Source organism: Eucyclogobius newberryi, unplaced genomic scaffold (assembly GCF_026437365.1).
Source record: "Eucyclogobius newberryi isolate DKJ021-1_F unplaced genomic scaffold, fEucNew1.0.hap1 SCAF_251, whole genome shotgun sequence".
Taxonomy (NCBI): Eukaryota; Metazoa; Chordata; class Actinopteri; order Gobiiformes; family Gobiidae; genus Eucyclogobius; species Eucyclogobius newberryi.
The window spans coordinates 1-119,646 of NW_027315892.1; the positions used below are offsets into that span (position 1 = coordinate 1).

The following is a 119,646-nucleotide window of genomic DNA, read 5'->3' on the forward strand; positions in this document are numbered from 1 at the left end:
TATGTAAGCTTTACCACAAGTTTATCTTTAAGATACATGAGCTGACTGAACGTCATGCCAGATGTTTATTCAATTTTAACACTTAAGACGATATTTGTGATCTTGTGAAACACTTTAGATGTAACAAATCGCGATTATATGTTTATTGCTCATAACGCTGATGGCTTTGGTAACCACTTACTGTTGGAATATCTCACCACACAGAGTTAAATTCCTCTGCTTACAGTTAAAGGTAGTATTGTTGTACACGTATGACAAAAAAATCAAACAATGCTGGTCTGATTCCTTCAGTCTTCAGAGTTAATGACCTGAAAAAAGGACTTTTCCACCAATTATTCTTTAGCACTGACTTACGACTGGTATTATATTAGACAGAATATATGTTTCTTGAATGAATCAATGAAGTTGTTGGATTATGTAGCATATTCTGAAAACCATGTCTTTCAACATGCACTCTGGGGCGGTGAGCATCAACTTGGAAATTGGCTTTTATTCATCATCAAACACTTGATATGAGTTTATGGGTTGTATCCTTCATGGACATGCATTATCCCACCACAAAGGTCAAAAAATGTTGTCTGGAAAAAGTCTTATGTTAGCTTTTCCACAAGTACATGGTTAGGATCCATGAGCTCAACAATCATCATGGATTTATGTATTCAATTTTAACACTGAAGACTGAATTTGTGATCTTGTGAAAAGCTAAATACGTAATGGCGAATATAGGTTTAGTGCTCATAACGCTGCTAGATTTGATAACTAATTACTATCGGAATATCTCTCCAGTGATTTTAATCCCTCCGCTTACAGTTAAAGGTAATAGGGTTGTACATGTATGACAAAAAAATCAAACAATGCTGGTCTGATTCCTTCAGTCTTCAGAGGTAATGACCTCAAAAAAGGACTTTTCCACCAACTATACTTTAGCACTGACTTATGACTGGTATTATATTAGACTGAATAAATGTTTCTTGAATTAATCAATGAAGTTGTTGGATCATGTAGCATATTCTGAAAACCATGTCATTCAACATGCACTCTGGGGCGGTGAGCATCAACTTGGAAAATGGCTTTGATTTATCATCATCAAACACTTATGAGTTTATGGGTTGTTTCCATCATGAATATGCATTATCCCACCACAAAGGTGAAAAAAATTGTGTCTCAAAAAAAAAAATCTTTTGTAACCTTTACCACAAGTTTATCTTCAAGATACATGAGCTGACTGAACGTCATGCCAGATGTTTATTCAATTTTAACACTTAAGACGATATTTGTGATCTTGTGAAACACTTTAGACGTAACAAATCGCGATTATATGTTTATTGCTCATAACGCTGCTGGCTTTGATAACCACTTACTGTTGGAATATCTCACCACACAGAGTTAAATTCCTCTGCTTACTGTTAAAGGTAGTATTGTTGTACACGTATGACAAAAAATAAAAAAATGCTGGTCTGATTCCTTCAGTCTTCAGAGTTAATGACCTCAAAAAAGGACTTTTCCACCAATTATACTTTAGCATTGACTTACGACTGGTATTATAATAGACGGAATAAATGTTTCTTGAATTAATTAATGAAGTTGTTGGATTATGTAGCATATTCTGAAAACCATGTCATTCAACATGCACTCTGGGGCGGTGAGCATCAACTTGGAAAATGGCTTTGATTTATCATCAAACACTTATAAGTTTCTGGGTTGTTTCCATCATGAATATGTGTCTCGAAAAAAAAGTCTTATGTAAGCTTTACCACAAGTTTATCTTTAAGATACATGAGCTGACTGAACGTCATGGCATTTGTTTATTCAATTTTAACACTTAAGACGATAATTGTGATCTTATGAAACACTTTGGATGTAACAAATCGCGGTTATTTGTTTGTTGCTCATAACACTGCTGGCTTTAATAACCACTTACTATATTAGACTGAATAAATGTTTCTTGAATTAATCAATGAAGTTGTTGGATTATGTAGCATATTCTGAAAACCATGTCATTCAACATGCACTCTGGGGCGGTGAGCATCAACTTGGAAAATGGCTTTTATTCATCATCAAACACTTATGAGTTTATGGGTTGTTTTCATCATGAATATGTGTCTCGAAAAAAAAGTCTTATGTAAGCTTTACCACAAGTTTATATTTAAGATACATGAGCTGACTGAACGTCATGGCATTTGTTTATTCAATTTTTAACACTTAAGACGATATTTGTGATCTTGTGAAACACTTTAGATGTAACAAATCACGGTTAATTGTTTGTTGCTCATAACGGTACTGGCTTTGATAACCACTTACTGTTGGAAAATATCACCACACAGAGTTAAATTCCTCTGCTTACAGTTAAAGGTAGTATTCTTGTACACGTATGACAAAAAATCAAACAATGCTGGTCTGATTCCTTCAGTCTTCAGAGTTAATGACCTCAAAAAAGGACTTTTTCACCTATTATTCTTTAGCACTGACTTACGACTGGTATTATATAAGACAGAATATTTGTTTCTTGAATTAATCAATGAAGTTGTTGGATTATGTAGCATATTCTGAAAACCATGTCATTCAACATGCACTCTGGGGCGGTGAGCATCAACTTGGAAATTGGCTTTGATTTATCATCAAACACTTTTGAGTTTATGGGTTGTTTCCATCATGAATATGTGTCTCGAAAAAAAAAGTCTTATGTAAGCTTTACCACAAGTTTATCTTTAAGATACATGAGCTGACTGAACGTCATGCCAGATGTTTATTCAATTTTAACACTTAAGACGATATTTGTGATCTTGTGAAACACTTTAGATGTAACAAATCGCGATTATATGTTTATTGCTCATAACGCTGATGGCTTTGGTAACCACTTACTGTTGGAATATCTCACCACACAGAGTTAAATTCCTCTGCTTACAGTTAAAGGTAGTATTGTTGTACACGTATGACAAAAAAATCAAACAATGCTGGTCTGATTCCTTCAGTCTTCAGAGTTAATGACCTGAAAAAAGGACTTTTCCACCAATTATTCTTTAGCACTGACTTACGACTGGTATTATATTAGACAGAATATATGTTTCTTGAATGAATCAATGAAGTTGTTGGATTATGTAGCATATTCTGAAAACCATGTCTTTCAACATGCACTCTGGGGCGGTGAGCATCAACTTGGAAATTGGCTTTTATTCATCATCAAACACTTGATATGAGTTTATGGGTTGTATCTTTCATGGACATGCATTATCCCACCACAAAGGTCAAAAAATGTTGTCTGGAAAAAGTCTTATGTTAGCTTTTCCACAAGTACATGGTTAGGATCCATGAGCTCAACAATCATCATGGATTTATGTATTCAATTTTAACACTGAAGACTGAATTTGTGATCTTGTGAAAAGCTAAATACGTAATGGCGAATATAGGTTTAGTGCTCATAACGCTGCTAGATTTGATAACTAATTACTATCGGAATATCTCTCCAGTGATTTTAATCCCTCCGCTTACAGTTAAAGGTAATAGGGTTGTACATGTATGACAAAAAAATCAAACAATGCTGGTCTGATTCCTTCAGTCTTCAGAGTTAATGACCTCAAAAAAGGACTTTTCCACCAACTATACTTTAGCACTGACTTACGACTGGTATTATAATAGACGGAATAAATGTTTCTTGAATTAATTAATGAAGTTGTTGGATTATGTAGCATATTCTGAAAACCATGTCATTCAACATGCACTCTGGGGCGGTGAGCATCAACTTGGAAAATGGCTTTGATTTATCATCATCAAACACTTATGAGTTTATGGGTTGTTTCCATCATTAATATGCTTTATCCCACCACAAAGGGTAAAAAAATTGTGTCTCGAAAAAAAGTCTTATGTAAGCTTCACCACTAGTTTATCTTTAAGATACATAAGCTGACTGAACGTCATGGCATTTGTTTATTCAATTTTTAACATTTAAGACAATATTTGTGATCTTGTGAAACACTTTAGATGTAACAAATTGCGGTTATTTGTTTGTTGCTCATAACGCCGCTGGCTTTGATAACCACTTAGTTATGGAATATCTTACCATACAGAGTTAAATTCCTCTGCTTACAGTTAAAAGTAGTATTGTTGTACACGTATGACAAAAAATCCAACAATGCTGGTCTGATTCCTTCAGTCTTCAGAGTTAATGACCTGAAAAAAGGACTTTTCCACCAATTATACTTTAGCACTGACTTACGACTGGTATTATATTAGACAGAATATATGTTTCTTGAATTAATCAATGAAGTTGTTGGATTATGTAGCATATTCTGAAAACCATGTCATTCAACATGCACTCTGGGGCGGTGAGCATCAACTTGGAAAATGGCTTTTATTCATCATCAAACACTTGATATGAGTTTATGGGTTGTATCCTTCATGGACATGCATTATCCCACCACAAAGGTAAAAAAAATGTTGTCTGGAAAAAGTCTTATATTAGCTTTTCCACAAGTATATGGTTAGGGTCCATGAGCTCAACAATCATCATGGATTTATGTATTCAATTTGAAATCAAATCAAATCAAATCAATTTATTTTTGTAAGGCCCAAAATCACAACAACAGTTGCCTCTGAGGGCCACAGGGAGAAATGAATCAACAATGTCTGTGGTGGAGATGAAGTCAGACAATGTCTGTGGTGGCGAGGGAGTCAGACAATGTCTGTGGTGGCGAGGGACGATGTCCCAGGGTCCTCTGTCCTTAGACTCTCCTTCTCGGCCAGGAAAAACTACAAAAAAAACCTCTTTGGGAAAAAAGTGTAGAAACCTGGAGGAGTTCCAGTGAAGGAGAGATCCGACTCTCACAGACGGACAGACGGACACGAGGGAGACTGGAGCTGGACCCACTCTTCAGGCAGATGAGGGACCGACTGAGGCGAACTGGACCCACTCTTCAGGCAGATGAGGGACCGTCGGAGGCGAACTGGAGCCACTCTTCAGGCTGATGAGGGACCGTCGGAGTCGAGCTGGACCCACTCTTCAGGCAGATGAGGGACCGTCTGAGGCGAACTGGACCCACTCCTCAGGCAGATGAGGGACCGTGGGAGGCGAGCTGGAGCCACTCTTCAGGCAGATGAGGGACCGTCGGAGGCGAGCTGGACCCACTCCTCAGGCAGATGAGGGACCGTCCACACAGGGCAGGGACCACTTCACCAGGAGAGGGACATCTGTGTCCACAGGTCCTCAGGAGTGAGAGAAAGAAAAAGAAGGCGGTGAACAGTTTGCAAGTGGAATCAAAAAATAAATATTGTTTGATAGCATAAGTAGTCAGAAGAAGAGGATAGTGCTCAAGCTGTCATACTTCCCCCAGCATAGTTACTCCTAGGGCAGCGTAGCTAAAGCTGTGGGTTTATGTTTCTGTTCCTAACTAGTCTGACCATAAGCGATTTCGAAGAGGAACGTTTTAAGCCTGGACTTAAATGAAGAGACTGTGTCAGCATATTTAACATGGGTCGGGAGCTGATTCATAACACAGGAGCTTGGTAGCTAAACGCTCTACCTCCTACAGTACTTTTAGAGACTCTTGGCACCACCAGAAGGCCGGCATTCTGAGAGCGAAGAGCTCTGTTTGGATGATATGGTTCTATAGCATCTTTGAGGTAGGATGGGGCCATGTCATTTATGGCTTTGTAGGTCAAGAGTAGAATTTTAAATTTGATTCTAGACTCGACAGGAGCCAGTGAAGAGACTCCAGCACTGGCGTAATGTGCTCTCTTCTTTTTGTTCCTGTTAGTAATCTTGCTGCTGCATTTTGAACCAGTTGAAATTTTTTTATGGAGCTTTTAGGACCTGCTGTGAGCAGGAGTTACAGTCTAATCTAGTCGTTACAAATGCATGGATAAGTTTTTCAGCATCGCTTTTAGGCTGGATTCTTCAGATTTTGGCTCTTGTTGCGCAAATGGAAATAGGCTGTTTTACAAGCTTGATTTATATGAGCTTTAAATGAGAGCTCCTGGTCAAATAAGACTCCAAGATTTCTTACAGTAGAACAAGAGGCTACACTAACATTGTCCAGTGTGACTATCCGCTCAGATAGACCGTCTCGTAGATGCTTAGGGCCAAGCACAATGACCTCAGTTTTTTAACACTGAGGACTGAATTTGTGATCTTGTGAAAAGCTTAATACGTAATGGCGAATATAAGTTTAGTGCTTATAATGCCGCTGGATTTGATAACTACTTACTATCGGAATATCTCTCCAGAGATTTTAATCCCTCTGCTTACAGTTAAAGGTAAGAGGGTTGTACATGTATGACAGAAAAATCAAACAATGTTGGTCTGATTCCTTCAGTCTTCAGAGTTAATGACCTCAAAAAAGGACTTTTCCACCAATTATACTTTGGCACTGACTTATGACTGGTATTATATTTGACTGAATAAATGTTTCTTGAATTAATCAATGAAGTTGTTGGATTATGTAGCATATTCTGAAAACCATGTCATTCAACATGCACTCTGGGGCGGTGAGCATCAACTTGGAAAATGGCTTTGATTTATCATCATCAAACACCTTTGAGTTTATGGGTTGTTTCCATCATGAATATGTGTCTCGAAAAAAAAGTCTTATGTAAGCTTTACCACATGTTTATCTTTAAGATACATGAGCTGACTGAACGTCATGGCATTTGTTTATTCAATTTTAACACTTCAGACAATATTTGTGATCTTGTGAAACACTTTAGATGTAACAAATCGCGGTTATTTGTTTGTTGCTCATAACGCTGCTGGCTTTAATAACCACTTACTGTTGGAATATCTCACCACACAGAGTTAAATTCCTCTGCTTACAGTTAAAAGTAGTATTGTTCAGGAATCCACTCGACCGTCCAAGAGAAGGCACGGAAATTGGGATCAAGCCTCTTACCCGGCGCCAAGCCGAAGCTGGGACTCCAGCACCGCACTATACATATACACATACACACATACATACCTACGCACCTACACCTCTACACCCTTACACCCTTACACACCCCCTAAAAAGAGAGGAGAGGAGAAAGGGGGGGAAAAAATATATATATAATAATAATAATAATTCAAAATAATAATAAAAATAATAAAATACAATCATAATCATCATAATAATAAATAATAAATAAATACAAATAATAATAGTAAGTACTGTATTTTACATCTATAAGAGGTTTTGGAGCGGCACCAATTATGTTCTTTACCTTGAGTTCCATATCTACAGTAATATCTGCTCACCATGATCCCTTCAATTTATAAAGTTATAGCATATCTACTTTAATGATTAGTAAGTTTATCCCGTAAATTTAGTGATCGTTTTTGTTAATCTGAAAAGCCCATGGTAATCACCATATTCCATTCCTCTCCAAAAAAGGAGCCTAGTGGGGACCAGTTTTTAACGAAGGGTCCTACAGAGCCTTTCAGGACATGTGAGAGCCTCTCCAGTGGCATTAAGGACATGATCTTCTCCCTCCACATACGAAGATCTGGAGGTTCATCGTTTAGCCATCTTTGTAGGATTGTTAGGCGGGCTGCAAATAATAAAATTCTCAAAATATATTTATGTTTCTTCTCGGAATATGTGTCTAGTCCTAAAACAAAACAATAAGGATCTGCTGGAATATTTATGAGTAGGAGGCGTTTAATTTCTGTTCGGACACATTGCCAAAAATTTTGAACTTGGGGACAAAACTATATTAGATGAGAGTATGTGCCCAAACTGGCTTTACATTTTCCACACTGTGGAGAGCTTGTAGAATCATATTTACTGTGAATAACTGGTGTCACATGAAGCCTATGGATTATTTTGTATTGGGTTTCATAAGATCTATTAGAACATGTAATTTTCTTTGCATTTAATAATACTTGTTTCCATTTTGACTCGTCCAACTGGGCTCCAAAGTCATCGGTCCAAAGATTTTTACTTTTTATCAAAATGGGTTTGACAAACATACGTTTATACAAATAGCCCAAGCTTTTCTTTTTTAATTGAGCTGCCTGTTACCACCCACCTGCTCGCCGGCAAACATTTTCTATACCTCAAATATTCTCTTACATCATCACTTTTATTTCCGTGGTCAATACCAGCAAGCTATACATCATTTTAAAGCTTATTTTCTCAACAAAACGAATATGTCATTGATTTACATTGAAAAATATGCCCCAAGAAGCAATTGCCAATAGTTTGTGAGAAAGTCTCAACTTTTACAAACGCATGTCTGTTTGCTGTTTATGATGGACGAAACGGCTTTAATTCTGTTCATCCTTCTGCTCAGTCTGTCCGTAAGGAATCGTTGAAAAACAATATCCACTTGTATTTTTCCTCAAGTTATCCGATTTCGAGATATTGTCAAGTAAACAAACTTTTCTTCGTTTCTCACCGGACGAGAATGCGCTTGTCCGCCGCATTTCTCCGTCCATAACAAATGACCTGTTTGACTTTGAATTTTTCTGTCACCGGGTTTGTTTGCTACAGCCTCCGGAGGAAAAAAATTCGGCGCTTCCGAAGCGCGCGTCCATCTTTGTTTTTAGCCCTTAGCTTCTGCTAACAGGCTTTGAGTGACATATTATTCTAGCCAATGAGAATAGCTTTCTCCTGGTAGGCGGGACAAAGGCCTTATTGAAACAGAATTCTCCCTGTTCTCGTGCGTAAGGCTTGTCAGAGCCTAGATTTTTCTGCATTTTGCGACTAGATTTTACGCATCACGTTTCTTTTTTTTTTTTCATCTTTATATGGGAAATTCATGGGTAAACTCATAAATACACATTTTCACATACATTGTTTTTAACAGTTATAATAGATATTAGTGGCCTACAAAACATCAAAATGTATGTTTTATGATCATAGAGGAGCTAAAATTGTAATAAAACGTTTGGCACAGTTGGCACATATTTGGATCACTTGTTCCGAATATACTTTTTGATACAAAAAGGTCAACAGCACCAAAATGCCTGTTCTAGAGATCTGAAACTTTACACAGTTGTTGTCAACAAGATAAAAAGCATGTACAGTGAACAGCATAAGCACACAATGAAGTATGTCATGCTCAGGACCATTACAAATTGACAATATTCAGGCGAGACTAAAAAAGGATGTTTTGTTTATGTTTGGGCTTCTGTAGTGTAGGTTCTGAAGCCCTGACAGTGTTCATGTGCACATCTGCAGAAACTAGAAGGCCTAAGCTTTCTAATGATGCATCACACTTGCATGTGGGCTGTAATATCCTCTTTTAATAAGCAATGCCATTTGGGTATGTCCAACCATTGTGCACAGGGCGAAAATAGGTGGGTGGTAACAGGTTAAGTAGAATAGTTTCAAGTTCATTATTATAAGGGCCATTTTTATAGAATGGAATCGAAAAGATAAAGCTTCTTATCTGTAAATATCGATAGAAATGTGTCTGTGGGAGATTATATTCTAACTTAAGTTGAGAAAAAGATTTTAGGTTTCCACCAGAGAAGAGGTCTTGGATCTTATATATACCGGCGTCTCTCCACATTTTAAAGCCTGCATCTGTGTATGATCCTGGAAAATCGGGATTATCATAAATGGGTGCTAAAAATGAATATTGCTCCACTATTCTGAAGTGTCTGCGCACATTTTGCCAAGTTTTGAGGGTATTTTTCACAACAACATTATCATTTAGCCCTTTTATCAAGGAATTATTATTAATAAATGGTACGGCTGAGAGTGCTGTATTTAGTCCCAGCGCTTCAAGATCCAAATATGAAGAGTCAGTATCATTTCTAATCCATTCTAGTATATATTTAATTTGGGCTGCCCAGAAGTAGTATTTTATGTTTGGTAATGCTAAGCCTCCTTTGTCAACTGGTAATTGTAGTTTTTCTAATTTCAGTCTCGGGCGTTTCCCTTTCCAAAGAAATTTCCTGATTAGTTGGTGAATTGACTTAAAAAATATTTCAGGAACATGATTAGGTAAAAGCTGCATTGGATATAACAATCTTGGCAAGATTTTCATTTTAATGACGGCAACTCTCCCGGTCAATGATAATGGAAGAGGAGTCCATCTTTGTAAGTCTTTCTTAATTTTAGTCATGGCTTGATTTAGATTTAACTCTGCTATATCATTGATTTTGGGGGAGATATTTAGACCAAGATATTTAAAGCCTTCAGATGATAATTTAAAGGGTATATATTTAGTTAGTTCGGAATAATTATACTTTCCCAAGGGTAGTGCAGTAGATTTCTCGTAGTTAACCTTATAGCCTGATAACTCTCCAAATGTGTTTATAATATTGATTAGTGGAGGAACAGAGCCTATAGGATCATTTAAGAATAAAAGGACATCATCTGCATAGAGCGAGATCTTGTGTGTTTTGACTTCAGTTTGAATTCCTTTCACGAATGAGGAGATTCTTATCATTTCGGCCAAAGGTTCCACTGCTAAGACGAAAAGTAATGGTGACAGAGGGCAGCCTTGTTTACTGCCTTTACTTATTGAAAATGGAGATGATGTCACTCCGTTAATACATATTGAGGCTTGAGGTTTGGAGGAGGTGTGGAGGAGGTGTGGAGGAGGAGGAGGTGTGGAGTACAGAAGTCTTACCCAATCAGTAAACACTTCTCCAAAGGAGAATTCTTTTAAAGTGTAAAACAAATAAGGCCATTCAATATTATCAAATGCCTTTTCCACGTCCAATGTTACTATCATAGCATCTGATTGTTTCATCTTAATATATTGTAATATGTTAATTAGGCGCCTTATGTTGGTATATGAATTCCTATTTGCCACAAATCCTGTCTGGTCATTATTAATAATTTTAGGTACTATATTGTTAATTCTGGCTGCAAGCAGTTTGGCCAATATTTTACAGTCTATATTTTGAATGCTAATGGGTCGATACGAGGCAGGGTTGTTGGGGTCTTTATTTTCCTTTAAAATCACTTTTATAGTCGCCTGTTGCAGAGAAGGAGGAAGTGTTTTAATCAAAAAGGAGTGAATATACATTTTAGTTAATAAAGGGGCAAAAATATCTTTAAATATTTTATAAATTTCAGATGGTAGACCATCTGGCCCACATGCCTTCCCTGATGGAAGGTTGTCTATCATCTTCTCAACTTCCTCACAAGTTATGTCCTTCTCACAGCTCTGTTTGTCCACCTCTGAGATTTTAGTTAACTTTATTTGTTGAAAAAAATTGTGCATTTTTAATTGTGTGCCTGAAAATGTAGATGAATACAATATAGAATAATATTCACTAAATACTTTTGCAATTTCCATATTTGCATAACAGATCTTACCCTTTGGATCTTTAATTTGGGTCATTGCTTTGTTGAGAACAGTGTTATTAATGAGATTAGAAAGATACTTTCCAGATCTATTAGCTTGTTCATATACTTTATGTTTTTGATTAAATAAGTCTTTTTCTGCATTTTGAGTTATTAGGACATTCAAAGCTGTCCTTATTCTTCATAATTTAGCCCAATTTGCTTCGTTAACATTGTGTTTATGGTCAAGCGCTGCTTGTTTTAGTTCCTCTTCGAGGCGAGTTTGTTCATTCAGTTTCTTTTTCTTTTTAGCTGAGCAATAAGCAATTATTAATCCTCTTAAATAGGCCTTAGTTGTTTCCCACAAGTTTGAAGGGTTTTGTATATTCATTGTCATTCTCTTGTATAAAAAAATGTACTTCTTTACGAATCATAGAGCAAAACTCAGAGTGGGATAGAATGGATCCATTACAATTCCATGAACATGGACCTGAAGAGTTATGGGACATATTCATATACAAAAAAATGGGAGCAGGTCTGAGATGTGAATAGAACCGATAGTACATTTGTCAATCTTTTCAATTAGGTTTTGTGGAACTAGAAAATAGTCAATACGTGAATAGGTTTTATGAGGGCTTGAATAAAATGTGAAATTCTTATCAAGGGTTTTGTCGACGCCAGATCTCAATTATGCCCGTTTCCTGAAGCATTTGACGCATAAATTTCTGTCTGGGGTTTAAAGGGGTTTTACAGCTGGGGAGTTTATCTACATTACCATCTAAGAAACAATTCCAATCACCCCCTATAATAGTATTTGTATTTCCAGATTCCACAATTAATGATGTCAATTTAGAAAAAATATTCAATTCAATTTTTGGAGCTGCATAGACATTCAGGATGGTCACAGTTTGGCCATATAATGAACCGTGTACTAAAACAAAACATCCCCCTGGATCTGATTCAATGTGTTCAACTTTAAGTGGAAGATTTTTGTGGATCAAAATTGCAACTCCTCTGCTTTTGCTATTATAAGAGGAAAAATATATTTGGCCGCCCCAGTCTCTTTTCAGTTTGAAATGCTCCGATTTTGTCAAATGTCTCTCTTGTAGCAGTCCAATGGCTTCCCTTTCCTTTTTCATAAATGTTAATATTTTATTCCTTTTTGTCAAGTTATTGCACCCTTTAATATTCCAAGAACATGTTATGACTGTTTTGACATTTACCATGAAGTTATTCTAAAACATGTGAGCTTGTTCCATCTTTTCAGAAGCCACAAATTGCTCAGTAGATCATTGGATGCCGCTTTAATAATAAAGGTCAAAATAATCCAAATATATTTAAAAAAAAGAGTAAACACAAAATTTGAAAAAAATAAATAAAATGAAAAGTGAACACCTACACCAGCCCATCCCGTTCCCTCCCTCCCCCCCCCCCCAAGCACCAAATACAGCACAAACTGACTCCATGCTGTTGTGCTAAACTATCCCCTAACATTTAGAAGAGGCTCTTGTCGACCTTTTATATTTTAAGAGTATTAGTCCAAGAACGTTTCCATTTGTTTTATTAGTATAGGCATAAGTATAAGGCCTGAATGGTCAATAAGCCTACGGTAGTTGGTATTTAATATCCTTTAGGTTTGTTCTGATAGTGTCAGTGGAGAACGAAAATCCCAGCCCCGACCTCGACACACAGGAAGAGGCCCGATGTCCGGGACCAGCACTTCCCTGGACTCACAGGAAGAGGCCCGATGTCCGGGACCAGCACTTCCCTGGACAGCAGAGTGAAACCCTCGACACTAAACAGCAGAAGCCCCACTCACACCGCTCTGAGGTATATAGAAGCTCCAACAAGTATCAGGAAAACCCCAAAGCCACCAGTAAAGATCAGATCCTGTCCAACCCATGCGCCACCCCCGGCACCAATACCCATCCAGGTGAGTCACTCAGTCATGACACCCGTCTCCAAGCTCGAAGTCTGGGACGCAATATCCCAGCAACTCATTCTATGTATACATCGTGACACACGCCTTTTCTGTTGTGCACACATATATTTTACAATATGTTATAAGTTCACATGAGGAAAAGGCTGGTCGTCCATGGTCTAATACAAACAGGAGTTGAGGGATAGGACCAAGTTGACGTTGTAGATAGTTTTTTTTAATGTTTATATATTATCGTAGGTGTGATTGTTCCATAGGTGATGGTTCACTAACCTGGGTCTGAGGCCGATACACTGTTCTGCCTCCGCAGGTGAATGAAATTGTTGATACTTGCCCCTGTATGTAAAGGACAATATGTAAAGGACAATATAGCTGGAAAATGCATAGTGTATCTTATGCCCAGTGTTTTGAGTTTCTTTTTCACCGAGAGAAAAGCTTTGCGTTTTCCTTGAACCGCTTCACTGAAATCTGGGAATACGTGGATCCGCTTGTGTTGGAACATTAAATCCCCTTTGGTGCTTGTCAGGTGAAGCTTCACTTTGTCCTGATGGATGAGAAGCTTCATTATGAGCGGGCGAGGATGTTTTCTAGCCTCGGCTCGTTCACGGTCCTGACTCGGTGGCACAGCTCCACGCGCAGCGTCTCCGAGAAGTTTTCTTTTCCGAATAAATCCGGAATAAAGCGCTGAACAAAAGCGGTGCAGTCCGTTCCCTCAGATCTTTCTGGGACTCCCACGATTAGCAAATTAGACTGCCTGCTTTTGTTCTCCAAATAGTCCATCTTCGACTGTAGTAAGGTTACGGTTTTCTCCAGGACTTTGACGTGTTTTTGCGTGTCATAGATGTCATCCTCCGTTTTGCTCACGCGTTGCTGGATTTCCGTAAACTGCTCGGCCAAACTACTCATTGAATTGTCCAGATGGTTCACAGATTGTTCAATGGTTCGTAGTCGACCAAGAACCTCTTGTTTGCTCCTGTATCGCCTGGAACAGAGACTCCAAAGTGCGTTCACCTGCCATTGATTGCGAGGACGCCACCGCAAACAGGCAGTGTAATGTTTCACCAATCAGACAGCAATAGGCTATAATATGAGGAGGATATAGTGTTGTCCATTCAATGCCTCATACTTAGCTTGTAGTCTTGTTCAAACGTTCATTTGATACAACATTTTAGGCGAGCCAAGGTGCGGAGCTCAGTCACGCACGCCCTTCACCTCCGCCATTTTAGTTAATCCGAGTGGATTCCTGGACACGGGATGAAGCCGGCCTTGTGAGCTCCGCATTTTGGATCAGTACTGGCTCCGGCATGGGTCGGGGCCGCCCTGAAGTTAATTGGGGGGGGTCCGGTGTTGGCTTGCCCGTGCGTTTGCCCTCGACACTGGTTCCAGTTGGGGTGGGCCTCAGTCTGGGATGCTAGGTTCCTCGGTCAAGTGGTGGGTACCAATGTTACAGCACCTGATGTGTATATACATGTACATGTACCGGTATATGTGTATATAGATAAGTATAAGTTTATGTAACTTATGATTATACTTGCTTTGATGTTTTGAGTGCACTATGGGGTGTCTTTTAAATGCAAAATCAATAAAAAAAATAAAATAAAAAAAAGTAGTATTGTTGTACACGTATGACAAAAAAATCAAACAATGCTGGTCTGATTCCTTCAGTCTTCAGAGTTAATGACCTCAAAAAAGGACTTTTCCACCAATTATACTTTAGCACTGACTTATGACTGGTATTATATTAGACTGAATACATGTTTCTTGAATGAATCAATGAAGTTGTTGGATTATGTAGCATATTCTGAAAACCATGTCATTCAACATGCACTCTGGGGCGGTGAGCATCAACTTGGAAAATGGCTTTTATTCATCATCAAACACTTGATATGAGTTTATGGGTTGTTTCCTTCATGGACATGCATTATCCCACCACAAAGGTCAAAAAATGTTGTCTGGAAAATGTCTTATGTTAGCTTTTCCACAAGTATATGGTTAGGATATATGAGCTCAACAATCATCATTGATTTATTTATTAAATTTTAACACTGAAGACTGAATTTGTGATCTTGTGAAAAGCTTAATACGTAATGGCGAATATAAGTTTATGGCTCATAACGCTGCTGGATTTTATAACTACTTACTATTGGAATATCTCGCCACAGAGATTTTAATCCCTCCGCTTACAGTTCTCTGAGGCAGTTCCAAAGTTCATGTTATCCTTTATTTATTACGATATTCTCAAAATCAATCCAAACAGTGCATCACTTCATATCAAAGATAAAATCCATATTCACAATATCGCATATCACATATCACAGTTCGCCGTAGGCGGTCGACAAACTGTGCTTGCCCGTCTAGCAACTCCCACCCAACACCAAAGTTCCTACTTAAATACACATTTCGCTTCTAACCGACAGCTACACCCTGTGGCCTCTCCCAACGCTGCACCATCATCAGAGATTTTGGCTCCTACTCATCGTTCCCATAATTGTTCACAGCTTTGAACAATTCTCCAAACTATCATTCCGAGGAGCCACAATTCAAATGGAATCAATAAGCACACAGAGCTTTGTGATTGGTCTCTCAATGGCTAAACATACCAATCGCACCAGCACATCTTTATCAAGAAAGACATCCAACACTCATCCCAATGTCTCCTGCTTTGAGATTCTGCTTCCTATCAGTCCAGCGTTGCCTGCAAGGGCAAAACTTACACAACTTTGAGATGACTTCTTTCTGGGATGATATACGGCATGGTGGAGAATGTACCATATTTTGTCCTCCCTTTCATCCTCCTGTAGTTATCTGCTCAGCATAGCCTTCACTAATCATTTCATTAATCTTGGCCTTATAGTAGGTGTAGAACTGCGCGTTTCTAAGAAACCCTTTTCTTGAGGCTAATTAGTCTTTGTCTCGCCACCATCACCTTATTTAGCAGAGAGATAAACTCCTCTTTAAAAGGCAGTTTTAAGCTGTAATGGCCCCCATCAAGAACTGCAGACTTCTCCATGAATCTTACATCTTTTCTTGATGGCCCCCTTTCCTTTGTGGTTCTTTCATTAAAGTCATGATCATACCGTTTCTGCAACAACTCTTCTAGCTTGTACACAGAGATTCGGTTGACCACTGCTGCAGGAATCTCATTCCCTAGACCATGACCACCTTGGAGAGGGCCATTAAATACCCAGCCCAAAACAGTCTTTATTACATAAGGCCCATTTTCTTGACTGTTTATTATTTCCCATGGTTCCAATACCTTCAGAGCGTTGCTGCCAATCTATAGGTCCACATTCGCTTGTATGCTTGGAATTTGAATTTTTGAGCGGTATGTCCATTTTTCCAAATCCTTTTCTGACACAATACAGTCATTGTTCACAGGCATTCTCTTCTGTATCAGGACGTCTGGCAGCTGGAAAAAATGACTGCTATCCAATCCTGACACTTCTAATCCCTTTAATGAGAAAGCAGGAACAACTCGTTCCTGCCCCATGGTCTGTAATAAGAACTGTGTTTTCATCTCAGTGATCTTGAGCTTGTGCATGAGTTCTTCTGAACAAAAACTTGCAGTACTGCCAGGGTCCAACCGAGCATAAGTGTTTATTAAGAGTATAAGATTGTAAAGCTTTCACGTCTTCTGATTTAACCTGTTACCATCCACCTATTTTCGCCCTGTGCACAATGGTCCAAATGGCATTGATTATTAAAAGAGGATCTTACAGCCCACATGTGAGTGTAATGCATCATTAGAAAGCTTAAGCCTTCTTGTTTCTGCAGATGTGCATATGACACTGTCAGGGCTTCAGAACTCACACTACAGAAACCCAAACATACAAAATGCATCCTTTTTTTTAGTCTCGCCTGAATATTGTCTGTTTGTAAAGGTCCTGAGTAAGACATACTTAATTGTGTGCTTATGCTGTTCACTGCACATGATGATTATCTTGTTGACAACAACTGTGTAAAGTTTCAGATCTCTGGGAACAGGCATTTTGGTGCTGTTGACATTTTTGTATCAAAAAGTATATTCGGAAGAAGTGATCCAAATATGTGCCAATTGTGCCAAACTGTTTTATTACAATTTTAGCTCATCTATGATCATAAAACATACATTTTGATGTTTTGTAGGCCACTAATACCTATTATAACTGCTAAAAACAATGTATGTGAAAATGTGTAAATTTGAGTTTACCCATGAATTTCCCATACAGAGGTGAAAAAAATATATATGTAATATATATACATATATATATATATATATATATATATATATATATATATATATATATTATTGGTATAATAATACATATATCTAACAAAATGCGCGTCCAAAAGGCTAACAAAATCAGAAAACGTGATGCGTAAAATCTAGTTGCCTCCTGCCAAAAAATCTGGCTCATTACTGCCTTTACGCATGTGAATAGAGACAATTCTGTGTCAGGAATCCCTAAGTCCCACCCATCTTTCGAAAGCTATGCTATTTAGCTAAAATAATATGTCAATCAAAGTGGTCTACGTCATCTTAAGCACGCGCAATGTCGATGTCAACAAAGAAGACTGCGTGCGTTGGAAGCGGCACATTTTTTTTTGCTGAGGCTGTAAAAACAAACCCGTGGACAAAAAACTTCGTGGATGGTCTCATTCTGTAGCTAACAGTCTGAAGAAAAGATTGATGCCAAACACCATCTTATAAGTCAAACAGGTCATTTGTAATGGACGGAGAAATGCGCCGGACGAGCGTTCGTCGTGAATATTTTCACCAAAGAAAACATTGTTTATATGACAATATCTCGAAATTGGAACATTTCAGGAAAAATACAAGTGGATATTGTTTTTCTGTGGATTATTACAGACAGAACGAGTCCACTTACTGAAGGATTGAATGTTGATGAGGCCGTCATAATTTGCAAAGCAGTTAAGAAATTTTGATGAAAAGTTGAGACTTTATGACAAACTATTGGTAATTGCTTCTTGGGGCGTATTATTCAATGCAAATCAATGACATATTCGTTTTCTTGAGAAAATTATCTTTAAAATGATGTATAACTTGCTGGTATTGACCACGAAAATAAAAGTGATGATGTAATAGAACTTTTGAAATACGGTAATCGCCCGCAGGCGAGCGGGTGGATGTGAACAGGTTAAAGTATACAAACTGGTACCTGTTGTCGAGATAACTTTATAACCAAGAATAAGCAGCTCCTCTAAAGCCAGACTTCTTTTTTTATTAAGTAATATTTTATGATCAATTGTGTCAAAAGCTTTTTTTTTAAGTCAATAAATACACACACTGTGTATTTATTTTATCTACTGCATATGTAATATTATCTGTTCATTGCATTTGTGCCATTTATATTGTTGCTCATGTAAGAATTTCTATTTTTCTAAATGATCCATGATGAGTCTGCAGTGCCGCGGCGCGCGGCCGAAGCTGCCATGTTATTTTTGTGCCGGCCGCGCGCCGCGGCTCCTGAAACTGCATCGCTATTTGACCGCGTTTTAGCGCCGTTTTAAACCGTGCCGGGTTAAGGTTAGGGTTAGGGTTAAGGTTAGGGTTAGGGTTACGGTTACGGTTAAGGTTAAGGTTAAGGTTAGGGTTAAGGTTAGGGTTAGGGTTAGGGTTAGGGTTAAGGTTAAGGTTAAGGTTAAGGTTAAGGTTAGGGTTAGGGTTAGGGTTAGGGTTAAGGTTAGGGTTAGGGTTAGGGTTAAGGTTAAGGTTAAGGTTAAGGTTAAGGTTAAGGTTAAGGTTAAGGTTAGGGTTAGGGTTAGGGTTAGGGTTAGGGTTAGGGTTAAGGTTAGGGTTAGGGTTAGGGTTAGGGTTAGGGTTAGGGTTAAGGTTAGGGTTAGGGTTAGGGTTAGGGTTAGGGTTAGGGTTAAGGTTAAGGTTAGGGTTAAGGTTAGGGTTAGGGTTAGGGTTAGGGTTAGGGTTAGGGTTAGGGTTAGGGTTAGGGTTAGGGTTAGGGTTAAGGTTAAGGTTAAGGTTAGGGTTAGGGTTAGGGTTAGCCATGACGCTATAAGAGAAGTCCCGCGGTTCCTGAAACTGCGCGGCCATTTGACCTTTGTTAAAATGAACAAATTCTAATAAAAAATTTAAAATTTAAAATTGGGATAACAATGACTTTGGTCTAAACTTAAAAGGAGATCTCCTCTCTTGAAAATTGGTATAATTTTTACCATTTTCATATTATTTGGGAAAACACCCATTTTAAATAAATAAGTTAATATTTCAGCAGTGAACTCACTTGAATTTTTAACCAATAACATGTCAATATCCGTCCAATCTTTAGAGTTTTTGTTCTAAAACCTCTTTCACAATGTCCTGTATTTATTTTTTGTTCATATCTGATACAAACATTGAAAAAACATTTGTATTGATCCTATTATTCATTTCCTCATGTTGAATTTTTATTACCCACATTTGCTGTATCTTTTGAGTTTCTGATCACTATGAGATCAATGAAAAAAAACTTTGACAATCTTGTTTGTTGTTATCACTTTCCATGTCTTTTCCATATTGTGTCTCTGTTGTTCAAGTCACTTATGATAATATTCCTTTTTACTGTTTCTAGTGTTTTCTATTGCTTTGGTTTTCCATGGCTTTGTTTTATAAATCTCCTTTATCTTGATTTGTTGCAGGACAGTTGTTATGATGCAGCTCAATAAATCTGTGCAGGAAAGCATCATGTGCCACATCCACGTCTGTAGTTGAGTCACTTTCACTCCATCTTTGAGCACAAAGATCCTTCTGGAATGTTTCCATGTTTTCTGCCTTCTAAGTTTAGAGTGAGTCTGTGTCTGATTTCTCTTCCTAAAGACATTTTGAAACACTGTAAATACGGGCAGGTGGTCACTTCTATCACAAATGAACAGAGCCCTCCAAATGTTTCCTTCTGTTCTGTCAGTAAAAGTATGATCTATCAGTGTTGGCGTTTGCCTTGTTATCGGGCTTCTCTTATTGACATGGAATTGATCAAATCTGAGCTTGTTTTCAGTTGAAGTGGATTTACCAAGTCTAGATTAAAGTCTCCACCTGCTATTTGGACTTTGTCTGTGCCCGTCTTATTCAACATTTCTTCCATTTTCTCTTTAAAGGTGGTCACATTTGTTCCCGGTGGTCGACACACACAACTAAGCATTACATGTTTTAAACTTCACTTTCCACCGTGACACTTTCCAAAACATGATCAATAATGTGTGACGTCTGTTTTGCAGTCGTACTTCTTAATGTTTGATCCGTACACGAGGCCACTATTGTTCCTATTTGTTGTCTAAAAGTCAGAACTTGGAGATTGACTTGTGCCACTTTGTGCTTCTGAAGCCACGTCTGTGATACGGCGTCACATTCAGTTTGTTCAAAGACTTCAGAACATGTTTTATAGAGGAGAGTTTTTCCAGAGGCTTCTGCTGTTAAAGTGTGTGACTGACAAAGGCCCTTGAGGATCGACTCTGGTGTTCAATGGTTCCTCCCAGTAATATTCACATTTCATTTACAGATTGTTCTAGCAGTTTGTTTCAGGCTCAATGTCATTCTCAGTATCAGACGTCCTGTGTTCAGTCTGTGAAGAGACATGGACATTAGTCCCATTTATCATTTGATGCATGTTGTTTTCTTCTGTCTTTAGTCCATTGTCCTCAGTGTCTCTCTGTCCTCTGTGTCTCTGTCTTCAGTGTCTCTGTCTTCAGTGTCTCTGTCCTCAGTGTCTATGTCCTCAGTGTCTCTGTCCTCTGTGTCTCTGTCCTCAGTGTCTCTGTCCTCTGTGTCTCTGTCCTCTGTGTCTCTGTCCTCAGTGTCTCTGTCCTCAGTGTCTCTGTCCTCAGTGTCTATGTCCTCAGTGTCTCTGTCCTCAGTGTCTCTGTCCTCTGTGTCTCTGTCCTCATTGTCTCTGTCCTCTGTATCTCTGTCTTCAGTGTCTCTGTCCTCAGTGTCTCTGTCCTCTGTGTCTCTGTTCTCAGTGTCTCTGTCCTCTGTGCCTCTGTCCTCAGTGTCTCTGTCCTCAGTGTCTCTGTCCTCAGTGTCTCTGTCCTCTGTGTCTCTGTCCTCAGTGTCTCTGTCCTCTGTGTCTCTGTCCTCTGTGTCTCTGTCCTCAGTGTCTCTGTCCTCAGTGTCTCTGTCCTCAGTATCTATGTCCTCAGTGTCTCTGTCCTCAGTGTCTCTGTCCTCAGTTTCTTTTTCCTCAGTATCTATGTCCTCAGTGTCTCTGTCCTCAGTGTCTGTCCTCAGTATCTATGTCCTCAGTGTCTCTGTCCTCAGTGTCTCTGTCCTCAGTGTCTCTGTCCTCAGTATCTATGCCCTCAGTATATATGTCCTCAGTGTCTCTGTCCTCAGTGTCTCTGTCCTCAGTGTCTCTGTCCTCTGTGTCTCTGTCCTCTGTGTCTCTGTCCTCAGTGTCTCTGTCCTCTGTGTCTCTGTCCTCAGTGTCTCTGTCCTCTGTGTCTCTGTCCTCAGTGTCTCTGTCCTCAGTGTCTCTGTCCTCTGTGTCTCTGTCCTCAGTGTCTCTGTCCTCAGTGTCTCTTTCCTCAGTGTCCCTGTCCTCTGTGTCTCTGTCCTCAGTGTCTATGTCCTCAGTGTCTCTGTCCTCAGTGTCTCTGTCCTCTGTGTCTCTGTCCTCTGTGTCTCTGTCCTCAGTGTTTCTGCCCTCTGTGTCTCTGTCCTCAGTGTCTCTGTCCTCTGTGTCTCTGTCCTCAGTGTTTCTGCCCTCTGTGTCTCTGTCCTCATTGTCTCTGTCCTCTGTGTTTCCGTCCTCAGTGTTTCTGTCCTCTGTGTCTCTGTCCTCTGTGTCTCTGTCCTCAATTTCTCTGTCCTCTGTGTCTCTGTCCTCAGTGTCTCTGTCATCTGTGTCTCTGTCCTCAGTGTCTCTGTCCTCTGTGTATCTGTCCTCAGTGTCTCTGTCCTCTGTGTCTCTGTCCTCAGTGTCTCTGTCCTCAGTGTCTCTGTCCTCAGTGTCTGTCCTCAGTATCTATGTCCTCAGTGTCTCTGTCCTCAGTGTCTCTGTCCTCAGTTTCTTTTTCCTCAGTATCTATGTCCTCAGTGTCTCTGTCCTCAGTGTCTGTCCTCAGTATCTATGTCCTCAGTGTCTCTGTCCTCAGTGTCTCTGTCCTCAGTATCTATGTACTCAGTATATATGTCCTCAGTGTCTCTGTCCTCTGTGTCTCTGTCCTCAGTGTCTCTGTCCTCAGTGTCTCTGTCCTCTGTGTCTCTGTCCTCTGTGTCTCTGTCCTCAGTGTCTCTGTCCTCTGTGTCTCTGTCCTCAGTGTCTCTGTCCTCTGTGTCTCTGTCCTCAGTGTGTCTGTGTCTTTGTCCTTAGTGTCTATGTTCTAGGTGTTTCTGTCGTCTGTGTCTCTGTCCTCAGTGTCTCTGTCCTCTGTGTCTCTGTCCTCAGTGTTTCTGCCCTCTGTGTCTCTGTCCTCATTGTCTCTGTCCTCTGTGTTTCCGTCCTCAGTGTTTCTGTCCTCTGTGTCTCTGTCCTCTGTGTCTCTGTCCTCAATTTCTCTGTCCTCTGTGTCTCTGTCCTCAGTGTCTCTGTCATCTGTGTCTCTGTCCTCAGTGTCTCTGTCCTCTGTGTATCTGTCCTCAGTGTCTCTGTCCTCTGTGTCTCTGTCCTCAGTGTCTCTGTCCTCAGTGTCTCTGTCCTCAGTGTCTGTCCTCAGTATCTATGTCCTCAGTGTCTCTGTCCTCAGTGTCTCTGTCCTCAGTTTCTTTTTCCTCAGTATCTATGTCCTCAGTGTCTCTGTCCTCAGTGTCTGTCCTCAGTATCTATGTCCTCAGTGTCTCTGTCCTCAGTGTCTCTGTCCTCAGTATCTATGTACTCAGTATATATGTCCTCAGTGTCTCTGTCCTCTGTGTCTCTGTCCTCAGTGTCTCTGTCCTCAGTGTCTCTGTCCTCTGTGTCTCTGTCCTCTGTGTCTCTGTCCTCAGTGTCTCTGTCCTCTGTGTCTCTGTCCTCAGTGTCTCTGTCCTCTGTGTCTCTGTCCTCAGTGTGTCTGTGTCTTTGTCCTTAGTGTCTATGTTCTAGGTGTTTCTGTCGTCTGTGTCTCTGTCCTCAGTGTCTCTGTCCTCTGTGTCTCTGTCCTCAGTGTTTCTGCCCTCTGTGTCTCTGTCCTCATTGTCTCTGTCCTCTGTGTTTCCGTCCTCAGTGTTTCTGTCTTCTGTGTCTCTGTCCTCTGTGTCTCTGTCCTCTCTGTCTCTGTCCTCAGTGTCTCTGTCCTCTGTGTATCTGTCCTCAGTGTCTCTGTCCTCTGTGTCTCTGTCCTCAGTGTCTCTGTCCTCAGTGTATCTGTCCTCAGTGTCTCTGTCCTCTGTGTCTCTGTCCTCAGTATCTATGTCCTCAGTGTCTCTGTCCTCAGTGTCTCTGTCCTCAGTTTCTTTTTCCTCAGTATCTATGTCCTCAGTGTCTCTGTCCTCAGTGTCTGTCCTCAGTATCTATGTCCTCAGTGTCTCTGTCCTCAGTGTCTCTGTCCTCAGTGTCTCTGTCCTCAGTATCTATGTCCTCAGTATATATGTCCTCTGTGTCTCTGTCCTCTGTGTCTCTGTCCTCTGTGTCTCTGTCCTCTGTGTCTCTGTCCTCAGTGTCTCTGTCCTCTGTGTCTCTGTCCTCAGTGTCTCTGTCCTCAGTGTCTTGTCCTCTGTGTCTCTGTCCTCAGTGTCTCTGTCCTCAGTGTGTCTGTGTCTTTGTCCTTAGTGTCTATGTTCTAGGTGTTTCTGTCGTCTGTGTCTCTGTCCTCGGTGTCTCTGTCCTCGGTTTCTCTGCCCTCGGTGTCTCTGTCCTCTGTGTCTCTGTCCTCAGTGTCTCTGTCCTCAGTGTCTGTCCTCAGTGTCTCTGTCCTCAGTGTCTCTGTCCTCAGTGTCTCTGTCCTCAGTGTCTCTGTCCTCTGTGTCTCTGTCCTCAGTGTCTCTGTCCTCTGTGTCTCTGTCCTCAGTGTCTCTGTCCTCAGTGTCTGTCCTCAGTATCTATGTCCTCAGTGTCTCTGTCCTCAGTGTCTCTGTCCTCAGTGTCTCTGTCCTCAGTGTCTCTGTCCTCTGTGTCTCTGTCCTCAGTGTCTCTGTCCTCAGTGTCTTGTCCTCTGTGTCTCTGTCCTCAGTGTCTCTGTCCTCAGTGTGTCTGTGTCTTTGTCCTTAGTGTCTATGTTCTAGGTGTTTCTGTCGTCTGTGTCTCTGTCCTCAGTGTCTCTGTCCTCTGTGTCTCTGTCCTCAGTGTCTCTGTCCTCTGTGTCTCTGTCCTCAGTGTCTCTGTCCTCTGTGTCTCTGTCCTCAGTGTCTCTGTCCTCAGTGTCTGTCCTCAGTATCTATGTCCTCAGTGTCTCTGTCCTCAGTGTCTCTGTCCTCAGTATCTATGTCCTCAGTATATATGTCCTCTGTGTCTCTGTCCTCTGTGTCTCTGTCCTCGGTGTCTCTGTCCTCGGTTTCTCTGCCCTCGGTGTCTCTGTCCTCAGTGTCTCTGTCCTCAGTGTCTCTGTCCTCTGTGTCTCTGTCCTCAGTGTCTCTGTCCTCTGTGTCTCTGTCCTCAGTGTCTCTGTCCTCTGTGTCTCTGTCCTCAGTGTCTCTGTCCTCTGTGTCTCTGTCCTCTGTGTCTCTGTCCTCTGTGTCTCTGTCCTCAGTGTCTCTGCCCTCTGTGTCTCTGTCCTCAGTGTCTCTGTCCTCAGTGTCTCTGTCCTCAGTGTCTCTGTCCTCTGTGTCTCTGTCCTCAGTGTCTCTGTCCTCCATCAGGCTTATTGTTTTTTTCTACAGAAATATAAAACATTGATTGATGTAAAGAGTCAAATTCATTTCGCCGTGTTTCAGACAGAGCCAGCAACGACAAATCATGATCTCAAGTCAATAAGTGCAGTATTAACAAATCACAATTATTTGCTAAACTACATACATTTAAGTGAAAGTGGAAAACACATTTTTTCCATGATTTGTTGGCATTTTAAACAAGGCATTAAAGTCGGCTTCATTCTCCTATTTATATGTCCCTTTTGATATTCAATTTCTGCAATTTGTGTGTGAATGGATCATGAAGTAAGGTCTAAATCACTTACTGAGGGAATATGTGAGAGTGACATCAAAAGTTCTAAACTAAATGGAAGAGTAGAATCGCTGAAACTTGCAAAGGCATTTGAATTGGATGGTGGAGGGAGCACAAGCAGTTTCCTCACTCTTCTCTCTCTTTTGAGAGGAGTTCTTTGTGTTTCATGTGAACCTCGTCAGAGAAATCTTCATTTATAAAGATGGTTGTGCCTTTGAGGGACATTGCTCTCTTCAGTATTTCTTGTTTGTCCTTGAACTGAAGAAGTTCAATCAAAATAGATCTTGGTCGTCCAGTGGCTTTAGGTTTCCCGATCCCATGTCCTCAAATTCACTGAGCTTTGGATCTATTTTCAGATCTTCGACAGAAAGTTTCCTCACTTTGACTCTGTTTCAGTCCATATCTCAGACTATGTATCTGGAACTCCATCGATGATAATCTTCTCTTTTCTTGAGATGTTATCCATATAATCCAGTTTAGCTGTCAAGTTGTTTCAATACTCTTGGTAATCTCTAAGACTTCCAGAGATGACTTGATCTAGATCAGCTGGAGAAAACTGGAGGCTTGTTTTTAACTCCTGAATGTCTTTGGTCAGACTTGGGAGCAAACATGGAGTCCACAATCACTTGAACACATGAGCTAAAGCTTTTTCTCTTGTTGATAAAGAAGTTCTTTGAGTTGTTCCAGCAGCTCCTGAACCATAGGCAACGTAACAGAGTCGTCCTAAGTCTTTTGAGGAAAATCCAGCTCAGATATCAAAAAGCTGGAGTAGGCCTGATTCTCAATCTGCCTAATATAGCATTCATCACTGGCCATCCACTCTTCTTTTATCCAAGGTCCAGAAATATAAAGGATAAAGTCTGTACAAGTGTCAAAGTTGATGTTCAAAAGTGACTGAAATCATACAATTAATACATAAATAATAAAATGCATGTTCAGAATCTTGCTTCGGCTCATGCTGCTGCCAGACAGGAAACAGGAAGTCCCTGAGGTGAATTCAGTGTTTCTGTGTGAGAGCTGTGCCAAGTGTTCTGAGAAAGAGCCTGAAAAGTGTGACAACTGATGAGAAATGTTTGGAAAGAAACGACCACCAGAGCCTCTGTTCAGCGACATGAAAGCATCAAACTAAAGTAAAAGATACAAGGACTAAAGCAGGACTAAAGCAGGACTAAACCAGGGCTAAACCAGGACTAAACCGGGTCTAAACCGGGTCTAAACCAGGTCTAAACCAGGACTAAACCGGGACTAAACCAGGGCTAAACCAGGACTAAACCAGGACTAAAGCAGGACTAAACCAGGACTAAACCAGGGCTAAACCAGGACTAAACCAGGACTAAACCAGGACTAAAGCAGGTCTAAACCAGGACTAAACCGGGACTAAACCGGGTCAAAAACAGGACTGATCTGCTGTGTGTTTTGTCTTCTAATATAATTATATACTAGTTTTTTTCCAAACAAGGTCAAGGTGGAAAAAAAATCAAACTCATTTTCTAAAAAACAGTTTGAATTTTGGGTTTTAGTGCTGTTGTTTTTCTGAGCTCATTCATTGGTCACTGCAGCTCAGAAGCCTCAGTCCTGCTCTCAGGGACCAAAACTCTCACTGAGAAGATGAGCTCTGGAGAGGTGCTGATGGGGCGGAGGAGGGCTGCACCAGCTGAGAGCAAACTGGAGAGTCAGAGCGTCCAAACGATAGGATCAACTCTCATCTGAAAATGTGTCTTAATAACTGACGTACGAGGAGGAGGAGAGACAGAGGAGGAAACCACAACTATGGAGACTTTTGCTCTTTCTTCAACCTTTCTTCAGTTTGGAGAAGCTTTCGGAGCAACACCAAAGAAACTAAACCATGAACTGATGTGAAAATGTTCTAAAATATGAGTCTTAACGTGTTTTCAGCCACGAGTCAAAAGAGAAAAGTGAAAACAAATACTCTGGAGTGGTTTAAGCAGCAGCACATATGCCACAGTGTTGTGAGTTTGAATCCCGGCTACGACAATTTGCTGTATGTCCTCCCTCCTCTCTCGTCCCCATTTCACCTGTCCAATAAAGCCTACAGGTCCTGTCATATTTGTGTCCTCAGCAGCAGCCTCCTGTCACGCACCTGTGTGAAGCCCCGCCCACCTGGACCACAGCCAATAGAGGAGCGGCTCTGACTCACTCCAGGAAGAACACACAAACAGGTTTCTTCCTTCAGCCGCACACTTTTCTCTGGGACACTTTGGACTCTTTGGATCCGCTCAGGTTTGACTAGTTTGATTAGATTCAACACTGGCTTTAGTCCTGGTTTAGTCCTGGTTTAGTCCTGGTTTAGTCCTGGTTTAGTCCTGGTTTAGTCCTGGTTTAGTCCTGGTTTAATCCTGTGTTTCGTCCAGATTTTAGACGTAGTTTAGTCCTGATTTGGTACAGATTTAGTTTAGGCCTTGGTTTATTTCCTGGTTATAGGCCTTGTTATGTCATGAGTTTAATTATAATTTAAGATTGATTTTTACAAACAATTAATACATATATTCTGAATTATTTATTCTTTCACATTTGTTAGTCGTAGTTCTGTTTAGATTATTGACCTTTTTGTAGATTTATCCTCACTCATAATTGTCTAATTTCAGTTGTTGTTGTTTATCATTTCTCTGTAGAACTTGACTTGTGTCTGTAGGGGGCAGTGTAGGACTGATGATGTCACTTCCTCTAAACCCAAATAAATGCAGCTCAAATAAATGTTCCTGTTTTGGTCCTTTTGGTTCCCACTGAATTTGTGACTGGTTTTAGTTCAGTTTGAATCTCATATATTACAGTTTGATGTGAATGTGTTTTCTTGAGGCTCCATGAGATGAAACACTTGACTAAAGTGCAGACTGCACAGAACAGGCTGATGGCTCATGTAGTGTGTGTTTATTTCAATATAAGGACAAGTAAACAACCTGTTCATTTGTTTGTCCTTTAGTTTGATGTGACAGATCAGCACACATGTACAACCAGAACAACAGAAATGTACACACTTATTTTAGACTTTAAACCATGTGATGAGTGGGCGGGGTTAAACAGTGTGATGTCATTCTGTAGGACTCTGGACTGAGCATGGATCAGAGAGAGCACAGAGAGGACGCAGTACCTCCCACCACCAGCAGGGGAGAAGTGACAAGTGAAACCTCCATTGCACGAGATATGAACTTTAAAAAGAAACATGATCCACAGTAAGTCAGACACAATCATTAGATCTGATTATTGATGTGTGTTTATAGGACTGTTTTAGGAGTAACTGGAGTTAAGTCAAAGTCAAATGCTTTTAATCTTTTACATTTGATCTGTAATGTTTGTCTTTCCCAGGATCCACCAGAAACATCCTCGGTCTGAACCTGGTCCCAGCTGTGAGTCCCTCAGGAGTCACATGTCTAAGGACGCACCAATGACCTTCAGGACAGAGCCGTGAGTCACATCTGTGTGTTATGGGATATAATAATGACATTATAGGTATTAAAGCACTGCTTGATATTATAAGATCTGGAAGTGAGCTGCAACTACCACATAATCACCTCCGAGACACTAAACATCTTTAGTAAATGTGAGTTAAGAGACGCTGCAGGTGAAGAGGACAGAAAAGAAGACTTTACACATCTCAGTTTGAAACTTCTTTTGTAGTTTACTTCCATAAATGTAAAGAAATGTAAATATTTTTTATAAGGCATTTATGATTAAAAAGTGTCACATTTGAGACATTTTGATCTGGAAAAATGGTCAGAACCAAATGATTTGCTTCATTTTGTTTTTGTAAACATACAGAGGGAATTTTGGATTTCTGATTTACTGGATCTGTCTTAAAATGTGGTGTAAAATTCAAATTTACTTAAATTCTTGGAGTCAAAACTTAAAAGAAATCCAGCTTGGAATTAGATATCAACAAATCCTTGTGTACGATTCGTCAAAATCATGTTAAGTCCAAGTTTTGTAAAGTTTGGTGTGTGTAGGTGCTACTTTAGGCTGATCTTTGTGTCTCTGTGGGAGAAAACATTTACAGAAAAGGTCTTTGAAGTTACAATGTTCCAGAGAAATCTATGAACTTGATTTAATGAAATAATAAAACATCTTTAGGTGCAGAGTGGGCAATGTTGTTACTGCTTTTCTGTTGAGAGAGAAAAATGACAAGTCTTTAGTGAATTTTTTTGTAGTGTTTGGTTGAATATTTCAGAATTTCAAGGACATAGAGTCAGACAAGTGGAGTTCCATGGTTATTGTGTTGGTGGGTGTGGTCAATGTCCAGAGAGGGGAGGAGCCACTGTTCAGCAGCCTCACAGCAGGAGAATACAGGCTGTTGCTCAGTCTGGTGCTTCTGGTCTGTTTGGACCTGTACCTTCTCCCTGAGGGCAGCAGGTGGAGCAGGTGTGGAGCTGGTGGTGTGGCTCATGCAGGAGGTTGTGCTCTCTCTTCAGACAGCGGCTGGTGTAGATGGGACTGATCTCTGGGAGAGAAGTCCAAGCTGTTTTTACCACACGTTGGAAAACCAAACTAAAAATCCATAGGTCAGATCAGAACTGATGGCACAGTTGTAGAAGTTCACCATCAGCGTTCTGGGGATGTTGGTGCTCCTCAGTTTCTCTGGCTGTTCTAGTGTTTACTTCAACTATTTCAGTTTAGAGAGAAAATGTGTGATTCATCTAAATTGTCTTCTAAATCAGTGTTTTTAGTCAATAATTATTTTTCCACTGTTTATTAAATCCAACAGACTCGAGCATAAACCAGAATCTTCTGCAGAATTCCCCAGCTGTGAGTCCTTCAGGAGTGACCGGTCTATGGAACCTCCAATTGTTTTTGGATCAGAGATGTGAGTTTGTGGTGGTGGAAAAACAAATTAGATTGAAAAAAATATAAATGTTAAATTAGTCTTTTTGACTCCAGAGGTCCAGAGGTCTCCAGTGGTCAGCACCATCAGACACAGCTGGACTCTATATTTAAGGTCTGTCATTCACTAAAGTTTGTAAATGTTCAGATGAATGAGAACTTGTTTCACATAGATCTGACTCTGACTGCATTTGTGTTGTTTATAATGTGTTCTGGAGCAGCTTCTGGAGAAGGACATCTTCACTTTTGTCCAGAAGGAGCTGAAGAAGCTCCATAAGGTTCTGAGTACGGATTACCCAGAATGCTTAGAGCCTCTGAAGGATGAAGATGAAGAGCAGAGGAGCAGCAGTGAGGCTGTTCTGAAAATCACACTGACCTTCCTGAGGAGGATGAAGCAGAAGGAGCTGGCTGAGCGTCTGTGGAGCAGTAGGACCATTTAACACATTTAACAAGGTTCTCACCTCATTTTATATTCTCTGAGACTCAGGGTTGTGTCTGTTGTCTTTATTCAGGGACTTATTCTGGAGTTTTTAGGCAAAAACTGAAGTGTAACCTGCAGCAGAAGTTTGAGTGTGTGTTTGAGGGCATCGCTAAAGCAGGAAGCCCCACCCTTCTGAAGCAGATCTACACAGAGCACTACATCACAGAGGGAGGGTCTTCAGAGGTCAACCAGGAACATGAGGTCAGACACATGGAAACAGCCTCCAGGAAACCAGGCCCAGCAGAGACAGCCATCACATGTGAAGACATCTTTAAAGGCCCAGCTGACACAGATGGACCAATCAGAACAGTGCTGACAAAGGGCGTGGCTGGCATCGGGAAAACAGTGCTCACTCAAAAGTTCAGTCTGGACTGGGCTGAAGGCAAAGCCAACCAGGACATACAGCTGCTGTTCCCGTTCACTTTCAGAGCACTCAATGTGCTGAAGGAGAGAAGCTTCAGCTTGATGACACTTGTTCATCACTTCTTTAGTCAAACACAAGCAGAACTCTGCAGCTTTGAAGACCTCCAGGTACTCTTCATCTTTGATGGTCTGGACGAGTGCAGACTTCCTCTGGACTTCACCAAAACCAAGGCCCTGACTGACCCCTCAGAGTCCGCCTCAGTGGACGTGCTGCTGGTAAACCTCATCAGGGGGACCCTGCTTCCCTCCGCTCGCCTCTGGATAACCACACGACCCGCGGCGGCCAATCAGATCCCTGCTGAGTGCATCTCCATGGTGACAGAGGTCAGAGGGTTCACTGACCCACAGAAGGAGCTGTACTTCAGGAAGAGGTTCAGCGACCAGGCTGATACAATCATCTCCCACATCAAGAAGTCCAGAAGCCTTCACATCATGTGCCACATGCCAGTCTTCTGCTGGATCACTGCCACAGTCCTGGAGCATGTGTTGAAAAGCAGAGAGAGAGGAGAGCTGCCCAAGACCCTGACTCAGATGTATGTCCACTTCCTGGTGGTTCAGGCTAAAGTCAAGAACATCAAGTATGAAGGAGGAACTGAGACGGACCCACACTGGACTCCAGAGACCAGGAAGATGGTGAAGTCTCTGGGAAAACTGGCCTTTGAGCAGCTGCAGAAAGGAAACCTGATCTTCTACGAGAGTGACCTGAGCGAGTGTGGGCTGGACACTGCAGCGGCCTCAGTGTACTCTGGAGTGTTCACACAGGTCTTTAGGGAGGAGCCAGGCCTGTACCAGGACAAGGTCTACTGCTTCATCCATCTGAGTGTGCAAGAGTTTCTGGCTGCTCTTCACGTCCATCTGACCTTCATCAAAACTGGGATCAACCTGCTCTCAGAGAAAACACAGAAGTCGACGATATTCAGTGTGAAAAGAAAACTAAAGCATCTTCACCAGACGGCTGTGGACCAGGCCTTACAGAGTCCAAATGGACACCTGGACTTGCTCCTTCGCTTCCTATTGGGTCTTTCACTGTCGACAAATCAGAGCCTGCTACAAGATCTGCTGACACACACAGAAAATATCTCCCTGACCAGTGCAAAAACAGCTGAGTACATAAAGAAGAAGCTGAGTGAGGATGTGTCTGCAGAGAGGAGCATCAACCTGTTCCACTGTCTGAATGAACTGAATGAGCGTTCTCTGGTGGAGCAGATCCAACAGTACCTGAGTTCAGGACGTCTGTCCGAACGTGGACTGTCTCCTGCTCAGTGGTCAGCTCTGGCCTTCATCTTATTATCATCTGAAGAAGATCTGGACCAGTTTGAGCTGAAGAAATACTCTGCTTCAGAGGAGGCTCTCCTGAGGCTGCTGCCAGTGGTCAAAGCCTCCAACAAAGCTATGTGAGTAACCTTTATTTAACAGAGAATGCTTTGATTCAACTTCTAGATTAATAATGTTGTCTCTCTCCAGACTGAGCAGCTGTGACCTGTCGGAGAGAAGCTGTGAAGCTCTGTCCTCAGTCCTCAGCTCCCAGTCCTCTAGTCTGAGAGTCCTGGACCTCAGTCACAATGACTTGAAGGACTCAGGGCTGAAGATGTTGTCTGCTGGACTGAAGAGTCCTCACTGTAAACTGGAACAGCTCAGGTCAGAGAGTTTAATATTATTCACTGTTATTACATAACTTGTTGGCAGTTACATTTGAAAATAACAACATAAAAGTGACATAAAAATAGAGAACTTGTTATTTGTGTAATTTGGATTAAATTTTACAAATTCATTGACAGATTAGAATCAAATGTGTCCTCAGACTGTCAGGTTGTCTGGTCTCAGAGGAAGGCTGTTCTTCTCTAGCCTCAGCTCTAAGGTCCAACCCCTCCCATCTGAGAGAACTAGACCTGAGCTACAACCATCCAGGAGACACAGGAGTAAAGCTCCTGTCTGCTCTACAGGAGGACCCCCACTGCACACTTGACACTCTCAGGTATGGACCTGTTCTCACTGAGATGTGTAACACCTAAGAGTGCTATTTACAGGTTAATATCAGGTAACAGTTTGTTGGCCTGTTTTAATTCGGCCACTCTCAAGATTTTAGTTTTATATTCTTTAACTGTCTTAGCTATGTAACATGTGTCTGCACTTGTGTCCTAAAGAGGTTACATGAATACATCAAATAATAGATTCAATAGCCTCAGAGGAAAATAATTGCCCACCCCTGGTTTAACGTGAAATAAAAGACCACAGACCAGGAAATAAGTTTAAGATGTAAAGTCTGAACAGGATTAACTGACAACATTTAACATGAAATACCATTTTGTTTACTTTACTACATACTCCTTGACGGAGTAAACATTCACCTTTTCGTTGTAAGTGGCCCTTATGCTTAGGGCGTTCCACATGTGGGACGTTGGACTTTTTCTTTCTTTATTCCATTTTGTCCACATCTGATAAAAGGGACTCAAAAGCTGCTTGATGTGCTGTACTTAAAAATAAAGATATATCCCACTTATTTTCAGTCAAATCAATCATTCTGGGAAGAATCAGGGTCAGCTTGTTACCCTCCAAACTTACAAATGAAAAATAGACTCAAATTAAATTAAGTATGATAATACCTTTATAAACCTTCCACCTGGACATTTTTGCTTTATTATAAGTCCCTAAAATTCATTTTCAATGAATTTACCTTCAGCTTTTAAAAATAATGGTCAAAACTCAACAAAAACTCAAACTAGTGTCAGTCAAACATCCTCCAACTCCAGCTTTACTTATTCATATATTTAACAAAGAAAACCTAGGCAGAATTTAAACTCTGATTTCTTCTGTGCAGAGCTTGTTTCTACTTTTAATTAGAGTAAATCAGACATTAGAGTCCAAAACTACAGAGTCTCAGCTTCACAAAAGCTCCAGCCGATTGTTTGTGCTCCAAAGGTTCAGGAACAGCTTCAGTTTGAAATGGGACTGTGTTTTTTTCAGGTGTTTTAGGAAAAATAAACCCTAAGCAAAAAATGACTCAGTTTTCAAGTTATTTTCAAAGTTACTCATGAAGTTTACCTTTTTTTTTTTTCTACAACCATTTGCCATAGTCACTGTGGGCCCGTGGGTCACTGTGGACCCCGTGGTCACTGTTGGCCCCGTGGGTCACTGTGGACCCCGTGGTCACTGTTGGCCCCGTGGTCACTGTGGGCCCCTTTGGTCACTGTGGGTCCCGTGGGTCACTGTGGACCCCGTGGTCACTGTTGGCCCCGTGGTCACTGTGGGCCCCTTGAGTCACTGTGGGCCTCATGGGTCACTGTGGTTCCCTTTGGTCACTGTGGGTCACTGTTGGTCCCGTGGGTCACTGTGAGCCCGTGGGTCAATGTGGACCCCGTGGTCACTGTTGGCCCCTTGAGTCACTGTGGGCCCCTTGAGTCACTGTGGGCCCCTTGAGTGACTGTGGGCCCCTTGAGTCACTGTGGGCCCCTTGGGTCACTGTGGGCCCCTTATGTAACTCTGGGCCCCTTGGGAACTCTGGGCCCCATTGGTCACTGGGTCACTGTGGGTCCCGTGGATCACTGTGGGCCCCGTGGGTCACTGTGGGCCCCTTGGGTAACTGTGGGCCCCGTGGATCACTGGGTTACTCTGGGTCCCGTGGGTCATGTGGGCCCCGTTGGTCACTGGGCCCTATGGGTCATTTTGGGCCCCGTTGGTCACTCTGGGCTCCGTGGGTCACTGTGGGTCCCGTGCATCACTGTGGGCCCCTTGAGTCACTATGGGCCCCTTGGGTAACTGTGGGCCCCTTGGGTAACTCTGGGCCCATTGGGTAACTCTGGGCCCCTTGGATAACTCTGGGCCCCGTTGGTCACTGGGTCACTGTGGGTCCCATGGCTCACTGTGGGCCCCGTGGGTCACTGTGGACCCTGTGGGTCACTGTGTGCCCCCTGGGTCACTGGGCCCTATCGGTCACTGTGGGCCCTTTTGGTCACTGTGAGCCCGTGGGTCATTGTGGGTCCCGTGGGTCACTATGGGCCCCCTGGGTCACTGGGCCCTATCAGTCACTTTGGGCCCCTTTGGTCACTGTGGGTCACTGTGGGCCCCTTTGGTCACTGTGGGTCACTGTGGGTCCCGCGGGTCACTGTTGGCCCTGTGAGTGTCTCTGCGCCTCATGGGTCACTGTGGGCCCCTTGAGTCACTCTGGGCCCCTTGGGTAACTCTGGGCCCCTTGGGTAACTCTGGGCCCTGTTGGTCACTGGTTCACTGAGGGTCCAGTGGGTCACAGTGGGCCCCTTGTGTCACTGTGGGCCCCTTGGGTCACTGTTGGCCCCCTGGGTAACTCTGGGCCCCCTGGGTCACAGGGCCCTATCGGTCACTGTGGGCCCCTTTGGTCACTAAGGGTCACTGTTGGTCCCGTGGGTCTCTCTGGGCCTCATGGGTCACTGTTGAACCCTTGAGTCACTGTTGGCCCCTTGGGTAACTGTGGGCCCCGTGGGTCACTGTGGGTCCCGTGGGTCATGTGGGCCCCGTGTGTCACTGTGGGCCCTGTTGGTTACTGTGGGTCATTTTGGGCACCGTGGGTCACTGTGGGTTACCTTGGGTCACTGTGGGCCCTGTGGGTCACTGTGGGCCCTGTGGGTCACTGTGGGTCACCGGGTTACTGTTGGTCCCCTGGGTCCCTGTGGGTCCTGTGGGTCACTCGGGGCCCCCTGAGTCACTGTGGGCCCCCTGGGTCACTGGGCCCTATCGGTCAATGTGGGCCCCTTTTGTCACTGTGGGCCCCTTTATCACTGTGGGACCGTTTGGTCACTCTGGGTCCCGTGGGTCACTGTGGGCCCCTTGAGTCACTGTGGGCCCCTTGAGTCACTGTGGGCCCCTTGAGTCACTGTGGGCCCCTTGAGTGACTGTGGGCCCCTTGAGTCACTGTGGGCCCCTTGGGTCACTGTGGGCCCCTTATGTAACTCTGGGCCCCTTGGGAACTCTGGGCCCCATTGGTCACTGGGTCACTGTGGGTCCCGTGGATCACTGTGGGCCCCGTGGGTCACTGTGGGCCCCTTGGGTAACTGTGGGCCCCGTGGATCACTGGGTTACTCTGGGTCCCGTGGGTCATGTGGGCCCCGTTGGTCACTGGGCCCTATGGGTCATTTTGGGCCCCGTTGGTCACTCTGGGCTCCGTGGGTCACTGTGGGTCCCGTGCATCACTGTGGGCCCCTTGAGTCACTATGGGCCCCTTGGGTAACTGTGGGCCCCTTGGGTAACTCTGGGCCCATTGGGTAACTCTGGGCCCCTTGGATAACTCTGGGCCCCGTTGGTCACTGGGTCACTGTGGGTCCCATGGCTCACTGTGGGCCCCGTGGGTCACTGTGGACCCTGTGGGTCACTGTGTGCCCCCTGGGTCACTGGGCCCTATCGGTCACTGTGGGCCCTTTTGGTCACTGTGAGCCCGTGGGTCATTGTGGGTCCCGTGGGTCACTATGGGCCCCCTGGGTCACTGGGCCCTATCAGTCACTTTGGGCCCCTTTGGTCACTGTGGGTCACTGTGGGCCCCTTTGGTCACTGTGGGTCACTGTGGGTCCCGCGGGTCACTGTTGGCCCTGTGAGTGTCTCTGCGCCTCATGGGTCACTGTGGGCCCCTTGAGTCACTCTGGGCCCCTTGGGTAACTCTGGGCCCCTTGGGTAACTCTGGGCCCTGTTGGTCACTGGTTCACTGAGGGTCCAGTGGGTCACAGTGGGCCCCTTGTGTCACTGTGGGCCCCTTGGGTCACTGTGGTCACCCTTGAGTCACTGTAACAAGGAGTCTAAATTATTTTTTATCTTTTACTGTTAAAAGTGATTTGCAGATGATTTGCCTCTTTGTTTGAAACAGGACATTTGTCAGACTAAAACATCAAAGTCACACTTACAGATCTAAATGATGTCTCCACATTGAAGGGCGTGTACCACAGGTTGAGAACCTCTGTCAGCTTCTACAGAACAAACCTTTCATCTCACATGAAGTGAAAATCCTCTGTGAAAAACACTGATGTGTGTGTTTCTTTCAGACTGAGGCCCAAAGGAGAACGATGGATGAATCCCATCTGGAGATGTAAGTCTGACTTAAGTCATTTCACACTGGTTAGTTTTAGGATGTTATTTCTGACACAAACAGCACCTTAATACTACACATGATTCTTATGATTGAACAGACTTTACTGTTGTTTTCTCATTGGCTCTCTCTCTTCTGTGGGCGTGGCCTCAGACTGTGTCCATCACTGAACACAGAGTTATTAAGACACTGACACAGACACAGCTGTTTGACTCAGCACAGGACTGTCTACACACAAGCACAAGTGACTGTGGATTCATATAGAGACATTTGAAAGGAGAAAGTGTGTGTCATGAAGCACTGAGGAGTGAAGCAATGTGTGTAGTGACCTCACACTGAGCTTTACTTTGTCCACTGCACCAACAAACTACTGACAATTCAACTCTTACACTCGACATGTCATGAAACACACTGGATTGGTGCAACTAATAAATATAGAAATGAGAACCATAATTAAATCCTGTACATTTGAAGACTAAATAGAGTCAAATCCTGATAAAGTGTGTGTCCACATGTTGAGACGCACAGGGGACTAACTGCTGCTGTGTTGTGTCTTCTCTCCATCAGATTTCTGTGATCTCACTCTGGATCCAAACACAGCTCACAGAGAACTCAAACTGTCTGACAACAACAAGAAGGTGACACGTGTGAGAGAGGAGCAGCTGTATCCACATCATCAGGACAGATTTGATGACTGTCCTCAGCTTCTGTGTGACACTGGTCTGACTGGTCGCTGTTACTGGGAGGTCCAGTGGAGTGGAAGTGTTTCTACATCAGTGTCTTACAGAGGAATCAGAAGGAAAGGAAACAGTAATGACAGTTGGTTTGGATGGAATGATCAGTCCTGGAGTCTGGTCTGTTCTAAAGATGGTTTCTCTGTTCTTCATAATAAAGAACGCACCTCCCTCCCTCAGTCCTTGTCCTCCTCTTGTGGGACAGTAGCAGTGTTTGTGGACTGTCCTGCTGGCTCTCTGTCCTTCTACACAGTCTCCTCTGAGCGACTGATCCTCCTCCACACCTTCAACACCACATTCACTCACTCTCTGGTCCCTGGGTTTAGGGTCTGCTCTTATGGCTCCTCAGTGTCTCTGTGCGCTCCGACAGACTCGCTCTAATGTGTGTGAAATAAAACAAATCTGTACAAACTTCAGACATTTATTTGAGAAGAAAACAAACTTCAGACATCGGCCTCTGTTTTGAACAAATCACTGTTTGAATCAAATATGATCTTTACAAAATAATAAAGCACAATATTCAGTGAGTGAAGAGTTTTTTTTGTTCACATCTGATACAAACATTGAAAACACATTTGTATTGATCCTATTATTCATTTCCTCATGTTTGTTTTTAGACTCTTTTATGTCATTTGTTCATTATAACCCACATTAGCAAAGTATTTGTTGAATTCATTTGCTGTGTCTTTTGAGTTTCTGATCACTATGAGATCCTTCTAAAATAACTTTGAATATCTTGTTTGTTGATGTTTATATTAAATGATTTATCACTTTCCATGTCTTTTGCATATTGTGTCTCTGTTGTTCAAGTCACTTATGATAATATTCATTCTTACTGTTTCTAATTATACTTATTAGTTTAGTTTTGTCTTTTTTACATCTATTTTCTGCCTCTTTTGTTCTCTGCGTTACAAGTTCTTTATATCATACTTTTTCTTCTTTTTACATGTGTTATCTATTGCTTTGGTTTTCCATGGCTTTGTTTTATAAATCTCCTTTATCTTGATTTGTTGCAGGACAGTTGTTATGATGCAGCTCAATAAATCTGTGCAGGAAAGCATCATGTGCCACATCCACGTCTGTAGTTGAGTCACTTTCACTCCATCTTTGAGCACAAAGATCCTTCTGGAATGTTTCCATGTTTTCTGCCTTCTAAGTTTAGAGTGAGTCTGTGTCTGATTTCTCTTCCTAAAGACATTTTGAAACACTGTAAATACGGGCAGGTGGTCACTTCTATCACAAATGAACAGAGCCCTCCAAATGTTTCCTTCTGTTCTGTCAGTAAAAGTATGATCTATCAGTGTTGGCGTTTGCCTTGTTATCGGGCTTCTCTTATTGACATGGAATTGATCAAATCTGAGCTTGTTTTCAGTTGAAGTGGATTTACCAAGTCTAGATTAAAGTCTCCACCTGCTATTTGGACTTTGTCTGTGCCCGTCTTATTCAACATTTCTTCCATTTTCTCTTTAAAGGTGGTCACATTTGTTCCCGGTGGTCGACACACACAACTAAGCATTACATGTTTTAAACTTCACTTTCCACCGTGACACTTTCCAAAACATGATCAATAATGTGTGACGTCTGTTTTGCAGTCGTACTTCTTAATGTTTGATCCGTACACGAGGCCACTATTGTTCCTATTTGTTGTCTAAAAGTCAGAACTTGGAGATTGACTTGTGCCACTTTGTGCTTCTGAAGCCACGTCTGTGATACGGCGTCACATTCAGTTTGTTCAAAGACTTCAGAACATGTTTTATAGAGGAGAGTTTTTCCAGAGGCTTCTGCTGTTAAAGTGTGTGACTGACAAAGGCCCTTGAGGATCGACTCTGGTGTTCAATGGTTCCTCCCAGTAATATTCACATTTCATTTACAGATTGTTCTAGCAGTTTGTTTCAGGCTCAATGTCATTCTCAGTATCAGACGTCCTGTGTTCAGTCTGTGAAGAGACATGGACATTAGTCCCATTTATCATTTGATGCATGTTGTTTTCTTCTGTCTTTAGTCCATTGTCCTCAGTGTCTCTGTCCTCTGTGTCTCTGTCCTCTGTGTCTGTCCTCTGTGTCTCTGTCCTCAGTGTCTCTGTCCTCAGTGTCTCTGTCCTCAGTGTCTCTGTCCTCTGTGTCTCTGTCCTCTGTGTCTCTGTCCTCTGTGTCTCTGTTCTCTGTGTCTCTGTCCTCAGTGTCTCTGTCCTCTGTGTCTCTGTCCTCAGTGTCTCTGTCCTCAGTGTCTCTGTCCAGTTCTTTCAGGTTTCTTGAGTCAATGGCTCTCTTTAGTTCATCTTCGTTGTGTCGGATGTAAACTTTCACATTCCTTGTCCAGGTCGCTTGTCTTTTGTCTCGTTTCCTGAGAAAGCGTCCACATTTAGCCACTTCTGTATTTTTCTTGCTTAAATGTTGCTTCATGTCGACTCTTGTGCCTTTAGTTCTCTAGATTGTCGCAGTCGGTCAATCTTTTGCTTTTTTGACTCCAGCCACAAGGACCAGTAGAGACATGTTTTGTACCTGTTTGGCCCTGTAGTTGAGAGCTGTACAGTGCAGCTCCGTTTTTGCTTCTGAAATGTTCCGGATGAATAAAGTGGACTGGATTTGAACCTGTTGATATTCCCAGGTCGCAGAAAGCGCTCATGACCACGCTCAGCTCGCAACGTAAAGCCGTTAAAGGTGCTCCCGCTCGCTCCTCGTCCGCCTCCGTCCCTCGCTGCAGCGCCGCTTCGTGAGGACCCGCTCCAAAGCTGCAGGATCGGGCCTTTGACTCTTCTGGACGGTGAATAATCAGTCTGGGGACAGAAACACGCCTCAGACCTCTTTGTTTTTCAGGGCGGCCATGTTCCCTCTTCAGTCACTAAAGGACCGCTCAGTCTGCGTCCACACAACACGTTTGCACTCAACGGCATCGCACGACGGAAACAATCTGATCATAAATGTCACTGAAAGCTGCAGATGCTTAACTGCTTTACTTTCTGTCCTTGTAGAGAGAAAAGGTCCCTCAGAACTGTAAGTGCCTCATTAGCGTTTGATTTGTGCCGGGGTTTGATGAGGCTGTTGTAGACTGAGGGGAGGTTGTATCTCAGACCATTCCTGTTTAAAGAAGGGTTTTCTTTCTTGACCAAATGGCCTACATCACTCCTTTTGCAAACCGTCCCCGCTCCTGCTTATGTGTAATGATTATATTACAGATTATCAATGCCGCTGCTCAAACCATCTCATCAGATTGAAAATGACCTTCAGATTGAAGTCGCAATGTTTGATGACACCTTTGAAACCTTTTCTACCACTGACCACTGCTGCTTGTTTCCAAGAATGTTACAACCCGGCTGTGCTAGGCTAGGCCTAAGGAGAAAGGAGACAGGAAAGTAGGGATGGGCTTATCTGGATTCTTTTTTTTGACCAATACCGATCCATATCCTTTTCGCTTATGAATAAATACTAACTAAAATAATAAGAACATATATTTATCTGCCATACAAAATAATGTTTTTCATGATTGTGTAAACATATGGCCATATGTTCTATTCCCATTTTTACCTATTTGTCTGTAAAAAACAATGACTGAATTTGAGTTTTTTTCAAGTTTCTGGCACCCTCTTGTCTCCATGGAGATGACATTGCTTTGCCTGGAATGTTCCACAGTATGCCATCAGACTTTCTCCATGGAGACAGAAAGTGAAATCACCAAATAAAGTTACAGGTCAGATCTGTGGTAAGGCGACCTGCACACAGTAAAAATGTCAGCGTAAAAAATAATATTCCAGAAATACTATTCAACATTTTTCAAAAAGGCAAGTGGGAAGAACATGTAAACTTCCCACCCCTTTCTCCAAGTTTACATTTTCTCTAAGGTTTCCACGTGTCCTGGAAAACCTGGAATTACATACTTACACATTTAATCCTTGAAAATATATTGACCCTTTTCCTCGCTTTATTATTGAAAATGACTAGAAACTGCTCCTGCAATCGTCACAGTAACAAGAGCAGTTGAGTTTTTTGGGGAGAAGAACTCTAAAACCCACCAGAATGCAAGAAATGGCACTTCTTTAGTACAAAATGTCTTGAGGGAGGACCCCCAGACCCCCCTACACCTCTTTCTCTCATCTGCTAGACATGACCATCACATTTATACCTCCCTTATTTTCCAGTGTTAAAAGTGTAACATAGGAAGAATATGTATCAAAACTACAATAAAAAATAGTCAATATGTTTGGGTTCACAAGTGTTTTCCATCTAATTTGAGCGAACAGTGATGTTTGCCGTGTGAACTTCAGGTGATGCCTTAGACTACATATTTATGATCAAAACTATAATAACCTGGTAATTTCTTTGTAAATGCCGTAATGACAAAACTAAAAATGTCCTGGAAAGTGTGAGGGAACCTGTAATATCATCCAGCTTCCTTCAAATGTTTTGGGATGAGACAAATGTTCAAGGTCATTTCAAGCCATAAAAATCACATATTGTGGAAAAATCCTGGCAGAATGATGACGAGTGCATGGAGGAGCAGTTTTCCGTGCCCTTTTATGGTTTCTTATGGGTCCAGATAGTTCCTCGTACAATGCTGTTTCCAGTGTAAACGTGCTGCTGTGGGCGTGACCTTTCCCACGGACAGTGCACTTCTCTGTGGGCTTCCTGTGCTGCGCTCTTTGCCCTGGTGCTAGCTGCTGCCTCCGACCCTGCTCAAACCAACTCTGGAAACAACAATCCAAATTCTGTTTACGGCGTCCGAGCAAAAACTGAACCGAGCGATGGACAAAAGGACGACGCTGCAAAAAAAACTGTGACGCCAAAATATAAAAACTGTAAACAACAGGGTCAAGCCGGCGCTGTCTGGCTTTCTCTCAGCTGCAGACGGGACGTACTTTTTATCTCATAGTGGTACTTTAAATATGTTTTCTGCCATCTGCTGGACTCTGGGGGTCACTACACACAGTATGTTTACATCTCATGAGGGACAAAAGTCTAAACGTTTCATTCTATTCTATTCAAATGCGACTGGTTCCAAAGGTTAGGTGTGTGCTGAGGTGTGCATGTGAATGAAAACTGTTTAGCTTAAAGCTGGGGTACAGGATTCTCAAACTCTGAAATGAGTATCTAATCAATTACCCACTAATCTAACTAGTTCCCAGTTCTCATGCATGGATTTTCACGCGCGTGCCCAGCCTCGGAACAGCAAACCCACTCTCATCCCAAAACACAGCATAGCGACACATCAGGCAAAATGTTTCATAATTAGATGCAGACAGAGCACAGCGGACTGATTTAGTCACAAAGTGCTGCTATTACAATTTACTAGGTGAGGGCAGAAACAACATATTCACATTTTCAAAAGAAAGTCTGGTACCCCAGCTTTAACATCCGTCTAAATTAACTATCCCACCCAAAACTGAAAAAAAGACACATTCGACCCTTAGGAGCTGCTATTGGTGTAACCTGGGCAGGATTTTGGTCAAAATAGTCAACCTAAATGGAGAATTAACCTATTATACATGGTAATATTATTTGTGCTGATGTCAAACTTGTACACCAATTTCATAAAATGATTTGAGCTTCATTTAAAAAACATAATACTCTTCTAGAGTGGAGTACTAACCTTGTACATGTTTTAAAGGACACACATTTTGCATTAGATTCATTCATTTAAACTTGCTCTTGTTCTTTTGCTTTGGCATGTCATGTTTTGGAAGGATAAAATAATGTACTGTTGGCATGCATTACTTTATATCTGCAAGGTGACCCCTCTTCAGGATTTATGTTATAGCTCCAGCTTCTGGCAGCAGAGGAAATTACCATGGGAAAATAAACCAAAGCTAGCTTGCCCTGAAATTTTTGATGAAGGAACAAAGTTTGAACAAGGTTAAATGCTCGATAGCACCATATGTGTCCTCACTTAAAGCATGTACAAACACAGGGAAAAGAGACATGTCTTTGTCTGCTTTAGTCTATTTTTGGGGTAGAAAGTTACGTACTGTGCCTTTAAATAAGTGGTGATAACATTTTTGCCAATTCTGGCTATTTGAATAAGGACAATACAGACAGTCAAGCTAGCAACTAGCATGGTTGACGCACATCGGGCAAATGACACCCTCCATTGTTTGACGATAATCCTTGGATTTTGTTTTGCATAATTTTGGTTATAAGGATCATGTTTGGTTTTAAAAGGTGCCAGTGAGGAGAGCGCCCCCTACTTGAGCCTCCTGCCTGGCCCATGTGCATGAAGAAGAGTCCCACATGTTGTTTATCTCCAGAGCTACAGCTGTGCAAAGGCTGTGCGGCTGCTGCGATGCCCCCTAGTGGACACAGCGGATCTATGCCTGAACATAAATATTCTACTGTGCTTCTGATGGAATCCTCTCCTCATAGTGACTCTGGGCATGCGGTAACCATGGTAACTGTGTTTAAATTGTATATACTGTACACATTTATCTTAAGGACCTGTGTGAATGAAAGACACCGAGCTGTGGAATAAAGTCATTGTAATGTCCATCGATCTGTTTACGGACTTGTTTATTCACTTCCTGTCACCATGAGAGAAAATGATCACTTACAATGCAGAGGTTAAAACGATCAAACTGAGCCATGATTATTAGGATTTGTTATATTTTGTCAGGACAGTGGATATTAATGAAATGGCCTAAATTGCATCTGTTGTCCCACATTCACTCATTCATACACCTGCATACATGGAAACTGGAGGAAAGGTGGATGAAGTGTCTTGCCCAAGGACACAATGACCACCCCCCTGTGGCACCACGTGTTACAGCAGTCTCCCATTCAAGTACTGACCCATACCTGTTTGACCGAAGATCGGACGAGATCGGGCATTGACACGGAATGGCCAAATGGCTGTGATACAAGATAAGATTAAAAGTCAGAAAGAATTTAGAATGACAGAATATATGAAAAGAACATTGGTTTTAGTCCAATAGAGCAGTGGTTCCAACCATTTTCTTCTATGATCCCGATTTCATCCAAGGTTACGCTGGCTCATACCTGAGAAGCTATGGTCATATAAGTAAAATAAATACAAAATATTCCGGTCCCTGTATGACCGGAGCAGGAGCTGTGTTCGCATTGCAGGCAGTAAGTCAGACCTGTTCCCAGTGCATGTTGGACTCTGCCAGGGCTGCCCTTTGTCACCAGGGTGTCCGGCTTGGGGACCACAGGATCTCATCTCTGCTGTTTGTAGACGATGTTGTCCATGGTTCATTGAAATAAAATAAATTTACGTCATTATTATTACCACTGTGTAATTTACTCACTCAGAGCTAATTAGAATTCTTCTTTGACAGTAATAACACAATCTGACAGTGTCTGAAGCGTATCGAGGGCCGCCATATTGGATTCTGTAACTTCCGTCCCGATTCTGTTTATGACCTAGTGCCGGCCGCAGTCTGGGACGGATGTGGGCTTTGAAAGAGAGAGTCGTGTCGCAGATAAATCCAAGGATTATGATGTGAGCGGACGTCGAGACTGTCGTGCCGTCTGTGGAGAGAGAGACGTTTTGTGCAGAGAAGAGGAGGGATTTGGGAGCGATGATGGAGGCGGGGTTTGATCAGGGAAGACGGGATAGGATCCAGTGAGCGTGAGGACAGTTTGATCTTATTGAAGTGTTTGTGAGATCGGAAGCTGAGATGGGTGATAGAGAGGAGAGGCAGTTTTGTGAGGTGAAGGGGAGATTATGGCTGTAGGTCAGTTATAGTTAGTGTAGTGAGAACTGAAGGAGCTACGAGGTTCCTGCCAAATACAGGTTTTCTGAATTAGCCCCAGACTTCATCAGATCTTAAGAACCGCAGCAGTTCCTTCACAGAATGGCGCCACCAACAGGATGAATGGAGTTTGATCCTGTTGGTGACGCCATTCTGCCATTTCACTCACTTCTGAGAGTTCAGAATTATTGTCCAGATAATTAGGTACAATTCACTTCTATTAGTCCAGACAAATAAAAGTGCTGATTCTGGAGCATAAAAGCTGAATATGCTGAAGATTTCTCCTCAAAGAAAGTCTTCAAATGGAGTCAGAGCTTAAAGGTTCTTGATGCATGTTTCTTTTCTCTGATCCAGGCTCTAGGACCTGTGGAGGCTCCTGTCTTTACTGACTCTGTACATCTGTTTCCTGTTAAAGTAGTGTTTTTGAGAACGGACAGGAACGACAGGAGAAAAATGGCCTCAGATTTGTCTCCATTCAAATAAACTGATCCAGTCACTCCTTCATTTTTATGACTGTAAAGTCATGTGACACAGAGCTGCACTTTGAGCCTGGGCGCGACCGTTCTACAGCACTTCTTTAGAGGCAAACACACAGAACAGACACAAGAGGCCCCAGCTCCAGAGGCCCCAGTTCCAGAGGCCCCAGCTCCAGAGGCCCCAGCTCCAGAGGCCCCAGTTCCAGAGGCCCCAGCTCCCAAGGCCCCAGCTCCAGAGGCCCCAGCTCCAGAGGCCCCAGCTCCCAAGGCCCCAGCTCCAGAGGCCCCAACTCCAGAGGCCCCAGTTCCAGAGGCCCCAGCTCCCAAGGCCCCAGCTCCAGAGGCCCCAGCTCCAGAGGCCCCAGCTCAAGAGGCCCCAGCTCCAGAGGCCCCAGCTCCAGAGGCTCCATAGGCTCCAGACGCTCTGTGTCATTGTAAGTCTGAGGTTATGTGGATTTCTTGTTTTACATTCACTGGAAAAAATTATTAATACATTGAATTTCAAGAACTTCAAGCACGCGTTGGGCAGTTCCAGTCACTTTGTTGTTTGTAAAAGATAAAGAAAGAGAAGTCGTGCATTGATCTGACCTGAAAGAGCTTCAGCTTCAGACTGAGGAGAGCAGTTCTAAAAGTTTGATCAGAAGAAAAAGCCCAAAGGGCTGAACTGTAAAGAAGCACTTTAGTCTCAGATTCATTGGTAAAAGCAGTGATTTGCTGTAACCTGTTGTGTGTGGATGAGCCGTAGAGTGTAAATGAGAGAGCAGAGGCTCGTCTGAGGACAGTAGGACGCTTTCACGTCAAAGACACACTTTTACAGATGTAGTGTTCACTTTGAGCAGGTCAAATGTAGAGGGACGAGGCCAGAGGGACTTTCAGGCTGGGACCGCCTTATTTCTATTGAGTCCATCACCAAATCATCTTCAGATTCTCTAATGTCGTCCAGTTTATTGGATTGATTTGTCTCAAAAACATGTCAAAGGTTTGATTCTAAAGTCTAAGATCTCTGATAAAGTGGAATAAAACAATAAAAGTTGTTAGTTTTACGGCTGTGTACAGTAAAGATGTCGGACTGTGATCCTCCAGAGGCTGATGAAGGTTAATGATTCATGTTTATTATTGGGTCAATTTAGGGACAGATCAACTTGAGAAATGTGTTCTTTGTGCAGCAGCTTCATCCACAACTGTTTTATTCATTTACAGAGTGGGAGGATTAATAATCTATTATAAAGAGCTTTGAGAACATCATTTCTTGATTTAGACCAAAATCTAAGTTCAGGGAAAATAAGGAAGAAGAAATCTGACAGAAAAGTGCAGAAGTGACATTGTTTATTGTTGTTTTCATGAGAATGTTCTGTAATGACTATATTCAACACTGGGCTGTACTCCTGGTTATAGACATTGTTATGTCATGAATACAATCATAACTTATTACATTTATAATGTTCTGAATTGACAGTTTTACTTTTAGTCATGATTTAATATATTTTATGTTGAACTTACCTTGCCCTTATTTGTTCAATGTTTCATTCTAGTTAGTTCTATTTAGATAAAAAGCACCATTGGTAAAGTCTTATGCCCTTAGCTATAGATAATAAAAGCTAAATAAACATAATAGTCTAAATGTCGATGCCCAATTCCCAGCGTGATGTACAGCACTAAACCGCCTCATTGAACGAGTGAAGTTCAATAATACCAAAACATTGTCCTTTGACAACATTGTGACTAATGCAGTGTCAATAGTGTGACTAACTCCACTTACACTTCAAGGAAAAACATAAACTCATTAAGATAAAGATGAATTGTATTTGAAAAAACAAAATAAACTAACATCTACATTAAAATATTGTAGGTACCAGAAGGATTTGAACCAAAGGAGATTCCAGAGGTCTACCAAAGGTTAAAGCACACGATCATTTTGTTTTTATTGTTTTACCTGCAAGCTCAAACTGGAGGTGGAAACGAATCGGGAATGATGTGCATTTTGTTTTCAGTTTTCGCTTGCCTCTCAGGGCTTCCATACTTGTGTCTGTAGGGGGCAGTGTAGGACTGATGATGTCACTTCCTCTAAACCCAAATAAATGCAGCTCAAATAAATGTTCCTGTTTTGGTCCTTTTGGTTCCCACTGAATTTGTGACTGGTTTTAGTTCAGTTTGAATCTCATATATTACAGTTTGATGTGAATGTGTTTTCTTGAGGCTCCATGAGATGAAACACTTGACTAAAGTGCAGACTGCACAGAACAGGCTCATGGCTCATGTAGTGTGTGTTTATTTCAATATAAGGACAAGTAAACAACCTGTTCATTTGTTTGTCCTTTAGTTTGTGACAGATCAGCACACATGTACAACCAGAACAACAGAAATGTACACACTTATTTTAGACTTTAAACCATGTGATGAGTGGGCGGGGTTAAACAGTGTGATGTCATTCTGTAGGACTCTGGACTGAGCATGGATCAGAGAGAGCACAGAGAGGACGCAGTACCTCCCACCACCAGCAGGGGAGAAGTGACAAGTGAAACCTCCATTGGACGAGATATGAACTTATTAAAGAAACATGATCCACAGTAAGTCAGACACAATCATTAGATCTGATTATTGATGTGTGTTTATAGGACTGTTTTAGGAGTAACTGGAGTTAAGTCAAAGTCAAATGCTTTTAATCTTTTACATTTGATCTGTAATGTTTGTCTTTACCAGGATCCACCAGAAACATCCTCGGTCTGAACCTGGTCCCAGCTGTGAGTCCCTCAGGAGTCACATGTCTAAGGACGCACCAATGAACTTCAGGACAGAGCCGTGAGTCACATCTTTGTGTTATGGGATATAATAATGACATTATAGGTATTAAAGCACTGCTTGATATTATAAGATCTGGAAGTGAGCTGCAACTACCACATAATCACCTCCGAGACACTAAACATCTTTAGTAAATGTGAGTTAAGAGACGCTGCAGGTGAAGAGGACAGAAAAGAAGACTTTACACATCTCAGTTTGAAACTTCTTTTGTAGTCTACTTCCATAAATGTAAAGAAATGTAAACGTTTTTTATAAGGCATTTTTGATTAAAAAGTTTCACATTTGAGACATTTTGATCTGGAAAAATGGTCAGAACCAAATGATTTGCTTCATTTTGTTTTTGTAAACATACAGAGGGAATTTTGGATTTCTGATTTACTGGATCTGTCTTAAAAGGTGGTGTAAAAATTCAAATTTACTTAAATTCCTGGAGTCAAAACTTAAAAGAAATCCAGCTTGGAATTAGATATCAACAAATCCTTGTGTACGATTCGTCAAAATCATGTTAAGTCCAAGTTTTGTAAAGTTTGGTGTGTGTAGGTGCTACTTTAGGCTGATCTTTGTGTCTCTGTGGGAGAAAACATTTACAGAAAAGGTCTTTGAAGTTACAATGTTCCAGAGAAATCTATGAACTTGATTTAATGAAATAATAAAACATCTTTAGGTGCAGATTGGGCAATGTTGTTATTGATTTTCTGTTGAGAGAGAAAAATGACAAAAAAAAAACAATTTTAAGTCTTTAGTGAATTTTTTTGTAGTGTTTGGTTGAATATTTCAGAATTTCAAGGACATAGAGTCAGACAAGTGGAGTTCCATGATTGTTATTGTGTTGGTGGGTGTGGTCAATGTCCAGAGAGGGGAGGAGCCACTGTGCAGCAGCCTCACAGCAGGAGGATACAGGCTGTTGCTCAGTCTGGTGCTTCTGGTCTGTTTGGACCTGTACCTTCTCCCTGAGGGCAGCAGGTGGAGCAGGTGTGGAGCTGGTGGTGTGGCTCATGCAGGAGGTTGTGCTCTCTCTTCAGACAGCGGCTGGTGTAGATGGGACTGATCTCTGGGAGAGAAGTCCAAGCTGTTTTTACCTCACTTTGGAAAACCAAACTAAAAATCCATAGGTCAGATCAGAACTGATGGCACAGTTGTAGAAGTTCACCATCAGCGTTCTGGGGATGTTGGTGCTCCTCAGTTTCTCTGGCTGTTCTAGTGTTTACTTCAACTATTTCAGTTTAGAGAGTAAATGTGTGATTCATCTAAATTGTCTTCTAAATCAGTGTTTTTAGTCAATAATTATTTTTCCACTGTTTATTAAATCCACCAGACTCGAGCACAAACCAGAATCTTCTGCAGAATTCCCCAGCTGTGAGTCCTTCAGGAGTGACTGGTCTATGGAACTTCCATATAATTTGGCATCAGAGCTGTAAGTGTTTATTGGGGAAAAAAAGGAGAAAAAACAAAAACAAAAAACATTCATTTATTCATTTTCTACCGCTTTTTCCCTCTCGGGTTCGTGGGTGACTGAAGCCTATCCTAGTGACTTTGGGCCTTAGGCGGGGTACACCCTGGCCAACTCGTCGCATATATGTGTGTGTGTTTTTTTGAGACGTTAGTAGAAACAAAGAAGTACAAGTGCTGCCCGGTGGTGGAGTGGTTAAGGTGGCAGCACATATGCCAGGCTCCACGTACAGCCGGCCGCAGTGTCGAGAGTTTGAATCCCAGCTACGACAATTTACTGCATGTCTTCCCTACTCTCTCTTACCCATTCCATGCTGAGCTGTGCTGTCCAATAAAGCCTACAGGCCAAAAAAAACTTTAAAAAAGAAGTACAAATAAGTACATGTCAGCAAAAAAATAAAATCAAATAAAAAAGTTTTTTTTATTCAAATTCGAAAAGGAGTGGGAAGAAGAAAACTTTTTGAATCCCACCCCTGTCTTAAACTAAAGTATCCAAAGACAAAACCATAAAATTAAATTCCAGTCTCAAATAGAACTGTTTGAAATAATCACGTTTAACACTAAATAAACATGAGTCATGCCATTATTATAAGTAATAGTTAGAAAATTGAAAAGACATACCAGCAATGGTAAGGAAACAATGAACAACAATGGTAATAATAAATGTTAAATCAGTCTCTTTGACAGAGTGGAGCAGCCGGGTCCAGAGGTCTCCAGTGGTCAGCACCATCAGACACAGCTGGACTCCATATTTAAGGTCTGTCATTTACTAAAGTCAGATTAAAGAGTCTGACTGCATTAGTGTTGTTTATAATGTGTTCTGGAGCAGCTTCTGGAGAAGGACATCTTCACTTTTGTCCAGAAGGAGCTGAAGAAGCTCCACAAGGTTCTGAGTACGGATTACCCAGAATGCTTACAGCCTCTGAAGGATGAAGATGAAGAGCAGAGGAGCAGCAGTGAGGCTGTTCTGAAGATCACACTGACCTTCCTGAGGAGGATGAAGCAGAAGGAGCTGGCTGAGCGTCTGTGGAGCAGTAGGACCATTTAACACATTTAACAAGGTGTTCACCTCATTTTATATTCTCTGAGACTCAGGGTTGTGTCTGTTGTCTTCATTCAGGGACTTATTCTGGAGTTTGTCAGCGTAAACTGAAGTGTAACCTGCAGCAGAAGTTTGAGTGTGTGTTTGAGGGCATCGCTAAAGCAGGAAACCCCACCCTTCTGAAGCAGATCTACACAGAGCTCTACATCACAGAGGGAGGGTCTTCAGAGGTCAACCAGGAACATGAGGTCAGACACATGGAAACAGCCTCCAGGAAACCAGGCCCAGCAGAGACCGCCATCACATGTGAAGACATCTTTAAAGGCCCAGCTGACACAGATGGACCAATCAGAACAGTGCTGACAAAGGGCGTGGCTGGCATCGGGAAAACAGTGCTCACTCAGAAGTTCAGTCTGGACTGGGCTGAAGGCAAAGCCAACCAGGACATACAGCTGCTGTTCCCGTTCACTTTCAGAGCACTCAATGTGCTGAAGGAGAGAAGCTTCAGCTTGATGACACTTGTTCATCACTTCTTTAGTCAAACACAAGCAGAACTCTGCAGCTTTGAAGACCTCCAGGTGCTCTTCATCTTTGATGGTCTGGACGAGTGCAGACTTTCTCTGGACTTCACCAAAACCAAGGCCCTGACTGACCCCTCAGAGTCTGTCTCAGTGGACGTGCTGCTGGTAAACCTCATCAGGGGGAGCCTGCTTCCCTCCGCTCGCCTCTGGATAACCACACGACCCGCGGCAGCCAATCAGATCCCTGCTGAGTGCGTCTCCATGGTGACAGAGGTCAGAGGGTTCACTGACCCACAGAAGGAGCTGTACTTCAGGAAGAGGTTCAGAGACCAGGCCGACACAATCATCTCCCACATCAAGACGTCCAGAAGCCTCCACATTATGTGCCACATGCCAGTCTTCTGCTGGATCACTGCCACAGTCCTGGAGCATGTGTTGAAAAGCAGAGAGAGAGAAGAGCTGCCCAAGACCCTGACTCAGATGTACATCCACTTCCTTGTGGTTCAGGCCAAAGTCAAGAACATCAAGTATGAAGGAGGATCTGAGACAGACCCACACTGGACTCCAGAGACCAGGAAGATGGTGGAGTCTCTGGGAAAACTGGCCTTTGAGCAGCTGCAGAAAGGAAACCTGATCTTCTACGAGAGTGACCTGAGCGAGTGTGGACTGGACACTGCAGCGGCCTCAGTGTACTCTGGAGTGTTCACAGAGGTCTTCAGAGAGGAGCCAGGCCTGTACCAGGACAAGGTCTACTGCTTCATCCATCTGAGTGTGCAGGAGTTTCTGGCTGCTCTTCACGTCCATCTGACCTTCATCAAAACTGGGATCAACCTGCTGTCAAAGAAAACACAGAAGTCAACAATACTTAGTGTGAAAAGAAAACTAAAGCACCTTCACCAGACAGCTGTGGACCAGGCCTTACAGAGTCCAAATGGACACCTGGACTTGCTCCTTCGCTTCCTATTGGGTCTTTCACTGTCGACCAATCAGGGCCTTCTACAAGGTCTAGTGGCACAGACAGGAAGTAGCTCCCAGACCAATCAGAATACAGCTGAGTACATCAAGACGAAGCTGAGTGAGGATGTGTCTGCAGAGAGGAGCATCAACCTGCTCCACTGTCTGAATGAACTGAATGAGCGTTCTCTGGTCGAGCAGATCCAACAGTACCTGACTTCAGGACGTCTGTCTGAAGGTGGACTGTCTCCTGCTCAGTGGTCAGCTCTGGCCTTCATCTTATTATCATCTGAAGAAGATCTGGACCAGTTTGAGCTGAAGAAATACTCTGCTTCAGAGGAAGCTCTCCTGAGGCTGCTGCCAGTGGTCAAAGCCTCCAACAAAGCTCTGTGAGTAACCTTTATTTAACAGAGAATGCTTTGATTCAACTTCTACATAAACAATGCTGTCTCTCTCCAGACTGAGCAGCTGTAACCTGTCAGAGAGAAGCTGTGAAGCTCTGTCCTCAGTCCTCAGCTCCCAGTCCTCTAGTCTGAGAGTCCTGGACATCAGTGACAATGACTTGAAGGACTCAGGGCTGAAGATGTTTTCTGCTGGACTGAAGAGTCCTCACTGTAAACTGGAACAGCTCAGGTCAGAAACACATACACTGGTTTTGGTTTTACTATGTATTTATATTATTGTAATATTATTTACTCTGTAGTAATATAATCTGGATTACTGTTTCATTTTTGAACCCAAAATAACCATTGATATCGACACACAAAATTTAAAGGAATAATATAGGATTTTTTGCCGATTTGAGAACTCAAGCGACTTTTAGTCCCTTTTTGAAAAGGAACACAACAGCCTCACTGCTACATGTGCGTTTGTTTATTAGTGCAACGGATCGCATCATCTCTCGTCTCAGCAGATTTGCGTCTCTTCTGAGCTCGAACACAGTCTTCCTCTGCCGTCCTTCAGCCTGTACTCTGAAGGATCTCACTAAACACACACCGGCATATCAACCACACATGCACAGCCAGGGAAACATGCTGCTATGCTGGGAAGAGGCTGCAGGTGTGCGTTAGGATGAAAGGGATGATTGATATGTGGAAGGACTAATCGACTGTCCACGCCACGAGCAAATGAGACTCAGATTTGGGGCCAAAAAAGCCTCCATAATTCCTTTAAATAATGATAAATAGCCTTTTTTATATTTAATGTTAATGTTATGGACATTTGCAAGAATGAATACATTTTGTAGGTTAACACAGGAATCTACATTTACAACTGTATTTGAAGATTTTCAAATCTTGTTTAAGACTAATGCATGAATAAAAAATATTTCCTTTTTCTCTGCATCATCTCGATTCTCCTGAAATCATTCCTCTTTTCTCTCAAGCTGCAGGTTTAGAACGACTGTGATCTTTACAACATTGACAAACAGATTTATCTTAAAATATAACACACTTTCACAAACCTCTCTTCCACGTAACATGCAGAAGCTATTTTTAAATGGAGATGTTCATCACAAATTCACTCTAAGAGGAACTCATAAACTATATGAACCACAGTAAGAAACACTTTAAAATCCATGTGTGTTTCAGTCTCGGGGGGTTTACTTTGTGGAATGGGTTAACTGAGGAAATTAAAAAAGGTTTAAATTGAATACTGCTTAATGGACTTTTTCAAGAAGAGGCAATAAAAAAAGTACTGGGAGGAGAGCGAGTGATGCCTTCTACAGTGAGTGTGTAGATGAGGAGAGGAGGAGAGGAGGAGGTAAGAGGAGGGGAGGAGGAGGAAAGGTTATTGAGAGTTCAGGCCTGTCCTTGTCTTGTGTCATTGTACGTTGTTGTATGTTGTTGTAAATTGTAGGTATTGTACAATACTATTGCTGTAATAATCTGTGAGTGGATTTGTGAGAGTTGGACTTCTAAAAAGTGAAAGCTTCCATCATCCCCCTTTTCAAACCAGACAGTTTCTCTGTATGTGTAAGTGCTGGAAGAATGTGTTGTAAACTATGTCATATGCAGGTTTGAAATAACTCAAACTAACTAAAGGCCAACGCACACCAGGACGCTCTGCTGTGTGGCATTATGGGCACCTCCATTACTTACCATGAGCGTGCACACACTGGGCACACCCCGTGCTAAGATTGGAAGTTGTTGAATTCCGATGTCTTCAATAAATACAGATAGATCTTTAATCTGAGACTGACTGAAGCAATGCTAATAACGTGGAAGAGAAGGACGAGAGCCACAGCAGCTGCAGAGAGAGCTCCAGCTCCTCTCCTGCTCTCTCCGTGCACAGAAAACTCTCATCTCTCACTAAAGTTATAACTAACCTGCTCAATCCACCGTCTTCCTCAACCTCTTTTTCATTGTACATTAAACTCATATTCAATGAGCCCCAGAGTTGTTTAAAGCCTTTTTAAGAGCTGTGACGCGGGCGAACTGTGTGTGTTGACATGTGTGCTTTAATGCACCAGACATGGGTGTGCGGTGGCCTTAAGAGATTGTACTCTCAATGGGACTTTCCTCGTTAAATAAAAGTTAAATCAATAAAGTGAACATGTGTCCTCTTCCAGACTGAGCAGCTGTGACCTGTCAGAGAGAAGCTGTGAAGCTCTGTCCTCAGTCCTCAGCTCCCAGTCCTCTAGTCTGAGAGTCCTGGACCTCAGTCACAATGACTTGAAGGACTCAGGCCTGAAGATGTTGTCTTCTGGACTGAAGAGTCCTCACTGTAAACTGGAACAGCTCAGGTCAGAAACACATACACTGGTTTGTACAATGTACTTATATTATTTTAATACTATTTACTATGTACTAATATATTCTGGATTACTGCTTCTAGACATTTTATAACCCATAATAACACAAAATGGGTTAGGGTTGGTAATAATTATATATATATTTTTTAATGTTTAATGTTTCATTTGCGAGAATGAATACATATTGTATCTACATTTACAACTGTATTTGAAGATTTTAAAATCTACTTTAAAACTAATGCATGAATTCTAAATATTTTCTCTTCATCATCTCGATTCTCTCTGAAATCATTCCTCTTTTCTCTCGAGCTGCAGGTTTAGAATCGTGTAGAAAAACAAAGTCATGTTTAATCGCAGGGCGTTCCACACGTGGAACTTTGGACTTTTTATTTCTTTATTCTGTTTTGTCCACATCTGATAAAAGGGACTCAAGCTGTTTGATATGCTGTTTTTCAAAATAAAGCACTTATTTTCAGTCAAATCAATCATTTCGGGAAGAATCAGGCTCAGTCTTTACAAAGTAAAAAATTACCTTTAAATAAAATGAAAAATTAATTGTACTTTTATATGGATTCCGCCTGGATATTTTTGCTTTATTACAAGTCCCTAAAACAATTTTTTAGTGAAAGTATCTTCAGCTTTTATGAGAGAGATGCTCATTTTAGAGTGAATCAGCCGATCCTCCAGAAACCAGCTTTACTCATTTATATACAAAGAAAATCTAGGCGGAATTAAAAATTAGAATTCCTCTGTCCAGAGCTTGTTTCTACTTATAATTAGAGTAAAACAGACATCAGAGTCTAAAACAACAATGAGCTTTTTCCCGTGAGTGTTTGCGGGTGACTGAAGCCTGTCCCAGTGACTTTGGGCCTAAAAAAAAAAAATATATATATATATATATATATATATATATATATATATATATATATATATATATATATATATATATATATATATATATATATATATATATATGTATGTATATACAGTGAGGACTGAGGAGTCCTCACTGTAAACTGGAACAACTCAGGTCAGAGGGTTTAATATTATTCACTTTTATTACATAACTTCTTGGCAGTTACATTGGAAAATAACAACATACATTGATATAAAGATAGATAACTTGTTATTTGTGTAATTTGGATTAAATGTTACTAATTCCTTGACTGATTAGAATAACATGTGTCCTCAGACTGTCAGGTTGTTTTGTCTCAGAGGAAGGCTGTTCTTCTCTGACCTCAGCTCTGAGGTCCAGCCCCTCCCGTCTGAGAGAACTGGACCTGAGCTACAACCATCCAGGAGACACAGGAGTAAAGCTCCTGTCTGCTCTACAGGAGGACCCCCACTGCACACTGGACACTCTCAAGTATGGACCTGTTCTCACCTAAGAATGCTTTTTACAGATTAATATCTGTATAATATAATAAGTGTGTTCACTATGGTATGGACCAGTTTAGTTCAGTTAGGTCTGTCTACTGGAGCAAATGTTGTTTTAACGTGAAATAAAAGACCACAGACCAGGAAATAACAGACAGGATTAACTAACAATATTTAACATGAAAATACCATTTTATTTACTTTACTACATACTCCTTGAAAGAGACCTTACGCCTGGGACTTTGGACTTTTTCTTTCCTTATTCCATTTTGTCCACATCTGATAAAAGGGACTCTAAAGCTGCTTGATGTGCTGTACTAGATGTGTCCCACTTATTTTCAGTCAAATCAATCATTCTGGGAAGAATCAGGGTCAGTTTATTCTCCAAACTCAGAAATAAACAAATTTCCTAAAATAAAATTAAAAATGGTAATACTTTTATATACATTCCACCTGGGCATTTATTTTCTTTAAAAGTCCCTAAAACTAATTTATAATTAATTTACCATCTGCTTTTAAAAATAATTGTCAAAACTCAACAAAAGCTCAAACTCAGACATCCTCCAACTCCAGCTTTACTTATTCATATATTTAACAAAGAAAACCTTGGCAGAATTTAAAATCTGATTTCTTCTGTGCAGAGCTTGTTTCTACTTTTAATTAGAGTAAATCAGCTTCACAAAAGCTCCAGCCGATTGTTTGTGCTCCAAAGGTTCAGGAACAGCTTCAGTTTGAATAGATCAATACGAGCGTGATGTCAGAATATTAATGAGCACTACAAATGTCCCGTATGTCAGACCTAAACTCTCAGGCCCTCAGGCATTTTACATGGGAAAAAGGCAGAATAACGGCAAAACAACAAACAGCTAAATATATCTGCTTATCCTAGAATAAAAGTCGTTTGTTAAACAGTCTCATTATTGTTCTGTCAACATTCATTTTTGTTTCTAGGTTTTTTCAAACTTGGCTTTAGTGTAAGAGTTACATTTCAGTTTTGTATCAATTCTTGTGCCAAGCGACTTGGACTCAGTTTCAGTGACTGTGTTGTCCAGCTTCACGAGTGAGTGGCTGAGTGTGTCTGAACTCAAATCAAGAATTCATTATTTTGTCTTTCCTGTGTCTAAAACCAACATTTGTCACTTCACCAGTGATAAAAACAGTTTGGGCTCAGTCGTCCTCTTCAGTGCTGTTTAAAGACCAACAATGGCAGCATCATCAGCAGATTTAATAAGTGAGCAGTTTCTTCTGCAGCAGCTCTGTGTGGGCCGTTTGTGTGTCTCCCTCGTTTAGCAGAGAAAGGACTAGAACAATCCACTAATCCACTCGACCCACAAATATACATCTCCAACATTTCATATCTCACAAAAACATGACACACTTTTTATTTGCCATCTTTGTGCAAAAGTGATTTAAATCACTGTGGGTCACTTTGGGCCCCATGTGTCACTGGGTTACTGTGGGCCCCATTGGTAACTGTGGGCCCCTTTGGTCAATGTTGGCCCCTTTGGTCAATGTTGGCCCTGTGGTTCACCGTGGGTCCTGTGGGTCACTGCTGGCCCCGTGGGTCACTGTGGGCTCCGTGGCTCACTGTGGGTCCCAGTGGTCACTGAGGGCCCTGTTGGTCACTGTGGGTCCCGTGGGTTACTGTGGACCCCGTGGCTCACTGGTGGTCCCTGTGGTCACTGAGGGCCCCGTGGGTCACTGTGGGCCCCTTTAGTCACTGTGGGCCCCTTTAGTCACTGTTGGCCCCGTGGGTCACTGTGGGCCCCGTGGGTCAATGTCAGTCATCAGGTCATTGTGGGTCACTGTGGGTCCCGTGGGTGACTGTGGATCCCGTGAGTCACTATGGGACCCTTGCGTAACTGTGGGCCCTGTGGGTCACTGTGAGTCCCGTGGGTCACTATGGGACACTTGGGTCACTGGGCCCCATAGGTCACTGTGGGCCCCTTTAGTCACTGTTGGCCCCGTGGGTCAATGTGAGTCATCGGGTCATTGTGGGTCACTGTGGGTCCCGTGGGTGACTGTGGATCCCGTGAGTCACTATGGGACCCTTGCGTCACTGTGGGCCCTGTGGGTCATTGTGAGTCCCGTGGTTCACTATGGGCCACTTGGGTCACTGGGCCCCATAGGTCACTCTGGGCCCCTTTGGTCAATATTGGCCCCGTGGGTCACTGTGGGTCACGTGGGTCACTATGGGCCCCGTGGGTCATTGTTTGTCCCAGTGGGTCACTGTGGGCCCTAGGGTCTCTATGGTTTCCGTGAGTCACTGTGGGCCCGTGGGTCATTGTAAGTCACCGTGTCATTGTGGGTCCTGTGGGTCAATGTGAATACCGTTGGTCACTATGGGACCCTTGCTTGTGGGTCCTGTGGGTCACTCTGGGTCCTGGTGGTCACTTCTTGTCACTGTGGGTCCCTTGGGTCACTGTTAACCCCGTGGGTCTCTATGGGACCCTTGCGTCACTGTGGGCCCTGTGAGTCTCTTGGGTCACTGTGGGTCAGAGTGGGCCCCTTGGGTCACTGTGGGCCCCGTGGGTCACTGTGGGCCCCTTTGGTCACTGTGGGGCTCAGTGTGTCACTGTGGATCCCGTGTGTCACTGTGGGCCCCGTGAGTCACTGTGGGCCCCCGTGTGTCACTGTGGGTCCCGATGGGTCACGATGGGTCACTGGGCCTGCATGGGTCACTGTGGTCCGCATGGCTCACTGTGGGCCCCTTTGGTCATATTTGGCCCTGTGGGTCACTGTTGGCCCCGTGGGTCAGTGAGGGCCCCGTGGGTCAGTGAGGGCCGAGTGGTCTGGGCCATGTGGGTCACTGTGGGCCCTTTTGGTCAATATTGGCTCCATGGGTCACTGTGGGTCCCTTTGGTCACTTTGGGCCCCGTGGGTCACAGTTGGCCCCGTGGGTCAGTGAGGGCCCCGTGGGTCAGTGAGGGCCGAGGGGTCTGGGCCATGTGGGTCACTGTGGGCCCATTTGGTCAATATTGGCTCCATGGGTCACTGTGGGTCCCGTGCGTCATTCTAGGCCCAGTGTGTCACTGTGGGCCCTGTGGGTCACTGTGGGCCCATTTGGTCAATATTGGCCCCGTCGGTCACTTTGGGTCCCGTGGGTCATTCTGGGCCTGTGTGCCACTGTGGGTCCCGTGGGTCACGGTGGGTCACTGGGCCCGCAGGGGTCACTGTGGCCCGCATGGCCCACTTTGGGCCCCATTGGTCATATTTGGCCCCGTGGGTCACTGTGGGCCCCTTGGGTCAGTGAGGGCCCCTTGGGTCAGTGAGGGCCCCGTGGGTCAGTGAGGGCCGAGTGATCGGGGCCATTTGAGTCACTGTGGGCCCATTTGGTTAATATTTGCCCCATGGGTCACTGTGGGTCCCGTGGGTTACTGTGGGCCCCCGTGAGTCACTGTGGGCCCCCGTGAGTCACTGTGGGCCCCCGTGGGTAACTGTGGGCCCCCGTGAGTCACTGTGGGCCCCCGTGAGTCACTGTGGGCCCCGTTGGTCACTGTAGGCCCAGTGACTCAAAGTGGGTCACTGGGCCGTGTGGTTCCCTTTGGTCAATGTTGGCCCCGTGGGTCACTGTGGGCCCCTGTAAGTCACTTTGGGCCCCCGTGTGTCACTGTGGGTCCCGTGGGTCACGGTGGGTCACTGTGGCCCGCATGGCTCACTTTGGTAACCTGTGGTCATATTTGGCCCCGTGGGTCACTGTGGGCCACTTGGGTCAGTGAGGGCCCCGTGGTCAGTGAGGGCCGAGTGATCTGGGCCATATGAGTCACTGTGGGCCCATTTGGGTACTATTGGCCCCATGGGTCACTGTGGGTCCCGTGGGTTACTGTGGGCCCCGTGGGTCACTGTGGTTGCCTTTGGTCACTGTGGGTCCCGTGCGTCACTTTGTGCCCTGTGTGTCACTGTTGGCCCCCGTGTGTCACTGTTGGCCCCGTGGGTCATGGTGGGTCGCTGGGCCCTGTGGGTTACTGTGGGCCCCGTTGGTCACTGTAGGCCCAGTGGGTCAAGGCGGGTCACTGGGCCCTGTGGGTCACTGTGGTTCTCTTTGGTCAATGTTGGCCCCGTGGGTCAATGTGGGTCCTGTGGGTCACTGTGGGCCCCGTGGGTCAGTGAAGGCCCAGTGGTCTGGGCCATGTGGGTCACTGTGGGCCCATTTGGTCAATATTGGCCCCGTGGGTCACTGTGGGTCCCGTGGGTCATTCTGGGCCCTGTGTGTCACTGTGGGCCCCCGTGAGTCACTGTGCGCCCCTGTGTGTCACTGTGGGTCCCTTGGGTCACGGTGGGTCACTGTGACCCACATGGCTCACTTTGGGCCCCTTTGGTCATATATTTGGCCCCTCGGGTCACTGTGGGTCCATTGTGTCTGGTAGGGCCCCTTGGGTCACTGTAGGTCCTGTGGGTCACTGTGGGCCTCGTGGGTCAGTAAGGGCCCAGTGGTCTGGGCCATGTGGATCACTGTTGGCCCATTTGGTCAATATTGGCCCTGTGGGTCCCTGTGGGTCCCGTTGATTACTGTGGGCCCCGTGAGTCCCTTGGGTTAATGTAGGTCCCGTGGGTTCCCTTTGGTCAATGTTGGCCCCGTGGGTCACTGCAGTTCCCTTTGGTCAATATTGGCCCCTGGGGTCACCGTGGGTCACTGTTGGCCCCGTTGGTCATTGTGGGTCCCTCTGGGCCCTGTGTGTCACTGTGGACGCAGGTTTGTTACAGTGGGCCCCGTGGGTCAAGGTGGGTCACTATACCCTATGGGTCACTGTGGGCCCCTTTGGTCAATGTTGGCCTCGTGGGTCCCGTTGGTCACTGTGGGCCCTGTGAATCCCTTTGGTCACTGTGGGTCCCTCGGATCACTGTGGGCCCCGTGGGTCACTATGGGAACCCTTGCGTCACTGTAGGCCCCGTGGGTCACTGTGGGTCCCATGGGTCACTGTGGGCCCCGTGGGTCACTGTTGGTCCCGTTTGTCACTCTGGGCTCTGTGAGTCTCTTGGGTCACTGTGGGCCCCGTGGGTCACTATGGGAACCCTTGCGTCACAGTAGGTCCCGTGGGTCACTGTGGGTCCCATGGGTCACTGTGGGCCCCGTGGGTCTCTGTTGGTCCCGTTTGTCACTCTGGGCTCTGTGAGTCTCTTGGGTCACTGTGGGTCCCGTGCGTCACTATGGGCCCCGTGGTTCAGAGTGGGCCCCTTGGGTCACTGTGGGACCCGTGGTTCACTGTGGTCCCCGTGGGTCACGGTGGGCCCCGTGGGTCACGGTGGGACACTGTGGCCCGCATGGGTCACTGTGGGACCCATTTGGTCAATATTGGACCCGTGGGTCACTCTGGGCCCTGTGTGTCACTATTGGCCCCTATGAGTCACTGTGGGCCCCCGTGTGTCACTGTGGGTCCCGTGGGTCAAATTTGGCCCCGTGAGTCACTTTGGGTCCCGTGGGTCAGTGAGGGCCCAGTGGTCTGGGCCATTTGGGTCACTGTAGGCCCATTTGGTCAATATTGGCCCCGTGGGTCACTGTGGGTCCCGTGGGTCACTCTGGGCCCTGTGTGTCACAGTGGGCCCCCTTGAGTCACTGTGGGCCCCTTGTGTCACTGTTGGTCCCGTGGGTCATGGTGTGTCACTTAGCCCTTAGGGTCACTGTGGGCCCCGTGGGTTACTGTGGGCCCAGTGAGTCCCTTGGGTCACTGTGGGTCCAGTGGGTTCCCTTTGGTCAATGTTGGCCCTGTGGGTCACTGTGGTTCCCTTTGGTCAATGTTGGCCCCTGGGGTTACTGTGGGTCCCGTGGGTCAATGTGTGCCCTTTGGTTCACTGTGGGTCCCGTGGGTCCCTGGGCCCCATGGGTCACTGTGGGCCCCGTGGGTCAAGGTGGGTCACTGTGCCCTATGGGTCACTGTGGTTCCCTTTGGTTCATGTTGGCCCAGTGGTCTGCGCCATGTGGGTCACTGTAGGCCCCTTTAGTCGATGTTGGCCTCGTGGGTCACTTTGGGTCCCGTGGGTTACTGTGGGCCCCGTGGGTCACTGTGGGTCCCTTTGGTCAATGTAGGCCCCGTTGGTCAATGTTGGCCCCAAGGGTCACTGTGGGTCACTGTGGGGCACGTTGATCACTGTGGGTCCCGTGGGTCACTTTAGGTCCCGTGGGCCAATATGGGCCCCTTGGCCCATTGGGTCAATGTGGGCCCTGTGGATAACTGTGGGTCACTGGGTAACTGCGGGCCTTGTGGGTAACTGTGGGCCCCGTGGGTCAATCTGGGCCCAGTGGGTCCCTGTGGGCCCAAACGGGTCACTGTTGGTCATTGTTGGCCCCATGGGTCACTCTGGGGCCTGTGGCTCACTGCGTCACTGTGTGGCCTCTGGGTCACTGTGGGCACCGTAAGTCACTCTGGGCCCCGTAGGTCACTGTGGGTCCCGTGGGTCACTGGGTCATCGTGTGCCCCTGTCGGTATATTTGGGTCACTGTGGGTCCCGTGTGTCACTGGGCCCTATCGGTCACTGTGGGCCCCTTTGGTCACTTTGGGCCCCTTTGGTCACTCTGGGCCCCCTGGGTCACTGGGCCCTATCGGTCACTGTGGGCCCCTTTGGTCACTGTGGGACCCTTTGGTCAATTTGGGCCCCATGGGACACTTTGGGTACCTTGGGTTACTTAGGGCCCTCTGGGCCACTGCGGGTCCCGTGGGTCACTATGTCATGTGGGCCCAGTGGGTCACTGTAGGTCCCGTGGCTCACTGTGGGCCCCGTGGGTCACTGGGCCCTATCGGTCACTGTGGGCCCCTTTGGTCACTGTGGGCCCCTTTGGTCACTGTGGTCCCCTTTGGTCAATTTGGGCCCCATGGGTCACTCTGGGCCCCCTCGGTCACTGGGCCCTATCGGTCACTGTGGGTCCCGTGGGTCACTGTGAGTCCCTTGGGTCACTGTGGCTCCCATGGGTCACTCTCAGCCCCTTGGTCACTGGGTCATTGTGTGCCCGTGTCGGTAACTTTGGGTCACTGTGGGTCCTGTGGGTCCTTGTGGGTCACTGCTGGTCACTGTGGGTCCCTTGAGTCACTGGGCCCTATCGGTCACTGTGGGCCCCTTTGGTCACTGTGGGCCCCTTTGGTCACTGTGGGCCCCTTTGGTCACTGTGGGCCCCTTTTGTCACTGTGGGTCCCTTTGGTCATTGTGGGTCCCTTTGGTCATTGATGGCCCCCTGGGTCACTGGGCCCTATCGGTCACTGTGGGCCCCTTTGGTCACTGTGGGCCCCTTTTGTCACTCTGGGCCCCCTGGGTCCCAGGGCCTTATTGGTCACTGTGGGCCCCTTTGGTCACTGTGGGCTCCTTTGGTCACTGTTGGCCCCTTTCGTCACTCTGGGCCCCCTGGGTCACTGGGCCCTATCGGTCACTGTGGGCCCCTTTGGTCACTGTGGGCATCTTTGGTCACTTAGGGCCCCGTGGGTCACTTTGGGCCCCATGGGACACTTTGGGTACCTTGGGTTACTTAGGGCCCTCTGGGCCACTGCGGGTCCCGTGGGTCACTATGTCATGTGGGCCCAGTGGGTCACTGTAGGTCCCGTGGCTCACTGTGGGCCCCGTGGGTCACTGGGCCGTATCGGTCACTGTGGGCCCCTTTGGTCACTGTGGGCCCCTTTGGTCACTGTGGTCCCCTTTGGTCAATTTGGGCCCCATGGGTCACTCTGGGCCCCCTCGGTCACTGGGCCCTATCGGTCACTGTGGGTCCCGTGGGTCACCGTGAGTCCCGTAGGTCACTGTGGGTCCCATGGGTCACTCTGAGCCCCTTGGGTCATTGGGTCATCGTGTGCCCTGTGACTCACCGTCGGTTACTGTGGGCCCCGTGAGTCACTGTGGTTGCCTTTGGTCACTGTGGGTCCCGTGGGTCACTCTGGGCCCCTTTGGTCACTCTGGGCCCCCTGGGTCACTGGGCCCTATCGGTCACTGTGGGCCCCTTTGGTCACTGTGGGCCCCTTTGGTCACTGTGGGCCCCTTTGGTCACTCTGGGCCCCCCGGGTCACTGGGCCCTATCGGTCACTGTGGGTCCCGTGGGTCACTGTGAGTCCCGTAGGTCACTGTGGGTCCCGTGGGTCACTATGGGAACCCTTGCGTCACAGTAGGTCCCGTGGGTCACTTTGGGTCCCATGGGTCACTGTGGGCCCCGTGGGTCACTGTTGGTCCCGTTTGTCACTCTGGGCTCTGTGAGTCTCTTGGGTCACTGTGGGTCCCGTGTGTCACTGTGGGTCCCGTGGGTCAAATTTGGCCCCGTGAGTCACTTTGGGCCCCGTGGGTCAGTGAGGGCCCAGTGGTCTGGGCCATTTGGGTCACTGTGGGTCCCGTGGGTAACTCTGGATCCTGTGTGTCACAGTGGGCCCCCTTGAGTCACTGTAGGCCCCGTGTGTCACTGTTGGTCCCGTGGGTCATGGTGGGTCACTTAGCCCTTAGGGTCACTGTGGGCCCCGTTGGTCACTGTAGGCCCAGTGGGTCAAGGTGGGTCACTGGGCCCTTTGGGTCACTGTTGTTCACTTTGGTCAATGTTGGCCCTGTGGGTCAATGTGGGTCCTTTTGGGTCACTATACGTCCTTTGGGTCACTGTGGGCCCCGTTGGTCACTGTGGGGCCCAGTGTGTCACTGTGGGTCCAGTGGGTCACTCTGGGCCCTGTTTGTCACTGTGGGCCCCCGTTTGTCACTCTGGGCCCCGTGGGTCATGGTGGGTCACTGGGCCCTGTGGGTCACTGTGGGCCCCGTGGGTCGATATGGGCCCAGTGGTCTGGGCCATGTGGGTCACTGTGACCCCATTTAGTTAATATTGGCCCCTTGGGTCACTGTGGGTCCCGTGGGTCATTCTGGGCCCTGTGTGTCACTGTGGGCCCTGTCTGTCACTGTGGGCCCCAGTGAGTCACTGTGGGCCCCCGTGTATCACGGTGGGTACCTGGGCCCGCATGGGTCACTGTGGCCCGCATGGCTCACTTTGGGCCCCTTGGGTCAGTGAGGGCTGAGTGATCTGGGCCATGTGAGTCACTGTGGGCCCATTTGGTTAATATTGGCCCCATGGGTCACTGTGGGTCCCGTGGGTTACTGTGGGCCCCCGTGGGTCACTGTGGTTGCCTTTGGTCACTGTGGGTCCCGTGGGTCACTCTGGGCCCTGTGTGTCACTGTGGGCCCCTGTGTGTCACTGTGATCCCCGTGGGTCATGGTGGGACACTGGGCCCTGTGGGTCACTGTGGGCCCCGCTGGTCACTGTAGGCCCAGTGGGTCAAGGTGGGTCACTTTGCCCTATGGGTCACTGTTGTTCCCTTTGGTCAATATTGGCCGTGTGGGTCAATCTGGGCCCTTGGGTCAAAGTAGGTTCTGTGGGTCACTGTGGGCCCCATTGGTCAATGAGGGCCCAGTGGTCTGGGCCATTTGGGTCACTGTGGATCCCTTGGGTCACTGTGGGTCCTGTGGGTCACTCTGGGTCCCGTTGGTCACTTCTGGTCACTGTGGGTCCCTTGGGTAACTGTGGGCCCCGTGGGTCCCATGGGTCACTGTGGGCCCCGTGGGTCACTGTTGGTCCCGTTTGTCACTGTGGAACCTGTGAGTCTCTTGGGTCACTGTGGGTCCCGTGGTTTACTGTGAGTCCCGTGGGTCACTGTGTGCACCGTGGTTCAGAGTGGGCCCCTTGGGTAACTGTGGGACCCGTGGGTCACTGTGGACCCCGTGGGTCACTGTGGACTCCGTGGGTCACTGTGGGCCCCGTTGGTCACTGTGGGCCCCGTGGGTCAAAGTAGGTCCCGTGGGTCACTGTGGGCGTCACTGGGTCAGTGAGGGCCCAGTGATCTGGGCCATGTGGGTCACTGTGGGCCCCTTTGGTCAATGTTGGCCTTGTGGGTCCTGTGGGTTAATGTGGGCCCCGTGGGTCACTGTGGATCCCGTTGGTCACTCTGGGTCCCATGGGTCACTCTAGGTCCCGTTGGTCACTTCTGGTCACTGTGGGTCCCTTGGGTCACTGTGGGCCCCATGGGTCACTATGGAACCCTTGCGTCAGTGTGGGCCCCATGGGTCACTGTGGGTCCCATGGGTCACTGTGGGCCCCGTGGGTCACTGTTGGTCCCGTTTGTCACTGTGGGCCCTGTGAGGCTCTTGGGTCACTGTGGGTCCCGTGGGTCCCGTGGGTCCCGTGGGTCACTGTGGGTCACGTGGATCAATGTTGGCCCCGTGGTTCAGAGTGGGCCCCTTAGGTCACTGTGGGCCCGTTGGGTCACTGTGGGCCTCTTGGGTCACTGTGGGCCCCGTTGGTCAATGTGGCCCCTTTGGTCACTGTGGGGCCCAGTGTGTCACGGTGGGTCACTGTGGGTCCCGTGGGTGACTGTGGGCCCCGTGGTTCAGAGTGGGCCCCTTGGGTTACTGTGGGCCCCGTGGGTCACTGTGGGTCCCATGGGTCACTGTGGGCCCCGTGGGTCACGGTGGGTCACTGTGGCCCGCATGGGTCACTGTGGGCCCCTTTGGTCAAATTTTTCCCCGTTGGTTACTGTGGGCCCCGTGGGACACTGTGGGTCCCATGGGTCACTCTGGCCCGCATGGGTCACTGTGGGCCCCTTTGGTCAAATTTTGCCCCGTTGGTCACTGTGGGCCCTGTGGGTTAGTGAGGGCCCATAGGTCTGGGCCATGTTGGTCAATGTGGACCCATTTGGTCAATATTGGCCCCGTGGATCACTGTGGGTCCCGTGGGTTACTGTGGGCCCAGTGAGTCCCTTGGGTCACTGTGGGTCCAGTGGGTTCCCTTTGGTCAATGTTGGCCCTGTGGGTCACTGTGGTTCCCTTTGGTCAATGTTGGCCCCTGGGGTTACTGTGGGACCCGTGGGTCAATATTTGCCCTGTGGTTCACTGTGGGTCCCGTGGGTCCCTGGGCCCCATGGGTCACTGTGGGCCCCGTGGGTCAAGGTGGGTCACTGTGCCCTATGGGTCACTGTGGTTCCCTTTGGTTAATGTTGGCCCAGTGGTCTGCGCTTTGTGGGTCACTGTAGGCCCCTTTGGTCAATGTTGGCCTCGTGGGTCACTGTGGGCCCCGTGGGTCACTGTGGGTCCCTTTGGTCAATGTAGGCCCCGTGGGTCACTGTGGGTCACTATGGGCCCTGTGAGTCAAAGTGGGTCACTGGGCCCTGCTGGTCACTGTGTTTCCCTTTGGTCAATGTAGGCCCCGTTGGTCAATGTTGGCCCCAAGGGTCACTGTGGGTCACTGTGGGGCACGTTGGTCACTGTGGGTCCCATGGGTCACTTTAGGTCCCGTGGGTTAAAGGGTCATGTGGGCCCCGTGGGTCACTCTTGGCCCAGTGGGTCCCTGTGGGCCCAAACGGGTCACTGTTGGTCATTGTGGGCCCCATGGGTCACTCTGGGGCCTGTGGCTCACTGCGTCACTGTGTGGCCTCTGGGTCACTGTGGGCACCGTAAGTCACTCTGGGCCCCGTAGGTCACTGTGGGTCCCGTGGGTCACTGGGTCATCGTGTGCCCCTGTCGGTATATTTGGGTCACTCTGGGTCCCGTGTGTCCCGTGGGTCCTTGTGGGTCACTGCTGGTCACTGTGGGTCCTTTGAGTCACTGGGCCCTATCGGTCACTGTGGGCTCCTTTGGTCACTTTGGGCCCCTTTGGTCACTCTGGGCCCGCTGGGTCACTGGGCCCTATCGGTCACTGTGGGCCCCTTTGGTCACTGTGGGCCCCTTTGGTCACTCTGGGCCCCCTGGGTCACTGGGCCCTATCGGTCACTGTGGGCCCCTTTGGTCACTGTGGGCCCCTTTGGTCACTGTGGGCCCCTTTGGTCACTGTGGGCCCCTTTGGTCACTTTGGGCCCCCTGGGTCACAGGGCCTTATCGGTCACTGTGGGCCCCTTTGGTCACTGTGGGCTCCTTTGGTCACTGTTGGCCCCTTTCGTTACTCTGGGCCCCCTGGGTCACCGGGCCCTATCGGTCACTGTGGGCCCCTTTGGCCACTGTGGGCACCTTTGGTCACTTAGGGCCCCGTGGGTCACTTTGGGCCCCATGGGACACTTTGGGTACCTTGGGTTACTTAGGGCCCTCTGGGCCACTGTGGGCCCCGTGGGTCACTGTGGGTCCAGTGGATCATTGCGGGTCCCGTGGGTCACTATGTCATGTGGGCCCAGTGGGTCACTGTAGGTCCCGTGGCTCACTGTGGGCCCCGTGGGTCACTGGGCCCTATCGGTCACTGTGGGCCCCTTTGGTCACTGTGGGCCCCTTTGGTCACTGTGGTTGCCTTTGGTCACTGTGGGTCCCGTGGGTCACTCTGGGCACCTTTGGTCACTCTGGGCCCCCTGGGTCACTGGGCCCTATCGGTCACTGTGGGTCCCGTGGATCACTGTGAGTCCCGTAGGTCACTGTGGGTCCCATGGGTCACTCTGAGCCCCTTGGGTCACTGGGTCATCGTGTGCCCTGTGACTCACCGTGGGTCACTCTGGGCCCCGTGGGTCACTGTGGGCTCCTTTGGTCACTGTTGGCCCCTTTCGTTACTCTGGGCCCCCTGGGTCACCGGGCCCTATCGGTCACTGTGGGCCCCTTTGGTCACTGTGGTTGCCTTTGGTCACTGTGGGCCCCCTGGGTCACTGTGGGCCCCTTTGGTCACTGTGGGCCCCTTTGGTCACTGTAATAAAAAGAGACTAAATATGTATTTGTTTTTTCCTCTGATAAAAGTGAGTTTCAGATGATTTGCCTCTTTGTTTGAAACAGGACATTTGTCAGACTAAAACATCAAAGTCACACTTACAGATCTAAATGATGTCTCCACATTGAAGGGCGTGTACCACAGGTTGAGAACCTCTGTCAGCTTCTACAGAACAAACCTTTCATCTCACATGAAGTGAAAATCCTCTGTGAAAAACACTGATGTGTGTGTTTCTTTCAGACTGAGGCCCAAAGGAGAACGATGGATGAATCCCATCTGGAGATGTAAGTCTGACTTAAGTCATTTCACACTGGTTAGTTTTAGGATGTTATTTCTGACACAAACAGCACTTTAATACTACACATGATTCTTATGATTGAACAGACTTTACTGTTGTTTTCTCATTGGCTCTCTCTCTTCTGTGGGCGTGGCCTCAGACTGTGTCCATCACTGAACACAGAGTTATTAAGACACTGACACAGACACAGCTGTTTGACTCAGCACAGGACTGTCTACACACAAGCACAAGTGACTGTGGATTCATATAGAGACATTTGGAAGGAGAAAGTGTGTGTCATGAAGCACTGAGGAGTGAAGCAATGTGTGTAGTGACCTCACACTGAGCTTTACTTTGTCCACTGCACCAACAAACTACTGACAATTCAACTCTTACTCTCGACATGTCATGAAACACACTGGATTGGTGCAACTAATAAATATAGAAATGAGAATCATAATTAAATCCTGTACATTTGAAGAGTAAATAGAGTCAAATCCTGATAAAGTGTGTGTCCACATGTTGAGACGCACAGGGGACTAACTGCTGCTGTGTTGTGTCTTCTCTCCATCAGATTTCGGTGATCTCACTCTGGATCCAAACACAGCTCACAGAAAACTCAAACTGTCTGACAACAACAAGAAGGTGACACATGTGAGAGAGAAGCAGCTGTATCCACATCATCAGGACAGATTTGATGACTGGGAACAGCTTCTGTGTGACACTGGTCTGACTGGTCGCTGTTACTGGGAGGTCCAGTGGAGTGGAAGTGTTTATATATCAGTGTCTTACAGAGGAATCAGAAGGAAAGGAAACAGTAATGACAGTTGGTTTGGATGGAATGATCAGTCCTGGAGTCTGTTCTGTTCTAAAAATGGTTTCTCTGTTCATCATAATAAAGAACACACCTTCCTCCCTCAGTCCTTGTCCTCCTCTTGTGGGACAGTAGCAGTGTTTGTGGACTGTCCTGCTGGCTCTCTGTCCTTCTACACAGTCTCCTCTGAGCGACTGATCCTCCTCCACACCTTCAACACCACATTCACTCACTCTCTGGTCCCTGGGTTTGGGGTCTGCTCTTGTGACTCCTCAGTGTCTCTGTGCGCTCCGACAGACTCGCTCTAATGTGTGTGAAATAAAACAAATCTGTACAAACTTCAGACACTTATTTGAGAAGAAAACAAACTTCAGACATCGGCCTCTGTTTTGAACAAATCACTGTTTGAATCAAATATGATCTTTACAAAATAATAAAGCACAATATTCAGTGAGTGAAGAGTTTTTTTTGTTCACATCTGATACAAACATTGAAAACACATTTGTATTGATCCTATTATTCATTTCCTCATGTTTGTTTTTAGACTCTTTTATGTCATTTGTTCATTATTACCCACATTAGCAAAGTATTTGTTGAATTCATTTGCTGTGTCTTTTGAGTTTCTGATCACTATGAGATCCTTCTAAAATAACTTTGAATATCTTGTTTGTTTGATGTTTTTATTAAATGATTTATCACTTTCCATGTCTTTTGCATATTGTGTCTCTGTTGTTCAAGTCACTTATGATAATATTCATTCTCACTGTTTCTAATTATACTTATTAGTTGAGTTTTGTGTTTTTTACATCTATTTTCTGCCTCTTTTGTTCTCTGCGTTACAAGTTCTTTATATAGTACTTTTTCTTCTTTTCACATGTGTTTTCTATTCCTTTGGTTTTCCATGGCTTTGTTTTATAAATCTCCTTTATCTTGATTTGTTGCAGGACAGTTGTTATGATGCAGCTCAATAAATCTGTGCAGGAAAGCATCATGTGCCACATCCACGTCTGTAGTTGAGTCACTTTCACTCCATCTTTGAGCACAAAGATCCTTCTGGAATGTTTCCATGTTTTCTGCCTTCTAAGTTTAGAGTGAGTCTGTGTCTGATTTCTCTTCCTAAAGACATTTTGAAACACTGTAAATACGGGCAGGTGGTCACTTATATCACAAATGAACAGAGCCCTCCAAATGTTTCCTTCTGTTCTGTCAGTAAAAGTATGATCTATCAGTGTTGGCGTTTGCCTTGTTATCGGGCTTCTCTTATTGACATGGAATTGATCAAATCTGAGCTTGTTTTCAGTTGAAGTGGATTTACCAAGTCTAGATTAAAGTCTCCACCTGCTATTTGGACTTTGTCTGTGCCCGTCTTATTCAACATTTCTTCCATTTTCTCTTTAAAGGTGGTCACATTTGTTCCCGGTGGTCGACACACACAACTAAGCATTACATGTTTTAAACTTCACTTTCCACCGTGACACTTTCCAAAACATGATCAATAATGTGTGACGTCTGTTTTGCAGTCGTACTTCTTAATGTTTGATCCGTACACGAGGCCACTATTGTTCCTATTTGTTGTCTAAAAGTCAGAACTTGGAGATTGACTTGTGCCACTTTGTGCTTCTGAAGCCACGTCTGTGATACGGCGTCACATTCAGTTTGTTCAAAGACTTCAGAACATGTTTTATAGAGGAGAGTTTTTCCAGAGGCTTCTGCTGTTAAAGTGTGTGACTGACAAAGGCCCTTGAGGATCGACTCTGGTGTTCAATGGTTCCTCCCAGTAATATTCACATTTCATTTACAGATTGTTCTAGCAGTTTGTTTCAGGCTCAATGTCATTCTCAGTATCAGACGTCCTGTGTTCAGTCTGTGAAGAGACATGGACATTAGTCCCATTTATCATTTGATGCATGTTGTTTTCTTCTGTCTTTAGTCCATTGTCCTCAGTGTCTCTGTCCTCTGTGTCTCTGCCCTCTGTGTCTCTGTCCTCAGTGTCTCTGTCCTCAGTGTCTCTGTCCTCAGTGTCTCTGTTCTGTTGTGTGTTCACAAGTTTCACTTTTATTTATTAAATGAACTCAACAAATCTAAGATAAGTTTCTGTATTCCTCAAGAGGAGCTTCATAATGAACTCAACAAAATGCCATTTTACAAAACTCATAAAGAGTCAGATCAGGTTCATTTTTATCTTCTGATATATTTATAAACTAGTTTATTATGAACAAGGTCAAGATGGGAAAAAAGTCAAAACTCATTTTCTAAAAAACAGTTTGAACTTTGAGTTTTAATGGTGTTGTTTATTTGAGCTCATTCATTGGTCACTGCAGCTCAGCCTCAGTCCTGCTCTCAGTGACCAAAACTCTCACTGGTTTAGTTCACTTTGTGTTTGGGTCCACAATCTGGGACTGAAGAGCTGTGGATGTTCCAAAACCACACTATATATTTAAACACGACAACGTCCTCAACGTGACAGAAAAGCAAATACATCAACACGTTTGTGGACTGTCCTACTTAGTGTTGGAATATCTCACCACACAGAGTTTAATCGCTCTGCTTACAGTTCAAGGTAATAGTGTTATACATGTATGACAAAAATACTGGTCTGATTCCTGCAGCTTTCTATCCATGTATCAGTCAAAGACACCTGATGCTCTTAGCTTTAATTACCTCAAAAAAGGACTTTTCCACCAATTATACTTTAGCACTGACTTATTGATTAATCTATGAAGTTGTTGGATTATGTATCATATTCTGAAAACCATGTCATCCAACATGCACTCTGGGGTGGTGAGCATCTTAAGACTATATTTGTGATCTTGTGAAACACTTTAGATGTAACAAATCGCGATTATAAGTTTATTGCTCATAACGCAGCTGGCTTTGATAACCACTTACTGTTGGAATATTTCACCACACAGAGTTGAATTCCTCTGCTTACAGTTAAAGGTAGTATTTTTGTACATGTAAAACAAAACAAAATTCAAACAATGCTGGTCTGATTGTTATACCTCAGGCTGGCGGCGAGACGAGAGCTCTTAGCGAGCACCGCGCACAACATGTCTGAATGAAGCATAATAAGCTTAACATTTACGCCCGGGAGTGTTAGCTGCAGGTGAGGGCGGTGAGGTGGCGTCCATGCCCCATTTACTAAGAGGCGGACTCCGGACCGGAGACGAGCTCCGTCTCGTCCAGAACCTCTGACGTGAAACTTTGGAGTGAACAGTGTGCGGCCCTGAGCAGCCTCAGTTAGAGATGAGCAGGTTTGAAGCTCTCTCTCCCTCTCCAAACACATGCAGCCCGTGCATCATCATGTGTGAGATCAATCGTGACTCGTGAGGTCTGTTTTACTTTGACTTCTTAACGTGCAATGAGAGGAACGTTAAGGTTTATGCATGTTAGGTCCATCAGCCAATCACATCGCAGCATTGTTTCATGCAGGAGTCCAGTGTGTGACGTTCTGATCAGAACAAACATTTACATTCTAATTCACTTTTAATAGAGCAATAAAACATTTCAATTTATTTAAAAAGCACCATTAGACTATATGTTATAAATTATAATAAATTGATAGTGTAAAATAACCAGACATATTATAATTAGGTCTGTTATACAATAATATTATATATTTTTATATCAAAGTGGCGAAGTTGCAGAAACGCAGTCTCTTCACTACAGCTGGGTTTGGACCTTCACTTCTCGTTCTGTTCATTCTCTGGGAATTACATTTTTGTACTGTGCAGTTTTATGAGCGTTATCAAGCAATGCTTATGCCATTTGTTTAATTTAATATAACTTGTTTTGTCACTTTGGCAAGAAGGAACAGTTGGGAGCAGTAAAAGATAAATTAGTAATGAAAACTATTACTTTTACATTTTCAGTTAAATAGAGAATGTACATTTTAACTTATATCAATTATGTCTTATTTGTAGTTCTGCTGATGTTTGGTCAGTTTGTACTAGACCTTCCTTGTGTCATGTTATGATGAGTGAACGCTATTGCAGTCCATTCCACCATGTTAAGTGGTGATTGCTTTAATTGTCTAATAAGAACATTAGTTATTAATGTTAATTAGTATTAACAAATACACTGTGGCCCTCCAGTGGTTCATAGTTCTGTATGATATTTAACTTGGTATTCAACAAATAGATGTTCAACAAATGTATGTTTTAGGTACATTTATTTTGTTATGAAAACAATTTGACCATAATTATATTTCATAGCCAGTATTGTATTGAGTATTTAAGTACACTAATGTATTACTAACTGGCTTTAGTCATTTTAGTCATCTGGCACAGTTTCATCTCATCATTTTATAGCATTAAAACCTCAACATTTTACTCTTACTCTAGTAAGTTTAGTAACTTTCGGCTGGACCACATTAAAATGCACCAGAACACACAAAAAAGATCAGAAAATCTGGCTGTAGACCCTTAGAGCCCACAAATACGCCCAAAAACATATCTGGGAGGTGTGTTATTTGTACAGGGAGTAGAGGTGATGTCAGCAGAATACCAAGTTGCATTGTGGGATTTAAGTTATCAATATTTGAGCTCGTGAGGTGCTGAGAATAAACCTAGATGGCAAACGGATGCCCTGGCGTTTTATTGCACTTTGTTTGCGTTGAAGAAAGTTCCCATATGTGAATTGTTCAGTGACAATGGCAATAAAACTGATTCTGATGACATGGTGAGCGGCCCCCAAAAATGTTTTCGCTTAGGGCCCCCTGAAGACTTGGGCCGGCCCTGCCTCCGCCGCCTCGCCGCCACGCCGGAACGCTCCCGCCGCCCGGCAGCCCACGCCACAGACACTCCGTGCTCAACGCCTCGCGCTCGCAGCTGCAGCAGATGTTTGCCAAACTCATGAACAAGAACAACAGCTAATGCAGGAACGGCGGACTGTGGAAGGGTCCCGGACTGTGGAAGGGTCCCGGACTGTGGAAGGGTCCCGGACTGTGGAAGGGTCCCGGACTGTGGAAGGGTCCCGGACTGTGGAAGGGTCCCGGACTGTGGAAGGGTCCCAGACTCTGGAAGGGTCCCGGGACGCAGCGGCAAACAAGCAAAGCCAAAACGCGCACAGCAAATATTCAACACGCAACTGCACCGACGTCACCCAGAGTCGTCAGCCGGCTCGTTACGACAGGAAGAGAGTTAGAGCCATAAATCTGGCTTTATGGAAATATTATATTATATCTTATCTTCATTGCCAGTTTAAGTAACAAATGCCTCATATGGTTGTTAGTGGACATTATCTTAATACTTTAGTAAGTGTTTTATGAAAGACCTAATACCGTAATTAATAACTTGCATACCAATTACCACTTGGTTAGCAATTAAAATTTGGTCCTTAAATTAAAGAGTTACCAAAGTATTTATATATCTGGCATATTTTTCGGTTTTAATTATTATCTATGTTGAAACAAAACAAATGTTGGGTTTTGAAACAATCTGGTTAAATTACATAGTTCCAATGAACAGAAAAAAATGTTGAATATTTTTTTGAATATAATATAATGTCATTTAATATTCTATTTTATTTTATGTTTCAACTGTCTGTGTTTAAATCCAGTCACCTCAAAGTAAAACCTGAGATTCTTGGTCCTCAGACATTGAGCTGAATCCACAGAGATGATGGAGTTTGTTGGGACAAACCTGTTCAGTCCGGTCGGGCCGAGACTCAAACCAATGATCTTCTGTAAAACTACAACACAGATTAAATATAACATAATTAATAAAACTGGACTGACTTCTCCTGTCGTAATGTTCTGGCTGATGCTTTAAAGACCTGAGAGAGAGTCCGGCTCTAGTGAGGATATATTTCATCGTTTACATGTCCGTGACTGTCGACCCTGTGACGTATTCAGAGTTTCGGGGTTCAAGCACCGTCCCTACTCTTTAGCATTTTATAATTCACAAAACAACACGCACAATAATTCTATTTATTTAAAGACGTTTCCTTTTATGTCGCGATAGACGGATATATCGGGCCAATATTTACACTTTTTGGCCTTAAATATTCAGCAGAGGAATGACGTAAAGCTTCATTTTGACACTTTATTGCTTTATTGTTATTGACCGGTTGTAAAAAAGGGTTGTGAATGTACAAAAAAAATTCTATTGATATAATTTTTCGTTATTATAATCTGTTTTATGTAGATCAGTGCACGGCAGAGGCAGTTATTGAGCTTTTAGTCATTTAAATCTCACATTATAAAAATCAGCATCGGTCATTGACGATCTGGACTTTTTTTTTTAAGGGACATCACTTTATTTCTGACCCCACGACGTTGCATTCATGCCACAAAACCCGCTAGCGTCTTGAAATTAGCTTTGCTGCGTTTTCTTTTACTCCATGCAGCTCCGTTGCCAGCAGGGGGCGCTTGTCTCCTTCTATTGTGGCCGAGTTGAAGAACAGAAATGTACATTAGACCCCGAGTTGTCCAAGGCCGCTCTGCGTCTGCGTCCCAGGACTGACCACGAGCCGAGCGTCCATCACCGCCGCTCAGTACCAAACGCCGAGGAGGAAAGTCCCAAAAAACGAGGAACTCTTTCATGCAATAAACTCCTGAAACGGCCGCCGCGCGAAGCTTGAAGTTGCACACGCCGTAAAGTCGACGGGAGGTGAAAACGCGAGAGCGAAAACGAACTGCGACGAAGGAGGAGCGGACTTCTGCCAGACTGTTACACAAATATATAGCCTTTTTTTTTTTTTTCGTCAGATGTGAAAACGTGTCTCGAGGAATGCAGGTCGTCCTCGAAAAACTGTTTGAAGTCTGTGTTCCAACGCGAAAATCACTCGAGCAATATGTGTTTTTTTTCTTTTTTTTTACGTCACTCGAATGCATCGCTTCTTTGACACGAGCTCGAAACACACACAAAGCGAATGTGAAAAGGGAAGTACGGTGGCCCGAAGGAGCACACACGGGGAAAAGCAAAAACAAAAAACCTGTTCTTTTGACTTTCAAACTGAACAAAACCATATTTAACATCTGATACGAACATTTTATTGCTAAATATATGACGTAGTGTAGAGACATGTATCTAAAGTGGTGGCCGTAGTTCAGATGGTAGAATTGTTGGAGAAGGCGTGGCACACTGTTGTTGTGTCCTTGGGCGGGGCGCTTCACTTTGCTGATGAATGGCTGAATGAGCAGGTGATCGTTGGAGGTCACAAAAGATGCAATTCTCCGTCAGTCTGCCCCAGGACAGCTGTGACTGTAACGAACGAGTGAATGAATTACACACTTTTTTATTACATTTAACATTTACATTTAAATATGGACAAAATATTATATACACAATGTTAAATGGGATAAATATTAATGAATGGTGCTAAGAAAATAACAAAAATCACCTGTTATTTATGAGTTCAGAGGTGAATTCTACAGCCATATTGGTTTCAGGCTTATATTTTGGAATCCATAGTGAAACAGTTCAACTTTTATGATTTGTCGACAGATATTTAGCTGTGTCCGTTTTTCTAGAGGTCAAAAAGGGAAACAAAAACTGAAACACTAGAATGGAATACAAAAGAGTTAACTGTGAATCCAAAATGCGTTCTCATATTATAGAGCCATTTGCCGGTTTTATGAATAGAATCTAAACTATGGCGTATACATATTGTAAATTGTAAAAAAAGAAAAGAATCGTCTTCCAAAATATTGAGTTGTTTTGGCAAAAGTCCACGCTTTTTTTTGAACTTTATCACTTTATTTGTAAGTCGCAGGTTGCAACGTCTGTAAAACACATCCGTAGTAGGATATTTGCACAAGAAAATGATAATGTAAAACAAACTCGTTATGACGCATTATAATGTATTATTTTTATTATTAGATTAGGGACAATATAAGGGAGTAAATGAGAAATATTGATATCATTTTTAATATATATTTTTTAATTGTAAATGTTTTTATTATTTTTATTTAATCTCCATTTTTGTCATTAATGTTATTTCTTTCATCATATAATTCATCTTCTTTTATTTTCTTTTATTCTATTTATGGATTGTTTGAAATTTTTTAGGTGTATTTTTCATTTGTTTGGAATATTTTTTTCAACACAAGCAGTTTTGATCTTTGTTTCTAAAAGTTAAAGTCACTGAAAGTCTTTAGCTCTTGAGTAGAAAAGGACCGTGAACCGGAGACTGAGAAGCGCTTAAACTTATTTCTTTATTTTTTGAATCAAGGGCTTTTGTCTTGAACGTGAATGAAACGTTTTGTCCGTGTCCAGAACATTGGGATCAGAAAGTAATGAGTAATCCAGGCCCAAAGAACTAGTGGACTTCAGTCAAATGTGCTGTTCTTCACATGTTTTTACTCTCAAATCGCTGTTAATATTCATTATATTCATCGTATTCATACACTACGTCTAAAAAGTGGAAGACAATGCAACACTAGATGCTAATTTCAATGAAAATTCACTTAAGACAAGTTACTACTGCGTGAAATATATTCCTTGTTGCTTCGGTTGTTCCTTGTTGTGGCCCGTGAACGTCAGGCTGTTAGCCCGTTAGCTTCTAGCCATTAGCTGCTAGCCGTTAGCCGCCAGCTGTTAGCCGTTAGCTCAGGCGGGTGTTTGGAGCTCCTCACTGTTACTTTTTCTCAAAGGGCTACATTCAAATATGCACCGCTCGTCCATCCAACCGTCCATCCGATGCTGCTTCTGACCGAGTTCAAACCACCGCGCGAATGTACCGCGAGCTGCTAACGTTTACTTTGCACGCTTTGTTTACACGCCACGCGCTGAGGTTCAGATTGGATGGTGGAGCGTTTTCAGTCAGCAGGCCGTGTCCATGATCCACAGGGGCTTTACAAGACTCTCCGGGTTCACCACAAACGGTCAAACCAGAGGATTCCCCGTCACCGCCTTTGTGTGTGTTACCAAAATAAAATGGTAAAACTGAAGTGCACGAATGAGAGATACGTTTCTATTGGTGGAAAGGGAGAAACCAGTGACTCTTGTTTCCATACAAAACCAAATAATACTCGGATTCTATTTGGTGTTAATGATTTTGGAGTAGATTGGGGGAATGGGGGACTTTCAGTGTTGCAACGCAAGTAGATACAGAAGAAAAGAACTGAAAACACTCTTAATAGAGAAAAAAAACTCTTATAAACAAAACTCCTATGGACAGAACCTCTCATATTCTTAATAGGGAATAGAGAGAAAATTTAAATTTAAATTGAAAAACAAAAAGATAAATAAAATAAAAAGACAAAAATAAGCTAACATAAGACAAAAATAATACTAATCATAGACATACACTTGGTCTAACAAACATATGCACCGAAACAAAAATATTAATTCTGGAAAATTGACTTTTGAATTGAATTTTAACTGAGGATTGATTTCAATGCCTTGTCACTATTGCAAATATCAAAACGTTGGTATTGATTGTCTGTCACAACCATGAATGGACTTAGACATGTCAAAAACTAAATCATGCTACAATTTCCTTCATTATTTGTAATCATTGAGATTAAGAACCTCCTAATTAAAAGAACAGATGAAGAGTGAACATCAGGAGAGTTTGTAGCTCTCTGTAGTGTCTCAGAGCTGAGGTTCTGGACACGGCCCGTTTGACCACGATTTAAACAAAAACGCCGCGTCCGACTGGAAACGTCTGTGATTCCTTTGTAAATATTTCAAGACATATTTTTATTGTATTTGTTTTAATTATTCGAGGCAGTGTAAAGTCAGAAGACGATTGAATTTTCCTGTTCTGGAAAGTTTGTATGAATCGCCCGCTGCCCTTGACAAGGGAATGACATTGTTCCCATAATGTTATCGCCTCATTACTGACAGATTACACAATATTCCAATATTCCAACAGATTACACAATATTCCAACAGAAATCCTGGTTGCATCCGCGTGGTTCCTTCCTCTAAATGGTTCCTCTAGCGGTGATTCTGCAGCCCATAGTTCCCCTCCCCGCGCACCACGTGATTGTTCTGACCAATCAGTGCAGTGGGCTCGAGTGGACCAAAACAAAAGGATTAAAAACTGTTGGATTTCGAATTGAGAAAAGGTTGATGTAAATAGACAACAATTTCCACAAAATCCAACCTTTCAGAAAGCTGTAGGTCCCTGTCAACCTTTGCGCTATGGATTTTAATTTTTATTTCTTTGCTGTAGTACCACCACCTGGCCTATAGTCCAACTCGCGACAGGGGGTCGGAGACATACTTTTGCAATCATCTTTCTCCACTTTATATGATAATTTTTTTGCCACTTTCAGCACATTTGCGGATTCCATTCACATTTGCTGAGCTACCCACACTGCATTGTACATTATTCTTCTGTATATGAACGCCCCGTGTAAATTCAAGGCAATAAGAGCAAGGTTGGGTGTCACTTTTCACTTGTAAAATACATGTAAGCATTTCTTTTCTACCACATGTATCACTGTACAGTAACTGCTTGTATAATTTCAGGCTTAAAAAAACGCATGTATTTGAAACATTTTTGTAAACCCGGCGATAAAGCGTGTACAGAGCTGTAGAAAGCCATGTCCGGAGTGGCAGTAAGCGCTGAATCGCATGTTTGTACAGGCCGTTTGTGAATATCTCCGGAGGGAAACACTTGAACACATCGACTGCGTGCTGTCAAGAAGAAACTGCAATGCATTTTTTGTGCCTTTTATATCAATGTATGTAATCTAGACAATCTTTACGAGCTCGTGTACAACCAAACTACGATGAAATAAACAGATTTGGGGCAAATACAATGTTTGTTCATCGGTTTGTTTTATGTTGGCAGCGTGGTTCTTCTGTTTCCTGCCTCTCAGTGTGGTTTAAACTCTTGATCCTTCCAAAACCCTCATGTCTCTCTCTGTGCCATGGTGAAGGAATGTGTTGTGTGGGTGTATGAATGTATGTCAAGCTTTTGTGCGAATCCAATGTTGTTCAAAGTTCTTCACATTTCGTCCTCAGTTGTCTAATACTTCTCTCCATCACCCAGGCGGCGGTGGCGGTGTCTCCCACAGAGAAGACACCCTCTCCCACGTCGCCAGACTATCGCACCAAAGGCCTGGACGACGAGAAGCAGCACTTCCACATCCTGCCTCAGCTCCAGGCTAAACGCGCCGACTTCCTCACCGTGGTGCTCACCGGGACGTTACCGGCGCGCCGCAGCTTTGCCGCTCCGGAAGACGTCCCAGAAGCTCCGGGTCCACGCGACGACGACGTGACGAAGAGCGAGTCCAACAGCGAGGCCAGCCAGAAGAGCACGGAGAGGAGCCAGGAGGCGGCCCACTCCACGCTCATGGCAGAGGACCAGAAGGGGCCCAAGGTTTGTAAGAGGCATCTTCTGCATTTAGACAGGTATTGTGCTGTTGCGACTGAACAGTTGCCTCCGAGTTTCAGTCAAAGATCTCTGTCCAGGTTAATAGGGGGATTCGTCAGCAGGGTCAGTATATCGTGTGTCAGGGAAATGAACCTTAACCCCAATGCTTGAATTTATCAGTTCACTTTATTTTGTGAAGCGCATTGTCATAAATTCTCGCACACCTTTGATTTGAACTAAGATAGACTCCGATGCCTTGCCGAGGTTGTGTTCTTCCCAAGATATGTTTTGGTCCAGTCTTGGGTGTCATTTGTTTCTTTGTCTCCTTCTTGTCCTCTTGCCATCAATTTATCCTTCCAGAACATAGGTACAGAGGTTTTGGGCCCTGGTAATATGGCCAAAGTACTGTAGTTTCCTTTTCCTTACGGTTGATATTAGCTCCTGCTCTGCCCCCATTTCCTTCAAGACTATCTCATTTGTTCTGTGGGCAGTCCATATGATCCTGTGATCCTCAGCACTGTCAGTCTATAGCATGAAGTTAGGAATGCTGCCAGTCTCTGGATGTAGTCAGCATGTTGTAGGCCGTATTGATCTCGCTGCCCTCAGTCAGGCTCTGATCTCATGAGCTCCATCTGCCGTTTGTTCAATAATCGCACACATGTATTTAAATGTTCCACTTCCTCGAGTACCACATCTTGTCATTTGAGGATAAGCTGCTCTGGATCTCTGGTAGCTACGTGATTTTTGTTTTCTCTGTGCGGATTTTGAGCTGGAATTTCCTTCCCTGCCCATACCTGCCTGTCAATACCTGATCCTGGCAGATCTCAGAAGCTAAGCACATCAGGGCCTGGTTAGTGCTTGGATTGATTAAATCAATCCAACCTTTTTTAGCAAGTTCTGGAGTCCTTCTGGTGATGTCGGCAGCTCATGTGAAAACTCAAGCATGTAGACAAACAAATAAGGAAAATCTGCAAGGCCCCGTTCTCGCTCAATCAGTGAATGGAACTGTGACTGTTGGAAAACATATTGAATAGTGCTGAATCTAAATGAGGATGTTTCATTTAGGTTTCAGGTGCAGAGAACGACCAGGATTTGGAGGATGCTTCCAAAACGCTAGTGTTGTTCTCTCCGGGCGACACGCGTAAGTCTCCATCGGGCGGAGACACAGGTCTGGAGCCGGAGCTGGCCACGGCCTGTGCTCTCACGCCCCGAAACGAGCGCATGTTGGTGGGTGAGGCGCTGCTGCTCGAACCCCCTGAAACCGGACGTCTCTCCCCGGCTCTGAGGTCCGATCTGCGGCCCTCCACGCCCATCGCCCCGGCCTCTCCGCCCTTCACCAAAGTGGAGCGAACGTTCATCCACATTGCGGAGACGTCGCACCTCAACGTCATGTCTTCCAACGGACACTCGGCCAAAGACACGGAGGTCATGGCCATTCTGAACCACACGGGAGACGAGGAACAGCCCAAGCTCGACACGAGTCCAGAGCCCATTCCTGCAGAGAATGGACCAGCGTTAGAAGTCCAGTCTGTGACCTTTGTGCTGGACCCAACACAGACACAGGTAAGGAACGAATACTATGCTATGATAAACTGTAGAAGTAAGATGGACAGAAAGGCACATGTATATTGAATTAAAGCGTCCGTCCACATGAAGAGATCTCAGTTATTATATTTTTTTGCGATCTGTTCCAAGCGTACTTACAGCCACTGCAAAATTTTGACAGTTTATGTTGCAAAGGCCACGAAATGACCACGAAAGGGCGCTGAAAGTCAGTATGAGAGTTGACCAGAACAGAGGAAATATACCATCTAGAAAAAATACATCGAAGCACCCAAGGCAGTTTTTAGAGTTTTTAGATCACAGTCTTTTGAAATGATGTTTATTTGTTTTGCTGCTTGTTCTAGTCACTTTTTGAAATGTTGCGCTTCCACTGTTGACCTGCGTTCACTACTGTCCACAACCTCTGAGGAGATGGACCAAATCATGGACAGAACAACGCAGTGGATTCTTCCATGTGGATTAGTTTACACCTTGAATATATAAAGCATAAACTTACCATTTTCTTTGATGACATTATAATCAAATCCATGATGCCCTCGTATCACATACAACAATTATTTAAAAAAAGCGTGGTTCAAAACCTTGGGACAGGATGACATCCGTCTCTAAAACGTTAGTTTGATATGGACTACATTTTTGATTATGATCTAAAAGAGACATTATGCTATTACTATATAATTGACAATTTAATTAATGCAAGAATATTTAATGGCGGTACGTATAAAATTTGTACTAATTGTTTTGGGGTATTTAAGTCATAGTTCTGCTTCCTGTCATTATTAGTGCGTTTAGCTTCTGCAGAACATCAACAGTCAGTAGATTTGGAATAATATCCCAATTTTCAACGTTTCATATTGCCCCAAACGCAAATGACAGTATTCTTTTACAGGAGTCTACAAAGTTAGAAGAGGCAGTGAGTCGCCCTTCAGAGGAGCCGAGCGCGGTGAAACAGGCGGCGGAGGACAGACCTAAACCTCGGAGCAGGATCCCGGTGCTGGTCTCGGAGGAGGACTCCGGCTCGGAGCGTTCCTCTTCGGTGTCGGCCCGGGCGCGTCTCCAGCGGAGGGCCAGGCAGATGGGGCTGGCCAGGATGGTGGTGGAGAAGCAGCAGGGCCGATGGATGGGCCGCAGGAGGGGGCTCTCGGGGACCTCGTCTTCACTTTCCTCTGGGGACGAAGAAAAGCGCAACAACGCTTCAGAGGACGACCACAGCAGAGGTAGGAGAGGCATCTTTATGGAATACAAGCTTTGGCAAAAAGAGAGTCCCTTTTACAGCCAAAGTGGACGCAGAATTAGCCCGGGTAATTTTGGCACTCCCTGGGCATTTGTTTTTACACCAGAAACTCTTCCAACAGAGGTCAAATGCAGAGGACAAATCTGTCTACGGGGACAATAAAGTTCACCTTAGATGGAACGCTCTGTGCCCTTGTGTAGAGAGCTGAAGGTCACTATGTCCTGTGCTCACTAAACATTTACAGCTCGTCCGTCACTCGAATTCAAACTGATTGGGGGAAGCCAGCCTGTTATGCTGCTCCCACAGCTTGGAACTCCAGTCTGAAGTGAAGTTGTGTGAGCTGGTGTCACGGAGGGGTTTTCACTCCATTTGAAAAACATAGAAAGCAAATCTAATGAAAATAGACAGCGCTTGTAAATGTAGTTCTCCTTTTCAATCTTTTATACTGTTTAGTGTAGATGTGTAATGTCTTTTCTACTTCTCAACGGGTTCTTTCCCTGTTCAATAAAGGTTAATAAATAAAGCAGTTAACAATATTCTAATGTTGTTCCACCATCCATAACAACTCTAGTCCAAATGATATCTTTATTTTATTTGTGACATCTCAATATTTATGAGGGACCTTACAACACGTTAAGATGCTTTATTTATTTGTCAATGAACTTTTAGAAGATTTTGGTCCCTCTTCAAAAACATATCAAACCCATACTTGGAGTTGTGTTTACAGGCTGCAGTTGAACTCATTGTTTTGGCCTTTCTTATTCTACACAAACTCATGAAAACACATTAAATCAAGTGGAGTTCTTCTGCATTTCTTGCATCATCTGGTTTTGGCATGAATGAGCGCAGTGTTTAGAGTCAGTGTCTGAATGACCGCTCGGCCCATACCGTGGTCGTGTCCTTGGGCCAGACACGTCACGCACCTTACCTAAGTGTGACTGTGATGTGAGCTCATGTCTGTCTATGGCCCAGACTTCACCTCAGACGAGTCCAAGAGGAGCTCCAGGCTGAGGACCACCGAGGAGTCCAGGGAAGGTCGGAGCAGGATCCCACGGCCGCTCACCCCAGTCAGGAGGCCCGCGTCTGGACTGACCACTGCGGCCAACCCTCCTCAGACGCCAACGGGGGCGAATGCAACCAAAGCTACGAGCGGGTACGTGTGGATGTCGGCGTGGTCTCAGTCGTCCAGGTCGTTCCAAAAGCGAAAGACAATGGAATTCTGTCAACGGGACAAATCCTCAGGTCTAAACTCTGCAGGATGATGACCCGTGAAGGATTCTGCTCAATATGAGTCAGGTGACAGTTCACTTGAGTAGTTCAATAGACTTAACTAAGAACAAACAATCCTGACGGTAACAGCGAGTGTGTTAGTTCCGGTGTAGTTATGGGCGTTATCATAGTTACCAAGTCTGCTTCTTCATAGCAACTATGGATTGCAAATTTTGAGAGTTGCGGGCTGCAGTTTTTGGGCGTCATTGTGTTAAAAAAAATTGACAATTTTTTGTCTTTTTCAATTCAAATTTTCAATTAGTTCATATGTTCAAAAGAATATTTAGGCCCGAGCCCCAGCAGGGCGGAGGGCCTATTGCTCCCGCAACGCTGCCGAAGTACAGTGAACTAGCCCATGCCGAAGGCATGGATCATGCATACTTACTCCTGCTATGACAGAAATAGTCAACAATTAGTGAATGGGCGTAGCCCATTCACTAATTGTTGACAACAGCAGCGCGAAGCGCTGCATTCCTCCAAAAACCCTCTTGGCATCGTCCCGTATGCGAGAATCCATGCCGCAGGCATGGGCCATGCTTGTATCTGCTCAAATCAATGGAAGTCTATGGGGAGTGGGCGGGGCATCCCGACGGAATAGGGAGTGACGAGCGCGTAAGCGCTCGTAATGATGATTCCACCCCATGGCGGCATCGGGAAGGCTTAGAGCTTTCAAACGATGTATCATTTGTTGTTATAGTAAAAACGGCTATATTGTTTTTGCTAAAAATATTATTATTATTTTTCTTGTTCTTCTTCAGCGCTTTGATCTCTAATTTGACCCCCTGAACATGCTCAAAAACTCACCAAACTTTGCCCAAAATTCAGAATCGGCGAAAAATTTTATTTTTTCTGGGCCATTTTTTTTTTCGTTAAAAAATGGCGCGACAGCGCCACCGACAAAAGTCAAAATACATTGCGCCTATGGGAGACGCCCCGAGGTCAACTTTGGCGTAAAGCTACGAAATTCGGGACACGCATTCCTCTCGTGAGGATAAACAAAAAAAATCATTGTGGCCACGCCCCCAAACTTACCCTATGGCCGCCATCTTCCTTTGAAAATGAAAACAAGCTGAGTTAGCCATTTTGTTTACGTCAAACTTTGACGAACTCCTCCTAGGGCGTTTTGCCCACCGACTTCAAAATCGGCGTACGTCCTCTGGACAAGTGGGGCATCTAAAGTTATTCAATTTTTTGAGATACCTTTTACGGTCTGTGTGCGGCGCAGCCGCAAAGTTGGACAACTTATTTTGGAATATTGCAGGTCTAAAAATTGCTCCCATTTGATCAAAACCAGTCCGATTAGGACCAAATTTGAATCAGTTGTTAAACTTTCTAGTTTGGACCAGTTTAGGCTGACAAAATTGAAATGGCAGTGATAGCGCCCCCTACAGAGTGACCTTTAAATTAAAATTGAAGGTCAAAAATTAGTTTTACCAAAATTGTCTAAACTTTACCCAAAATTCTATTTTGCCGTCCCGATCACAAAAGCCAATCACAAAAATGCCTACATTTTTACGCCGTAGTCGTAGCGATGACAGAAACCTCCCATGTTATCCCTATGGGAAAACCACAAAATCTCTCAAATTACCACATTTTTATGTTTTACACTTTAACGAAGTCCTCCTAGTGCGTTTTGCCCACCAACCTCAAAATCGGTGTACGTCCTCTAGACAAGTGGTGTATCTAAAGTTATCCAAATTTTAAGGATAACTTTTACGGTCTTTGTGCGACAGAGCCGCAAACGTTTCCCAGAATTCTGACTATTTGGCCTTCAGAGTGGCCTATAAACAATAGAGTTTTTCCAAATGACATGATATTTTGAACAAAATTCTAATTTGCCATCCTGATCATAAAAGTATGAGAGCCAAAGTCATATTTTGTACGGCGTAACTGTAGCGTTGACAGAAACATCCCATGTTATCCTTATGGGAAAATCGTAGAATCGCTCAAATCACCACATTTTTACGCTTCACACTTTAACAAACTCCTCCTAGGGCGATTGCCCGATCAAGCTCATATTTGGGGAAAATCATCTACACAAACGGGGCATCAAAAGTTATCCATATTTTGATTTTAAGTGGTACGGTCTCTGTGCCGTGGAGCTGCAAATATACTGTCACAAATGGGAAAAACGCCAAATCCTTGAAATGTTCACATTTACGCTTCACACTTTAACAAACTCCTCCGTGGGCAATAGCTCGATCAAGCTTTACTTTGGGAAAAATCATCTACACAAGCGGGGCATCAAAAATTATCCATATTTTTATTCCAAGTGCTACGGTCTCTGTGCGGCGGAGCAGCAAATTTGACTGACACTTGTGTTCATTTGCACTGGATTGGCCATGTCCAATGTGTCGCCGTCTGTCAAGTTCTTTTTTTATTCAACACACAATAAGGGCGCCATCTTTATCAAGTCAAAAGCGCAGAGTCGGAAGGCCGGCGGCCCGCGAGGGCCGTTGGATGCCGCTTGCGGCTTTAATTTTTATTATTTTTCTTGTTCTTCTGCTTTTTGAGCTCTAATTTGACCCCCTGAACAAGCTCAAAAACTCACCAAACTTTACCCAAAATTCAAAATCGGCGAAAAATTTTGTTTTTTCTGGGCCATTTTTTTTTTCGTTAAAAAATGGCGCGACAGCGCCACCGACAAAAGTCAAAATACATTGCGCCTATGGGAGACGCCCCGAGGTCAACTTTGGCGTAAAGCTACGAAATTCGGGACACGCATTCCTCTCGTGAGGACGAACAAAAAAAATCATTGTGGCCACGCCCCCAGACTTACCCTATGGCCGCCATCTTCCTTTGAAAATGAAAATACGCTGTGTTAGTCATTTTGTTCACGTCAAACTTTGACGAACTCCTCCTAGGGCGTTTTGCCCACCAACTTCAAAATCGGCGTACGTCCTCTGGACAAGTGGGGCATCTAAAGTTATTCAATTTTTTGAGATACCTTTAACGGTCTGTGTGCGGCGCAGCCGCAAAGTTGTACAACTTATTTTGGAATATTGCAGATCTAAAAATTGCTCCCATTTGATCAAAACCAGTCCGATTAGTACCAAATTTGAATCAGTTGTTAAACTTTCTAGTTTGGACCAGTTTAGGCTGACAAAATTGAAATGGCCGCGATAGCGCCCCCTACAGAGTGACCTTTAAATTAACATTGAAGGTCAAAAATTAGTTTTACTAAAATTGTCTAAACTTTACCCAAAATTCTATTTTGCCGTCCCGATCACAAAAGCCAATCACAAAAATGCCTAAATTTTTACGGCGTAGTCGTAGCGATGACAGAAACCTCCCATGTTATCCCTATGGGAAAACCGCTAAATCTCTCAAATTACCACATTTTTATGTTTTACACTTCAACGAACTCCTCCTAGTGCGTTTTGCCCACCAACCTCAAAATCGGTGTACATCCTCTAGACAAGTGGTGCATCTAAAGTTATCCAAATTTTAAGGATAACTTTTACGGTCTCTGTGCGACGGAGCCGCAAACGTTTCCCAGAATTCTGACTATTTGGCCTTCAGAGTGGCCTATAAACAATAGAGTTTTTCCAAATGACATGACATTTTGCACTAAATTCTAATTTGCCATCCTGATCATACAAGTATGAGAGCCAAAGTCATATTTTGTACGGCGTAACCGTAGCGTTGACAGAAACATCCCATGTTATCCTTATGGGAAAATCATAGAATCGCTCAAATCACCACATTTTTACACTTCACACTTTAACAAACTCCTCCTAGGGCGATTGTCCGATCAAGCTCATATTTGGGGAAAATCATCTACACAAGCGGGCCATCAAAAGGTATCCATATTTTGATTCTAAGTGCTACGGTCTCTGTGTGGCGGACCCGCAAATATATGTCAGAAATGGGAAAACAGCGAAATCTCTAAAATGACCACATTTTCACGCTTCACACTTTCACCAACTCCTCCTAGGCCGATTGCCCGATCAAGCTCATATTTGGGGAAAATCATCTACACAAATGGGGCATCAAAAGTTATCCATATTTTGATTTTAAGTGCTACGGTCTCTGTGCCGTGGAGCTGCAAATATACTGTCACAAATGGGAAAAACGCCAAATCCTTGAAATGTTCACATTTATGCTTCACACTTTAATGAACTCCTCTGTGGGCAATAGCTCGATCAAGCTCATATTTGGGAAAAATAATCTACACAAGCGGAGCATCAAAAGTTATCCATATTTTTATTCCAAGTGTCACGGTCTCTGTGCGCTGGAGCTGCACATTTGACCGACATTTGTGTTCATTTGCACTAGTTGTCCACATGTCCAATGTGTCGCTGTCTTAGTTCTTAGACAATTGCGTTAGCGCCATCTCTGTAAAATGCAGAGAGCAGAGTCGGAAGGCCGGCGGCCCGCGAGGGCCGTTGGATGCCGCTTGCGGCTTTAATTTTTTTTGTTCTCACTTTTACATGTCTTCAATTGCTTATTTTTTCTTTTCTATTTCTTGGTCTATTCCTCATTTTTTCTTGGTTTAAAATGATTCATCATTTGTGTGTTTAATCTGTTTTTATTTGACATATGACAGTTAAACTCTTGATTTGACTAGTTGTATTGTCTTAAACAAGGACCAGTAGAGACATGTTTTGTACCTGTTTGGCCCTGTAGTTGAGAGCTGTACAGTGCAGCTCCGTTTTTGCTTCTGAAATGTTCCGGATGAATAAAGTGGACTGTATTTGAACCTGTTGATATTCCCAGGTCGCAGAGAGCGCTCATGACCACGCTCAGCTCGCAGCGTAAAGCCGTTAAAGGTGCTCCCGCTCGCTCCTCGTCCGCCTCCGTCCCTCGCTGCAGCGCCGCTTTGTCCGGCAGCGCCCGGACGCCTCTGCGCCTCCTCAGCTCCGCCCACAGCCGCTTCGACAGCCCAAGGTGGAGTAGGAATTACGCGTAGTTGATAATGACGCCATAATGACCGTTATTGTGTTTCATTTTTACAATTTAAGTATTATATTTTATATTTTTGGTTTTGTTTTCATATTCATGTGATTGTCTCGGTACTGAATATCCATTGGTTATTTGTTTTTTAAATGGTTAGCTCACTATTGACATCAGTACTTCCTGTCTAATTCATGTCTCTGGGTTTTCTCTAAGTCTAAAATGAATGAATTGTGATCAGGCAGTGGACAGTGAGTGGTGCTGGAAGTCTCTGACAACATGTTAAAGACTAAACAGGAGAATACTTCACCAAAGGACCAAAGTGTGTTTATAAAGGGACGTGTTTATGTCTCAATGCTAACGCTAATGCTACTCTTGAGGCATAAAGCATTTGAAAATAAACAGCCAATTGCTACTCTGCACATAGAGACATTTTGTTTTTCTATTTGTCTGTATTTTTTGTTATAGCTTAGTCTATTTGGCCAATTATGTTTAATATTTTTTTGATTGATGATGAAGAGAAAGAATTTGACTAGCTTGTTTTCATAATGCTATTAGATAAAGAACTTTGTAAATGACTAAAGTTGGATGTGAAAAATACAGTCAGAAAAAAGGTGTTTATTTAATAATGTCATTAATTTATTAATTTGATTGATAGTGCAAATTCATGTATTAATTTATCAATGTATTAATTTTATTGATAGTGCAACATTTCTGTAACTATGCCAGAATTAGCCAGCAGGTTATTTTTCCACCTGTAGTTCCAGTCCCAGCTTTAAAGTAAGTAATATACCACATTGGTCAGAAGAACTAAAGAACTTTAGACATTTGGGTTGGAGATCAAAGGCATTCTTCAGGTTCAACCTTTTTTTGAAACTAGGGTTGTCACAAAGAATGATACCCAGATATTTATTGATGCCAAAACTAGTAACTAAACTACTCAATTTTACTTTTCCTGAATAGTTTTTGTAAGTTCTACTACTATTATTTCATGACTTTGTCTTTGTTTTTTGCTTTTAATTATTGTGGTATTAACATTTGTATTGAGTCTGGAACCTTTTCCTTAGTATTGAAATTTCAATATTGTGACAACATAAAATGAAACTGACACTTTTAGGATTTAGTCAGTAAAATTAAGTACAAAAAAATAAAAAAATAATTCAAGTATTTTTTTCATCATTTTGTCATTTTTCCTCTGACCCGTCTGTCCACAGCCCTTCGCCTCACCGACCCTCCAGGCAGCCCACGATGCCCATAATCCTACCCAGAAAGCAGGCACTCAACCTGTGCATGAGACGCAGCGTTTCCCAGGACGCCTCCGCATCCCACCCACGGCCCAAAGCAGCGCCCGTCGTCCCCAAAGCCAAACCGCAGCCCAGGGAGAGGTCCACGCCTGCCAGATAATACCCACACCTGTCAGGGTTCGCACGCAGCCCGGAAAACCCGGACGATAAACCGGGAAAAGCTGCGGAAGAGCTGATGTTTAACCAAAGTTATTTATGTGTTTTATAATTGGGATGTAACGGTGCAAAAATAGCTCAACAATGTCTTTAATCACCACTAAATACTTTTTTATTATTGAAGTGTTTGTACGTGCTGGGGCTTGTCATGTCACTCACATTTGCCTCTACAGCAAAACTACCATATTATAATGTCATCATCCAATACAATACATTCTTCAAAATTATTAGCTTTTTAATGAATTGTTCGTTTTGTTTTCATTGTTTTACAGCTTTTCTGTGTTTTTAAAGTCTATACCAGGAATTTCATGGTCATAAGCATTTAAATGGCTCGTAAACAACTTTCAACTTAGCAGCGGTTGTTTTTGGCCCCATTTGAACTGACTTCCTTTCCCTTTGCACTGTTTTCTATATCTTCTGATAAGGTAAGTAATGAGTCCAAAATTTTCAAAAAGCCAAAATATTACAAGATAAAGGACCTATAAGACCACAGACCACTATATTTGTTCTGTTAGCACAACGTTACATCCCTGTATTTTTACTTTTGCGTTTTGTATGAATATCTACTGTGAGAAACTCGTGAGGACCCGCTCCAAAGCTGCAGGATCGGGCCTTTGACTCTTCTGGACGGTGAATAATCAGTCTGGGGACAGAAACACTCAGACCTCTTTGTTTTTCATGGCGGCCATGTTCCCTCTTCAGTCACTTAAGGACCGCTCAGTCTGCGTCCACACAACACGTTTGCACTCAATGACATCGCACGACGGAAACAATCTGATCATAAATGTCACTGAAAGCTGCAGATGCTTAACTGCTTTACTTTCTGTCCTTGTAGAGAGAAAAGGTCCCTCAGAACTGTAAGTGCCTCATTAGCGTTTGATTTGTGCCGGGGTTTGATGAGGCTGTTGTAGACTGAAGGGAGGTTGTATCTCAGACCATTCCTGTTTAAAGAAGGGTTTTCTTTCTTGACCAAATGGCCTACATCACTCCTTTTGCAAACCGTCCCCGCTCCTGCTTATGTGTAATGATTATATTACAGATTATCAATGCCGCTGCTCAAACCATCTCATCAGATTGAAAATGACCTTCAGATTGAAGTCGCAATGTTTGATGACACCTTTGAAACCTTTTCTCCCACTGACCACTGCTGCTTGTTTCCAAGAATGTTACAACCCGGCTGTGCTAGGCTAGGCCTAAGGAGAAAGGAGACAGGAAAGTAGGGATGGGCTTATCTGGATTATTTTTTTTGACCAATACTGATCCATATCCTTTTCGCTTATGAATAAATAATAACTAATATAATAAGAAAATGTATTTATCTGCCATACGAAATAATGTTTTTCATAAATGTGTAAACATATGGCCATATGTTCTATTCCCATTTTTACCTATTAGTCTTTAAAAAACAATGACTGAATTTGAGTTTTTTTCAAGTTTCTGGCACCCTCTTGTCTCCATGGAGATGACGTTGCTTTGCCTGGAATGTTCCACAGCATGCCATCAGACTTTCTCCATGGAGACAAGAAAGTGAAATCACCAAATAAAGTTACAGGTCAGATCTGTGGTAAGGCGACCTGCACACAGTAAAAATGTCAGCGTAAAAAATAATGTTCCAGAAATACTATTCAACATTTTTCAAAAAGGCAAGTGGGAAGAACATGTAAACTTCCCACCCCTTTCTCCAAGTTTACATTTTCTCTAAGGTTTCCACGTGTCCTGGAAAACCTGGAATTACATACTTACACATTTAATCCTTGAAAATATATTGACCCTTTTCCTCGCTTTATTTTTGAAAATGACTAGAAACTGCTCCTGCAATCGTCACAGTAACAAGAGCAGTTGAGTTTTTTGGGGAGAAGAACTCTAAAACCCACCAGAATGCAAGAAATGGCACTTCTTTAGTACAAAATGTCTTGAGGGAGGACCCCCGGACCCCCCTACACCTCTTTACCTCTTTCTCTCATCTGCTAGACATGACCATCACATTTATACGTCCCTTATTTTCCAGTGTTAAAAGTGTAACATAGGAAGAATATGTATCAAAACTACAATAAAAAATAGTCAATATGTTTGGGTTCACAAGTGTTTTCCATCTAATTTGAGCGAACAGTGATGTTTGCCGTGTGAACTTCAGGTGATGCCTTAGACTACATATTTATGATCAAAACTATAATAACCTGGTAATTTCTTTGTAAATGCCGTAATGACAAAACTAAAAATGTCCTGGAAAGTGTGAGGGAACCTGTAATATCATCCAGCTTCCTTCAAATGTTTTGGGATGAGACAAATGTTCAAGGTCATTTCAAGCCATAAAAATCACATATTGTGGAAAAATCCTGGCAGAATGATGACGAGTGCATGGAGGAGCAGTTTTCCGTGCCCTTTTATGGTTTCTTATGCGTCCAGATAGTTCCTCGTACAATGCTGTTTCCAGTGTAAACGTGCTGCTGTGGGCGTGACCTTTCCCACGGACAGTGCACTTCTCTGTGGGCTTCCTGTGCTGCGCTCTTTGCCCTGGTGCTAGCTGCTGCCTCCGACCCTGCTCAAACCAACTCTGGAAACAACAATCCAAATTCTGTTTACGGCGTCCGAGCAAAAACTGAACCGAGCGATGGACAAAGGGACGACGCTGCAAAAAAACCTGTGACGCCAAAATATAAAAACTGTAAACAACAGGGTCAAGCCGGCGCTGTCTAGCTTTCTCTCAGCTGCAGACGGGACGTACTTTTTATCTCATAGTGGTACTTTATATATGTTTTCTGCCATCTGCTGGACTCTGGGGGTCACTACACACAGTATGTTTACATCTCATGAGGGACAAAAGTCTAAACGTTTCATTCTATTTTATTCAAATGTGGCTGGTTCCAAAGGTTAGGTGTGTGCTGAGGTGTGCATGTGATGAAAACTGTTCAGCTTAAAGCCGGGGTACAGGATTCTCAAACTCTGAAATGAGTATCTAATCAATTACCCACTAATCTAACTAGTTCCCAGTTCTCATGCATGGATTTTCACACGCGTGCCCAGCCTCGGAACAGCAAACCCACTCTCATCCCAAAACACAGCATAGCGACACATCAGGCAAAATGTTTCATAATTAGATGCAAACAGAGCACAGCGGACTGATTCAGTCACCAAGTGCTGCTTTTACAATTTACTAGGTGAGGGCAGAAACAACATATTCACATTTTCAAAAGAAGGTCAGGTACCCCAGCTTTAACCTCCGTCTAAGTTAACTATCCCACCAAAAACTGAAAAAAGACACATTCAACCCATCTTTAGGAGTTGCTATTTGTGTAACCTGGGCAGGATTTTGGTCAAAATAGTCAACCTAAATGGAGAATTAACCTATTATACATGGTAATATTATTTGTGCTGACAATCTAACGTTCCTTGAGTAATGTCAAACTTGTACACCTATTTCATAAAATGATTTGAGCTTCATTTAAAAAACATAATACTCTTCTAGAGTGGAGTACTAACCTTGTACATGTTTTAAAGGACACACATTTTGCATTAGATTCATTCATTTAAACTTGCTCTTGTTCTTTTGCTTTGGCATGTCATGTTTTGGAAGGATAAAATAATGTACTGTTCGCATGCATTACTTTATATCTGCAAGGTGACCCCTCTTCAGGATTTATGTTATAGCTCCAGCTTCTGGCAGCAGAGCAAATTACCATGGGAAAATAAACCAAAGCTAGCTTTCCCTGAAATTTTTGATGAAGGAACAAAGTTTGAACAAGGTTAAATGCTAGATTGCACCATATGTGTCCTCACTTAAAGCATGTACAAACACAGGGAAAAGAGACATGTCTTTGTCTGCTTTAGTCTATTTTTGGGGTAGAAAGTTACGTACTGTGCCTTTAAGTGGTGATAACATTTTTGCCATTTTCGAATAAGGACAATACAGACAGTCAAGCTAGCAACTAGCATGGTTGACGCACATCGGGCAAATGACACGCTCCATTGTATGAAGATAATCCTTGGATTTTGTTTTGTATAATTTTGGTTATAAGGATCTTGTTTGGTTTTAAAAGGTGCCAGTGAGGAGAGCGCCCCCTACTTGAGCCTCCTGCCTGGCCCATGTGCATGAAGAAGAGTCCCACATGTTGTTTATCTCCAGAGCTACAGCTGTGCAAAGGCTGTGCGGCTGCTGCGATGCCCCCTAGTGGACACAGCGAATCTATGCCTGAACATAAATATTCTACTGTGCTTCTGATGGAAACCTCTCCTCATAGTGACTCTGGGCATGCGGTAACCATGGTAACTGTGTTTAAATTGTATATACTGTACACATTTATCTTAAGGACCTGTGTGAATGAAAGACACTGAGCTGTGGAATAAAGTCATTGTAATGTCCATCGATCTGTTTACGCACTTGTTTATTCACTTCCTATCACGATGAGAGAAAACGATCACTTACAATGTAGAGGTTAAAACGATCAAACTGAGCCATGATTATTAGGATTTGTTATATTTTGTCAGTGGATATTAATGAAATGGCCTAAATTGCATCTGTTGTCCCACATTCACTCATTCATACACCTGCATACATGGAAACTGGAGGAAAGGTGGATGAAGTGTCTTGCCCAAGGACACAATGACGGTGTGCATTACCACCCCCCTGTGGCACCATGTGTTACAGCAGTCTCCCATTCAAGTACTAACCCATACCTGTTTGACCGAAGATCGGACGAGATCGGGCATTGACACGGAATGGCCAAATGGCTGTTATACAAGATAAGATTAAAAGTCAGAAAGAATTTAGACTGACAGAATATATGAAAAGAACATTGGTTTTAGTCCAATAGAGCAGTGGTTCCAACCATTTTCTTCTTCCCGATTTGATCCAAGGTTACGCTGGCTCCTACTTGAGAAGCTATGGTCATATAAGTAAAATAAATACAAAATATTCCGGTCCCTGTATGACCGGAGCAGGAGCTGTGTTCGCATTGCTGGCAGTAAGTCAGACCTGTTCCCAGTGCATGTTGGACTCTGCCAGGGCTGCCCTTTGTCACCAGGGTGTCCGGCTTGGGGACCACAGGATCTCATCTCTGCTGTTTGTAGACGATGTTGTCCTGATGGCTCCATCAGGACATCACTCGGTTGTGTGAAGCGGCTGGAATGAGAATCAGCACCTCCAAATCCCAGGTTATGGTTCTCAATCGGAAAAAAGTTGCTTGCCCTCTCCGGGTGGGTGAGGAGTCCTTGACCCAAGTGGAGGAGTTCAAGTATCTCGGGGTCTTGTTCAAGATTGAGTGAAGGATGGAACGGGAGATTGACAGTTGGATCGGTGCACTGCAGCCGCTGCATCGACTGTTGTGGTAAAGAAGGAGCTGAGTCCAAAGACAAAGCTCTCAATTTACCAGTCAATCTACGCTCCAACCCTCACCATGAGCTTTGGGTAATGACCGAAAGGACAAGATTGCAGATACAAGAGTTTCCTCCGCCGGGTGGCTGGGCGCTCCCTTAGAGATGGGCCGAGGAGCTCATTCACACAAGAGGATCTCGGAGCATAGCCGCTGCTCCTCCACCTCGAGAGGAGTCAGCTGAGGTGGCTCGGGCATCTGTTCCGGATGCCTCCTGGGCGCCTCCCTCGGGAAGTGTTTCAGACATGTCCCACCGGGAAGAGACCCCGGGGAAGACCCAGGACACGCTGGAGAGACTATGTCTCTCGGCTGGCCTGGGAACGCCTCGGGATCCCCCCGGAGGAGTTGGAGGAAGTGTCTGGGGAGAAGGAAGTCTGGGAGTCCCTGCTCAGACTGCTGCCCCCGCGACCCGGCCCCGGATAAAACGTCAGAAAATTGATGGATGAATGGAGCTGACTGAACATCATGGCATTTATTTATTAAATTTTAACACTTAAGACGGTATTTGTGATCTTGTGAAACACTTTAGATGTTACAAATCGCGATTATATGTTCATTTCTCAGAACGCCGCTGGCTTTGATAACCACTTACTGTTGGAATATCTCACTACACAGAGTTAATTCCTCTGCTTACAGTTAACGGTAGTATTGCTGTACATGTAAAACAAAACAAAAATCTAACAATGCTGGTCCGATTGTTTCACCTTTAATGACCTCAAAAAAGGATTTTTCCACCAATTATACTTTAGCACTGACGTACAGTTTATGGGTTGTTTCCATCATGAATATGTGTCTCGAAAAAAAAGTCTTATGTAAGCTTTACCACAAGTTTATCTTTAAGATACATGAGCTGACTGAACGTCATGGCAGATGTTTATTCAATTTTTACACTTAAGACGATATTTGTGATCTTGTGAAACACTTTAGATGTAACAAATCGCAATTATATGTTTATTGCTCATAACGCTGTTGGCTTTGATAACCACTTACTGTTGGAATATCTCACCACACAGAGTTAAATTCCTCTGCTTACAGTTAAAGGTAGTATTGTTGTACATGTATGACAAAAAATCAAACAATGCTGGTCTGATTCCTTCAGTCTTCAGAGTTAAAGACCTCAAAAAAGGACTTTTCCACCAATTATACTTTAACACTGACTTACGACTGGTATTATATTAGACAGAATAAATGTTTCTTGAATTAATCAATGAAGTTGTTGGATTATGTAGCATATTCTGAAAACCATGTCATTCAACATGCACTCTGGGGCGGTGAGCATCAACTTGGAAAATGGCTTTGATTTATCATCATCAAACACTTATGAGTTTATGGGTTGTTTCCATCATTAATATGCATTATCCCACCACAAAGGTGAAAAAAATTGTGTCTCGAAAAAAAGTCTTATGTAAGCTTTACCACAAGTTTATCTTTAAGATACATGAGCTGACTGAACGTCATGGCAGATGATTATTCAATTTTAACACTTAAGACGATATTTGTGATCTTGTGAAACACTTTAGATGTAACAAATCGCGATTATATGTTTATTGCTCATAACGCCGCTAGCTTTGATAACCACTTACTGTTGGAAAATATCACCACACAGAGTTAAATTCTTCTGCTTACAGTTAAAGGTAGTATTGTTGTACACGTATGAGAAAAAATCAAACAATGCTGGTCTGATTCCTTCAGTCTTCAGAGTTAATGACCTCAAAAAAGGACTTTTCCACCAATTATTCTTTAGCACTGACTTACGACTGGTATTATATTAGACAGAATAAATGTTTCTTGAACTAATCAATGAAGTTGTTGGATTATGTAGCATATTCTGAAAACCATGTCATTCAACATGCACTCTGGGGCGGTGAGCATCAACTTGGAAATTGGCTTTTATTCATCATCAAACACTTGATATGAGTTTATGGGTTGTTTCCTTTTTTGACATGCATTATCCCACCACAAAGGTCAAAAAATGTTGTCTGGAAAAAGTCTTATGTTAGCTTTTCCACAAGTACATGGTTAGGATCCATGAGCTCAACAATCATCATGGATTTATGTATTAAATTTTAACACTGAAGACTGAATTTGTGATCTTGTGAAAAGCTAAATACGTAATGGCGAATATAGGTTTAGTGCTCATAACGCTGCTAGATTTGATAACTAATTACTATCGGAATATCTCTCCAGTGATTTTAATCCCTCCGCTTACAGTTAAAGGTAATAGGGTGTGTAATGTAGCTGTATGTACCATTACATAGGCTTAGGAAGAGTACAAGGAAACAAGTAGATGTTTAAAAGGATTTATTGAGAAGGTTGTGGTGTAAGTTGACCTGCAACAGAAAAGAGAATGTAACTGTTGGTTAATCAAAATTAAATTATACCTTACCTGATGTGTCAGCCATTTTAGGTGCGCCAGACAAAAGAGTCCCCAGGGAGACGGAGCACCTTAAGTAGGTTCCGGGGCAGAACATTGGGGGAAAATAGGAGGGGTGTTTTAGGGAATTGACTGTTTTAGAATATATGTTGAGATTGAAATTGTGCACAGTAAATTAAATAAAGAATATATTTTGTATTTAATTGAAGTATGTATAGTGACACTGTTTTTCTACAGTTAGCTTTTATCTGTGCGGTTTTAGGAAGATTGAAACTTACCTGGTCCTCGGAGTAGGAGGGTCCAGTTAACCCAGTGGCCTATAAAAGGCGCCTGGCGGCAGTTGCTTGTGTCTTGCTGCTGTGTGAACATGTTGCTGTATTTTAAACCCGTTCCTTGTTTGTAAATCACTGTAAAATAAATGCGCGTGGATCTGCATCATCTAAACCGTCTCAGCTCTGCTCTGTCCTCGTCAATGCCGCTGAGGTTGCTATCCGGGCGTAACAATTGGTGTCAGAAGCTGGGGCCCAGGCAGCAGAGTAACTGAAGATGAGTACAAGAAGAAGAGTGCAGATTGATCAACACAATGATCCAGATGTGGGGACAAGTGAAGCTGCTGACCAGGGGACTGAAGCAACTTGTAACCCTGTGGACAAGTTTGAAGAGTTGACTGCGCTGGTAAGGACACTCGCACAGTCGCAGGCAGCCAGAGATCAGCGTCTTGAAAGAGAAGCAGCACAACAAGAAACAAAATGGAAAAACCTACAGCACCAAATGAGAGAAATGCAGTCTTTGGTGACTTGCGTCAGCCAAAGACGAGACCAGGAGCGGGAAATGGCTCCCTCTACAGATGAGACTGTTGATGAAGATGAAGGCCCCAGTCACTGTGAGCAGAACCGATTTTACAGAGAGATGGTGATCCACAGAGAGCCAAAGCTGTTGCCTCTGTCTCCAGACGATGACATTGAACATTTCCTCACCACTTTTGAGAGAATGGCTCAAGTCTGCAGATGGCCAAGAGATGAGTGGGCTCTCCGCCTAGTGGCTCTTCTCACAGGCAAGGCTCGCAGTGCATATGTACAAATGGACATTACTGATGCTGAAAATTATGCAAAAGTGAAAGCTGCAATATTGTCAAAATATGAAATCACATCAGAGACTTATCGTAAAAGATTCCGATCTACAGAGATCCTCCCGGATGAAACCCCAAAGGAACTGTATGTGCGACTGAAGGACCTGTTCTTAAAATGGGTCAAACCAGAAAAAAATACAAAACAGGAGATTACAGAGACATTAATTTTGGAGCAGTTCCTGCAAATGGTTCACCCAGAGCTCCAAGTTTGGATCCGCGAACGGGACCCAAAGACTGCAGAACAAGCAGCAGAGCTAGCAGAGGTTTTCCAAGCAGCAAGGAAGGGATTCAACACCACCTATGGCCACAACTCTAACCAGGCGCAGAGAAGCAAAGACCGAGAATATGGACACAGAGCTCAAGCCCAAAGTAAGTCCAATGGGGGTGAAAGGGCTTTTGGTCAGAACAGGGCTTTGTCAAGACCTAGACACTTTACATCCAGCAATATTCAAAGGGCACACCCTGGTAACTATGTACATAGGTCCGATAGAGAAGTCAGGTGTTACGTGTGTAATGGGCTAGGTCATACCCAGTACTCTTGCCCTCTAGCCAATGAATCAAAGCCATCTCTTTACTGTGCAGTGCCTAGACCTGTTTTGCCCGGCCGTTTTGTAATAACCCAGAAAGCACATACCTCCCCAGTACTGATAAATGGTTACCGTACTACAGCTCTGTTAGATACGGGTGGGTTTCAGTCCGTGGTTTTGTCCAGTCTGGTGTCAAGGGAGAAATGGAGTGAGGATAAAACTAGCATTAGCTGCATTCATGGAGATGAACACCAGTATCCTACAGCAGAAGTCTACTTGACAGTTGGAGGTCAGACTTTTCTGATGCCAGTAGCTTTAGCTCCAAACCTACCCTTTGATGTGATTCTTGGTAATGATGTTCCAATCTTGCTGGACTTGGTGCAAGAATCAGAATCTGTCCCTGAGAACCTAAAAATACCTGAGAATTTACCAGAAAAAGCAAAGTCATCTAAAACTTTTAATATGGTTACTACAAGGGCTCAGAGTGCAAAAGAGTCCTTACAAGAGTTACCATTCTGGGGGGAAGACTTTGAGCCTGTGGGGGGAAAACCTGTTAAATCCAAGGCACAAAAAAGGCGTGAAAAGTTCAAAGTAACTGCTAGCAAACTCACAGAAATTCCAGTCAAACCCTCTCATCACATAGAGCTGGAACTTCCACCTGATGTATCCACTCTGCAAAAAGAGGATGCAACCCTAAAACCTTGGTTTCAAAAAGTGTCAGAAATTGAAGGGGTGAAACAGGGCAGCCCAGGGTGTGTAGAGGAGGCAACATACATCATTAAAGCGGGCATTTTATATCAATGCAAAGGTAATGTGCAAGCCTTAGCAGTACCAAAACCATTCAGATTCCAAATTATGGAGCTCGGACATTCAGTACCATGGGCGGGACACATGGCGTTCCAAAAAACTTTATGCAGAATTACAAGCAGATTTGTTTGGCCGGGCATATACAGTGACCTGTCAAAATTCTGTAATTCATGTGAAATATGTCAACTTGCTTCATCCCGCAAAGCCCCTAGAGCTATGTTGCAGCCTCTACCTATCATTGAAACTCCATTTGAAAGAATAGGAATGGACATTGTTGGGCCCTTAGAACGCAGCAGTACAGGGAACAAGTTCATTTTAGTAATCTGTGATTATGCAACTCGGTATCCGGAGGCTTTCCCTTTAAAAACAATTAAAGCCAGAAATGTTGCTAATTGTTTGTTACAGCACTTTTCCAGGGTGGGAATACCAAAAGAGGTTTTGACGGACTGTGGGACAAACTTTATGTCTAAATTATTACAGCAGGTTTATAAGCTCCTTGGGATTAAGGGTATTAGGACCACCCCATACCACCCCCAGACGGACGGGCTAGTTGAGCGGTACAACCAAACATTAAAAAATATGCTGCGCAAGTTTGTCTCTCACACAGGAGCGGACTGGGACCAATGGTTGCCGTATCTGCTGTTTGCATATCGTGAAGTGCCACAGGCTTCAACGGGGTTCTCACCATTCGAGTTGCTCTATGGACGTCAAGTAAGGGGGCCACTGGACCTCCTCAAGGACTACTGGGAGAACCCAACCCCCTCAGAAGAGAACGTGGTGGCTTACGTGATAAAAATGAGGCAACGTCTGGAAGATATGTCTGCATTGGCACAAGAGACTATGAAGACTTCTCAACAAAATCAGAAGACCTGGTATGACCGCAAAGCTAGAGAAAGAAGCTTTGAAGCTGGCCAGAAGGTGCTACTTCTACTCCCCACCTCCGACAGTAAACTCCTCTCCAAATGGCATGGTCCCTATGAAATCAGCAGAAGAGTGGGTAAGGTCACATATGAACTATTTATGCCTGACAGAAAAAAAAAACACCAAACGTTTCATGTGAACTTGTTAAAAGAGTTTCAGTCTCGCCAGGAATCTGTCCCTCAGCTGCTGATTTGTGGGGTGCAGGATGAAGAAATACCAGAGAAGTTTATGCCTGGAAGTCTGGTTGAATCAGCAGGCATAGAGATGTCACATTTGTCTGTCTCCCAGCAGGAACAAGTGACTCCTCTCATTGACCCAGAACTGTTCAAAGACTCTCCTGGTTACACAGACCTAGTCCAGCACAACATCCGGCTAAAGAGAGAGGCTCCTCCATGTCGAAAGAGCTACAGAATTCCAGAGCGGTTGGTGCAAACATTGAAAAAGGAAATAAAATTGATGCTGGAACTAGGCATAATTGAAGTTTCAAATAGTGAATGGTGCAGTCCAGTGGTTCTGGTGCCCAAAAAGGACGGCTCTCTAAGATTTTGCATTGATTTTCGCTACTTAAATTCTGTTTCATTGTGTGATCTTTACCCAATGCCTAGAATTGACGAGCTGATGGAGCGAGTGGGGCAGGCAAAGTTCATTTCCACCTTAGACCTGAGCAAAGGCTATTGGCAGGTGGCATTGGCTCCAGAAGTCAAAGAACTGACAGGATTTAAAACTCCGTTTGGTATGTACCAATTTCGAGTGATGCCTTTTGGACTGCAGGGTGCACCAGCTACGTTTCAAAGACTAATGGACTATGTTCTGAGAGATGTTTCAGAGTTTTCAGCTGCATACTTGGATGATGTGGTTATCTACAGCCAAACCTGGGAAGAACACATGGCTCATCTGGAACAAGTCCTGCTATGCATAAAATCCGCTGGCTTAACTATCAACCCTAAGAAATGCTGTCTGGCTCAGAGAGAGGTGGAGTACCTGGGTTTTGTCATTGGACATGGCAAACTTAGGCCCCAGGTGGGGAAAATGGAGGCCATCTATTCCTTCCCCATTCCAGCCACTAAGAAGAAGGTGAAAAGTTTCCTAGGTCTGGTCGGCTGGTACAGGAAATTCATTCCCCACTTTGCAGACCGCTCAGCTGTTCTAAATGACCTCACCAAATCGGCAGCACCAAGAAAGGTAAAATGGACTGACCAATGTGAGTGTGCTTTTAGGGACCTCAAGGAAGCCCTGGACAAATGCACCGTTCTGCAAACTCCGGATTTTGACAAATCCTTTATCTTACAAACTGATGCATCAGGAGTGGGCCTAGGTGGAGTTCTGTTGCAGGAGGTGGATGGAGAGAGGAGACCAGTTGTGTTTCTGAGCAGGAAGCTGTTGGACAGAGAGACCAGATATTCGACCGTGGAAAAGGAGTGCTTGGCCATGAAGTGGGCGATTGAGTCGCTGAGATACTACCTGTTGGGCCGACATTTCAGTTTGGAAACGGATCATCGTGCTCTCCAGTGGCTCCACAAAATGAAGGACTCGAATACGAGAATTGCTGGTTGGTACCTGGCTTTGCAACCATTCAACTTCTCTGTTTTCTACAAACCTGGCAAGTCAAACATAGTTGCTGACTCACTGTCCAGAGTGTTTGAAGAGTAGATGTACTTTATCCGTAAAAGAGGGGGGAAGAAATGTAATGTAGCTGTATGTACCATTACATAGGCTTAGGAAGAGTACAAGGAAACAAGTAGATGTTTAAAAGGATTTATTGAGAAGGTTGTGGTGTAAGTTGACCTGCAACAGAAAAGAGAATGTAACTGTTGGTTAATCAAAATTAAATTATACCTTACCTGATGTGTCAGCCATTTTAGGTGCGCCAGACAAAAGAGTCCCCAGGGAGACGGAGCACCTTAAGTAGGTTCCGGGGCAGAACATTGGGGGAAAATAGGAGGGGTGTTTTAGGGAATTGACTGTTTTAGAATATATGTTGAGATTGAAATTGTGCACAGTAAATTAAATAAAGAATATATTTTGTATTTAATTGAAGTATGTATAGTGACACTGTTTTTCTACAGTTAGCTTTTATCTGTGCGGTTTTAGGAAGATTGAAACTTACCTGGTCCTCGGAGTAGGAGGGTCCAGTTAACCCAGTGGCCTATAAAAGGCGCCTGGCGGCAGTTGCTTGTGTCTTGCTGCTGTGTGAACATGTTGCTGTATTTTAAACCCGTTCCTTGGTTGTAAATCACTGTAAAATAAATGCGCGTGGATCTGCATCATCTAAACCGTCTCAGCTCTGCTCTGTCCTCGTCAATGCCGCTGAGGTTGCTATCCGGGCGTAACAGGGTGGTACATGTATGAAAAAAAAAATCGAACAATGTTGGTCTTATTCCTTCAGTTTTCAGAGTTAATGACCTCAAAAAAGGACTTTTCCACCAATTATACTTTAGCACTGACTGGTATTATATTAGACTGAATAAATGTTTCTTGAATTAATCAATGAAGTTGTTGGATTATGTAGCATATTCTGAAAACCATGTCATTCAACATGCACTCTGGGGCGGTGAGCATCAACTTGGAAATTGGCTTTGATTTATCATCAAACACTTTTGAGTTTATGGGTTGTTTCCATCATGAATATGTGTCTCGAAAAAAAAAGTCTTATGTAAGCTTTACCACAAGTTTATCTTTAAGATACATGAGCTGACTGAACGTCATGCCAGATGTTTATTCAATTTTAACACTTAAGACGATATTTGTGATCTTGTGAAACACTTTAGATGTAACAAATCGCGATTATATGTTTATTGCTCATAACGCTGATGGCTTTGGTAACCACTTACTGTTGGAATATCTCACCACACAGAGTTAAATTCCTCTGCTTACAGTTAAAGGTAGTATTGTTGTACACGTATGACAAAAAAATCAAACAATGCTGGTCTGATTCCTTCAGTCTTCAGAGTTAATGACCTGAAAAAAGGACTTTTCCACCAATTATTCTTTAGCACTGACTTACGACTGGTATTATATTAGACAGAATATATGTTTCTTGAATGAATCAATGAAGTTGTTGGATTATGTAGCATATTCTGAAAACCATGTCTTTCAACATGCACTCTGGGGCGGTGAGCATCAACTTGGAAATTGGCTTTTATTCATCATCAAACACTTGATATGAGTTTATGGGTTGTATCCTTCATGGACATGCATTATCCCACCACAAAGGTCAAAAAATGTTGTCTGGAAAAAGTCTTATGTTAGCTTTTCCACAAGTACATGGTTAGGATCCATGAGCTCAACAATCATCATGGATTTATGTATTCAATTTTAACACTGAAGACTGAATTTGTGATCTTGTGAAAAGCTAAATACGTAATGGCGAATATAGGTTTAGTGCTCATAACGCTGCTAGATTTGATAACTAATTACTATCGGAATATCTCTCCAGTGATTTTAATCCCTCCGCTTACAGTTAAAGGTAATAGGGTTGTACATGTATGACAAAAAAATCAAACAATGCTGGTCTGATTCCTTCAGTCTTCAGAGGTAATGACCTCAAAAAAGGACTTTTCCACCAACTATACTTTAGCACTGACTTATGACTGGTATTATATTAGACTGAATAAATGTTTCTTGAATTAATCAATGAAGTTGTTGGATCATGTAGCATATTCTGAAAACCATGTCATTCAACATGCACTCTGGGGCGGTGAGCATCAACTTGGAAAATGGCTTTGATTTATCATCATCAAACACTTATGAGTTTATGGGTTGTTTCCATCATGAATATGCATTATCCCACCACAAAGGTGAAAAAAATTGTGTCTCAAAAAAAAAAATCTTTTGTAACCTTTACCACAAGTTTATCTTCAAGATACATGAGCTGACTGAACGTCATGCCAGATGTTTATTCAATTTTAACACTTAAGACGATATTTGTGATCTTGTGAAACACTTTAGACGTAACAAATCGCGATTATATGTTTATTGCTCATAACGCTGCTGGCTTTGATAACCACTTACTGTTGGAATATCTCACCACACAGAGTTAAATTCCTCTGCTTACTGTTAAAGGTAGTATTGTTGTACACGTATGACAAAAAATAAAAAAATGCTGGTCTGATTCCTTCAGTCTTCAGAGTTAATGACCTCAAAAAAGGACTTTTCCACCAATTATACTTTAGCATTGACTTACGACTGGTATTATAATAGACGGAATAAATGTTTCTTGAATTAATTAATGAAGTTGTTGGATTATGTAGCATATTCTGAAAACCATGTCATTCAACATGCACTCTGGGGCGGTGAGCATCAACTTGGAAAATGGCTTTGATTTATCATCAAACACTTATAAGTTTCTGGGTTGTTTCCATCATGAATATGTGTCTCGAAAAAAAAGTCTTATGTAAGCTTTACCACAAGTTTATCTTTAAGATACATGAGCTGACTGAACGTCATGGCATTTGTTTATTCAATTTTAACACTTAAGACGATAATTGTGATCTTATGAAACACTTTGGATGTAACAAATCGCGGTTATTTGTTTGTTGCTCATAACACTGCTGGCTTTAATAACCACTTACTATATTAGACTGAATAAATGTTTCTTGAATTAATCAATGAAGTTGTTGGATTATGTAGCATATTCTGAAAACCATGTCATTCAACATGCACTCTGGGGCGGTGAGCATCAACTTGGAAAATGGCTTTTATTCATCATCAAACACTTATGAGTTTATGGGTTGTTTTCATCATGAATATGTGTCTCGAAAAAAAAGTCTTATGTAAGCTTTACCACAAGTTTATATTTAAGATACATGAGCTGACTGAACGTCATGGCATTTGTTTATTCAATTTTTAACACTTAAGACGATATTTGTGATCTTGTGAAACACTTTAGATGTAACAAATCACGGTTAATTGTTTGTTGCTCATAACGGTACTGGCTTTGATAACCACTTACTGTTGGAAAATATCACCACACAGAGTTAAATTCCTCTGCTTACAGTTAAAGGTAGTATTCTTGTACACGTATGACAAAAAATCAAACAATGCTGGTCTGATTCCTTCAGTCTTCAGAGTTAATGACCTCAAAAAAGGACTTTTTCACCTATTATTCTTTAGCACTGACTTACGACTGGTATTATATAAGACAGAATATTTGTTTCTTGAATTAATCAATGAAGTTGTTGGATTATGTAGCATATTCTGAAAACCATGTCATTCAACATGCACTCTGGGGCGGTGAGCATCAACTTGGAAATTGGCTTTGATTTATCATCAAACACTTTTGAGTTTATGGGTTGTTTCCATCATGAATATGTGTCTCGAAAAAAAAAGTCTTATGTAAGCTTTACCACAAGTTTATCTTTAAGATACATGAGCTGACTGAACGTCATGCCAGATGTTTATTCAATTTTAACACTTAAGACGATATTTGTGATCTTGTGAAACACTTTAGATGTAACAAATCGCGATTATATGTTTATTGCTCATAACGCTGATGGCTTTGGTAACCACTTACTGTTGGAATATCTCACCACACAGAGTTAAATTCCTCTGCTTACAGTTAAAGGTAGTATTGTTGTACACGTATGACAAAAAAATCAAACAATGCTGGTCTGATTCCTTCAGTCTTCAGAGTTAATGACCTGAAAAAAGGACTTTTCCACCAATTATTCTTTAGCACTGACTTACGACTGGTATTATATTAGACAGAATATATGTTTCTTGAATGAATCAATGAAGTTGTTGGATTATGTAGCATATTCTGAAAACCATGTCTTTCAACATGCACTCTGGGGCGGTGAGCATCAACTTGGAAATTGGCTTTTATTCATCATCAAACACTTGATATGAGTTTATGGGTTGTATCTTTCATGGACATGCATTATCCCACCACAAAGGTCAAAAAATGTTGTCTGGAAAAAGTCTTATGTTAGCTTTTCCACAAGTACATGGTTAGGATCCATGAGCTCAACAATCATCATGGATTTATGTATTCAATTTTAACACTGAAGACTGAATTTGTGATCTTGTGAAAAGCTAAATACGTAATGGCGAATATAGGTTTAGTGCTCATAACGCTGCTAGATTTGATAACTAATTACTATCGGAATATCTCTCCAGTGATTTTAATCCCTCCGCTTACAGTTAAAGGTAATAGGGTTGTACATGTATGACAAAAAAATCAAACAATGCTGGTCTGATTCCTTCAGTCTTCAGAGTTAATGACCTCAAAAAAGGACTTTTCCACCAACTATACTTTAGCACTGACTTACGACTGGTATTATAATAGACGGAATAAATGTTTCTTGAATTAATTAATGAAGTTGTTGGATTATGTAGCATATTCTGAAAACCATGTCATTCAACATGCACTCTGGGGCGGTGAGCATCAACTTGGAAAATGGCTTTGATTTATCATCATCAAACACTTATGAGTTTATGGGTTGTTTCCATCATTAATATGCTTTATCCCACCACAAAGGGTAAAAAAATTGTGTCTCGAAAAAAAGTCTTATGTAAGCTTCACCACTAGTTTATCTTTAAGATACATAAGCTGACTGAACGTCATGGCATTTGTTTATTCAATTTTTAACATTTAAGACAATATTTGTGATCTTGTGAAACACTTTAGATGTAACAAATTGCGGTTATTTGTTTGTTGCTCATAACGCCGCTGGCTTTGATAACCACTTAGTTATGGAATATCTTACCATACAGAGTTAAATTCCTCTGCTTACAGTTAAAAGTAGTATTGTTGTACACGTATGACAAAAAATCCAACAATGCTGGTCTGATTCCTTCAGTCTTCAGAGTTAATGACCTGAAAAAAGGACTTTTCCACCAATTATACTTTAGCACTGACTTACGACTGGTATTATATTAGACAGAATATATGTTTCTTGAATTAATCAATGAAGTTGTTGGATTATGTAGCATATTCTGAAAACCATGTCATTCAACATGCACTCTGGGGCGGTGAGCATCAACTTGGAAAATGGCTTTTATTCATCATCAAACACTTGATATGAGTTTATGGGTTGTATCCTTCATGGACATGCATTATCCCACCACAAAGGTAAAAAAAATGTTGTCTGGAAAAAGTCTTATATTAGCTTTTCCACAAGTATATGGTTAGGGTCCATGAGCTCAACAATCATCATGGATTTATGTATTCAATTTGAAATCAAATCAAATCAAATCAATTTATTTTTGTAAGGCCCAAAATCACAACAACAGTTGCCTCTGAGGGCCACAGGGAGAAATGAATCAACAATGTCTGTGGTGGAGATGAAGTCAGACAATGTCTGTGGTGGCGAGGGAGTCAGACAATGTCTGTGGTGGCGAGGGACGATGTCCCAGGGTCCTCTGTCCTTAGACTCTCCTTCTCGGCCAGGAAAAACTACAAAAAAAACCTCTTTGGGAAAAAAGTGTAGAAACCTGGAGGAGTTCCAGTGAAGGAGAGATCCGACTCTCACAGACGGACAGACGGACACGAGGGAGACTGGAGCTGGACCCACTCTTCAGGCAGATGAGGGACCGACTGAGGCGAACTGGACCCACTCTTCAGGCAGATGAGGGACCGTCGGAGGCGAACTGGAGCCACTCTTCAGGCTGATGAGGGACCGTCGGAGTCGAGCTGGACCCACTCTTCAGGCAGATGAGGGACCGTCTGAGGCGAACTGGACCCACTCCTCAGGCAGATGAGGGACCGTGGGAGGCGAGCTGGAGCCACTCTTCAGGCAGATGAGGGACCGTCGGAGGCGAGCTGGACCCACTCCTCAGGCAGATGAGGGACCGTCCACACAGGGCAGGGACCACTTCACCAGGAGAGGGACATCTGTGTCCACAGGTCCTCAGGAGTGAGAGAAAGAAAAAGAAGGCGGTGAACAGTTTGCAAGTGGAATCAAAAAATAAATATTGTTTGATAGCATAAGTAGTCAGAAGAAGAGGATAGTGCTCAAGCTGTCATACTTCCCCCAGCATAGTTACTCCTAGGGCAGCGTAGCTAAAGCTGTGGGTTTATGTTTCTGTTCCTAACTAGTCTGACCATAAGCGATTTCGAAGAGGAACGTTTTAAGCCTGGACTTAAATGAAGAGACTGTGTCAGCATATTTAACATGGGTCGGGAGCTGATTCATAACACAGGAGCTTGGTAGCTAAACGCTCTACCTCCTACAGTACTTTTAGAGACTCTTGGCACCACCAGAAGGCCGGCATTCTGAGAGCGAAGAGCTCTGTTTGGATGATATGGTTCTATAGCATCTTTGAGGTAGGATGGGGCCATGTCATTTATGGCTTTGTAGGTCAAGAGTAGAATTTTAAATTTGATTCTAGACTCGACAGGAGCCAGTGAAGAGACTCCAGCACTGGCGTAATGTGCTCTCTTCTTTTTGTTCCTGTTAGTAATCTTGCTGCTGCATTTTGAACCAGTTGAAATTTTTTTATGGAGCTTTTAGGACCTGCTGTGAGCAGGAGTTACAGTCTAATCTAGTCGTTACAAATGCATGGATAAGTTTTTCAGCATCGCTTTTAGGCTGGATTCTTCAGATTTTGGCTCTTGTTGCGCAAATGGAAATAGGCTGTTTTACAAGCTTGATTTATATGAGCTTTAAATGAGAGCTCCTGGTCAAATAAGACTCCAAGATTTCTTACAGTAGAACAAGAGGCTACACTAACATTGTCCAGTGTGACTATCCGCTCAGATAGACCGTCTCGTAGATGCTTAGGGCCAAGCACAATGACCTCAGTTTTTTAACACTGAGGACTGAATTTGTGATCTTGTGAAAAGCTTAATACGTAATGGCGAATATAAGTTTAGTGCTTATAATGCCGCTGGATTTGATAACTACTTACTATCGGAATATCTCTCCAGAGATTTTAATCCCTCTGCTTACAGTTAAAGGTAAGAGGGTTGTACATGTATGACAGAAAAATCAAACAATGTTGGTCTGATTCCTTCAGTCTTCAGAGTTAATGACCTCAAAAAAGGACTTTTCCACCAATTATACTTTGGCACTGACTTATGACTGGTATTATATTTGACTGAATAAATGTTTCTTGAATTAATCAATGAAGTTGTTGGATTATGTAGCATATTCTGAAAACCATGTCATTCAACATGCACTCTGGGGCGGTGAGCATCAACTTGGAAAATGGCTTTGATTTATCATCATCAAACACCTTTGAGTTTATGGGTTGTTTCCATCATGAATATGTGTCTCGAAAAAAAAGTCTTATGTAAGCTTTACCACATGTTTATCTTTAAGATACATGAGCTGACTGAACGTCATGGCATTTGTTTATTCAATTTTAACACTTCAGACAATATTTGTGATCTTGTGAAACACTTTAGATGTAACAAATCGCGGTTATTTGTTTGTTGCTCATAACGCTGCTGGCTTTAATAACCACTTACTGTTGGAATATCTCACCACACAGAGTTAAATTCCTCTGCTTACAGTTAAAAGTAGTATTGTTCAGGAATCCACTCGACCGTCCAAGAGAAGGCACGGAAATTGGGATCAAGCCTCTTACCCGGCGCCAAGCCGAAGCTGGGACTCCAGCACCGCACTATACATATACACATACACACATACATACCTACGCACCTACACCTCTACACCCTTACACCCTTACACACCCCCTAAAAAGAGAGGAGAGGAGAAAGGGGGGGAAAAAATATATATATAATAATAATAATAATTCAAAATAATAATAAAAATAATAAAATACAATCATAATCATCATAATAATAAATAATAAATAAATACAAATAATAATAGTAAGTACTGTATTTTACATCTATAAGAGGTTTTGGAGCGGCACCAATTATGTTCTTTACCTTGAGTTCCATATCTACAGTAATATCTGCTCACCATGATCCCTTCAATTTATAAAGTTATAGCATATCTACTTTAATGATTAGTAAGTTTATCCCGTAAATTTAGTGATCGTTTTTGTTAATCTGAAAAGCCCATGGTAATCACCATATTCCATTCCTCTCCAAAAAAGGAGCCTAGTGGGGACCAGTTTTTAACGAAGGGTCCTACAGAGCCTTTCAGGACATGTGAGAGCCTCTCCAGTGGCATTAAGGACATGATCTTCTCCCTCCACATACGAAGATCTGGAGGTTCATCGTTTAGCCATCTTTGTAGGATTGTTAGGCGGGCTGCAAATAATAAAATTCTCAAAATATATTTATGTTTCTTCTCGGAATATGTGTCTAGTCCTAAAACAAAACAATAAGGATCTGCTGGAATATTTATGAGTAGGAGGCGTTTAATTTCTGTTCGGACACATTGCCAAAAATTTTGAACTTGGGGACAAAACTATATTAGATGAGAGTATGTGCCCAAACTGGCTTTACATTTTCCACACTGTGGAGAGCTTGTAGAATCATATTTACTGTGAATAACTGGTGTCACATGAAGCCTATGGATTATTTTGTATTGGGTTTCATAAGATCTATTAGAACATGTAATTTTCTTTGCATTTAATAATACTTGTTTCCATTTTGACTCGTCCAACTGGGCTCCAAAGTCATCGGTCCAAAGATTTTTACTTTTTATCAAAATGGGTTTGACAAACATACGTTTATACAAATAGCCCAAGCTTTTCTTTTTTAATTGAGCTGCCTGTTACCACCCACCTGCTCGCCGGCAAACATTTTCTATACCTCAAATATTCTCTTACATCATCACTTTTATTTCCGTGGTCAATACCAGCAAGCTATACATCATTTTAAAGCTTATTTTCTCAACAAAACGAATATGTCATTGATTTACATTGAAAAATATGCCCCAAGAAGCAATTGCCAATAGTTTGTGAGAAAGTCTCAACTTTTACAAACGCATGTCTGTTTGCTGTTTATGATGGACGAAACGGCTTTAATTCTGTTCATCCTTCTGCTCAGTCTGTCCGTAAGGAATCGTTGAAAAACAATATCCACTTGTATTTTTCCTCAAGTTATCCGATTTCGAGATATTGTCAAGTAAACAAACTTTTCTTCGTTTCTCACCGGACGAGAATGCGCTTGTCCGCCGCATTTCTCCGTCCATAACAAATGACCTGTTTGACTTTGAATTTTTCTGTCACCGGGTTTGTTTGCTACAGCCTCCGGAGGAAAAAAATTCGGCGCTTCCGAAGCGCGCGTCCATCTTTGTTTTTAGCCCTTAGCTTCTGCTAACAGGCTTTGAGTGACATATTATTCTAGCCAATGAGAATAGCTTTCTCCTGGTAGGCGGGACAAAGGCCTTATTGAAACAGAATTCTCCCTGTTCTCGTGCGTAAGGCTTGTCAGAGCCTAGATTTTTCTGCATTTTGCGACTAGATTTTACGCATCACGTTTCTTTTTTTTTTTTCATCTTTATATGGGAAATTCATGGGTAAACTCATAAATACACATTTTCACATACATTGTTTTTAACAGTTATAATAGATATTAGTGGCCTACAAAACATCAAAATGTATGTTTTATGATCATAGAGGAGCTAAAATTGTAATAAAACGTTTGGCACAGTTGGCACATATTTGGATCACTTGTTCCGAATATACTTTTTGATACAAAAAGGTCAACAGCACCAAAATGCCTGTTCTAGAGATCTGAAACTTTACACAGTTGTTGTCAACAAGATAAAAAGCATGTACAGTGAACAGCATAAGCACACAATGAAGTATGTCATGCTCAGGACCATTACAAATTGACAATATTCAGGCGAGACTAAAAAAGGATGTTTTGTTTATGTTTGGGCTTCTGTAGTGTAGGTTCTGAAGCCCTGACAGTGTTCATGTGCACATCTGCAGAAACTAGAAGGCCTAAGCTTTCTAATGATGCATCACACTTGCATGTGGGCTGTAATATCCTCTTTTAATAAGCAATGCCATTTGGGTATGTCCAACCATTGTGCACAGGGCGAAAATAGGTGGGTGGTAACAGGTTAAGTAGAATAGTTTCAAGTTCATTATTATAAGGGCCATTTTTATAGAATGGAATCGAAAAGATAAAGCTTCTTATCTGTAAATATCGATAGAAATGTGTCTGTGGGAGATTATATTCTAACTTAAGTTGAGAAAAAGATTTTAGGTTTCCACCAGAGAAGAGGTCTTGGATCTTATATATACCGGCGTCTCTCCACATTTTAAAGCCTGCATCTGTGTATGATCCTGGAAAATCGGGATTATCATAAATGGGTGCTAAAAATGAATATTGCTCCACTATTCTGAAGTGTCTGCGCACATTTTGCCAAGTTTTGAGGGTATTTTTCACAACAACATTATCATTTAGCCCTTTTATCAAGGAATTATTATTAATAAATGGTACGGCTGAGAGTGCTGTATTTAGTCCCAGCGCTTCAAGATCCAAATATGAAGAGTCAGTATCATTTCTAATCCATTCTAGTATATATTTAATTTGGGCTGCCCAGAAGTAGTATTTTATGTTTGGTAATGCTAAGCCTCCTTTGTCAACTGGTAATTGTAGTTTTTCTAATTTCAGTCTCGGGCGTTTCCCTTTCCAAAGAAATTTCCTGATTAGTTGGTGAATTGACTTAAAAAATATTTCAGGAACATGATTAGGTAAAAGCTGCATTGGATATAACAATCTTGGCAAGATTTTCATTTTAATGACGGCAACTCTCCCGGTCAATGATAATGGAAGAGGAGTCCATCTTTGTAAGTCTTTCTTAATTTTAGTCATGGCTTGATTTAGATTTAACTCTGCTATATCATTGATTTTGGGGGAGATATTTAGACCAAGATATTTAAAGCCTTCAGATGATAATTTAAAGGGTATATATTTAGTTAGTTCGGAATAATTATACTTTCCCAAGGGTAGTGCAGTAGATTTCTCGTAGTTAACCTTATAGCCTGATAACTCTCCAAATGTGTTTATAATATTGATTAGTGGAGGAACAGAGCCTATAGGATCATTTAAGAATAAAAGGACATCATCTGCATAGAGCGAGATCTTGTGTGTTTTGACTTCAGTTTGAATTCCTTTCACGAATGAGGAGATTCTTATCATTTCGGCCAAAGGTTCCACTGCTAAGACGAAAAGTAATGGTGACAGAGGGCAGCCTTGTTTACTGCCTTTACTTATTGAAAATGGAGATGATGTCACTCCGTTAATACATATTGAGGCTTGAGGTTTGGAGGAGGTGTGGAGGAGGTGTGGAGGAGGAGGAGGTGTGGAGTACAGAAGTCTTACCCAATCAGTAAACACTTCTCCAAAGGAGAATTCTTTTAAAGTGTAAAACAAATAAGGCCATTCAATATTATCAAATGCCTTTTCCACGTCCAATGTTACTATCATAGCATCTGATTGTTTCATCTTAATATATTGTAATATGTTAATTAGGCGCCTTATGTTGGTATATGAATTCCTATTTGCCACAAATCCTGTCTGGTCATTATTAATAATTTTAGGTACTATATTGTTAATTCTGGCTGCAAGCAGTTTGGCCAATATTTTACAGTCTATATTTTGAATGCTAATGGGTCGATACGAGGCAGGGTTGTTGGGGTCTTTATTTTCCTTTAAAATCACTTTTATAGTCGCCTGTTGCAGAGAAGGAGGAAGTGTTTTAATCAAAAAGGAGTGAATATACATTTTAGTTAATAAAGGGGCAAAAATATCTTTAAATATTTTATAAATTTCAGATGGTAGACCATCTGGCCCACATGCCTTCCCTGATGGAAGGTTGTCTATCATCTTCTCAACTTCCTCACAAGTTATGTCCTTCTCACAGCTCTGTTTGTCCACCTCTGAGATTTTAGTTAACTTTATTTGTTGAAAAAAATTGTGCATTTTTAATTGTGTGCCTGAAAATGTAGATGAATACAATATAGAATAATATTCACTAAATACTTTTGCAATTTCCATATTTGCATAACAGATCTTACCCTTTGGATCTTTAATTTGGGTCATTGCTTTGTTGAGAACAGTGTTATTAATGAGATTAGAAAGATACTTTCCAGATCTATTAGCTTGTTCATATACTTTATGTTTTTGATTAAATAAGTCTTTTTCTGCATTTTGAGTTATTAGGACATTCAAAGCTGTCCTTATTCTTCATAATTTAGCCCAATTTGCTTCGTTAACATTGTGTTTATGGTCAAGCGCTGCTTGTTTTAGTTCCTCTTCGAGGCGAGTTTGTTCATTCAGTTTCTTTTTCTTTTTAGCTGAGCAATAAGCAATTATTAATCCTCTTAAATAGGCCTTAGTTGTTTCCCACAAGTTTGAAGGGTTTTGTATATTCATTGTCATTCTCTTGTATAAAAAAATGTACTTCTTTACGAATCATAGAGCAAAACTCAGAGTGGGATAGAATGGATCCATTACAATTCCATGAACATGGACCTGAAGAGTTATGGGACATATTCATATACAAAAAAATGGGAGCAGGTCTGAGATGTGAATAGAACCGATAGTACATTTGTCAATCTTTTCAATTAGGTTTTGTGGAACTAGAAAATAGTCAATACGTGAATAGGTTTTATGAGGGCTTGAATAAAATGTGAAATTCTTATCAAGGGTTTTGTCGACGCCAGATCTCAATTATGCCCGTTTCCTGAAGCATTTGACGCATAAATTTCTGTCTGGGGTTTAAAGGGGTTTTACAGCTGGGGAGTTTATCTACATTACCATCTAAGAAACAATTCCAATCACCCCCTATAATAGTATTTGTATTTCCAGATTCCACAATTAATGATGTCAATTTAGAAAAAATATTCAATTCAATTTTTGGAGCTGCATAGACATTCAGGATGGTCACAGTTTGGCCATATAATGAACCGTGTACTAAAACAAAACATCCCCCTGGATCTGATTCAATGTGTTCAACTTTAAGTGGAAGATTTTTGTGGATCAAAATTGCAACTCCTCTGCTTTTGCTATTATAAGAGGAAAAATATATTTGGCCGCCCCAGTCTCTTTTCAGTTTGAAATGCTCCGATTTTGTCAAATGTCTCTCTTGTAGCAGTCCAATGGCTTCCCTTTCCTTTTTCATAAATGTTAATATTTTATTCCTTTTTGTCAAGTTATTGCACCCTTTAATATTCCAAGAACATGTTATGACTGTTTTGACATTTACCATGAAGTTATTCTAAAACATGTGAGCTTGTTCCATCTTTTCAGAAGCCACAAATTGCTCAGTAGATCATTGGATGCCGCTTTAATAATAAAGGTCAAAATAATCCAAATATATTTAAAAAAAAGAGTAAACACAAAATTTGAAAAAAATAAATAAAATGAAAAGTGAACACCTACACCAGCCCATCCCGTTCCCTCCCTCCCCCCCCCCCCAAGCACCAAATACAGCACAAACTGACTCCATGCTGTTGTGCTAAACTATCCCCTAACATTTAGAAGAGGCTCTTGTCGACCTTTTATATTTTAAGAGTATTAGTCCAAGAACGTTTCCATTTGTTTTATTAGTATAGGCATAAGTATAAGGCCTGAATGGTCAATAAGCCTACGGTAGTTGGTATTTAATATCCTTTAGGTTTGTTCTGATAGTGTCAGTGGAGAACGAAAATCCCAGCCCCGACCTCGACACACAGGAAGAGGCCCGATGTCCGGGACCAGCACTTCCCTGGACTCACAGGAAGAGGCCCGATGTCCGGGACCAGCACTTCCCTGGACAGCAGAGTGAAACCCTCGACACTAAACAGCAGAAGCCCCACTCACACCGCTCTGAGGTATATAGAAGCTCCAACAAGTATCAGGAAAACCCCAAAGCCACCAGTAAAGATCAGATCCTGTCCAACCCATGCGCCACCCCCGGCACCAATACCCATCCAGGTGAGTCACTCAGTCATGACACCCGTCTCCAAGCTCGAAGTCTGGGACGCAATATCCCAGCAACTCATTCTATGTATACATCGTGACACACGCCTTTTCTGTTGTGCACACATATATTTTACAATATGTTATAAGTTCACATGAGGAAAAGGCTGGTCGTCCATGGTCTAATACAAACAGGAGTTGAGGGATAGGACCAAGTTGACGTTGTAGATAGTTTTTTTTAATGTTTATATATTATCGTAGGTGTGATTGTTCCATAGGTGATGGTTCACTAACCTGGGTCTGAGGCCGATACACTGTTCTGCCTCCGCAGGTGAATGAAATTGTTGATACTTGCCCCTGTATGTAAAGGACAATATGTAAAGGACAATATAGCTGGAAAATGCATAGTGTATCTTATGCCCAGTGTTTTGAGTTTCTTTTTCACCGAGAGAAAAGCTTTGCGTTTTCCTTGAACCGCTTCACTGAAATCTGGGAATACGTGGATCCGCTTGTGTTGGAACATTAAATCCCCTTTGGTGCTTGTCAGGTGAAGCTTCACTTTGTCCTGATGGATGAGAAGCTTCATTATGAG

The 119,646-nt window shown here is 43.2% G+C and overlaps 2 protein-coding genes across 2 annotated transcripts; both read left to right on the forward strand.

Moving 5' to 3' along the window:
• Window positions 1-27,299: 27,299 nt before the first annotated feature.
• Window positions 27,300-70,774, forward strand: LOC140372558 (uncharacterized). The gene is given in 23 exon segments (XM_072459690.1): window positions 27,300-27,398; window positions 28,218-28,348; window positions 28,482-28,580; window positions 29,875-29,973; window positions 30,048-30,105; window positions 30,212-30,416; window positions 30,503-32,288; window positions 32,290-32,532; window positions 32,696-32,869; window positions 36,897-36,940; window positions 37,508-38,054; window positions 45,944-46,283; window positions 48,286-48,416; window positions 48,550-48,648; window positions 49,964-50,062; window positions 50,785-50,854; window positions 50,927-51,131; window positions 51,218-53,003; window positions 53,074-53,247; window positions 55,184-55,357; window positions 56,559-56,732; window positions 69,600-69,643; window positions 70,211-70,774. Coding segments are annotated over 22 exon segments (7,215 nt in total). The 5' UTR covers window positions 27,300-27,398; window positions 28,218-28,232; the 3' UTR covers window positions 70,759-70,774.
• Window positions 70,775-75,323: 4,549 nt separating this feature from the next.
• Window positions 75,324-92,224, forward strand: LOC140372559 (uncharacterized). The gene is made up of 7 exons (XM_072459692.1): window positions 75,324-75,590; window positions 81,401-81,730; window positions 82,790-83,287; window positions 84,177-84,504; window positions 85,494-85,674; window positions 90,510-90,680; window positions 91,901-92,224. The coding sequence occupies exons 1-7, from the start codon at window positions 75,324-75,326 to the stop codon at window positions 92,088-92,090; spliced, it is 1,965 nt and encodes a 654-aa protein (XP_072315793.1). The 3' UTR covers window positions 92,091-92,224.
• Window positions 92,225-119,646: the final 27,422 nt, after the last annotated feature.

Coding starts and splice junctions, on each gene's coding strand:
- LOC140372559 (XM_072459692.1), top strand. CDS start 75,324: ATGCAGGAACGGCGGACTGTGGAAGGGTCCCGGACTGTGGAAGGGTCC. Junction 83,288..84,176: donor TGGACCCAACACAGACACAG/GTAAGGAACGAA, acceptor ATTCTTTTACAG/GAGTCTACAAAGTTAGAAGA. Junction 85,675..90,509: donor GCAACCAAAGCTACGAGCGG/GTACGTGTGGAT, acceptor TGATATTCCCAG/GTCGCAGAGAGCGCTCATGA.